General features: G+C 56.2%; 4 protein-coding genes and 1 pseudogene across 10 annotated transcripts; 2 read left to right on the forward strand and 3 right to left on the reverse strand.

The window, feature by feature from the left end:
* Nucleotides 1-9,218: 9,218 nt before the first annotated feature.
* On the reverse strand, nt 9,219-63,306 carry DIDO1 (death inducer-obliterator 1). Of its 2 annotated transcripts, none has more exons than XM_057530272.1 (17): nt 63,126-63,306; nt 44,215-44,391; nt 43,594-43,701; nt 41,950-42,787; nt 40,977-41,298; nt 38,835-39,047; nt 37,827-38,040; nt 28,596-29,073; nt 28,189-28,348; nt 27,533-27,649; nt 27,271-27,375; nt 26,872-27,007; nt 26,120-26,648; nt 25,528-25,681; nt 24,724-24,813; nt 23,736-23,931; nt 9,219-13,702 (listed from the first exon to the last, which is right to left on the reverse strand). In XM_057530272.1, the coding sequence occupies exons 4-17, from the start codon at nt 42,783-42,785 to the stop codon at nt 10,686-10,688; spliced, it is 6,567 nt and encodes a 2,188-aa protein (XP_057386255.1). In that variant the 5' UTR covers nt 42,786-42,787; nt 43,594-43,701; nt 44,215-44,391; nt 63,126-63,306; the 3' UTR covers nt 9,219-10,685. The 2 variants fall into 2 exon arrangements, with proteins under 2 accessions (XP_057386255.1, XP_057386256.1); XM_057530273.1 differs by lacking the exon at nt 63,126-63,306 and adding an exon at nt 55,532-55,668.
* Nucleotides 14,871-18,057, reverse strand: LOC130704967 (zinc finger protein 665-like; annotated as a pseudogene).
* A 95-nt stretch (nt 63,307-63,401) lies between the features above and the next one.
* GID8 (GID complex subunit 8 homolog) lies at nt 63,402-71,257 on the forward strand. 4 transcript variants are annotated; one of them, XM_057530276.1, is made up of 6 exons: nt 63,402-63,588; nt 63,868-63,961; nt 66,097-66,226; nt 67,176-67,372; nt 67,678-67,875; nt 68,656-71,257. In XM_057530276.1, the coding sequence occupies exons 3-6, from the start codon at nt 66,109-66,111 to the stop codon at nt 68,827-68,829; spliced, it is 687 nt and encodes a 228-aa protein (XP_057386259.1). In that variant the 5' UTR covers nt 63,402-63,588; nt 63,868-63,961; nt 66,097-66,108; the 3' UTR covers nt 68,830-71,257. The 4 variants fall into 4 exon arrangements, with proteins under 4 accessions (XP_057386259.1, XP_057386258.1, XP_057386257.1 ...); XM_057530275.1 differs by lacking the exon at nt 63,868-63,961 and having other exon boundaries at nt 63,402-63,674; XM_057530274.1 differs by lacking the exon at nt 63,868-63,961 and having other exon boundaries at nt 63,403-63,588.
* Nucleotides 71,258-75,081: 3,824 nt separating this feature from the next.
* SLC17A9 (solute carrier family 17 member 9) lies at nt 75,082-90,771 on the forward strand. 3 transcript variants are annotated; one of them, XM_057530102.1, is made up of 13 exons: nt 75,082-75,297; nt 80,946-81,143; nt 81,551-81,690; nt 83,439-83,538; nt 85,392-85,522; nt 86,001-86,097; nt 86,274-86,370; nt 86,948-87,035; nt 87,824-87,858; nt 88,220-88,335; nt 88,925-88,980; nt 89,145-89,174; nt 89,601-90,771. In XM_057530102.1, exons 1-13 carry the CDS (start codon nt 75,239-75,241, stop codon nt 89,921-89,923), a joined length of 1,470 nt encoding a protein of 489 aa, XP_057386085.1. In that variant the 5' UTR covers nt 75,082-75,238; the 3' UTR covers nt 89,924-90,771. The 3 variants fall into 3 exon arrangements, with proteins under 3 accessions (XP_057386085.1, XP_057386086.1, XP_057386087.1); XM_057530103.1 differs by having other exon boundaries at nt 75,085-75,297; nt 89,608-89,924; XM_057530104.1 differs by lacking the exon at nt 75,082-75,297 and having other exon boundaries at nt 80,990-81,120.
* A 28,826-nt stretch (nt 90,772-119,597) lies between these two features.
* BHLHE23 (basic helix-loop-helix family member e23) lies at nt 119,598-120,320 on the reverse strand. The gene has a single exon (XM_057528406.1). It carries the CDS (start codon nt 120,318-120,320, stop codon nt 119,598-119,600), a length of 723 nt encoding a protein of 240 aa, XP_057384389.1.
* Nucleotides 120,321-138,687: the final 18,367 nt, after the last annotated feature.

Raw genomic sequence — 138,687 nt, forward strand, 5'->3', positions numbered from 1 at the left:
GGCGCATGCGAGAGGCGCCTCTCCAGGGAACGCTTCACCACGAGTCCACGTATCCACGGGGTGCCGTGCGGTCCCCCCCTTCTCGGGACACGAGGCCTGCAGTGCGCCCGCACAGTAGACAGGTGAGACAGCGGCCCCCAAATACAGGTGTGACAAGGCAGTGTGTACGTAGGTGAGAACTCAGGTAAATAAATACACGTGGTGCACGGTTCCTCCTAGAACCGGCAGGGCTCCTGTAATCAATGCATTCGACAACACTGGCCAATGATGAGCTAGAATGCACATGCCACGTGGGTTCAGCCTTTTAAAGTGTGCTCTTCAGTGGTAGTGTATTCACATCCCATCACCACAATCAGTTTTCGAACATTTTCATCACCCCAAAGAATCCCATACCCATTAGCACTCCCTACCCACTAACCTTCTTTCTGTCCCTATGGGTTTGCCAGCCCTGGGCATTTCCTATAAATGGTATCATAGAATAGGTGGTCTTTAGAAGAATTATTTTTGCAGGCTCAAAATAATTACTGTACCCACCTCTCACCCTTACCCCCATCTCAAACCAGTGGTTGTTTTCTGTATAGGAACCACGTGGTTTAAGGAAAGGCCTGTGATTTAGGCACAGTTTTCTTCCATCAGGCTCTGAATCTCTCATTCTGTCAGAGCTCAGACATCTATGGAGTGCTATTCATCTCTTTTGCAGTATCTTTTCTTTGAACAATATGAGATCATCCTGCACTTCCCTGGAGGTCCAGTGGTTAAGACTCCGTGCTTCCACTGCAGGGGGTGCAGGTTCAATCCCTGGTAGGGGAACAAAGATCCCACATGCCACGTGGCACAGCCAAAACACTTAAAAAGAAAAAAAGTTAAAAATATATATATATTTGCTTTTCTTTTTGTCCACTTAATATGTCCCCAGTAGGAAAATGATGGACCACTTACTCAATAAAAGGTATCAGGTGTGGGGAAAAAAAAAAGAGCACTTTTTCTCACACCTAACATAAAAATTAGTTTCAGATCATCGAAATACCTAAATTTAAAAAGAAAATTATACAACTACTAAATATATAGGATGATATCGATAAAATCTTTGAGAAGATTCTAAGCGTGACATCAACACAGACCGTAATGTGCACAGGCTTGCCCTGGGGATCTTGTTTAAAAGCAGATTCTAATTCAGCAGGCCTAGGTGGGATCCGGAATGCCACCTTTCCAAGGAGCCCCCAGCTGACGTACGTGCCGCTGATCAGTTGACCCCACTTTGAGCGGCAAAATCACGGAGTATGGTGAAATTTACAATGTTTAAAAAAGAAAATAAAATCAAGATTATATGCGACTTGGCTTTTCGCTTATTGGAAATAAAGACCATTGGCACCTACATTGTCCTTTGTGTTTCTTGATTTGGGCGGATTCCTTGCAGGTGACAGTTTTTGAGCCCTCTTTTATTAGACATGAAACGTGAGAATGATCTGGCTTTAGTGGGACTTATTTTATAAATAAAACGTGAAGAAAAATATAAAACATGTTTTTTTCAAAGTCTAAACGTGGCTCCAAGCGGTTCTGGTGTAGCCCTCCAGGGGTAGCCTTCCTTAGCTGAGGACCCTAGCTGAAGAGTCAGGGAGAGCCTGGCGGAGCAGGTCAGGGCGGGAGAAAGGCCCCACCTTGGCTCCCCTGAGCTAAGAACTAAACATGCAAAAAAATAAATAAATAAATAAATAAGTAAACAGCATCATGGACCGATGCGAAGGGCTGGTTTTCGAGAACAGGAGGAGCTCTCTGTGGACAGGCCATCGTGTAGGGGGAGACCCCCAGTGGGTGGCAAGGTCAGTCTAGTGACTCTGGACTAACGGCTGGAGACGCAGGCACAGCATCCATGTGAACCTCAAGTAATGCGGGCCAGCGTTGGACATGACACCGTTGTACAAATATATGGATTCGGTGAAACCAGCAGGGCTGGATAGCAAAACCAGACAGAGAATAGAGACATTACAGGAAAATAAAACTGCAAAGCAATATTGGGCATGAACAGATAGGCAGACATTCTTAACAAAAGCTTGGCAAATTGAATCCAACAAGATTTTTTAAAAAGAGTAACTCATCGTAACCAAGTGGTGTTTATTCCAGGGATGCAAGTTTTGTTTACATTTGAAAATCAACCAATGTAATTTACTATATTCATAGAGCAAAGTGAAAAACCATATGATTACCTCAAAAATGCAAAAAAATAAAATAAAAGTGGCTGGCAAATCTAACATCCATTCCCAGTAAAATTTCGGCAAATCAAGCACAGAGGGCAAGTTCCTCAACCTGATAAAGGGCGTATATGAAATTACCACACTTCACATCATACTTAAATAGCAAAAGACAGAATGCTTTCCCTCTCGATGAGGAAAAAGGAAAGATACCCACTGTCGCCACTTCTGTTCAGCCTTGTGCTGGAGGGTCTACTCAGCGTGACAGGGCAAGAGAAAGAAGAGCATGCAGGTGGGAAGACGAGAAGTGGAACTGTCTACTTCCTCCCTAGGCAGCACGATGACCTAGGGAGAAAATCCTACAGAACCTACAAAAAAGCCAGTGAGTTCAGCGAGCTCGGAGAACACGACGACATACTAATACCAGTCATGTTCCTATACCCTAGCGGTGGACATATGCAGACCCTGCAATTAAAGTACAATAGCGCCTACAATCACTCAAGCACACACCGAGCTGTGAGTTTAACAGAATACGTATAGGACATGCGTGTTGACTAGCATACAGGGTGGTTTCACTGCCCTAAAAATCCCCTGTGCTCTGCCTGCCCATCCCTCTGCCCCTTTGCCCCCTGGCAGCTACCGATCCTCTTACTGTCTCCATAGTTCTGCCTTTTCCAGAGCGTCATAGAGGTGGCATCATACAACCTTTTCTGATGGGCTCCTTTCACTTAGTTAAATGCATTTCAGGTTCCTCTGTGTCTTTTCACGGTTTGATAGCTCATTTCAGTTAGTGCTGAATAATATTCCACTGTCTGTGTGGGACACCGTTTATTTATCCATCACCTGCTGAAGGACATCTTGGTTGCTTCCAAGTTTCGGCAACTATGAATACAGCTGCTGTAAACATCCGTGTGCAGGCTTTTGTGTGGACATGAGTTTTCAGCTCCTTTGGGTAAGTACCAAGGAGTGTGCTCCTGGAGCGTGTGGTAAGAGGATGCTTAGTTTTGTAGGAAATAATCAAACCGTCTTCCGAAGTGGCTGCACCACTCTGAATTCCCACTGGCGTGAACGAGAGCTCCCGTCATTCCATATCCTCAGCCGTGTCTGGTGTTGTCAGCGTTGCATGCTTTGGGCAGTCTAAGAGGTGTGCTTGACGGCCTTCTGAAGACTCAGTTACTGTGCCAGCTAAGTGGCAACCCCACGCGGGGCAGGGTGGGGGCGATGTCCCCTGGGACACGGTCTGGCTCTGCAACCAGGGGTGCTCTCGCTCCAGGATTCCTGGATCTGGAATCAAGGGGTGCGAATGGGGCGGCCCCTCTCCCTATTACCTCTCCTGATGCCCCACAGAATCTGTGCTTCCTGTTCTGTGACTCTCGGTTCCAGAGGGCTCAGTCCCCAGGGGAAGAGAGTTTCCTCGCGGGGACGCAGTGAGGCTTCCTGGGGCCGTCGGTGGAGGCTGTGGCCTGGCCACTTGGGACTCCTCGGGCCCAAAGCAGGGGCGGCAGGGCCCGCCTCTCGCGGCTGAGGAGCTGGGAGCCCAGGTCCTCTTCGTCCTCCAAGCTGGTGGACAGCCACAGCGATGCCCTCGGGCCCGACGGCTGAGGCTCAGACCCGGCAGGAGCAAAGGTTTGTGTCACCCACCAGGCCACGAACCCCCAGCAGCTGCTCGAGGGCCCAGGGAGCGTGGACGGGGTCATGGAGGAGGGTCATGGTCGGTACCAGCGCCGCCGCTGCCACCAGGAGTGACAGCTGTGACAGCTGCGCCTCGTCCTGCTTTTGATGGAATCGTGCCTGCGTGTTTATCCACCACACGCTATGGTTTTCTCCTCCTTGCTCGTCCCTGATCACGTAGGATGCAACGAGAATGGCCGGCCTTATTCCCATAGTCTGCAAGACCGGGAAGCCCGCCCAGAAGTGATGGGAGGTCCGGTCCCCTCTCCTGGGGGCGGGGACAGTGGCGATGGGGGCGTCGTGTTGGGTGGGAGGTGAGTTTGTGCCTGTCTTCCTTTGGGAATTTGGCTCAAAGAGCGGCTGTAAGCAAGGCATGGAGGTGTGCGGGGGGCCGAGGTGATGGGCGGGGGGCGGCTAGCCGGGCCCCTTTTCTTAGAAGTCCCTCTGCTGCGTGTTCGCGGTTGAGGGGGTCAGCAGAGACAGTTCTGCACGAGATCTGGAGACCAGAAGAGAAGCAACAGCCGCACCGATTTTTCAACTCGGAGGGTCGATCTGGGGTCACGCACGTGGGGGTCGCCTTGTTGGGGGCAGTGTCCCCACTGGCCACACCGCCTCCCGGGGTCCGCTCAGCCTCTCTCGGGCCAGGTGTGCCTCTAACCTTTATGACAAAGTGCACCAGCTTCTCGGGCCGGATGTCCGCACCGTCCAGGCTGGAGGTAGAGAGAAACACGTGGGAGAGGCTAGTCCATCCTCATGGGGCCCGGCCTGGCCTCACCTCACCCTCCACACCCTCCCCTCTGCCCGTGCTTCCGTCCAGCTCTGGCCGCAGCAGCTCCCACAGCCGGGGCTAAGCCTGCAGACCAAGCCCTGACGCGTCCCCCCATCCCTGTCTCCCTCTTCTCTCCCTCCCGCCCTCTCTGTCTCTCTCTGACCCAGATAACGAAGAGACAGTGAAACCCACGGCAGGCACCGGCGTCTGTAAATCATTTGCTGCGCATCTTGTTATTGCTGTGATTTGTGAGTTTTGTTCGCCCCGTAAGGAGTAAAAGAATCGGAGAAACCTTTGTTAGAGATGTGATTTCAATCAGCGGCTTAGGAGAATTCGATTCAATACCTTTGTGACCGATTTCTAAATATTTGGAAAAATTGTTAAGTATTTAATTTGGTGTTTAAGTGTTTGATATTGTGTTTAAATATCTCTAAAAATATTGTTTAATAGATTTATAGGACTGAGAAATAGGACATTGAACAAAATACGAGTTTCCTTCTGCTTGATCGAAAGTTCCTCAGCTATTAAAGTATTGATTAATCACACACACACACACACACACACACACACACACACACACGCACGAACAGAAGGAAAGACAAACCAAAGGAAAGTTTAGGGCGACTGCTTTTGAACTTCCAAGGAAATTAACGTGAGTTTGAGCTCGCGGGGTCAAGAGATGAACACTCGTGACGAGGGGCAGGGCAGCAGGAGTCAGAGGCCAGCAGAGGCAGGGAAGGGCCAAGTCTTCAGTTAAAACTGCAAAATCACAACACATTAAAAGCAGCAAGTGGTGGACCCAGTGCTGGAGAGAATCGGGTCCGAATGCCCAGCAGGGTGGAGAGATTCCAGGACTGGCCTAGAAAAAGGCATGATGGAGCAGGACGCCAGAGCCAGGGATGCACAGGGCTGTCCTGACCGGGGGTGATAGCGTGGCCGAGAAAACCAGCGGCAGAGGGACCCGAGGCTGCTCCACGCGGCTCGTCTCCCTCCCTCTGCCCGCCTCCTCCCTCCCCACTCCTTGTTTTCTAAACAAAAGGAAAGTGCTCCTTTACGCCTTGATTACACGGGTGGGGATCTTTTCTGAAGACCAAGAGTGCGCCACTACAGATGAAAGGATGCACATCGTCCAGGGAGAGACGCGTGACCGCGGCCGGTTCGCCTTCCAGACTTGAGCTGCTTTCTTTTCGTTCCTGACATGTGTGTGCGTGTGTGCCAGTGTGTGCGTGCGTGTGTGCCAGTGTGTGCGCACGTGTGTGCATATCCGTGTGCGTGTGTGCGCGCGGGAGCTGGGGCTTATCCCTGGGAGCTGCCAGCCCAGCACTCGGTCTCCCTGTGCGTCTGGGTGTTGCTCACGGTCAAAGTCACAAGTGCAAACAGCCGTGCCTGCAGCGCTGCCATCGGACAGGACGCCCCTGTCCCCCAGATGCCTCCCTCGTGCTGCCCCTTAGAGCCCCCCACCCCACCCTGTCTGCAACCTGCCCCCTCCAGCATGTCCCTCAGGGGGTCCTGCGGCCAGTGGCCTTGGTCTGGGGCTTCTCTCACTGGATGCACTTCCCTCCTCCCCGTGGCTGGGCCACGATCCACCCCCGTGTTGACTGAAGGGCACCTGGGTGGTTTCCTGGTTTAGGCAACTGTGAATAAATCACTATAAGTATTTGGGTTCTCACCCCCTTGGGGTGACATTGCCCCCACTGATGACAAGTCACTGATTGGAAACCCGCAGCTCTTCTCCAGGGCGGGGCCACCTTCCCGCCCCGCCACCCCGCATCCTCGCCAGCACTTGCTACGGTCAGTTTTCTGACCCTTTACATAAAGGGACACCCTGGGGTGGGGTCCACAGTGGCTGAATTCCTCTTCTTTTTCTCTGGCAGACCCTGATACCCTGATTTGCTGCCTTGCAGCCAGAGGTGGCCTCGTGCCAACCTGGCCAATGAGGTCAAAGCAGACACTTAAAAGGGGAACAGAGGCTCTGTCGCTCCTGCTGGCTTCCTCCTATAACAGTGAGGTGATGACGTGATGGCTGCAGGAGCAGCCTTCTTGCAAACACGAGGACAAGAGTCATGAGCTGAGGATGGCAGGGCACGGGGGACCCTCAGTGACGTTGCAAGCCGCTCCAGCCACCAGGGCTGCCTGCCCCACCCTCGTGTGAAGCTCAAAGATGGAAAAAGTCTCTGTGCTTCCTTGGTGACCCCCCACCTGAACACCAGCAACATGAGTATAGGAAAAGTGGGCCAGGAACACCATTAAGAACACTTGTCTCAAAAAAAAAAAAAAAAAAAAAAAGAACACTTGTGTCCAGATGGCGGCATTTGGGAGATCTTGGTTTTCTTGGTACTCCTCCTTCATTTCCCACATCCTGGGAACACACAGGACCCCACAAATCTCCAGGGAGCCCACATTCTCTGGAAAGTAGACGTTAGAAACTTTTGAACAACGTGAAAAATGTAAATGATGTTGTATTTTTTTTTATAAATGTATTTATATATTTTTATTTTTGGCTGCGTTGGGTCTTCGTTGCTGCGCGCGGGCTTTCTCTGGTTGCGGCGAGCGGGGGCTACTCTTCGTTGGGGTGCGCGGGCTTCTCATTGCGGTGGCTCCTCTTGTTGCAGAGCACGGGCTCTAGGCACGTGGGCTTCAGCAGTTGTGGCATGCAGGCTCAGTAGTTGTGGCACACGGGCTTCGTTGCTCCGCAGCACGTGGGATCTTCCCGCACCACGGCTCGAACCCGTATTCCCTGCATTGGCAGGCGGATTCTTAACCACTGCACCACCAGGGAAGTCCTAAACGATGTTTTTGATGAATACTTGATACCTTTGGGAATTGCCCAGGTTATAAGAAGTGAAGAAAAGATACAAGAATGTATAGAATCCCAATTTTGTAAAACAAAAATAGAGGGAAAAAAAGATTAAGGGAAAAGATACAGATGGCTGCCCGTGGTGACCGCTGGGTGGAAAGTGTGGGCGGTCTTGGAGGGCCTCCCCTTTCCTAAATGTCTGATGGGAAGCAGGCGTCAGAGCCATCCCAAGCCAGGAGCTCCCACCCCCGCCCTGAGGGGCCTGGGTCGGAGGCTGGGGCTCGTACCCTGGGGCACCTGCCTCCCCAACCTTTGCTCAGGCCCCTTCAAGGGCACAGCCAGTTGGTCCCCGTCGCTGTGCCCTCGCCCTGCTGTCTCCCTGTCCCTGGACCTGCTGGTGTGGGGGTGGGGAGGGTCCGGCCCCTGGGGTGTGATCCTCCCTTGGAGGCTGCTTTCATCCTCCCCGACGGTTGCCTCTGCGGAGCTGGATGGGATATGGGGCCCTGCCAGGCACCGCGGCCCTCGAGGCCTCAAGCGGGAGGGAGTCCTCATGCCAGGTTTCCGGAGAGCCAGGCGCTACACGGCGCACCTGATTGCGTGTGAGTGACTTTGGCTAAACGGGATCACGGGTTGGAGCCGTCAGGGCTGGTCCTGGAGGAGAGCAGGGCTAGTTGGCAGGGTGAGGACAGAGCTGCGGACGCCACGGGCGTGTTCTGTGGAGCAGATAAAGCAGGGCTTGGGGAGGATGCAGACGTCCCAGCTGTACTCAAGGGACTGAGGATTTTAAAACTTGGGCATATTTTCCCCGACATTTTGGGAAAACTGCTTGGACAGCAGCCTGCAGGCCGGAGGGACTCATGCGTTTTGGAGCTGGGCACTGTGCCCAGCCCTGCTCGGCGTCTATCCTGCAGGATTCGGGATTTCCTCTTTGGCAGGACCTCGCCGTAGGGCGCTCTTCCCCAAGGTCAGGCTAGCGCGGTGGGTTCTCCGTAGACGAGCGGCCACCCTCCTGGCCTCGCCCGGCCCGACGCCTTTCCGAGACGGCAGTGATGGCGGCGTCCCCTCGCGGGACCCCCGCTTTGCAGCACTCGCCCCTGGTTTGTCGTGCGCTCAGCCAGGAAACCAGACGATGAGCTACTGACTCTCCAGCCCACAGGGGTAGAGCCTGTCCTGCCGGAGGGATGTTTTCTGGGTGTCTTGGCTCACGGCGGGCGATGGGTGCACAAGCTTGTTGAGAAGCTAAATGCTGGCACAAGGGCCACCAGGTTGGGGCCAGTCAATGGTGGCCCTGAAGTTCAAGGGCAAGGCCCACACCTTTGTCTTTTCCTCCCAGCGGCGGCCGCTTCCCTGACCTGAAGGCACCGCATCTGCTGGTCCAGCCCCTGCCACTTATTCCACCCGGCAAGGGGCCTGGGCCACCAGCTCCGCCTCACCACACACTCGTGACCAGCCCGGTGCTCCTTTAAGGCCCGAGTCAGAGGCCAGGACTTTGGGGTGCCTGCCGACCCTGCCGGTACCTTTGCCGACCGCCTGCCCCCCCAACCCGAGCCCCACGTCTCTGTCATCCCCTGACCGTGCGCTTCTCTGTCCTTCCCTTGGTGGCCTCGGGCCTCCTGCTCTACATGGGGACCTGTGCTGGAACCGTCCCGGGAACGGGGTGCATCCGGCAGGGGTCTTCAGGCCAAAGGACACCGCTGCCCACACCACGCCGACTGCCAAGAAGCGGGAGCTGAGGCATCCCTGTCCAGACCCGACTTTCCAACGCGATGCCACACGAGACAGAAAACCTTCTGTAGGTGTTTATTCTACTTCAAGTAACAAAGCTATGAAGTTCCATGTTTTAATGTACAGTGATATAATACTTTGCAATATAAAATACAATTTACAGAAATTTCTATCAAGTAAACCTAAAGAAACACACTTGATTTTTTACATTTGTTGTATTTAAATTAGAAAAATGTTTGTTTTACACGTAAAAAAACCTTCACATCACGCTAGATGTTGGAACTCGTCGCCACTTTAACGTAACCTACTGACAGGGTCTATAACACCAATCACTCCAAATTGCTAAGTTCTCGATGTTCTCATAACTTAAACGTTTGTGCTAGAAAGTGAAAAATCTGTAGTGATGTACGATGGAACAGACTCCAAAGAACAAATGAAATTCTCTCATTTTATATTTGCAAAAGTAAGTTTATGAAAATATAAAAAAATTATCAAAGTTTATTTGTACAGTCAAATAAATTAGCAAGTTTTTTCTCTCTTTCGCACTTCAGAAGTACTTGGAAAATACATGGCAAGAAGCAGTATACTGTGTCTCACAGTGAAAAGCTTTCTAGTTTGTAGTTCTTAAGCTGATATCACTATTTTCATCTCAGGCTTTACACAAATATTGTTCCATTTCAATGACAAACGTTGAGATTTGTCACCTGACAAGTAGCACAAGGTGGAGCTAGTGCACTTTTCCTGGGACATAGAACTGCTCAGATGGTAAAGTTCAACAAACAAAACGTTCCTGATTATTCAAATCAAAGAAATCTACTCCCTCCACCCGCCCTGCCTTTTAAAGTACACTTAATTGCTTTATTTTCTCTCTTTCTTTAGGCTGATAAAATTTAAACCTTTTAAAATAAATTGTTATTTAAAATTCCACAATTTCTATTCAGATGTTGCTTTTAATCATGTTGGGGGGGGGGGAACGTGTAAGGCGATACCTGCACACTGAGCAAATCCAAGAAATGTGTTTTTGTTTCTGGTTGAAATTTGTAATTCAGATTTTTTCATGACAAGAGAAAGATGCTCCTGTAAGTTTGGTGTTTCTCAACATTCCAGAGACCAGCTGACACAGCCATGCACAGAAACACGCGGCCGCCTGCCCCGAACCCTGTGAAGTTAGCTTCTGGAAACAGATATCACAGATGAGATGTCAGGAAAGGTATGGCTCTGAGGTCCACTAAACTCCCTTAAAATTTACAATAGTCAAGTTATTAGAAAAGATAACTTTATAATCTGAAAAAGCAATATGCTTTTGTAGGTACTTTCCCATTTCAGTACATTTAAATGGAAATGTTAAAGAGTTCTTAGTTTTTTGTTTTTATTTAAAAAGCATCAGAATTGTAAAGGTGTGAAATTTTGTAAGAAACCATCATACACAAAATTACAGTAATTTCTCAAGTCCAGAAGGTTTTGTCCTGTGCGTGAGCTCCCAGCTCTTTCCAAGGCCACCTGCTCAGCACGTGAGCGTGGCTTCACGGCGGCCCTAGGTCTGGGCAGCGGGGGCGGCGGCCCGCGGGGCCTCGGCCTTGGGGTCCCGGGGTCGCTCGGGGCTCCGACTGCGGTCCCTGCGGCGCTCCCGCTCACGGGCCTTGTCGCGGTCGCGGTCCCTGCTGCGGGACCTCTCCCGATCACGTCTGCGGTCGCGGTTGCGGCTCCGCTCTCGGGCCCGGTCCCACTCGCGCCCCTTGTCCCTGCCCGCGTTCCGCTCGCGGCCCCGGTCCCACTCGCGGCCAGCATCCTTGTCACGGTGTCGGTCCCACTCGCGGCCTCGGTCCCAGTCACGCTCCCGGCTCCAGGTCCGGCCGCGTTCCCGCTCCCAGGGCTTCCCACGCTCCCGCTCGCGCCGCCGGTCCTCGAGGGCCCGGCCCGGGCGGCTGTCAGGCGGCGGGGCCTCGGGCTCCTCCGGGACCTTGTCCCGGGGTCGTCCCTCGAAGCCTGGGCCTCTGTACTCGTGGCCCCTGCCCTCACGGAATTCGGCCTCGGGGCCTGGGGCTGGCGCGGCGGGTGGCCCGGGCGGGTGGCTGGGCAGCTCCAGCAGCGGCCGGGGCGCCGGCTTGGGTCCGGGGGCGGCCGAGCCCTGGAAGTGGAAGCGTGGAGGCGCCGACTCGTTCTTCTCGGGGAAGGGAGCGGCCCCCCGAGGCCCCCCAAAGGGCAAGGGCGCCGGTGCCCTCTGGCCGGTGAATCTGGGCGGCGAGTGGACCCTCTGCTCTTCGAACTGCTGGGGCTGCATCCCCCTGGGTCCCGGCACGAATCCAGGAGCTTGGCCCCTGGGGCCTTCAAACTGCCCAGGGTGTGGCCCCCTCGGGCCCACAAAGTGGCCGGTGGGGGGGCCTCTCTGACCTCCAAACTGAGAGGGAGGAGGGCCACCTCGGGGTCCTTTAAACTGAGACAGCAGAGGCCTCCTCTGGCCCCCGAACTGGAAAGGTGCAGCACCCCTGTTTCCCAGGAACGGGGCCTGCTCGGGCCCCTCGCACTGGCCAGGGGGGCCCGAGGCCTCACCGTATGGGGCCTCCGGGAATTCCCTCTTCTCCCCGTGGGGGTCCTTGCGGTCTTCAAACGGAGGCGGCCCTGCTCCCCTGGGCCCACCCAGGTGGGAGGGAGACGGGCCCCTCCCGTCCCCGTAAGGAGGTGGCCCGTGTGGCCCTGAGAACAAGGAAGGGATGGGCCCCTTTTGGGGCCCGAATCTGGCTGGTGGAGGCCCCCCTCTTGGCCCATCGTTATTAGAATTCTCTTCCGAGAACGGAGGGACTGGCCCCCGTGGGCCTGTGAAATTGGGGCCGTGAAGGCCCGACATCCCGAAAGCGCGCGGTGCAGGCTCCCGCTGGCCTTGGAACTGGGGCGGAGGCCCCCCCTTCTGTGCTGCGGCAGGGAACGTGCCAGCCCCCTCGCCTGGCCTGGGCTGTAGCTCTCTGTCTCCTTCAGTTTCAGCTGCCAGGGAGTCACTTTTTTCGGGAAACTGAGCATTTCTTGGATCCTCGTACTGGCAAGCGCCCAGAGGCTTTTCCTGAGAGGCGTACACTGGACCCGGGAAAGGATCCCTTCCTCCGGGAGGGTGGAAGGTCTGGCCCTCGTGCTGCGAAGGGAAGAGAGGCTGCAAGGAGGCGCCCGGCGGCGTGGGCAGCAGCACCTTCCGGGCAGGCCTGGCTGCGCCGTCCCCGCCGGCCGCGCTCTCAGGCCCCGGGCTTTCCGTGGGCTCGCGCAGGGGGCCGTCCTGCTTGGCCGGCAGTGGGGCCTCTTCACCCGGAGCCCACGGTGGAGGGGCCGACTCCGGTTCCTCCTGGGCCGGGAGTGGCCCTGGGCCGGCAGCGGCCCCTCCAGGTGCTTCTCTGGCCGGCGGGGGCCTCGGGGCAGCCTCGCTCTCGTTGCTCTCTGCGGCCAAGCGCCGGGCCTGCCGGGGGTCCCGGCTCAGCCGCGCCTCGGTGCTCGGGCCCGGGGCCTGGCTGTTGGCGGGGGGCGCGGCCGGCTTGCCCGCGGCCTGGGGCGGCGGCGACATGAGCGCGTCCGACACGGAGAAGTGGGCCATGGAGGCCCCGACGGCGGCCCTCTGCTGCCTGAGCGCCTCCTCCTGCTCTGCCACCTGCCGCTTCTGCTCTTCGATCTGCTTGTTGAGCTCCTCTATCATCTGCTGCTGCTCAGCCAGGGAGGGGGCCGGCAGGCCAGGCCCGCCGTGCGCGTCCGCGCACATTCTGGTGGGCAGGTCGTCGACGGTCACTTTGGCTTCTTCCAGGATCGTCTCGTCCTCCGGGTCATAGGCCACCTCCTCGCGCTCGGCTGCCTCCGTGGCCTTCTCCGCGTCCTGGCGTCTCCCGCGGTCTCCGAGCTGAGTGTCGAAGGCTCTCTCAGGACCGTACTCTTCCTCGGGGTCGTACGGCCGGTCGTCTTCCTCCTCCTCCAGAGCTTTGTCTTTTGAGAACTGACCAAACTGCTGGACGATTGGGTCCAGCAGAGGCGCCGCCGGCAGCCCGCCGCCGGCTTTGGCTCTCGAGTCCTGGTGGGGGGCTGGGGCCGACTCGGCAGGCTCTTTGGTGGGGGGGTCGAACGCCTTCTTCTTCCCAAAGAGAGTCTGCAGGATGTGTTCTAGGGGCGAAGCTGTTTTTGAGGAAGAGGAAGTGACAGAGGAAGCGGCCACTGCAACGGTCACTGACGCGGGTGACGCTGTGACAGCGTTCGTGGCTCCTGGTGTGAGCGACGACAGGATCTGTAACACGGAAGACGAGGCCGGCGCACCTGGTGCTTCTGGAGGAGGGGGTGGGGGTGGGGGAGACCCCGGGGGTGTGGTGCTGACAGCCGCGTCCCCTGGGCACAGCGGGTACTTGGGGGGCTTCTTCTCAGGCAGCAGGGCTGCTGGCACTCTGGGGTGGACGGGATCCATTTCTTCTTGTGCCTGAAGACGGGGCCGCTTCTCCTCTGTCTTGTCTAATTCGCCAGCATTTGAAGGACGCTTTATTTTTTGACAGATTACTAACCCCAGGATTATGTTTGGACGCGGTGACTCGAGACCTAAAAAACAAAACAGTTGTGCAAATTTTAGAATCGAATTGTAGCTTTTGTCCTTCAGGGGTAAACTCTGGGTGTGAAGGGCGGCGGGGGGGATGGTTTCCAGAGGGAGGAGGAGGAAATTCTGTGGCCAAACAGAACCAAGCGTTTGAAGACCTGCTGCAAAAGATGCAGACTGCACCACGCACCTGCCCAGCCTGACGGGCCCACAAACCGCAAAACCAAGAGCCCAATGCACACGCGCACTCGCCCAGTGCTAAAATTATTGCAGATTGTCAATTATACACAACGCTAGGGTAGAGGCGTGCTGGAGGAGGCGGGGAAGGCCAGCACGTACACACTCCAGGCTGTTCACCTACTGGGAACGAAGCCTGTATGTACCAGGATTTTTTTTTTTTTTTTTAGACACACTACCGCCATTTATTGGAAGGCATAACACAGAAATGATGTCAAATGATCGCAAACTGATAGACAGGCTTAATGCATTTTCTATCAAGATATTTTGTAGGCACAAACAAGATTTTTCTAAAACTTATATGGAAAGGCAAAGGAACTAGAATAGCTAAAATATCTGAAGAAGAATAAATTGGTTGGAATCACTCATTCAATTCGAAACTTCTAATAAGATAAAAAGTAATCCAGACTGATATTTGTGGAGGGAGACATACAGAACGATGGAACAAAACAGAGAACCCAGAAACAGCCCCACACAATCACTTCCAACTGAGTTTTGACAAAGGTACCAGGAAAACTGAATGAAGCAAGAATCTGAAAAAATTACGCCATACCGACTGATCTTCCATACTAGGGGAAAAAAATGAAATAATCTCCACCAAAACTTCACACCTGTACAAATATTAGCTCATAATTGGTCATAGCTTTAAATGTGAAATGTAAAACCATACTACTTTAACCTATAAGAGATTTAGAAAAGAAACCATAGGATAACATCCTCAGGATTTATCTATATATCTATCTAAGTTTTAACATATTTTGACTTGTAATTTTATTCTGCAGTATGCAATATTTCAGACTAAACTTGAGACTTAGCTGTTCCTCATGTGAATGCTCTGATGTGGATTCTGTTGTGAAAAGTCTTGAAGAAATTTTAAATATTCATTACGTTTGTAAGGTTTCTTTCCATTATGAATTCTTTGGTGAATCCTGGGGGGACACTTGCTTAAAGGCCTTTCCACATTCAGTGCATTTCCCTGGTTTCTCTCAGGTATAAATCCTCTCATGACATCAAAGCCATGAATGTTTAATAAAAAGCTTTCCCACATTCATTACATGTGTAAGGCTGCTCTCCAGTAGGAATCTTGCGATGTTCTGTAGTTTTGATCTATGGATAAGAGCCTTTATACACGCACATTACGTTCTTGTGGCTTCATCAAAGATGTATATTCTGATGTCTAGTCAGTTGCGAAGTCTGTACAAGTCCTCTGTCCTGTATGTTACCCTGATGTAATTTCTCTTTAGTGTGGACTCTCTAGTGTCAATCCATGCTTGAACTTGTATTATTTTGCCACACTCGTTACATTGGTCAGGTTACTCTCTAGCATGAATTCTCCGATGACTTACGAGGCTTGAGTTTTGAGTGAAGACCTTGCCACGCTCACTGCATTGGTAAGGTTTCTCTCCAGTGTGGATTTTCTTATGTCTGTTGAAGTTTGAGCAATGAATAAAGGATTTGCCACACTGATTACATTTGTAAGGTTTCTCTCCGGTATGAATCCGGCGATGACTAGGAAGGCTTGAACTCTGACTGAAGACCTTGCCACACTCATCACATTTGTAAGGTTTCTCTCTAGTATGGGTGACCTGATGATAAGTAAGACTTGAATACACACCAAACGCTTTGCCGCACTCGTTACATTTGTACGGCTTCTCCCCAGTATGAATTCTCCGATGACTTACGAGGCTTGAGTTTTGAGTGAAGACCTTCCCACACTCACTACATTTGTAGGGTTTCTCTCCAGTGTGCATGACCTGATGTCGAGTGAGGTGGGAGCTCTGATTAAAGGCTCTGCCACATTTATTACATTTGTATGGTTTCTCTCCAGTATGAATCCTGCGATGATTAGTAAGGCTTGAACTCTGACTAAAGACTTTGCCACACTCATTACATTTGTACGGTTTCTCTCTAGTATGGATGACCTGATGATAAATAAGACTTGAATACACACTAAAGGCTTTGTCACACCCGCCACACTGGTAGGGTTTCTCTCCGGTGTGAATTCTGCAATGACGTACGAGGTATGAACTGTAACTGAAGCCCTTACCACATTCCTCACACTTGTGATGTTTCCTTTTCATGTGGATTCTTTTATGTCTAGTGAGATGTGAGCTCTGATTAAAGGCTTTGCCGCATACATTACATTTGTAAGGTTTCACACCTGTGTGGATTACCTGATGGTTAGTGAGTTGTGAGCCATGATTAACTGCTTTGTCATACTCATCACATTTGTAAGGTTTTTCCCTAGTGTATGCTTTCTGGTCTTGTGTGAGTAACGAAGAATGCCAAAAATCATTCCCATATTCATTAAAAATGTTGGTTTGGACACTCGGAAGAATTCTCTGAAGTACTGAAAATGAGGAACCACTGTTGTTAGACTTCTCAACTTGATGATACTCATAAAATTGCCCTTCAGTTGGAAATATCTGCAGTTCAGCCAGATGTGACTGAAAGCTTAGTCCGAGCCTGTTTTCAATAGGCTTGTTTCCTTCATCTCTTCTACCACGTTGATCTCCTCTACCAGTGAGATGTTTTTTATGGGTGACAGGCACTCCTCTGTAATTTCTTTTGTCACTTCTCCACTGGTACTCAAAGTCACACATATGTCTCTGGATTTCCCTACAGCCATAGTCCTCAGTCTCACAGCTTTCATGTCTTTCCAACAACACTGTGTGCAACATTTCCCCTGTATGACTGTTCTCTTTTGGTGCTGATTCCTTGATCACACATTTAATGAGGTATCCAGGGAGAGCAGGTTCCTGTAGGTCTCCAACATCACGTCCCTGTACAAGGCCCTCTGACCAGGGTCCAGGCATTCCCACTCCTCCTGAGAGAATTCTATGGCCACATCCTTGAATGTCAACTGTGCCTGAATAAGAGCCATTCCAGACTCCTCTTTCTTTCCTCTTCTTCCTCTTCGGGGTTTCTTCCTCAGGCAATGTGAGTCTTTGAAGTCGACGATCCCGTAGGGCGACCTTCGCTCCGCGGTAACCCAGGATGTTTTCTAAACAAACTCTTAGCTGTGTTCCTTTATTTGCCTCTTGCTACGTATCAGGAAGGCAGCACCCCCTTTCGACTTTAACTTATGAGCTGCAATATGTAAATTAAGCTATTCATACTAAAATTAAAGGTTCAATTAAGGACCAATTCTACAACTCAATTACAATGATCAACAAAATTATACTGATTGATATAGCACACGCCATTCGATAAGTTCATCAGTCACTGGTGTCAAAATTACAATTGATGGGAAAAGTGATGCTGACCAAAACGCCTAAAACAAACGTCCTTGCAGGTTTAGAAAGACGTTCAATGACCAGTAACTTATCAAAAGTTACCGAACGCTCAGGTCTCTGTCAACACAGGACGTGCGGCTTAAAGCCCAGAGGTGTTCAGGGCAGGGGCAGCAAAGGACAGACCTCGTGGAGAACACGCTGGGAATTTCAGAACATTGCACAGTTCTTAAAAAATAATTATTGCTTAAAAAATTCTTCGTCCAAACCCTCTGGATTGTGGTGCCCTGTCTACTGTTTCTGGGCGGCTCCTCCACCCTCACACTAGTAACAAACCCGGAATACCAAGAGCGGAACAGAAAAGCCCAAGTCACACGTCGGTAAGTTAGGGAGAAAGGATAAACACAGGACAAAAATTCTGCTTCAACAGCATATTTAAAATTAATCAAATTGGATAAATTCTATTTACACATAAATCACTACTGTGTAAAAGATATTCATGCTATATATTTTTGGTTTTCACTCACTAAAAAAGAAAATCAGCACTGTTTTTCCTATTCTTTCTGTGATTTTAAGTTGATCACAGATCAAATAGTTGTCTCTGGACACCCACTGTGTAGTTCTGAGCGACTGTCACCCTTCCTAATTTCCAACAGATGGGTTGACATGCCAAGCACGAGGGTGGCGGATGTCCCATCCCACCCCCGAGGAGGAAGACCAGGCACGCCAGAGTGAGCTGGGCTGGCCCAGCATCCGCATGGACCGGCGATGTACTGCTGGCCCCCCTCCCCACTGTACTCAGCGCCTCGTTTCACAGGTTGACATTCAAGGGCTGAGGTGTCCATGAAGACACCCACTCGTGATAAGAGGAATGGCTTCCAGAACGTCCTCTGCCTGCCCTTCTGATGACAGTGGTGACTCAGGGGAAGGAGGAGCTGGGCAAAGGAGGGCGTGGAGACAGGAAGGCCAGGCCCACTGCACTGAGCATGGCATCCAGACGGTTCTGCTCAGATGTGAAAGATACTCTTATCAAGTTTGCTTTCTAATCAAAACAAATTATTTTAACTTAAAATAGTAAATCTCTCACTCACTACAACTGCCACTTACTGAACAATTTACAGCTCACTAACATCCAGTTTGGGGCACAGTCAATAGCTCAACTGGCTCTCGTGGCCCTTTCTGGACCGACCGTCGCTGACACGGCCCCAGAGCTGGCAGAGCAGGTCCCCACGCCGGGCCACACGCTGGAGGCTTGGCCAGCTCTGTCAGCAGGCGCAGCAGAGGAGGAACGTGCTCAGCCATGTGGGCGGGGGTGGGGAGGGCTGGGGCGCCCTGGTCAGGGGCGCCCTCTCAGCAGCCCAGGGCCCACGACTGTCCTCATCGACCTCAATGCAGATGGGCTATGTTACCTCTGCAGAGCTAAACTTCTAAGGCGCCAGCACCAGGGCTTGCGGCAGGAATCGCATTTCAGGTCAAAGACGCCGTGTGTGGAGGGTAAGTCACTGCGTTAAAACCAGGGAGACGGGGTCCTGTCCTCGGGAGGTGTGCCAGTCCTCCCACTCGCAGCCGCTTACATGCTTCCTAACAAAAATGATCTATCCCAGACCCGGCAAGATTCTCTAGGCTCTACCCTTTGCGGTCACAGGCATCACAGGTGAGGTTATGATTAAATCACTTAACATTTACATCTGTTTCGAAAACAGGAAACTCCCTGGAGACCAGCATCTAACTAAGCAGCTAGTATTTTTAAATGCTTTCAGCTCTCAACTACTTCATCTACACACACCCGTAAGTGATCTAATAAAGCTCCTGAGTTGGAGGAGTGTTAGTTTTGAATTTCCCCACTAATCTTCCCCAGGATTTTACATTTAAATTGAGCTGTTTCTGAAGCAGTCAAATCTTATCTGCTTCACCTGTGCACGTTATGGCTGCATGGAGACTTGAAAGGTTAACTAGCACCGTGGAGATGACTTACTCGCGGAAGAATACGATTCACTGTGCTACCGGGGCCTCGGCAGTGACCGTTAGGGAGGTGAGGGCACGTCTGGCTCCACCCCGCTCCGCACCCTCACGACAGGCGCCTGGCAAGGGCACGCTGGACACAGTCAAAGGGCTACTACCACTGGGGCGGTGGCAGGGGTGGCTTTCCCCCGAAGGCCCCATTTTCCGCCTGGGGCCCCTGCGGGCGCGCCCACTGTTGAGTGTGACGCCTGGAGAGGAGAGGGCGTCCCGAGAAGGCGCAGCAGCAGTGAGGGCGCTGCCTGCGTGCAGAGACAGGGCTCCCGCCGGGGGCCCGCGGCGCCTCCCCGGCTCCGCACAGGGCCTCTGTCCCACGGTTATAAGCGGGGTGCTTACTTACCGACCTCCCTTTGAGGGTAGTGGTGAGGCTCATGACTCATCAAGCAGATGAGAACTAGGTGGGGGGCCGCTGAACTATCATTTCCGGACAAGAGGCACTCATGACACTGAGCACCGGGGTGTCGGCACCCCTGCCCGACCCCCTCCACGTCGCGGGAGCAAGCGTGTCCACGACGTCCCATGTGGGTGAAACAAGCCTTCTTAGCTGCATGTAGGTCCCCGAGTCTTCACGGCGAAAGGGTCAGCCCCAGACCACCCGTACAGAGAGAGAAGTGGACAAACCCAGGGACGAGGGACAGCTGAAGAGGTGTGTGTGGATTTCCTGAGCCAAGACCCAAAGCAGGATCTGTGTCCAGGTGTGTCAGCAACAGGGCCGGGGGGAAGCAGCCCCCACGCACCTTGGACGTGGCACAGCGGGGGACGAGGTTTAGTTTTAATTAATAAACCAGCTGAAAGCTGCCCAACTATCAAATGAGGCTTTTACCCCTAAATCTACCTGGCATGCTCCACTATTCAGTATTTAAAGTGAACACCTTCTCATGGTCTGAGTCCGACAAGACAAAACGTCCACACCTGCGGGAACAGAAACTGTGCTGGAGTTCGCAGCAACCGTCCTCAAAGAGGACTCGGGCAGAGACCCAGCAAACACAGGGAGAAGCAGCTGCCCGCCCGCCGCACTCGGCTCCCACGCAGACTTCGCCCGCTCCCACTCTTGGGTCCCTAAGACCTGTGCAAAGCCAGGGCTCCGCGTCCCAGCGAGGAGAGCGTCGTCCATCCGTCCGCCCGCCCGCGTCCAGGCGCCCCCAGCGCAGCACCGCCGCCTGCACAGCCAGAAGCACACTGGCGTCGGCTGAGGCAAAGCAAGGTGGAGACAGTCCTTCGTCACAGTGCACCTGGATGGGCACCAAGAGCTACCAAACGGTTCAAATTCAGACAAACAATGACCAGTTTCCATGAAATATTTTTATTGATTTCAAAGGAGAGAGAAGCACTTTCCATTCAGCACGATTTTGCCTGTGATTACAGCATCTGTACACAGCTACGCAAGCAGACACGCAGAAACTGAAGACGCGCTTACCTGACAATATGGCAAGTCACAGAAACAGTCTGCTAACTTAGGGAGCAGTTACGAGTGAGGACAGAAGGCAGATGCCACGGGTGGAGCCAGCCTACTCAGAGAATGGCCCTCTCCCTGCAATGCCGCGGAAGGCAGGTCCCTGTCCTCTGCTCGGGGTGGTCCATGCCTTAGACGCCCGAGGGCCCTCGACAGGTGCTCCCCAGCCCCTCGGGAGGGCCGGGCGCCCTGGCCTAGGCCCAGCGTCCCGTCTGACTGGTCTTCCTTCCGTGAATAAAGCCCCTAGACGCGCGGACCAGCTGAGACCCGAGTCCCCTGGGGTGGAGCCCCGACAGTGTGCGTGGGACTGAGCTGAGCCGCGTCCACAGTGGAAGGACTGTCCGCTGGGTCAGAGGGACGCGGGCCTCCCGGCCGTCCTCCAGGCTGTGTGACGTGGTGACGGCCTGGCACCTCTGGGACAAGTCGAGGGAGCCCGGGAGGACAAAACGCCCTGGAGGCAGACCGGGCTCGGCTCGGATGGGCTCTGCTGCCGTGCAGGGACTGCGCTGCGGGTTGTGCGCGGAGACCGCCCCGTGTCCACCATCCAAGCGCGGGGCGGAGAGGACGCTGACCGCGAGCAGGCCGCGCGGCCTCCCCGGCTCCGCACACGGGTTCAACACCTCGTGTCCTCACCCGCTTCTCCAGTGTGAGCCACGCTGTCAAAATCTACGGGGCTCCCAAGTCCAGAGACTGACGTACCGCGTCAGGCGCTCTCCACCCCCACACACCTGCCCTCCTCCTCCCAGGGGCCCGCCCGCTGGCGGGCTGCCCGAAGTGGGCGGCCTGTGCCCCACCGAGGCCTTGGGGTGGAGACGCGGCCGGGGCGGACCCTGACTCCACGCTTACTGGCCCTGCGACCTCAGGCAGCGACAACCCTGGGCAGTGCGGGCGCTCCCCGCTGTGGGGCTGACGCGGGGGTCAAGGGCGCGCCCATCAGGTTGCGGGGCAGCGCTGCCGGGCAGCATGTGCTCAAGCCCGCTGGCTGCTCCACCGAGGGACACGGCGGCCCTCAGACTGGACCAGTGCCGTCACAGGACGCCGTGCAGAGACAGGAGGACGCGCCCGGCCCACCTTCCAAACACTCACGCACACACACAACACGCACGTGACGCACACGCCACGAGCCTGGGACACACGGACGTCTGTACCCAGGGAGCGCCGAGTCACGATATAAACGTGCGAAGCAGCTCAGGTAGGTAACGTGGCCTGGGGCCAAGGGAGTTTGGCTGATGCGCAAGTGTACAGAACACACACAGACGTTAATATCAAACAAAGGTATCAGGAGAATTAAAAACATATATATACTAAATTAAACAAGCTGAGGTTTAGAAGCCCTTCGATTAACAAAAAAAGTCTTTCAAAGTTTATGGTAAAATTACCCATACAATTACGTTTCCAAAACCCCTCTCACTACTTTATTTTACTGAAACATTCGTTCTCTACCGTGGATGAAACCTGCAGGCTTTGGAGCGTCCCCTTCAGGAAGTGACAGCCTTGGGAATGCAGGTGGAGGAGTGACGTCCACTCCGCTGGTCATCAAGTGTGGTCACTTCGCAGATGAGGTGAGCGCCCTGCCCCGCCTTCCTTGTCCCCGTGTCACCCCGGAACACCCAGCGCGGGCCCTCCCTCTGCCAGCCGGGCCCCAACCCAGCACTGCACCAGCTCCCGCCGCGGCTCCAACTGGGGGTCTCCTCGGTGGCCCCCGCGCCCCTGCCTCCTCACCACACCTGACCTCGTCCACCTCTGCCCCCTCAGGGTCTGTCCATGGCCCCGAACCCGGCGGCCCCCTGCTCGTGTGACAAGGTGCGCCGGGACGGAGTCAGGCAAGATCCCACCGCGGGCTCTGCAGGTGGAGCCGAGAGGGGCTCCGACACGGGTGAAACAGGCCTTCGTCACCTCCCAGGTCCCGCTGCTACAGACGCGCAGAGTGTGCGTGTCACAGGATCTACGCTCACACTAGGCCCCACACAGGCTTCCGCCCCTGTGACTGACCGGAGGCTCCTCACGGTATCGGGAAGTCGGCTTCACCACTGTCACCGCTGCATCAGGAACACGGCGTCCAGGGAGCTGGCCGGCGCCCCAGGAGCTGCCCGCCAAGAACCTCCGCCACGGCCCTCCCTGCTGCCCGTCAGGCGGCACCGCTTTAGCGCGAGGAGTGGGACAGCCCCCCAGAGCGCTTGGCTTCTAACGTGTTTGGCACTGAGACGGTTCCGTGTGTTGTGGCAGGGAACACGAGCCCTGCGGTCACGGGGACCGACCAGGACGCTGGGCCCAGCCGCAGAGCCGCGTAAGTGCCTGGCCGCGGCAGGGGCGCTGGCCACGGACACAGAGGCGCCGCCCGTAGAAGCAAGCGCTTCAAGAGCGCTGACTGCGGCTTACACGCAGCATCTTTTAGGCTTAGCCGTCTTTGGGGGCGCCACGGCCAAGGAGACACTCCCATTTAGGCATCTTTCATGCGAGACTTAAGTCCCGTCAACTTCTCGGGGTTAAGAGAAGTTGGGTCCCCAGAGACCACGTCCCCCTTGGAATCACCCTTAGCTCCCTTGACAAGCCTGAACTTTCTTTCCGGTCAGCCTGTAAGTAATTCTTTAGAAGCAGCACTTTCTAAAGAATGAGTGAACAGAAAGTGATCTGCCAAAAATAAGAGTTCGAGCAGCAGATTTCAAAGTGACTATTTCTAGAACTAGTTCCCATCTCAACGCTATTTCTCGTTTCTCCTCAAAACGAATGCCTGTAGCGAGGACAGGCGACGAGGCACGGCCGGACGCCTGCAAGGAGGCAAGCCCGCAGGCCAGGCCCCGGCCCTGCCCTCCCGGCACTGCCCAGCCCCTGCCGCCAACACCCTGCTCACACGAGGCGGGCAGGCTCCGGACGGCTTTGTCCCTCTGCACAGGACTTTCCTAAGACAATTCACACCTTCCTCAGGGGACCTCCGGTGCCACCCTCCACTATCCGGGAAGCCCCACAGCTCGACACTGCTTCACCCCTGCTCCCAAGTTCCGCTGCCAAAGGCCGGGTCTGGGTGAGGCACGCAGCTCGCTGTGAGGGACTCCGCAGGGCGTGAGGGGGACGTGTGGGCGGAAGGCTGGGGCCTACCTGGCCCCTCGAAGGGCAGGAGTTTGGAGGGGACGGGGTCCGCAGCGCTCAGCGGGATCAGGTACAGGTCCTTGACGCGCCTGCTGTTGTTTGCCACGACGCCGAAGCGGCCGCGGCTGTTGAAGTAGGAGTACAGAGAGATGTAGGCCACCTCCTCCTCCTCCGTCGCGGGGTGGAAGCGGATCAGACACAGCTCCTGCAGCAAACAGAGGGCGGGGAGCATTGACCTGTGGCCGCTTCATCCTGCACCTAAGCCCCAAAAGCAGGAGGGAAGCGAGGAGAGAAGCGACCAGCTCCGATTCTGACTGTCACAACCCTGCTGCCCAACACATCAGAACAAGGAGCTGGTGAAGAGGACACAGGCCCGAGTCTCAAGACTGCTGGGTTTGATCTTGGTTTTGGAGGAACCGCTTTAAAACTACTTAGCCCCACTGTCCTCAACAAAGAGCCCACCTCCTGGGGCTCTCGTACTGATGGGGTAGTGTGTGTGCAGGGCCAGCCTGGGGCAGCGTCTGACACAGAGCTAAGTGACCACCAAGTGTGTGATGAGCTGCCCGCAGCTCCGAAACGGGAGGGCTCAACTAGACCAGGGTCGTAACCCTTCTGTGACCCCAGTGAAAACCAGAGCCCCTCCCCCAAAGAGCACTGCACACGCAGACACACAGCTGCGTCCGCATCTCAGGGGTTCACAGACTCCAGCCCGGCCGCCTCCCCCCACCTCTACTCCATCAGCTCAGACAAGAAGGGACAGAGCATCTGTATTTCTAACTCTGAACTGCACATGCGCTTTCACAAAGCTTCCACCGTCGTGCTACTCAGACACCCCTTCACAGGTTAGCCAGCTATCAACTTAAACGTTCACCTGCAAATGTCTCACGAACTAGAGACATTTCAAGTATTAACGCTCAAGATGAGAAGTCAAAGAGCGAGTCGTGTGTAAACAAACCCCTTCTTCCTTGGGTGCAGAGGTCAGACTGTGGGCAGGTACCTTAGACACTGAAGATCTGAGTTTGCCGACGTAATCCCAGACTGTCTTTGGGGCAATCCTTCCGCCGATGTGAATCGTGTCGGGCAGGTCCTAAGCGAAACAGACTCTAGATTAAATGGCCGGTGGAACCATGGCGGTCACAAAGAGACCCCAAACTACCCGAGATTCACAACTAAGAAAACTGCAACTATCCCAAACAAGGCGGCAGTAACTGTGTCAAATGCTGCTTAGTTGACTAACATCCGGGATTATGAGTGACCAAACCCAAGGGTGGTAGGAGGATAAGCTTCTGCTTAACAGAATGACATTTAGCAAAAGGTTTCACTGTTGCCTTTTATGAACATACACATATAGTAAAGATCCAGGTATGTCTCAGAAGTGACTGAGCACTCCTCGTTAAGTCTGAAATGCTAGTGCTGTTTTGTTAACTTTGAAAAATAAAAGAGCTGTCGTGTGTGCCCCTCCACACCAAGGCAGGTCACGCGTGTCTGGCCACACCTGCAGTGGGCACACGCACACCCAAGTTTTGCACAAGCTCTAGCGGAACAGAGGGAGAAGGAAGACAAGCTTCAGCTTTTTCAGAAAAGATGGAGGGTCTGATTTCTCATGGGAATTTCTGCCCCTGTCTGAGCCGCGTAACCTGCTGACTCGGCCCAGCAACCCCTATTTTGCCTTCAGAGGTGCTTGTGTGTCCACTCAGCAGGAAGGTGGTCACACGCCTGACTCCAGCGCGGGATGAGAGTGCCTGTGGAAAACACGCACGCGCGCACACGCACACACACTTCTCTCCCTCCTGGTTCTAACCTCACTGAGATAATCAAAACATCCAGAGACAGGATACGCCTTAGTGACAAACTTCGCTACACTCTGCATGTTAATAAATCCTTTCCAAATGGTGCTGAGTCGAGACAAAAAGAGGGTGGTATCTCCTTCTGGAGGGGACCGGGACTCTGAGATGCTGTAAAACAAAACCACAGAAAATACGTGAATCTTTCTCTCCGCCCAAAGAATCCCCAATATTTATTTATTTATTTAACATGTTTATAAAAGCAAAGTGAATTCCTGCAAGTTTTGATAGCTTACTTTTTCAAATTAATTACCTTAATCATAATGATATAAACACATTCTGGTCAAACAAATATAAACTATATAGGCAACAAACTGGATGGCTGTAAATTCAAATTCCAGTTTTCAAGAACTATATTTCTAAGGTGATAATTAGTCATCCTAATACTGAAGCTTTAAAAAAACGCCTTTTTAAAATAGAAAATTGAGGAGAGTTGTATTTCTGGGTGGATTTCCGAGCCAAACGACTGAATCACTCATTACTACTCCTTCTGTTCCTCTGAAAGAAAGGCCGCAGCTCGGCTGCTCTGACCACACACGGGGGCCGCACCTGATGCTTGGCGACGGCGGGACCGACAGGAGGTATCTGGGCTCGGGCGACGTGGACGGCTTGGCCAGGATGGACTTGGGCACCGTCACGGAGGTCGGCACAGGCTTCGGGGCGTCCTGTCGGGGCTCCGCTGGGTGGGCGCTGTCTGCGCGGGCTGCCGAGGGAGCCGTGCCCGTGCTCGGCCCGCCTGGTGCAGTCCTGGGGTCTCGGCCGGACACCGTGACTGTGGTGAGCACTCCGCCGCCGCCGGGGGCCGGGCAGGGGGCGCCCTCCAGGGCGGAGGGCTCGGGGCGGCCGTCCTCTGGAGGCACCGGGAGGGACCGCCCCTCCAAGTGGGCGCGAGCAGCGCTTTCCAGGTCTGGCTCCGAGGCGTTTTCGGGCAGAGTTTCTGGTGCCGCATCGTCGGCTGAGCTGAGAGCGGGCTCAGAGGCAGGCTTGTCATGCTTGGGCTTTGAGTCCTCCTTCCTGGCAGAAGTTGACCACTTTTGTTTTTGCGGAGCTGGCTCACCTTCCGACGATGGAACCTGACCTGGAGAACAGAAGGAAGGCCTTCGTGAGAAATCCCACACGTTCGAGAGCAAAGCCTGCCCACGGGTAGACACATGATCACTGCTTTAAAACAACAACACTATAAAGGTAGGGGCTCACTTCCTAAGCTTGAAGAAACGATTCTAGCCTTTCCACTGTGCAACTTGGTTCGAATGCCGCTGTCCCAAGAAGGGTCTCCACAGTCTCCCCCCAGATGTGCTCACCTGTGCAGATCTTACAGTTCAGGTCAAAGAGGTGCGCCCGGTGCTGCCCGGTCGTGTCCTGCAGCATGCTGCCGACAAGGTCCAGCAGCGGCGCCGCACTCCTCTCGGGGGCCGCCCGCACTGATTCTTGCTGTTCCTAAAGCACAAGAAGCAGAGGAGGTCATTCCTTTTCCACCCCCTCTGCAAATTAGCAGCACCCATGGAAAAAACATCTCACATGATTAAGAACCACTGAAAAAAGAGAAAAAGGACTACTGAATACAAGTACTTGAGAAGCAATACAACTACACACACTTGTGTCAGCTCAGTGCCTTGCCCAGTAATTCAGGCACCTAACAACGTCTGGAACGAGATCACCTTAGTCAATTCTCGTGAGCACTGGAAATCCTGAACGCTTACATCAGAATCTGATACTGGCGGAGAATCTTCCATATCGGGAATACTTTCCTGTTTAACGGTAGGCTTCTTAGTCTCATTATGCAATTTAGTTCTGGACTCCATCACCTAAGATGAAAAAGACAGACAAACATGAAGGCTTAGCCCTTCTTTCCCAAGGGGACTCTCTCATGCCAACAGGCTATTAATTCACTCTGGGGCGGGGTGAGGGGGCGCTGGTGTCAGGCTTCTGGCACCCGCAGCCGCCTCTCCCGTCGGCACTCACAGGCTTTGACGATCTCTCTTTCCACATGGAAAGCTCTTTGGAGACAAGTTCTTCTGGCTTCATTCTCACAAGTTTTGCCAAAGAGATTTCTTCACGCAGAACACGATGGAAGAGCCCCTGTAAACAAACATCTCTTGTTCACTCGTTCAAAACCCTCTAAGATGCTAGAGAGGATGTGGAGATAGGCAGCAAGGCAAGCCCCTGCCCCGCGGCAGGACGAGGGCCCGGAGCATCCCATCGATGCTCGGAGAACAGGGGCCCTGAGGTCGGGCAGCTGATCTCGAGAATCCCACCGCACTGACCCGGCTACAAAGACCACCTCACAGAAAACACAATCGACTGAAGAAGGTACAGTGTTAGGGACAAAGGTAGAAGAAATCCCTTCTGCCAAGGGGTTAACAAGGCAAAATGGAAAGTCAGAGTATGTGCCCTGCTTCTGAACACAGGTAAGAGGTCAAGAGGCCGATCCAGACAGTGTGGGCCCCGGCAGGCACACAGGCGCACAGGTGGCAAGGACCTCAGCAGGCGGGCGAGCGCCTGGCCCCACGGGAACAGCATGCCAGTCACCCACAGCCGCAGGGGGACCCAGTGCCCTAACCCAGGCCTGGGCAGCACCTGGCCAGGACTGCCCCTGCTCCCGACGGTCGGACACGCACCTGGTTTTTGGGGTCCTTGAGGTTGAACATGAGGCTGCGGTACTTGCTCTTGTACCGATTGTCTGTGACTCGGAACAAGTTAAACATCTCCTTCTCGATGTGTAGTGCAATTTTTCCTACTTCATTTTCTGTCATGATTAAGTCATCGCTGTCAGTGACTCTAGATGGAATGAAAAAGGACCCACGGTAACTGCTGCACTTGCATGCCATGTGGGATCTCAGCTCCCCAACCAGGGATGGAACCCCAGTGGCCCCTGCAGTGGAAGCGTGGAGTCTTAACCACTGGACCACCAGGGAAGTCCCACATGTGACATTTTTCTTAAACAGCGGGGCCATCGTGAAACCACCACCCTTTACGTGGAAAACTTTCCACTTTAACAGATAAGAAACAAAGTGGAACAGCCCACCTTTTCCACAAGATCTCCTTCAAGGAGCGTCTTATGTTTTGCCGAATTTGAGAATTTGGCTGTGACGAGGCGGGGCTCACGGGCCCCAGGCGTCCCGGGACTGGAGAGGCCAGGGGAACTGAGGTGGTCCCAGGCTTCCTGACGGCGCCCACCGAAGCAGCAGAGCTGGGGAACTTTCTGGAAGCAGACGTGGCAGCAACAGGTGCCAGCCTTGCCTGCTTGGCCGAGGGAGCGCTGCCCGAGGGGGAGGGGGCAGCCGAGAGCCATGGCCTCTTGGGGATGGTGCCCTTGAAACCCGGTGGCGACTTTTTGATGGCCGATTTGGCTGCTGCCGTGTTTGCAAGAGGAGGGGACTTCTTCGGAAGGAGATTTCTGGGCGAGGGCTGCTTGCCGCCCCCCGAGGAGCCTGGAGGGGCCACCTTCTTCGGCACCGCCGCCACCGCCGCCTTGGCCTCTGCGCGTCTGTCCTCCTTCATGGCTGCAAAGGAGAGGGGCCCGCTTAGTGAGGCAGGGGTGCAGGGGACCCTACATAGCATGTGCACCTGAAACCAGCAAACCTAATAACCAGGCATCACTGTGAGACAGATTTAAAGAGAATTTTTAAAGTAACTGTTAAACTCAGAAAAGGAGTATAAAGAGGGCTACCGGCAACATTTATGATAGTGAATATACTTTGTTTCAGAGAGAAATGCTTTATTATTAAAACTTTTACTTCAACCGATAAACCAGTAAGCTATCAAAGGCTGGATTTAAACCGTTAGCTTAGCTTGGAACTCGAAGGGCAAATTTCGCTGTATCAAGAAAAGGTACAGATTTCAAAGACCACGCTCACGGAGAGTCCCAGTGCGGTTTTTGGCGCACAGGAGCTTAGAACGTCTTTCCAGGGTGGATGAGACACATTCTCTTCGAATGCATATCCGACCCCTCCCTCGGGGGCCCTCGGGGCGCTGGAAGGTGGAAGGACCAGCACGAGGCCACCCTGGGGTGGCGGCTCAGCGGTGTCCATCGTCCTCTTGGACAAAAGTCAACTGGACAGGGTGACTTCAATAAAATATAGAATGTTTGCAGAAAACTGCAACACGGGGGGAGACCAGTTATTTTTACACTAGGAGCTGGGTGGCAGGAACGCCACCTGCTGTCATTCACGTTCCCATTCACACCCCTCTAGCTGCAGCTCGCTATTGGGTAAGACAGTAGGTTAGCACTTTTAATCCAAACAAGGATTACAGCCAAAAGCTAAAATGAGAATCTTTATGCCAGTACTTCGCACGGACTGATTACGCTTAATCCTGTATCAGACCATGAGAATTACAGTCAGAGGCAAGCAAGGAGGTTCATCCGAAGACCAGTCCCTCGGTCTTCGGGGCATGCGGCCCAGCAGAGGTACATGGGGAGCCGTGACTGAGAGCAGGGGCGTGTTCCCAGATGGCCCTGCTCAGGCCCACCGCCCAGAATGTCTGGGACCCAGGGCAGAACGGGGGTGGGGGGGGCAGGCAGGTCCAGGGAGCAAGCCAGGAGAGCACAGGGACACCACCTAGGGCCACGTCACACAGGACCGACGGAGAAGCCACCTCCCCAGGCGCAGGCTTTTCTCAAACTACCCACGGCGCAGTGAGCCCCCAGATGCTAAATGGGAGACTTCGAGATGCTCTAGCAGCCTTCCGATTTTATGCAGGGGTTGAAGACCCACCAGTTCCAGTCAGCTGCCAGTGCTTCTTGCAACTGTCCTAGTGAAGCAGGGAGAAAATCTGAAGTCCGGGGGGAGAGGTGAGACCCTGTCTACAAGTAAGGCCTGACCCCACAAGAGCCCCCAAGGCGTTCAGAGCCTACACCGTGTGTGACCATCCTGGCGAAGGGCCAGAGCGCTGCCCTCAGGACTGCCTTCCTCCAGCACTGGTCAGGCCAGTTCAGCCAAAGGTATTAAAAGCCCAGGGACCGCAAGTTTTTTCCATTTCATAGTACAGGTGAAATTATCTAATTTTACAAAGTTTGCAACAGCGCCACACACATCCAAAACTTAGAACCGTGTTAGAAGTACTTCATTGTCATCAAGCAACACCTGACTGCAAATCTCCTATTTTCATCTCACAGAGACCCCCCGACCTCACATCCCCTCGTCCACGCTGTCCCAATCACTGGCCCCACGTGTGCCGGCGCCCCCGGGCTATGCCGTCCAGGCTTCCCCAAGACCACCCGCTGCCCGCTGAGCAGCCCGCTCGTGCTCCACATCCGCCCTGCTGGCTGTCACCCATGTCCCGTCAGCAAGTCACAGCTAACTGTCTAACAAAGTAGGAACTGGGGACGTCACAAGAACTAAGACTAAGAACTACGTTTCTACGTATATTATTTCATCAGCTCAAATCCATATTCCTAAGGCGCGACCATATCTCAGTACATGGAAACTTATCTTTACCAGCTCAGCCTTGGCTAACAGGGTCCACAGCACCTGATCTGGGGGGGGGGGGACTGCTAGAGCTTAGATTAAATGAAATGGACAGAGGCCCCTCTTCTTGGGGGAAGGAACGAGAGCGGAGTGGAGCAGGACGCGGTGCTAGCTGTGACTGCCAGCAGGGGATGAAGGAACAAACCCGTCAGGATTAAAATCGAGTCCTAAAACCAGCTCAGTCACTGACTTTTTACAAACTTTGCTGAGATTATTTTAGTAGCACACTTTTAAGCAACGCTAAAAAGCTGGCCTAAGGTCCTTCCAGAATTCTCAATGAGGCGCCCATGATGGGGCCGCAAATCTTATGTGACATTTACATTGTTTCAAGTGACAAGTCCTGTTGACTTCGAAAACATTCACTCCCTAAGATCAACGCTTCTACTGGTCTACTGGTCTAACCGGTGTTTTCTCTCATTCAGGGAAAACAGAAACCAGGAGCTTATTTTTAGGACATTCACAGTACAGGTGATTAAAGTGACCTGCTATCCAAGAGTGGTAACAGTATATGAACATAATCTATTTAAAAAGCAGGGGATGGCTTTCCTTAACCATTATGCTGCTCTTTTATAAAATCAGCTGCTTCTGGCTTCTAAAAGTCAACTTTCATTATCCCTCACCTGCGTCTCAGAGCGTATGTAAGTATGATTACATAAATAAAAAATTGGTAAAACGTGGAAACTGGTGGACCCCAACAGCAAGTCAGCTCTATCCCTCTTCTACTTTAAGGAAAAATGCTCAAAACAGAAAACAGTTGCATCTGGTCCCACCGTCAGCTGGATGTGGGTCAGCTGCTGCTGGAATGACAGTGACACCGTGTAGTGCCAAAGTGTCTGACAGTGACAGAAGCATTAGTTCTGAGAAGAGCTAAAATCAGATTTGCAAATTCTTCATCCAAATTCCCTTTTAACTGTATTATGTGTATACGTTCACAGAAGGGCAAGGCGTAACTGACCAACCGACCACGAAGCACCAGTTCTAGAACAGGAAAGCAGCACACCCCCGTGGTAGAGTGGCTCTGGCAGTGGCAGGCCCCCAGCGCTGCCAGCTCGAGGCAGGGTGACCACTTGCCCATCTGCTGGACAGAGACGGCCTCCTGGGAGTGTGCACCCAGTCTGGGCCATCCCGGGGGCTGCCTGTGGGGAAAAGAGTGGCCCAAGTTCCAGGCCAGGTGCTATCTTGGGGAGCAGATGCAGGAGGAAAGGCTGGCTGGTGGCCAGGCCACCGCCCCAGATGACGTCGTTTCTGCTGGGTCTGGCCATTGGTTTATAGTGGAAACGAGTTGTTTGTGGTGAAGCCCGGTAGGAACCAGGCAGGCCGGGGCACTCAGGGACCAGCAACACTCTAATTGGCTAACTTCCCAGTAAGCACGAAACTGGGGGCCTTGTCACACGGCAAGGTGGGCCGTGGCGCTATGGCATCGCTGGCCACTGGGTGGCACTGGTGGGCCTTGGCGGGGGCAGGAGGAAGCGGGAGTGGAAGCCGCGCTGCTCCGAGCACAGTGCCGCCCAGCAGGACGGGGAACCAGCGCCGGGCAGGAGCCGAGTCGCGCAGCATCGCGCGGCCCCCGCCCAGTGACAGCTAGCTGAGCGACAGCCGTTGCCGGGGTGGCCCCTCACAGGGACCAGTGAGAAACCCTGAGGGACGGTCACTGCTTTATACCTTTTGTCCTGCCCCAAAGAGGTGCCAAGTTACCCTAAAAATTCCCAGATAGGAGGCTTTCAGTCACACTGACACGGTGGGGGGTTGGGGGGGGGAGACACTACTCAGAATGATTGGCTGTAAATGCCAAAGGAATCAAAGAGCTTCTGATGTGACCAGGCGCCAAGCCAGGCCACGTGGTGCAGGTCGGAGCGTCCCCTCCCCACCCCATTCCCACAGGGCCCCAGATCCACCCAGGCTCAGAGGTGAGGCCGAGGCAGCTACCGCCACGAGGACCGGGCGAGGACCGGGTATGGGGACCCGCCAGGGCTCCGAGGACACAGCGGAGCGGCAGCAGGGGTTGGGGGAGTGGACTCAGCTCACTGTGACGACAGCTCTATTTTCAGCTCAGCCTGACACGTGTACGAGGACGTTTCTCATTTCAACTTTGTTTCTTGGCTGTCAAGACTTTTCCTAGTGTGAAAATTCAAGGAGCAAGAGAGAACCATTTTGCTTTTGTGCCTTTGCTTAAATATTTTGCAGTGAATTATTCCTGTAGAAGTAAAGTTATGCTTACACAGAAACAGAGAGAATCCCCACCGAAGACTTGAGAGGCCTGATCTCCATCTCTGGGGCCCTCCCGCCAGCTGCTCTCCATTGCTAGGGGTCTGTATGTGGGTCCACAGCCAAACTGCCATGATCTGGGGCTATACAAAGCTTGTCCAGATTGACTTTTTTCTTACTGATGTGCAGTATTTGAGCGACTTACACCTCAAGAGAGAGGTGCATAGAACTGGCCATAACAAGCTTGCAAAAAACCAAGTACAACTCTGGAGGCAAATGGACCCTTCCTTGTTTTCAGAGTTTCACAGATTTTGAAAACCAGAACACAATTCATGTTGGACTGGTAATATATGAAAAAAATGGTCACATCATCCCTCAGCATGAACCACAAGAAGGAAACGGGGCCGAGGCTGTGTGAGGCGGGTGCTCCGCTCTCCTGTCTACGCCAGCTGGACTGCTGCGGACTGGCCACCAGACCTGAGACTCAGCTGCGAGTAGAGCTGCTGCTTTCCCTCACCTCCAAAACCCGCCAGCAGGCACTTTCACCACTTTGACAAGGTTCAACTTTAACTGTTATCTGTGCCTGCATCACCTGCTATTTCAGGCAACATGATGGGGCCGGGGGCGTGTTAAGACTCTGGGGCGTATGGCCCGCGGCACCTGCTGACCCCAGCAGGTTAAGCGGCCGTTACCTTTGTGCTCGTCTTGCTGACGCCTCCAGGTGCACAGCAACGCCCCGACCTCCGCTGACAGAAATCAAAGTGAAACCCTTCTTATCCATCTTCCAGGTTTACTTCCTTAACTTTCAGAAGGTAAGACTATGACTACGTGCACGGTGATGTGCAACACGCAAAAAATCAAAAACATTACTTTACAGCTTCAAATATACCTGAGACTCCTACACCGTGTGGGAGGGTTTACAGCTGCATCTTCAGAAAGAACCCTTGGGACTTGATGTCACCTAAGGGACTCTGCCGCGGGACCATCTGTGAACAGTGCCACAGGAGATGCAGAGTCCCAGAGGCTACACGAAGGCCAAAGAGCAGGTGAGGTGAGCAGGAGCAATCCTGCTAGAAACTTCTACCCCCCCACCCCCGCCCCGCTGAAGCACAAGAACTAAGGGGGGCAGCCAGGGTACATCTGAGGGTCTCTGTCAGAAAAAGTACATGTACATGCGAAACCTTCCCTGTACTAATTTTCTGAACAGTTGGCTATTTAAAAAAAACCTGTAAAAAGTAAAACACTTAAATACGAGAGAATGTCAATGACCAAGAAAATTTCAGCTATTTGGATAACTTTCAAAACAGCTGTCAAGGTAAATCCTTATCAGGACAAGTTTTGGTTCTCTCTCCAAATGGCGGGAGGAGATTGGTGAGATGTACAAGGCTGCTTTGTCCCCACCCACATTTTTTTGCCACTGAAGATCTGGAAGAAACAGATAAAAACAGCTCGTGCAGCTGATAAAACATGCCTCTCCGAGCGTTCCATTTCTACCAAACACCCCTGGGTCCCAGGCGCCGCCCCCCCATCTCACTGTGGGGACTTGTCTTCTCTTACTACCTGTGACGCGTGCTCCCAGAACCCACACCACCAATCCCTGGGAAACCCGCATCCCCAGATCCACTTCGCCACAGCACGGGGACCGGACATGTGGCACACGGGGACCAGGGGGCAATGCTTGCATTGGGGCAGGATGCTAACGTATCACTGGACCTGGGTGCACAGGTTCTGCCAGGGGTCCCCATTTCAATTCTCAAAGCTATATGAAACTGCAGAAATCTGATTTTCCAGTCAAAATTTGTTCAGGTCCCCAGAGTTTTAAGTCATCTCAGGGCCATTTAGGGAGCCCCAAACATGGGGAAATGTGCCTATGCCTGTCACAATTCCACTTCCAAACCCTAACAAACCAGGGACACTTTAGAAGAACATTTTCAGCCCTCTTCGTGCCTGTGCCTGGACAGAAATGAGAGGCGATGAAGAGGAAATGAAGAGGAACCATGAGGAGAAGTAACAGTGACCTGGGGGGAAATAAAATAGCAATTGTTTCCATAAGTTACACTGTTTTTGTTTTCAGAAACTCTGAAAAACAACTAAAAAAAAAAAAAAACTCATCAGAGAACAAGTACATGTTAATCCCATCACCCTGAGGACCTGAAGGATCTACTGACTGTCCCACGAGAGAAGCAGGTCAGAGCCTCTGTGTAGCAAGGTCTTGCCCACGATGCTCACGAAGGGCTGCCCTGAACCCACAACCCAAGGCCAGTGCCAATGGCCTGGGAGAAGGGGGCGTGGGGGGCAGAGCACCTCCAGGGGCAGCACATTGGCTGCCCAAGGACCTACCCGAGACTTGACCTGAATCCAGGTCAACGTGGAAAACGCCCCCTCCTAAGAGCTGTCCCGGCATCACCTGCACCCAGAAAAATACCACGCTCTGCAGCCAGGGAGGCAGGTGGGGGCCGTGGTGGGGACGCAGGGTTCTGCTGAGTGTGTGCGAGGGGCCCCCTCCCACTGTGCCTGTGTGTAGGGACCCGCGGAAGGTCCACGGCCACTGCCACCGTCATGTAATGGTTTGGGGAGGAGGCAGAGGCACGGCTGCTACTCACCGAGGCTGAAGTCGGGTGTTTACCAGCGACCTTTTACACTCCTCCCAATCATCTTTTGGGAAGATGACATTTCTGGGATAACAAAAAATGATCAGAAGCAACTAGCTCAAAAGCATGTCCCTTCTGCAGGCTAGAAGCTGTGGCTATCCATCCACGTAGTTCTGAGACGTAAATGTGCTGGGAAGGAGCTCAGTGGGGAGCTGGTGTGCAGAGAGGGCGGGGCAGAAGGAAGAGAAACCCCGCCTGTGAGCAGAGCCACCACCTCCTTGCGGCCCGTCTCCCCGCCCCTCCACCCCAATCTCCCTCAAAAACCGGGAAGTCAGAACTGGGGACAAGTAAGCACCCACCCCTCCCCCAAACCCCGCCAACTTTCCTTTCTCACCGTGCGCCCTACATCTGACTCCACACTCGGAGACTGGGGGCAGTCTCCCAATTCTGGTCGACAGAGATGGAAATTGGCTGAATTGAAATCAATCACCCAGGGTTTTGTGGCTACACCTCGGTTTTCCTTTTATTCTGTCACGTGCCTATAACCAACTGAGAACATTTAGCACAGGATACCAACGTGACTGCTCCCCTCCCATTCACAGCTGGGCGATGCTTATATTTAGGTCCATTCGTAACCCCTGTAAAGGCGCTACTGTGTAGAGGTGCTATAATTTGATGGATATTTGCGACACATTGTTAGCATGAAGTTCTTGGTTCAAACAACCTGAGGTGTATCGAGACTCATTTTAATACAGTAACTGGTTAATTCTATATTTAACCACTCACTCCAAAAATCCAAAAATAAATAAATAAAATAAATAAATAAAATAAATAAATATGTATATATATATATATATATATACACACACAGTATTGCTTTGCAACTCCATTTCTTAGGTCTTGGGTCATTTACAGTCTCAAAATGCATCTACTTCTGCAGTTTTCTAGCCACGCTACATCCACGAGGCCTTCCCTCAGGCCACTGGCCTGAAGAGCCGGCTGAGAGGAGGAAGCAGCACATGGCTGTAATCTTGGAATTTAGGGCCATTTAACCTCTTGTGCTTTAAACAAAGTTCCAAGAGTATAAAAGATAGCATGGACGAAAACTGAACACAGAACGACCTTAGTCACAGAGTAAGATACGCCCCAGAGCAATTTAAATGCCTAAAATTTAATTTTGGAGAAGGAGCTGAAAAAAAGGAGAGAGAGAGAAGATTCAAGCTGCATGGTCTCATCTGGGATTGCAGAGGTCTGTCTGCACTCGAAGCCTGGGGCGGACGACCCAGCAGTGCACGCCAAGACTCCTGGTCTGGGTGCTGCCCAGGTGGAGAGACACTGTGCTCGCTTACCTTCAAGCACAGGAAGCAGGGTGAACGGCCTTCAAGACTGGCATGTGTGTTTATGTTGTGTGTAGTATGTGAATTGGACATAAAAAAAATTCCGGTTCGGTCAAAAATAATGTAACTCCTGAAAATCATGCTTCAGTTGAAAATCAGCTACAACACTACCGTGCTAATAGTAACAGGTTCCCACAACATACAAAGAAGTGAGGGTCACGTGTGCTGGGAGCAGACTGTGTGGAAAGGCCCCCGCGTGGAGAGCCCACGGCGGTGACGGCGCTGTGGTGAACATCTGGACGACAGCAGACCTTGAGTGCCGGGCAGCGCGCCCCCTTGTCAGATTCTGCTGGAGATACTACACATACTTACCAGAGCCTGATAATAAAGAAAAGCGATTAAAGACATCAATCGGCAGAGGTGAGACATTCAGCAACAGGGCTGGTACAGCTTTTTGGAAACACTGACAGGAAGTCCCGACAGACTAAGGATGGGCACGCGGGGCTCAGGAGGTCTCCTCGACTCGGGCAAGGGCTTTGATCTCTGCAGGTGCAGCAGAAAACACGGCTAGAACTCCTAGCTCTGGACAGGCCTGAGTGCACGGCTGTCCAGAAAGACCGGGAAGGGTCCAGAGCTCCCCCCGGGTGATACATACATTTATACAACAGTGGCGGCCAGGGGGCAGCAGTCTTTTCTGGCTTTACTGCATTGTAATTGTGGTCGCTGGCCCAGGATGGCGTGCTGCTCTCACAGGTCGGCTCCTTAGCGAGGACCTCACTCCTTGGAGGGACCACCGCCACCTTCTTCGCTGTGTTCTCCTTCTTGTCTGGAGCCAGTCTCTTGTGCACAGAAGAGATTTTAATGCCTGCCTGGATAATCAGTAAAGCCCCAATCATTAACGAGGTCAGAAATTAACCTTTGCTCATTTCACTCTGCAGTGAGGGTCACAACTCAATCAGCTCCTGGGCCATCCTAAGCCCAATACCCTGCATCTGCTCAGCAGAGGGCTTGGCTCCTCCCCCACATCCAGCAGGCCCGCATCAACATCCGAGTGATGAGAAGGTCCCTGACAGAATAACCCGTCATCCTAGCATCCTGATGAGGTGCTAGGCCGCCAGGATAACCGAGGGGCCATAGAGTGAGGCAGTGAAGCAAGGCGGAGAGCACGGCGGGCCGGCGCCCTGTGTGAGAACGTGCCCAAGCAACATGGACAGGCAGGAGCTGCAGACACAACAGCACGTGGAGAAAGGACAGGCGTACACACGACATCCCTGTACCCCACCAGGCGCTCAGTGCGGCACCCCCAGAACCCACTTGCCACCCCGTTGCCTGCGCGTCAACTCCCCACACAGACTCCAACAGGGACTGCTCTCCTCCCAGCGGGGCTGGTGTGTGTGTGGAGAGCTATTCCACGCAGCAGCCGGTTCCCACGTTTCCATCAGTTAATCCCTGGGCTAGAGGCGGAGAAGGAAAACATGAGAACACCTGCCCATATTTGTAATTCTGAAGAGAACACTGGTGGGCAAGGCGGAGGGCAGTGTGAAGGTGCCTGCATCCCGTCTGGGCCTGTGTGCCCTACACTCTCCAAATCAACCCACCGAGCCTGTAACCTCCAGATGCTTTTGGTTTCAACTACACACATGGTTGGTCTCAGTCAATTTACCTGAACGCTACATTTCTGAAGAATGATTTTTTCCGGCTTTGTCTTGGGTTTCTCTTTAGGTTTTGGTTTCTGCTCTTTGCCTGCGCTCAGGAAGCGCATGGTGGCCGCGGCGTGTTTCAGGATACAGTCGCTGCTGCAGTAGACAGAGTCAGGCTGCGCCACGCTCGAGCACCCGGGGCCGATGCACCTGGCGGCACCAGGCGCCTCCACGACCTGCAGGATCAGACGCGGCTTCAGTGTGCTCACCCACTCTGGTGGGTATGGCACTTTGTAACATAACTATTCATGGTACCGAGATTACTGCTTTTAATCATGTATGAATAAAAATGTACCTTTGTTTATTCAAAACACACAAATCTACCTCCCCTGAGTAAGGCACTCAAGTTCTTAACTGCCCTTCATGCCACGCATGATGGGCAGAACTCTAAGGGGACCCCGGGGCTCACGCTGCACACTTCTGAATACAATGGGATTTCACACCACAAGTAGGTTCCCTTATCGGGCAAATGGTCAGGGATTTTACCAACGAAATTAAGATCCCAAGTGAGAGGATTCTGAGTTAGCCCAAAGGGTCAGACTTCATCAACTGAAAACCCTGAAAAGAGGAACTGAGCCTCCAGAAGAGAGAGGATTCCACTGCTGGCTCTGCTGAGAAGGCGCCCATGCCTAGGCTCAGCGGGCAAGGTTGTGAGACGACACCCAGGACACCCAATTAAACGTGGGCCTCAGAAACAACAGATAACTTTTCGGTATTACCATGCCACAAAAATTGCCCGGGACATATTTTACATGCTAAACCAAGTCAGAGCTTTTGGAAGTGGATCTTTCCCCAGCCGAACCTCTGATGAGACCTCAGCCCCCACCGACACCTGGAGGGCAGTCTTGTAAGACCCAGAGCAGAGGGGGCCCAGCTAAGCCAGGCCTGGACTTCTGAGCTAATAAACGTGTGTTGTTTAAGCTGCTACACAAGCCTGGGGTCGCCTGCCGTGCAGTAGGAACCCGGTTCACGACCAGGCCTGAACACAGCTGTCCATGATCACTCGAGCATGTTTTGATGGCCGAGACTAACAACACACATGAACATACCCCTCCAATGTACTTGAGCAAAATCTTGCATCTCAAATTATGCACTTAATTGTTTTTCCTCCACAGAATCCAAGTTTTACTCAGAGAAATACTTAAGTTTATGTGTAGTCTCAAACACATCAGCAATAACATGACGTTTCCTACTGACTTACATTTCCATTAATTCTTCTTCCTTACCAGTTATCATACTTGCACTCGGTGCCTCCTCATACCCCCACGACAGTAAAATTTAAATGGTCCAGCCCTCGAGGCTAACTCAGTGCAAGGGGCAGACGGCGGGGAGCTATGACACGGCCACCGCAAAGCTGTCTGCACGCCCAGCACCGGCTAGAGAACGGGCTGTGGGGGCAGCATGGGCCCCCAATTCAAGGAAGGCCTGGGGTGGAAACATGCTCTGAGTAGGACAATCATGAGAGCCTGAGACAGCTCTCAAGATGCACGGAAACCATGACAAAGAATCATGGCCCTTGGGCAGGAGACACGAGTGAACAGAGCTGGGAAAGGAGAAAAAAGAGCTGCACAAGCACTGGTGAGTGGGAGAACACCATCACAGAGGGCGTGCCAGCTGCAGCTGTCTTGTCACCCTGGGGAGCTGTGCGGCCACCACCGCTGGCCTTGGCATCTTGCTGCGAGGTAGGGACAAGACCACTGGTTCTCTCAAGGCTGTGACGGGTAATACAGGTGCACACGTGCCCCCGTGACTCAAAAACACTTTTGTTTGTTCATATATGTACTTCAAGCTCAGGATCCATTCATGAGAAAACTTAAGGGAAGACTTAAAAAAGTGGGTCCACTTCCAGAAAATGTTAAGTCAGTAATAACAGCATAGGAGATAGATATGATTAACAAACATAGAGAGAAAATAGATCGGCCTGCCAGCCTTGAGCAGGTGCATGGACCTGGGAGCTCGCAGACCCCAGCCCCGCGCACAATGCCACTCCTGGGAAAGGCTAACTTATCTCAGAAGACAAACCCTTCTGTCTTGATGTTTCTGCTAACGGCAGCTGAGGGCTCCACGGTCACCTCTACCACTGACCTTGGGAGACAGGTACTTACAGGCTGGAATATCTTGAGTTTTTTCTTGCCACTTGGGTTTGCAGCTTTCTCAATTCTACCCTTAATTCCTTGGTCTTCACTCGATTTCTGCTCCACGGTTCCTATACTTGTACAGTCCGTGCCGTCAGCGTCCGCAGGTCTCGACCTCGAGTCCTGCGTGCCTGTGGTCTCGGAGCTGGGCTCGTCCTGCACTTGCAGGATGGTGCAGTTTGGGCAGATGTAATCCTCCCCGTTCCTTTCCAAGAGCCTCCCTCGAGCCTCCGAAATGCCCACACAGTCGCCATGAAACCATTCTTCACATCGGTCACAGCAAATCATAAACCTGGAATGATAAAATAATGGTATTACGAATGGAAAGTGAGAGACCAACTCAATTTTAAACACAAGTCAAATTTCAACACTCTATTATGCAAAAAACAAAACTAACACAGAAAGGTGGAGAGAACAGAATAAAGAACATCCCCGTGCCCTTCTCAATTTTACTAACATTCAAGCAAACGTGCTTCACCTTCCCTTGGAGAGGAGCACCCCGCCCCTGACACCACAGTTCCTGTCCACAGAAGGGCAGCCACGCCTCTACCCCCCGCCCCCGGCCCCTCTGAGCTGCCCTGATGTCCACACCACAGCCCAGTCGCAGCCGGTCTGGAGCAGCGTCACCCAGCGAGCTCTCTGGGACAGCAGATCCCCGCTGGTCCAGGCTGCCTCGTCCGTGGCTGGTGGGACCGAGGCGGCCAATGTCCCACGCCAGCCCCCACCTCGGTGGAGGGTGTGGCTCTTGGCAGTGCCCACCCACCCCGTTTTTGGTTTTGTTTTTTGACAATGACTTGTTCGTCTTTCCCAAGAGAACAAGTCCTCATTCAGGCCATCCTGGGACTCTCTAAACTAAGATGAATGGAAAACCCTCTCTGGCACTTTCCACAGCTCGGACTCCCCCCGGAAGCCTGGGCAGCCACTCCCTCCTCCCACGACCCACCTGTTGTTGTGAGGCTGGCGGCACAGGCAGTACAGGGCATTGGGGTCGTAAACCTCACATTCGGGCTTGTGTCGGACTGCGTCTCCGGGTTCCTCTGCATTCCCCCCTGGGGCCGCCCTCCCTTCCAGCTGGCTCTCTCTGTCCATTTTCGCCGCCTGGGATGCAGCCCCCAGGTTGGCCTCCGGCTCCTGCGGGACGGGCAGCGAGCCCTCCATTGCATCGCCTGCCTCAACGTCCATGGTCTCCACTGGGTCCTCCTCCCGATGCTTCTTCCTCAGGCGGTTCTGGATGCCCTTTGGGGGCCTGTCGGTGGGCTCCTGCTCGCGCTTTCTCCGCAGGCGATTCTGGAGTTCTTTCAAAGTCAACCCGTCACTGTCGCTATCGGAGGTGTCATCCTCGTTGCCACCCCCTCTGGCCTTTGCCAAGGAGGCCGTTCGTTCCTTAGCACCCGTGGAGCCGGACCTGGGACCGCTCTTCCCGTCCGAGGTGCTCTCCACGCTCCCCTCGGAGGCGCTCTCCCCATCTGTCGCTGGACAGGACACCGGCTCCGCCGAGTCCTCCAGGGACACGGGGGTGCCCCTCCGGCCCCGGCGCCGTACCGTGGTCAGGAACTCCTCCACCCGCTCGGTCCGCTTCGGCTGCCTTCCACTGCGACGCAGCGACGGGCTCTGCTGCTGCCGGGGCGGCGGCTCCAGGGCATCCACTTCCCCATCCCCGGCGCCCTCGCGCTTGGCGATAGTGGTCCTCCGGAACCCCCACGTCTTCCTGAACTCTTTGCTGGTGGGCTTGATGGCCTTGGGTGTGTCCTCACCACTCGGGTCACCATTCTCGTCCATACCTAACAGGGAAATGCAACCAAACCACGCCAGGTGTCAGCCAGGGCTGCGGTCCAGGCCCAGGACCGGCACCCACCAGCCACGAGAGCACACGAGAAGGGGCACCACCTGCACGGAGGAAACCCAGACACGGTGAATCGCAACAATTCTCTACCTACAAAAACCGAAGGCGTTTCCTAAAGTGCGGTGAGAGGATTCAAGGGGATTCTTAAAGAAAACTGTAACAGTTACGTATCTAATGCTCAGTAGAAAAACACAACTAGCAAACCAAATCTGTGAATTTATCAACTGCTGAGGACGAGGGTTTGTACAAGAGGTAGTGGGGAAATAGGAAGCGAGCAGCAGTGCTGCCAGGACAGGACAAGGTGGCGGGTGCCTCGGGCTCTCCCGCACAGAGACGCGGGGCCCACCTGGCTCTGCCCGCAGAGCTCGGTGGACAGAGGGCCGTGCTGGCTCTGGGCCTAGCGCTTGGAAGCCCCGAGCTGCATGTGAGACGTCCAACCACGCTGCTGGAGGGATCACGTGGAGATGGGGGGTTTGGACGCTGAACACCCACCCACACCCAGCCCCCGCTGAACGCGGCCCAGATTCCCGAGCCACGACTGTGTTGACACAAGATAGGCCCACCCAGCTCTGCGCGCAGGGTCTGCAGCAGCAGACGATTGGGACGCTGAGAAAATACTGAGCCAGACAGCACCTTTGGTGTGTATTTCTTCTCTCCTCTTTCTAACAGACTGTTTAAAGGGTCATGTTCGTGAAAACTTCACTCCTGTTTAAAATGAAAAAGCCTGAAAAAGACAGTATATACCTTGAGATTTTTTTCCCAAGCAGGCTTCAATTACATTTAAATGCTAACGATGACTCAGGTTTTATGCCATGTTCCATCCCAGGGGAAGGACTGGTACAGAATGAAAACCTTCAAACAGAAAATACACAAAATTCAAAATCACACACAACTGAATTCTCTTTTTGTTTCCCATAAGTATTGTCACCTCCCATTTCCATGTGCAGGTCTGCAACTCCCCCACCCTGGGCCTAGGCCCACACTCTCCCAGGCCACTTGGAAGCTTGCAGGAGTAGCTGTGACATCAGCACCTGTGCCACCAAGGACCACGCCACTGTCCTGGTCACCCAAGGCTTTCTGCAGGAAGGACTCTCCTCTACAAAATACAGTTCTCACCAGAGAGAATATACAACATCATCGTAAATGCACTAAAAAAACCACCCATGTAAAAATAAAGTAGTGCTCTGAATCAGATTCTTAGCACACAATTAGACACTCTTCAAGAAATCTTGGGCTAAAGCTTAAACCATTTCAAACAAATACTGTTACATCAGTTTCTTTACATATAATGCCGCTTTTGAAATAGAAAACATGACATCAAACTTAAAATTGTGTTGCTGGTGTTTAACACTATTGCCATGTTACCTGTCCCACGCGGAAGCTTGGGCGCTTCTTCCGACTTCCTAAAAACAACCAAAACCTGGCTGATGCAACTGCGGGGTCCAAGGGAAGCGCCAAGCCCCGAAAACACTGCTGCTGCTGGTCACTATTCACAGATTACAACGCAGATTATCTCGAGACTCTGACCACGGAGTAAAACTCCTAAAAGAAAACAACAAAATAGTTTAAAGATTTAAAACAACTATAACTAGAATCATGTTTAAGAAAAAAAAAGGCATGAAGCTTTCCAAGCAATCTCTTATTTGAATGTACGTTACGTGACCTACAAAGACATTCGGCGAGTCAACAAACAAACAAAATACACAAAACAAAGTCCCCCGCTTCCTTAAGGGCTTTTAGAGAAGGGAAGATACTTTGACTACACTCTGAAAGCAGGGGGCTGGACAGGCCACGGCTGGCGCACTGGTGGGGAGGAAGCTGGTGGGCAGAGGCCTCAGTGGGAAGGAGGGTTTCAAAACTGGTAATTGGTACCAGCTGCTTTCCAATTACAATCCTACTTTTGAGATGGACCCAGGTCAATAAAAACCCAGAGACAGAGAGAAAGGAACAAAACATGAACAAAAAAATTATACATGAAAGTCATTATTTACAAATTCTTTTTTTTTTAATCTATTTAATTTTTGGCTGCGTTGGTCTTTGTTGCTGCGCGTGGGTTTTCTCTAGTTGCAGCGAGCGGGGGGCTACTCTTCATTGTAGTGCGTGGGTTTCTCATTTCGGTGGCTTCTCTTGTTGTGGAGCATGGGCTCTAGGTGCATGGCTTCAATAGTTGTGGCACGCGGGCTCTAGAGCGCAGGCTCAGTAGTTGTCGCACACGGGCTTAGTTGCTCCGCGGCATGTGGGATCTTAAGTTCCCTGACCAGGGCTCGAACCCGTGTCCCCTGACTTGGCAGGCGGATTCTTAACCACTGTGCCACCAGGGAAGCCCTACAAATTCTCAACACTATAGCTATGTCACCCTTTTAGTTAAAAATCTAAGAAAGATTTCAAAGGACTAACGTTATGATTATTGTACATCACCGTGGCACAGCTCATCTATGTGTATTTACATATTTAAAGAACGTTTCTCCTCCTGTGCCCTCATTCAATCACGATACCTAGTTTGCTCCACAAACGTGTCTCTGTTTCTAGGTAAGTCCTCGGTGTTAACATTTTAACACATTTCGCATTCTAGACCCAAGACTCCCTGCCCGCACCTCACCTCTTCCTCACCTCACTCCAACAGTCTCCCATGTAACTGTGGTCTCCTTGGTGACCTCAGAGCAAACATTCCGTCCCACCTCCTTTTAAAGAGACAGCGACCACCTCACTCTGGTCACCCCCGCCCCCCCATGGCCACCACATCTCTCACATGCGGTCAACCCATCTCAAAACGAGAAACTTCTCAGGAGAAACTGTTCACAACAGTGAACATTTATAAAAGCAAAGAAATTACGATATTCTCAGGAATTAAGAAGTTTTTAAAATTTATGTTAATCTGAACCCCCCCAAAAAACCCCCATGCCTCTGGATTTGAGTTCTGAATAATCAGAAAAGGAAAATCCAGTTATTTCTGTTAAGTGGAATGAAGTACTTTATTCAGAATAGATCATATCATTTTAGATAATCTGGTTCATTTTTTCGCTTTCATAATTTCTTCCCAGAAATTCTAATGTAAAATTTCAGGTCACAAAACAAAAACAAACCCCTATGATCAAGGCAAAAGTTAAAAAAAAAAATTGTGCTATGTTCCTAACACAACTTAAAATGTGGGTCCACACACAACAGCAGGTCACCAGACGGTGGTCACACCGTATTAGTAACAACTTTTCCCCAGAGGAAAAGAATGGTGGGCGGGCATCCCTGAAACTGGGAAAGAGAAAACCTGGAGGCGAACATGATGCACTGAGATAGTTTTATATCTTTACATTTCTAAGTGCAAATGTCCTCTCAGCTGAAAACGGCTCCATTTCCTAAGCAGACGTACAAATACCAACACGAAACCTTAGGTTCCCCCAGGCCACCCTAGGACAGGCAAGCAGCCCACCACCTCCCAGGCAGCTCTCCAACTTTCTGCTGTTGAGGCCCCTTTATACCCTTAAAAACTGAGGACCCCAAAGAGCGGTTGCTCGTGTGGGATGTGTGTTTCCAGGATTACACCTGAGAAGGCTTTCAGAACTGCGGATGCTCCCTGACACCACATCAAACCTCGACAGGCCGCAGTTCCGTGAAAAGCAGCTGTGACACGAACCTGCACCACACCCAGAATGCTCCACACCCTCCTGCGTCGCACGCACCCTGAGAACGCCGTGTGCCTGTGTGCAGGGCGGCCAGTCGGACACACGCAGAGTCCACGCGCTGGTGCATCTCACTAGACGACGCGACACGAGACGCATCTGTCAATGCTGGCGTCCATCTCCTGAAGTGTCTTTCGTTACTGGGAAGCCAGCAAGCTCAGGGTGGCAGATAAAAGCTTTTCAAAATGCTAATTTCCGTTTAAAGCTGGAATTTTGTCATCAGTAACAAATACTGTCAGCTGCTTTCCTCGAGTCTCACACTGTGCATCTTTGAGAAAACGCCTGCCACACACCACCTGGACAAATGCAGTCCCCCGGCGACGCTCTGCGGCCCGAGCGGGGCCCTCGGCTGCGGGCGCCTCTGGCCCCTCAGGGGCGCTACCAGGAACCTCTGTGCCAGCAGTGCAAACGCCGACCCGGCAGGGTCAGCTCACGAGGCCAACTGTGACCCTGGACAGGGCTTCTGAGCTCTTAGCCTCCAAAAGGGTTTCAAAACACACCGTTTCCGGTAGCTCAAGAACACGCTGGATACACGCCAAGCAGTCACACGTATCCGCACTTCAGTGTCAGAGGAGAGGAAACATTTGCTTCCACAAAACTGTTCTAAAACCACCATTTCATTTTCCCTTCAGACTGTCCAACGCTTGAAAAACATTAAGCTGCCAGAAGTGGTTTTCTTTAAAGCAAAACCAAAAATACGCTCCCCAAACAAACAACGTGAGTGATGCCCGACTCTACAACCACGTAAATCTGAAGGCTCCACTTCTGCAAAGCTCGCGACAGTAAGTAACCGCATCTTGCCCATTTGAAGATGTTTAGTTCTATGGACTGGAGACTAATTTCTCTGAGATACTTTAAAAGGTAATATATAACCACAATGAAGCTCCTATTTTCACAGCACAACAAACACAAGAAAACAGCTGCGGCTTCTCAAAAAGATAACACACAAGTGCACACCTGCCCTGCCCACCTAGCGGCAAAACAGGGTGGTCCTCCGAATCTCACACCCCCGAAACAATATTCAAAGGTAACAATTTTAATTTTGAAACAATTCTAACCTGCCTGTCACAAATTATATCCAATGCTACAACATAACCTTATTATTTCGGTCACAAATTATATCCAATGCTACAACGTAACCTCATTATTTCGGACTCTGCTAACTCAATTTATGGTTCTAACAGGCTGGGCCAGAGTTCACAGTTACTGATATTTCACGTTAAGAGTCTTCCGTCTCATGACAAATCCTTTGCTGGGGATGAGGAGGGATTGAGAAGATGCAGAAAGTTCTCTGAAGTACCAAAAAAAGCAAGCTTTCCCAATTAAAGCCTCTTTCACAGTTCCGTTTTTATTAATGGGACAGTCACTAACGAGGGCACGCCCGGGAATTTGAGAGGACACGCGACATCCTGCCGACCTGGCAGCGCTCCCTCTCAGTGACCCCGCGCTCGTCCCGACTCGACTGCACTAGTGGCGGTGCAGTCCTTCAGGTGGCCCATCCAAAGTCTGCTGCTTTCTGAATAACACTGTCATTATTAATATTCCACTGAAGCAAAAGGACCCACAGCACGATAAGCTCCTCAAGCAGTAACTACAGAGAGAGAAATCTAGGAACCACCTGCTGTTCAAAATTTCTTAGGCGTTTTTGCTTTACAGGTCTGTGCAGACAAAAAGTAAAACTTGTTGCTTAAAAAGCTCGCCAGGACTGGTGCCTCGGCCAAGTTCTGGTGAGGCCGGGACCCCAGCTCCCCCATTGCGGGTGGGCAGTGGGCACTCTGGTTTCTCTCCATCCACTTCCGAGTGAAAACACGGGCTCGTGACCTCGGTGGGCAGCTCTCAGGACATTTCTTGAAGAGTGTCAGGAACAACCAGCAGAGCCACCTGAATACCTCCAGGTGAAGGCGGAGGAAGAAACGAGGCTTTCCCTGTTCTCTACTGAACCGCCTGCTACCTTGGATGGACTACTCCTGCTGTGGTCTGCACGTTCGTGCCCCCGGAGCCCTCCTGAATGGGATGCCTGCCCTGGAAAAGAGGCCCCAGAGCTCACCTGGCCCTGCCACCAGGACCCCACTGCCCCGGCATCCTGACCTCGGGCCTCCCGCCTTCAGAGCTGCGAGAAATCAAGTCCACTGTGTGAAAGCCCCCAGTCTGTGGTCCTTGCCACGGCAGCCCGAGTGGACTGAGGCAGCTCCCTCTTGTCTCTCAGGGAACAAGAACACATGGCTTCAAACACTGGCAAGGGACTATCTGAATCCTACACCCTGGGGTTTGGTGCTCATAAGACAAGACCGCCGCCAGGGTCTTAGGGACCCTCTGAACTGCACAGGCTCTTGTCCTCACCTAGTCTGCAAGATGGGGCAGGTCTGGCTAAATGCCCAGGACAACACTGGGATGGGCCCCCAAATGGGAGACTCCCCTCTCCTTCCTCAACCAAGACAGAGGGTGTGACTGTGAGAGTGGGGGGCGGCAGGAGGGGCACATACGGGACCTGGGCACAGTAAGTCGCTCCCCAAAACAGTCAGCCCTGCTGGGCACCTCAGGGGCTGCTTCCTAGGGACCCTGATCCTCCAGCTCCGCCCCCCCAAACGCCCACCCTATCGCTTTCATATACGCAATGGTCTGTCTGGGCCCCAAGTGCTCCGGGGCTGGCTACTCCCTTCCAGCACCCACGGGGGCACTGCTGCCAGATCCCCGTGTCACCCATAGCACCCAGTGCAGGCCCGGCGCACCGTGTCTCGCTGCGGCAAGAGCTGCTGGTAAGGATCCAGTGAGAAGCTGTGGGTGAGGACAGCCTACGATAAAGGCAAAATGTCACCGTTCCCTCAAGCCGAAAGACCCCTGGGGCCTCCTCACCCAGAGCACACCCCGGCTGTGCTCTGGGGCTCTGGTTCCAGGCGGTCCACTTTCAGGGGGACGTGTGCTCTGAACCCTCTTCACTGGGGACCACAAACTAACCAGATATTCCACGCTTTTCCCAAAAAGCAAGGACGTGGTTGAGGGCCCCCTGCCCCAATTCAAAGGCATTGCCTATCTTCTTAAAAGTAACCCATTTCCCCAGGTGTTAAAGTTCAGAGTCAACTGTCTTTTTAAATTCCCATTTCTCAACAACAAGAGCATTTCTAACCAAGACCTAGAACAGAGATTCTCAAAGTATGGCCCTGGGGCCTTTCAGGAGGGCCCCCCCCCCAAGGTCAAACTATTTGCACAACACTAAGGGCACGGATGTGGTGGTTTCTCCGAAGCCAAACGACAGAGATAGGACGAAGGAGATAAGAGAATCCGGCTACTGTGGCTTAAGCCAGACGTTCAGGAGAGCTGCAAACCCCTAGGACAACGCTACCTTTCTCATTAAGTTGTGTTTGTTTTGCAACATAGTCCATAAAGTGTTATTTATGTTATTATTTTAAGTAAGTAAATTTAAATGTCTCATTTTTAATGCCAAACACGGGAAATATCAATAGATACAATGTAAACAAAAGCCCTTTGAAGTCCTTGTTAATTTTAGGTGCAAAGGGGGCAGTCTGAGAATGGCCAACAGCACAGACTTGACACTACTGGCAACTTCAAAGGGCTGCTCTTGATGGGCCAGTGACACTGAAGGGCCGTGACAGTGACGCTCCAGGAGGCTGCTCTCCCAGACCCTCCCCACCTCTCCTCGGATGACTGAGAAGGCACCAATTATGAAACTGCAGCATTCAGAAGGACTGCCACCTAAGTCCAAAGAGAAAATGGTTGGAGAAAAAAACCAAAGGCCTGCTGCTGTCTCACAAGCATCTGCTTCATGAGTGGAGCTGCATCTCATGCCACAGGCCAAGGGGCAAAAATAATGCTTGGAGACCTTGGAAATGCAAGAGTCAAGAATTAAACTGTATACTTGAGCTGGAATCTTCCTTTCTTTCTCTGAGATTAGAAGAGGCCAATGTCTAGCTTTGGGGGGCAGTGGGGAAGGTCCAAGCTTAAATAAAGCAGTTATTAAATAAAAACAGGATTTTCTGTACTGATTTTTACAAATCCATGCAGAGCTCAACTTGAGGCAACTTCCCCGACTCCTGCCACTGCTGCCTGGGTGGGGGAAGTGCAGAAGAAAGCCACCTTACTACTGAAAACACATACTGTTTAAATTACAATCTAACAAACCTAAAGAGTCAATGGCTAGCACTGACCTAGCCCTGTCTCCATGGGGCACTGGGGGCATCTCAGGGGGACCACTCCTTGTGCCGGCTCAGCATCCCCAGTCCTGACCAAGGCAGCCACCAGTGTCCTCCTCCGCTGACCACAGCATGACCACACCCGCACACTAACAAGTAGGGTAAGTCCTCTGATAAGCAGACAGGGGGCTGGGAGGCTCAAGGGGCAGCACCATGGAAGAAGGCAGGCTTCACACCAGAGTGTCCCTGCCTTCAACCCCAACTGCAAACCTAACAGCTAGGTGTGCTGCCCTGGGAAATGGGGACAACTGTGAAACTCCATCGTGTCAAGTGCCAGAGTATAATATATAGCCTGTGTCATTTATTAAAATGACAATGTCTGCTGGTGAGCAGTCGGGAAAACAGGCCCTCACAGGGGAATCTGCAAATATTTACCAGGAGCCCCTTCTGTGCTCGGCAAAGAGCAGGCAGCATCTCTGTCCCACCCGGCCAGGCGGGACTGCTTCACTGTGACCTGCCAGGGATAACTAGGGAAATGAAGGTGCGTTTAAAAGGGTGCTCCCAGCATGCCTTTTTTTTTTAAACTAAGGGACACAAACCAATGTCCATCACCCGGAGACCAGTTTGAAAAAAATCCAGAAACAGCCATATGATGGCATTCCTTAAGACTGTAATTAAAGGATGATGAACTCTACAGCCCCTGCCATGGAAAGAGCCCCACACCCTAGAGCGAAGCCAGCAGGTAACAGTTCCCAGCACATCTTGCCCACCCCACCCCCGCCCCGCCCCGCCCCAACCAAGTTCACGAACACATCCACAGCTGTAAGTGGGCTTCCAAATGGTGCCATTTCTGGGGTTTCTGCTTTCTTTACATCCTTCCATATTTCTTTACATCCTTCCATATTTCTTTACATCCTCATTTTCTCTCTCTATAAACTCATCTTTGCAACCCAAACACAGTACAGCTATCTTTACAGTGGGGGGGAAACCTCATTTACCCTCCTGCTGTAAAGGTGTATTAAATACCTCTTGAGTGTCTCTATCAGCATATGAAAAACAAAACCAAAGCACCTAAGTTTTGACACTCAAGAGAGAAACATCTGCTTTACAAATTACAAACAAGATAATCACACTTACTAAGTAGGTTTTACAGTCATGGCTACAACAATTCTTATTAAAATGCGTACAATTACCTATTCAACTTCACAAAACAACTTACCCTCAAAATTAGAGGTGACCTTTGGACTCCCATCCAATTCCTGTGTATAACTTATACTTGGCCTCCGTATACCGCAGATTGTGTAGTCCCGTAGTATTTACTACTGGAAAAAGTCCCTGTGTAAGTGTACCTGGACAGTTCAAACCCATGTTGTTCAAGGGTCAACTATACCACTCAAAAAATAAAATGAAGAGAACAGTATGGAGGTTCCTTAAAAAACTAGAGTTGCCATATGATCCAGCAATCCCACTCCTAGGCATGTATCTGGAGAAAACTCTAATTTGAAAAGATACATGCACCCCAATGTTCACTGCAGCACTATTCACAATAGCCAAGACATGGAAGCAATCTAAATGTCCACTGACAGATGAAATGGATAAAGAAAATGTGGTTAATGTATACATCAAAATATTACTCAGCTATAAAAAAGAATGAAACGCCATTTGCAGCAACATGGATGGACCTGGAGACGATCATACTAAACGAAGTCAGAGAAAGACAAATATATATCACTTATATGTGGAATCTAAAAAAATTGACATAAATGAACTTACTTACAAAACAGAAATAGACTCAGGCATAGAAAACAAAGTTTATCCCACTGCCCGCGAGCTCGGGCAGGGGGATAAATTAGAGTTTGGAATTTAAAAAAAAAAAAAAGGCCTAAGCGAGAGACTCCAGGAAGTGTGGGCACTTAAGATCAAGGGAGCTCAATGTAGGCCGTTAGGCCTCCTCCTTCCCAAATAGTACGTGTCCATTAACTGTTAATCACAGAGCCTTTGCAATGGAATTAACACACATCATTTGATGCTGGCCTTAAAAATGTAACATTAGGTTTCCACTGTACCTGACGCCATCACTTAAGTAAGAAGAAATGCAAAAAGGACTGTTTAAGGAACGTTTTTCTTAAAGGACTTCCCGAAGCCACCAGGTGTATGGGAAATCAGGCCTCTACTGGACACAGTGCCAACTGCAGGGACCCAAGGACAACAGTGAGCTGACCTGTAAACATTCAACCTTGGCTCCGTAAGAGCCAAACGGAAGTCACTTGGTAGCTTGCAACGTGTGTATAAAAAATGTAAAACACATCATGTTAACAGAAATAAAAAACAATCAGGACCTGGAACATCTGGAAAACTCACATTAAAAAGACCCAGTCCGCGGGCTGCCAGGGAAGGGGCTTCGAACCAATAAGGCACCCTGTGGTCAGTCCCAGAGAGACTTCCAGTGTCAACAGCAGGACCCACAACTCCACCTCCAAAAAGAAAACGGGAGCCAAGTCCCCACTCCAATCCCTCCCCTCCTCAGCAAGAAGACAAACCCCACTCACACGAAGGCCCACCTGAAGCACTGGGCGCCCCGTGTCCAAGCCCCACTGACACATTTCCTCAACAAGCCATTGTGACACGCGTACATGCTGGGAGGGGCACTGTTCGCCAGTAAGAAATGGTGACCGCGGTAACAGCAGACAATCAGGGGAGTGGCCAACTGCCCAACTTTTAATTCTGCCCTTTCTTATCAGAGCATAACTCGCTTCGCCTGAAACAGCCTGAATTTAATCGAATACTAATAGAAGACAGTTCTCGGTGGAAAGTCAGAAGTAAATTAAAGATATACCTTATTCCTAAACTGTTAACGTATGTCTGCAAGAACACAGGCAGCTAGGAAACAGAAGGCGCTCAGGAAATGCATTAGGCAGACGGCTTCACAACAGGGTTGGGGCTGGGCCTCCCCAGGCGACACCTGAGACGTCTCTGCCATGTTAAGATGGGAAAGCAGAGGACTAGACGTGGAGACGTATATGTTCAATACACGCCACCCTCAAGTGCCAAAAAGGGGCCCCAGGCTCCAGGGACGTGGCTGCCGACCCTCACAGGTCCCCATTACACACGTCTCCAGGCCTGAGAAGGCCACCTTTCTGGTCCCTGCTACAACCAGGGTGCTTGGCACACAGGATGCAATAAATATTTGTTGAATACAACGAGGAATCGTTCTAAAGGTCACAGATCTTATTTCCTTAAAATCCATGGCTAAGATATGGGGATGTGTGCATATGTATAGCTGATTCACTTTGTTATAAAGCAGAAACTAACAAACCATTGTAAAGCAACTATACTCCAATAAAGATGTTGAAATAAAAAAATCCACAGCTAAAGCACCTTTCTTGGAAACATGAAGCCAGGGACTACGTAGCTCTGGGGAAATCATGGAACATTTGTCTGGGGTTGGCCCAACAGCCCGGTTAGAACCCAGCTCTGCGATCTTGGGCAAGCTCCTTACAGGTGCTTTGGCTTCTTGGAGGTTAGAACAGGTACAGAAGCATCCTACTCGCTGAGACGAATTAGCACACATCAACTGCCCAGAACAGGGTCAACCTTGGTGGAATGCCCACTGTGACCTGTTGTTGGTGCCAAGTAGAGGCTCAGCTTCCCGCTTACCAAGCTATGGGTAATGAGGTTATGTGAGCACACTGAAAAGATCTTAATATCCGCCCTTCCCTCCTGCAAAATACCCAAGTACATGAGGTTCAAATCTCATTCCACCAATGTGCAAATTATATGGATATTATCTAAGGCCAAAACACGAATTAAAGAGTGTCTTCCACTTAGGACCTTAGAACAACAGCACCTGAGCTAACTCTAAGCTCACTGACTGAAGTGCTGGATTCAGAGCAGAAAACCTGCCCTGACCTCCAGGGTTTCCCAACCTGGTGGGGGAGCAACTGAGGGGGAAAGAAGAGAGAGCAAATGAGGGCGTGGGATCTGAGCCCCAAAGACGTGAGCCAGAAAGGGCACGGCCGGGCACACCTCCGGTGGAAGGTGAACGCAGCCCCTTTCTACTCTGAGGTTGACCAGAGAATAAGACGTAACACAAATTTGTGTCCTACATCAAATCGACAAGTCACGCAATAAAAGCTAAAAATCCGTATTTTACGGCTAGGCACATACTCTTTAAAAGAGCGAAACCGATTTTCTGGAGACCTTTTTTGCTTCCTATAGCATCAAATATCACACAACTATCGTAATGTTATTCTTTACAAGAATAATCGACTAGAAACCAAAACCATCAAGCGAAATAAAAGCGAAAAGAACCACACTTTAAAAAAAAACCCCAAAATGAAACTTCATCTCCTTTAAGGTGTCCAGAGCAACTAGACACTTGTTAAAAAACAAAAAAACAAAAACCGGAGAGGGGGGATTCAATCCTACATTACACAGTTACTTGAAACAGAATCACTTCCTCCACGCACCAGCAGCGAGACCGGGAACTTCTAGGAAAAAGCATCGCCCTCCTTCTGCGCTGCCGCTGGGGGGGGTCACCGGGCGGCGTCCTGCTCGCGCACCTCTCAGGCCGTCCACACCGTAACCCAGACCCGAGGACACGCCCGCGGCGGGCGGACCGGCCCCGCGGAGTGGGCCCTGCCCGGCAGCCCCGGCGCCCCCTGACCCTGCCCACGGCCCTCGCAGTCCTCCCCCCTCCCCCTCCCCGCGGCCGCCGCCATCTTCTCAGCTCAACAGAGCGCGGCTGGGCGCGAGCCCTGCGGCGCCGGGCAGGCCGGGCTCGGGCGCCGCCACCCCCACCCGTCCCTATGCGGCTTCGCAGCGGCCGACCCTCCGCCCGGCGTCCCGGCCGCCACTCACTGCGCGGGCCGTAGGCCTCCAGGATTTCGCAGCCATTTCCTCCGAACGCCTAAGAGTGGGCGGGCGGGGTCGACGCCGCCACCGAGATGCGGGGGGTAGAAGGGCCGCCCGCGCGCTGAGCGGAGGGAAGACGCCGGCCACCGAGACGCGGCGGGTAGAGGAGCCGGCTGTGCCCCGAGCAGCGCCCCCGCGCGGCTGGCGGAGGAAGGAGCCCGACCCAGGCCCCGCCCCTGCCCTGCGCTGCGCCGCGCGGTTCCCAAGCCAGAGGGCCAAAGCTGGGAGCAGAGGCGGCGCGGCTCCAGTCGGCTGGCCACCCCGGGCCCACTTTGGGGCAGAAGGGGCCGGGAAGAGGATGGAGGAGCAAGGCGCATCGCTCCTTTCCCACCAGACTACGTTCCCAGCTTCTCTGGGACTCGAGCCCGCTCCCCACGGGGCCAAAGAGCTCAGTGCCCGGGCCGCCCCCGCCTACTCAACCGGGCACACCTGCCCACGAGGGCTGCAGGGCACTTGCCCATCTCCAAATACTCAACAAACGGACTTCAGAGGGGAAACACCTGCTACCTTGGGACACTGGACAATGGCCCCCGAGGACAGTAACTCCCCGGCCGAGGGCCTTTGTCCCCATCGCTGCCGCTACAGCTCCCTTCCACATTCCTTAGTAGCAGGAACCGCTGGGCAAAAAGCAGAAAAGTGCCCTGTGTGCAGTAAAGCTCCACCCGTGACTCTACAAAGGACTGCCAGGTGCTTCCGTGGGGGAGAACCAGGGGCCTGGGAGCAGGTGTGCTTCTAAATAAACATCTCTGAAGATCACACGGCCTGCCAGGTTCTCAGACTGTCCGTTTTCTTCAAAGGAATCCAACACAGCTTGTTTCTGTTGATGTGATTCCATTAGGGCTGCTTCCATGGACTCTTGCAAGGATGAAGTCTGCACTCTTAACATCTTGATTGTCTTTAGGTTTGCTCCAGATGGGTGTATGAGAAGTTCATAAACCAGACAGAGTTGAAACTGGCTTGAACCAGCAGTGTGATCTTGGGTAAGCTGTGTGTAAAATGGGACTCATGCTGGGGTGCAGGGGAAGCTCACAGGAGGCCTCCCTGCAAAGGGCTCCCTAAATGGGAGTCGGAATGGGGAAACCCCACCCAGCCTCTTTAGCTGAAAATCTTTACATGAAGCAAACCCAGCAGCAATGTCTTTCTACAAGGTGAGATTTTAACTGGCTTGCAGTTTCGGGCGGGCGCTGGGACGCACGGAAGACACTGAGGACCGGGCTGCCAGTGGAACAGGAGGAAGCTCCGGGTGGAAAGCCCGGTGGACAGAAGGGAGGCCCAGAGGGGAAGTCCCGCCTGTATCACTGCAGTACTGGGGGGCTCAGGAGGGCTCTCGGGCAGCAAAGGAAAGGAAACCGCGCCCCCACCAGCCCTGCAACTGCGCCTCCCTTTCTGATCTCCCAGCAGGAGCTGGCCCTGACCACGAGCCTCCAGGCTCAGGCGCACCTGCCACCTGTGGGAGGAGTCAGGCCCTCGCCCTTCTCCCACCTCTTCAGGTAACTCCAGTTCACCCGCTGTCACTCCTCACGGGAGCTGCTCTTCCCTGGTGAAAAAGGCATTTCTGGAACTGCAGTTTGGATACTTTCGAGTTGAAGTCTACTAGCTAAGGAATACCTTCTCCTAACAAACTTATACCCAGAGGAACAAACAGATTAAAAAGGAGTCTCCAGTTGTCTCAGATTCTTTCCTAAATACCCCAAATACACAAAGAAAAATCCCAAAGTTAGGGGGACTGACAACACGAGTAGCTCAGAGGGCAGGAGGGAGCAGGAAGCTAAATAGGCTTCCAGGCCTCAAGGGGGTTTCAGTCTTTGAGAAAAAGTATGATTGGTGCATCCCCAACGTGTGGGGACACCAGGTCCTGCCACCAATACCCATGGACAATTCGGAGGAAATTTATAAAAGCAGAAAAGCACATCCGGAAAAGTCAGCAATCCTTTTAAAAGACTGCTTCCTGGCGTTCAGCCTCTTCTCACCCCTGAGTTAAAGCCCACTGGCAAGCAGGGTCCTGAGCAGAGCAGCCCTCGCCTTGCAGTCAAGTGCAACCCTGAGAGACAAGGCAAGGTGCATCTAGGCCCTTTCCAAGAACAATCTAAAACCAGGCGAGGTGACAGCCAAGCAGCTTTATTGCTACTCTCATTTGGAATTCAAAGGCGAGCAAGCCAGCGCCCTCCCAGCAGGCAGGCAGAGAAGGAGCTGAGTAGTCAAGGTCTAGGGTGGGGCCGCTGCCTGGCCCTGGGCAAGGTCCCCAGTGAACCTGGACCCAAACTCAGACCCAGGCCTGGGGCAGAGGAGAGATGCCAGGGAGGAGAGAAGCAGCCAGGGGGCAAAGTCAAGGTGGGGCCCCCCCCCTTAGCTCTCCTCCCTAGCCTCGGCCAGCTGTTTGGAGGAAAACCCTCAGGGTTTCTTCAGAATAGCTACCGCAGGTGCCCCCTGACCCAGGGGTCATGGGCTGCAGGGCTCAGACGTCAGAACAACGCTTGTTACTCCTGCCTTTCAGGGTGGTTCCTGTAACTCTGAGACATCTACTTTTCCCCGCGAGTTTAGTAAAAAGTAAATAAAGTTAACTTCAGAAGAAATATTTAAAAAAGTATAAGGCATAAAAAGTGTATTTCCTTTCTGGTTGGTTTCATCTCTTAGCAGTCTCTAAAGGAACACACCAAATGAAAAAGCCAGAAAAATCAACGCCTTTCACAGATTTTGACAGAAAAGCAGTTGAAGAGTAAAGCAGAAACGCCATTGGGTGTACTGCACCCACCACTGCACTGTGCCCAGATACACCACGTACCCTCACAGCTCGCCGTACCACAACGTACGTAACAGGAAAAGGGAGAAACAAGCCCACAGATCTGAAGCGAATTCCTGGGGCAGCTGGTGAGCGGGCACCTCCCCAGGCTGGGAGCGAACAGTCCGCTGAGACAAGGAGGGCCCAGGGCAGGGCTGCTGCCACCAGTGCTCGGCCAGCACCTGGCCTGGGGGGCCCCAGGGGCAGGCACACAGCGACAACTAGCTGTACCGCCTACAATTTAAGAGATTCGTTTTTCTGAAAGAAAATACTTGAAAAGTGAAAGATTGTTGGAAGTCAAGTCTAACAGTGGCTTTCTGGATTTGTCTAAAAGAGAAAAAAATGTATAAATTCCTGCTCTTGCCTGGGTCATAAAAACAAAATGGTGAAAGTGAGAAAAGAGTATTTGAAGGAAATACCAACAAGAGTAACACAGTTTGAGCTATTAGGAATTTCAAAAGGATACCCAAAAGGTTTTATTCTGGGGTATCCCTGATTTCAATGAAATCAATACCCATAAATTACCCTTTCAATGCCAAAATAGTTTTGAGTTCCAAATTGAACCAACTGCTTCTGAAATTTAGAAATCCAAGGAGAAACAGGATCTCCCAAATCTGTCTACAGAAGGTAGGAGGACAAGAATGCTGCCTTTTACAACTACACAGAAAAATGACAAATCTTGGGAGTCTGTCAGACATACAAAGTTCCTCTCGTTCAATGGAAAGTAAAAACATTTAAAAGAGTAAATATAAGAGGATTTTAAAGTCAAAAAAGAAAAAACAAAATTTGGCGAGTGTTTTTTAAAAGGAACGCGTGGATATCGATTGAAAAAATGCCTCATCTTCATTCAGTGCTTCTATCTCCCAAGTCAGACATCTGATCAGAACTGGGCTCATGCAAAAACAAAACCACCAAAACCAAACAAAAACAAGAAACCCCTCAAAGCATACACAGATACACAGCGACGCACGTATACGTTATAGGTGTTTATATGTACACGTGCGTGTGTCTGTATGGATCTCCGATGTGTGCGTCAAAGCCCTAACCAGCCAGGTGTGAAGGGAAGGGTCCAATCCAGCAGAGACGGTCTGCGAGCGGCCTTGAGAGCGCGCTGCCTGCGCCCCTCCGTCCGGCCCCCACCCCACCCCACCCCAAGCGTTGCAGGTGGCACTGTGCTGGACACAGTTTACGTTACAACCTCTGCAGGAGTTACAAGGTCAAGAAAACTATTACTCTAAAATATTACTTTACCCATCCAAAGAAACTTATGACGAAACCAGTGCTTTCTGATTTAGTGATATAATCGAGAAAGGAAAATACAATCCCGCAAGGAGGGGAAAGGCGACCATCTCAGACCCCATTACACGTGATTCACAGGGTCTTGAATACATGCAGCAGAACTAAACAGTAACAACAGTCTTCCTTAGTCCTTCCAACAGCTTCACGGAGAAGCTGAAGACAGGATACTGTGTGAAGCTAAGGCTACGGGAACTGACTTTCTGGAGTTTACTGCCCACTTGTGGTAACGATTCCGAGCAGCAACAACCAATCAGCTTATCCCTCATCCTGAACAATCAGGGTTGACTCGCCACATCCTCTGGAAAGCAGGGCTCCAGCATGTAGGGGTTTGATTTTACGCTTTGAGGCTATGAGAATAAGATAGAAACACCCTCCAAAATACTGCAATTCTGTAAAACATGGCTGATACCCAGGTTGTTGAACAGTCCAGGATTTGATTAAAGGAGCACTGTGTATTTTATTCTCAAAACGCATTTCCTTTTTTAAAAACTCTTGCCTGCTCTTTTAAAACTAATAAACCTAAACATCTCTCTTTAAAGAACTGCTGATCTGTGAATCACTACGTTGTACATCTGGAACATATAATATTGTACATCAACTATACCTCAATTAAAAAAAAGAAAAAAAAACCAATTACAAAGAGAGCAAAAGAGAACTGTTAATCTGTCAGAATGAAACTCTCCACCAGGGCTTGGAGAAGAGCAGAAGCTCTGGGCTCCTGCTTTCCTATCGCGAAGCCAGTCAACCACCCCACGGGGCTGAAATCTTGGTCAACATGCTCGCTGCCCCAGATGATGACCAACGTGGCCCTGCACCCCCAGCTGCTTCCTGCTCCCCGCTCCCTTGCTGCATGCGGGGGTCTTCAGGGCTCGGCCCAGGCCGCCTCTCTCTTCACTGCGTACTCTCCATCCGGGGCCTCACGCCCTCCTGGCCGAGCTGCTGTCCTTTACCACCCACTCGTCTGTTCCCCTAACCTCTCCACTAGATGCCTCGAACGCACCGCCAAGCCTAACGCATGCGAAACGAGCTCCTGACTTCTGAGCTTCCCGCTGATCCCGGCCCTCCTCTGGTGTCCCCATTCAGTGGCGGCCCGGCCCTGTGAACCCAAAGGCACAAGCCCGAAGCCCAGGATTCTCTCCGACACACCTGCCTCCCCCTCAGCCATCGAACCCCGTGGCTTTAGCGTTTCCCGTGACCAAGTCCACCTGCGAGCTCCTCTGCACACGTGCTGCAGGGCCCCAGGCGCCTCTCAGTGTTAGACACCTCACCCCCTCTCAGCTCACCGCGATCGGACATTTTCCGCGTTCACCGGCTCACCGAACTTCTTGCCCTGTCACAAGGGCAGCTTTTGGGGAATGTCAAGTGGCCCGCCCCGCCCCGCCAGTCGCTCTGCTGGAAGCCGCGCCCCGAGGCTCCCGGAGAGCCCGGCAGCAGCGCTCTGGCCCCTCCCCGCTGCTCCTCCGCGGGTCTGGACTCCAGCCGCTGCTCCTCTCCACGGACTTCCTCCGAGTGATACGTTTACGGACTCTCACGAGGTGTCACCAAGAAAGCTGCACTTCCAGCCTCATCGCTCCCTCCAGCGTTCCATGGGCCACCCTGGGCCCCTAACCACCCCTTCCCTCCTCCCATCTCACTCCTCACCCTGCCGGCTCTTCCTCAGCTGGCGCCACCATCGACCCCACCAACCAGGCTACACATCCGAGCGCCATTCTCGACTTCTTCCTCTGCTCTCACTCCACTGGGACTGCTGACTTCCCGACCTTTGTCCTTTTCTGCTGAGACTGCTTCTAGCGAAGGTCCTCACCCTCACTCATCTATTCCTCCACATTCTCAACAAGTATCTACAGAACTCCTGCCACATACTAGACGCTTCAGCTCTTATGAAGGTCATGTGTTGGTGGCGGTGAACTGTGACACACTAACAGGCATCAGTGACATAGAACGGTGTGCTGAAGGCAACGAAGGAATCGTTTAGGGACCACGTGAACACGAAGGGGTGGCACGATATCCTGCTTGTCGGGATGGTGTCCCCACTCCCAGGAGTTGGCCTCAGGAGTGTTGCACGCAGACCCAGCTCCTGAGAGCCCAGAGGTGAGAGACCCTGGTGAGTCCAGAGTCAGGGTAGGAGTGGTGAGGCTTTCAGCTGTGCTCACTCTACACAGGCAACTGGGGAGTTGCCGATGGGTGTGAAGAGGGGGCCAGGGACAAAGAGAGATGATCCTGCCTGAAGTGTGGGTTTCAAAAAGCAGCCAGTATCTAGACAGAATTCAGGCTGTGCAGGACCACTTCTGGGGGTGACGGGCCATTAACCTATGACCCTCACAGAGGGTGCAGATGAACCTTCTTTAGAACCCTCTAGCCTCTTAGGGCACCAGATTTTTGCTCATGCACCCTTGAAAAGAATTTTAAAAATCTGCACCCCTCGCCCATTATAAGGTTGACATCTGAAGTTGTTTATAGGATTAAGTGCTTGAAAAGGATGTAATTACAGACACATACTGCATTTGCGTCTGCGTTTTAAATAGATTTGGTCAAAGCTTTGGACCTGCAGATTTAGCTCATTTGACTAACCCTAATGGAAGATATCCACAATTAGTCGTCACTGTCAAACCTATTTGCCAAATTCCACTTACTTTCTGCAAGAAGTCCCACACCACTTCCACGTTATTTAGTTCACTCCCCAGCAATCACAGGAAACCAACTAACCCCCGAATTCTAACTCAGGAGAATATCGTACTTCATCCGGTGGAGTAAAGGGCTGCCCCTCAATTTCCTTCCTGAAGGGTTCTAAAATCTTTTAACTTTACTCTCCAGCAACGGGAAAACGAGACCCTGCTCTGAAGGAGTCTGCACTCTTATCCAGCAGACGGACAATAATAACCAAATAAACGCGCAAATGACTTTCTGCGTCTCCGCGACCACCAGGTCCCGGCCGCGGCGCAGGGAGACCCTCCGTTGTTCGGACAGCGACCGCAGCACCTCGGGGCCCCTGTCGCACAGGCTTGCAGTCCCCGCCCAACCCGAGCGCGGCTTTGGGACCACGGGCGGTAAAGACCACCGGGCTCCGGGCCGCAGGGATCACGGGCAGAAAAGACCACCCGGCACCGGGCTGGTAAGACCGCCGGGCCTGGGACCGCAGGGATCACGGGCGGGAAAAATCACTAGGCCCCGCGCCGCAGGGACCACAGGCGGAAAAGGCCCCCGGGCCCCCGGGAGGTTCCCCGAAGGCAGGCCCGTCCGGGTTGACTCAGCCGGCAGCGAGGGGGTGCGCGCTCCCCGCCGCGGTCGTGTGCCCGGGAACCCGCCCCAACCGTCGGAACCGAGAGCTCCCGCCGGCCGAGTTCGGGCGGCTCCTCCCGGGCCTGCGCGAAGGCGAGCACCGGGTTAGCAAAGACCCCGCCTCTGGGCTGCGCGGAGCACCGGCGCCTGTCCCCCCTTCCCGCCCCATGCCCTCGGGCTCACACAAACGACTGGAGGGACGCTGGGACTTTAGCCTCCGACTCAGTCCAGATGTCGCCGTCCAGGCTCGAAGTTCCCCCACGACGCCTCCACGGCAGCCATCTTAACCAGAGGCGGCCGCCGTCTTTTGACTCTCGCGCCAATCCGTAGAGCGAGGGCGCCGTGTGGGGAGTTCTGCGCAAGGACGGAAGCTGGAGTCCCGCGCTTCCGGGCGGCCGCCGCGACCCGCACCCTCGCGAGAGCCCTTGATTGGCTGTCGGCTTGCAATCTCGCGATCTCGCGGGAAGTGGCTGAGGGGGCGGCCGCCGGTGCGTCTGCCCTCTCGTTCCCCGCCCCCGCCTCCGCCTCCGCCGCGGCCCCCGCCTCTGCCTCCCCCTCCCCGGCGCCGCCGCCGCCCCCTCCCCGCCCGGCCCGGCACCCCGAGCGGCCGCGGAGACCGCGCAGCGCGGCAGGCGGGATCCTCACGGTAAGATGGCCGCGGCGGACCCAGGCGGCCGGGCGGAGCGTCCCCGCGGGAGCGCGGCGAAGCGGGGCGGGGAGGCGGAGGGCCAGGTAGGGGTCGGGGCCGGGGAGGGGTCGAGGCGGCCCGGGAAGGGGGCGGGCCGGGCCGCGGGGGTGCGCCGACCGGCCAACCACGCCGGGGGGCCTTCCGGGGTTGGGGGTCCGAGCAGGCGTCATCGGGTCGCGTTGTCTGGGGAGGCGGCGCCCTCGGGGTTTGCAGGTCCAAATGCTCCCTTCTCCTAAGGCGGCGGAGCCCGGGCGCAGAGACTCGGTGTTTGTTGTTGACGAAGCGCGTTTCGAGGGGAGTCTGCACATTCCGAGGCGGCGCCTGCTAGGAGGTGATAGTTCTCGACACGTCGCACAGGTGTCTCTGCGACGGGAACCGTTTCCACCCGGAACCGCGTCCGAGCAGAGACTGAGCTGCAGAGGCCGGACGTTGCTCTTGCGAGCAAGTGTTCCTCGCCGTCCGCATTGGGATGTTGAATTATGTCTGTGGTATTTTTAACTCCCGAGTTCTTCCTGCACGAAACAGAATGGGACAGTTCTCCAAAGTTGTTACTTTTTCAAATGTCGCTCTGTCGTCCAGGACTGAGAATTTGATCTGAGTGAGTTATGCCAGTGGCCCGTAGCTTAGAGAGATGGGCCCTTGGGTGAGGGACAGCACCTCTTGATTGTGTCTTAGGACAAGTGTTCTGCGGATCAGAGTTGGGCATGGCATCCCCCACGGACCGAGGACTTTGTCTTGTACTCTTTTGCTTCCCCACCTACGCTCTCTTCCTGGGCGATCTTTGGCGAACTCTTGGCTTTCAGTCATTTTGTGGCGGCTGTTTCCCTAATTGTTTCCAGCGCTGAGCTCAGGACCTGTAATCCAGGTGCCTGCTTGACTTCTCCTGACGTGGGTCTGATAGCCCAAACTTGCCCAGCTCCTCAGACCTGTTCCTCTCATTTGTCGCTCCATCCTCCAAGGTCTCAAGCTTGAAACACCCCCACGGTCCCCGAGTCTTCCGTTCTTTTATTCTTCCACGCCGGGTCCAGCAGCAAGGCCCACTGGCTCTGTCCACAGAGTCTTGGTGGGCTGTGCTCTGTGGCCCTTCTGCTGCTGTCCCCTCTTGTCTGGGTGGCTCCTCACTGGTATTCCTGCGCAGCTCTCACCACCCCACGGTCACCCCGTGTCCACTGGGCACCCAGAGCTGTCTTTTAAATTTTTTTTTTTGTTTGAATCGGTTTAGCATGTGCTTTGCTATGTATAAAGTAACATCCACGACGTCTATGTCAGTTACAGAGGATAAAACTGACGTGGACGGTGGTGGGCTCACCACCCATCCCGAGAGCCCAGCTGGTGCTCCCAGGGCCCCCCTTCCTGTGGTAACCACCTCCTGAGTTTCATGTTTCATGCCCTTACTTGAAACAATGGCAAAACGGTTTTGCTGTGAATGTATTTTGAATGTATTTACTGCTAAGCAAACATTGTACAGCTTGTCTTGTTTTTGTTCTTCACAAACCGCCGCACTTGGGTCTCTGCTGTGACTGGCTCTCTTCGTCCATCTGGTTTCTAAGTCCCCCATGTGGTCACATTCATTTATTTTACCTGCTTTAGTAAATCCTGTTCCGTGGATACAGTCACAGCCCCTTCTCAGTAGTTCTAAAATCCACGTAACTCTGAAAACCAAAGGTTTTTGGTTTTCTTTTTAATCTATTAGATGGCAAAACCTCACCTGGCAGAGGCTGTTTAGTAGCTTCTGTTCCACTTGGTATGAGGCCTCATACATTTCACTGAAGAAATCGTATCTGATTGTGGGGTGCTGCCCCACACCACAGAGAGGATGGCTTCCATGTTGTCGCCCGCCATCCTGAGCAGTGTCTCTGTGGACAGGCTCGTCTGGGTCTGGGTCTCAGTCTCCAGGAGTAGTAGAGCCGGCTGTGAGGAGCACACGTGCGCAGCCTCGCACAGCGAAGCCAAGTGTTTTTGCTGTGCGGTCCGTTCTGACCGCAGGGTAAAGGGGTTCAGGAGAACTCCACGTCTTTGTGAACACATGGTGTTGTCAGACCGCTTCATTTTTGTCAGTCTGGAGGGTGTGTGATGTGGGCTTCTCTTGAGCACACGCATCGCAGCACGTGATTTTTCAGCCCGTACTCTCGTGGCTGCCCTTCGTGCTTAGAGGGGAGTTCATCTAGATCCCCTTGTCCTGTAGGGCCTTACTCGGACCCCGGCCGACCTCTTGACCTCCTGGTCCTAAGACCCTTGGCTCTTCCTCACGTTCATCCTCCTTCCTAACACCCCAACCTTCTCTTTGGTCCCTGAATCTGTGTTTTGAGTCTCACGCCCTTTGCATGTGCTGTTTTCCACATTTTAAGTATCTTCCCACTCTCCCCGTCTTACTTCCTGCTCTGTTGCCGTGTTTATGTCTGAAATGATCGCAATTGTCATAGGATTCTTCACCGATTCTTAAAATATTACCTTTTTTCCCTGTAGAAATAAATCAGAATGAGTTACACAGAAAAACCCGATGAAATCACAAAGGACGAGTGGATGGAGAAGCTCAATAACTTGCATGTCCAGCGGGCAGACATGAACCGTCTCATCATGAACTACTTGGTCACAGGTAGGGGTGTGGCGAGGGTGCTGCCGCTTGGGCATCCGTATCCCTTTCTGGGCACACAGTCGGGACTTGCTGAAGTTCCGCGGTGCGCTTGTGTTCAGGCGTCATGAAAATGCAGTGTTCTTTTTGATAAACTTGTAGTTACGGTTTTAAAGAGCTATTCTCTTCCGGAGATGAGATCATGATTTCAGGTCTCTGAGACCTAAGGAAAAAATCTGTTTCTTGGCCTTTGACATTTTTGCAATTGATCAACGTAATTAAGAAAGTGCTGAAGTACGTTTAAAACCCAAGTAATTAATCTTTTCTGGCCAGTCTGGTAAATGATACTGGACTCTTTCTAGAAGGTGTGTCCAACTCAAAAGAAGAAAGGGGGACGGGCATACGGAAGGAAACGCACATGCTCTGCGGCTAACACTCAGTCCTCCTTGACACTGGGAAGCAAAAGGGTAACTCTGTACGTGGTGAGAAAACCCACATGTTTCCAGAAAGCAAGTCGCCTTCCTGTGAGTTCCCAGTGGCCACCACCCCTCCCGTCAGTCTCTGATGTGGAAGAGAACTGTAAACTCACTAAGAGTGGGAGTGGCCAGGGCCTTGCAGGCGGAGAGGGCCTTGCCTCCCCTGGAGCAGGTCGGCAGCTTCTCTGCACTGGGCCTGGACCGCAGCCCTCCACCAGGGGCCACACCGGCACGTGGGGCCTCAGCACCCATCCTCACCTGGCTGGGAGGTTAGAGCGTTTGGGGTGTTGGGGGAAGGAAATGAAATACTATGTCTGCGTTTCTGCATTTCCGGGGCATAATTGGTAAGTCACAAAGGTATTAAACCCAAATCCCCAAGAAAGTGCAGTTATATCAGAGATTTTTTATTCAAGGCGGATGGGCTTTCTAGAGATAAAAGGGCTTTGCATTGATGTCTTGCTGACCTTCCGAGCAGTGAGGATGGTTTTCATTTCCAGAGGGCTTTAAGGAAGCAGCAGAGAAGTTTCGGATGGAATCTGGGATCGAACCTAGTGTTGATCTAGAAACACTCGACGAGCGAATCAAAATCCGGGAGATGATATTGGAAGGCCAGATTCCCGAGGCCATCGCACTGGTCAATAGCCTCCACCCGGAGCTTCTGGACACAAACCGCTATCTTTACTTCCACCTACAAGTGAGTCTGGTTTGTGGACGCTCAACAAATTAAGGTTCTTTATGGGATTCAGAAGTAACGAGGCTAATTCGCCTTATAGAACGTTGCTTTAACTGACGTGGGGAAGGGGTTAGAGTTAGCTGCTCTCCTGTGTGTCTCAGAAGCTGTTTCTTGCTTTAAAAATGCAAATGTAACAACTTGGAGTTGCTAGACAGCTCTGTCCTCTGAGAGGTCCTTTCCATGAGAAGCAGGCGCGGCCGCGGGGGTGTCACTGGCCGGGTGGCCAGGCGCCCGGTGCTCACCCCGTCTGCCTGGCCCCCGACCAGCAACAGCACCTGATCGAGCTGATCCGCCAGCGGGAGACGGAGGCGGCGCTGGAGTTCGCGCAGACCCAGCTGGCTGAGCAGGGCGAGGAGAGCCGGGAGTGCCTGACCGAGATGGAGCGCACGCTGGCCCTGCTGGCCTTCGACAACCCCGAGGACTCGCCCTTCGGAGACCTGCTCAACATGATGCAGAGGCAGAAGGTGGGCGCCAGGCGGGAAGGGGGCTTCCGTCTGCATTCTCCACAGATGTTCTTGGGATTTCCAAAGAAACGGGGCGGTGGGTGGGTGGTGTCGAACGGGACAGCGCTTCTGGCCGGGACACTGCTGGGAGGGCATCGGCTGTTCCCTAGCTTAGACTTCCATCGTGTCACACTAGGGGCCCAGGGCATCGCGACTATTACACGACAGTCAAGCCTCTTTGCCCATTTTTCTTGTTTATCTGAGCCTTCTTCCTATGTAGCTGGAGACTCGTAGAAACAGGTGTTTCAAGTACCTTTTGATTAAAAGCCTACACTTGCTTCGGACACTTTGGCGCTCCCCGTTGCAGCCTCTGCGTCCCCGCCGGCGTGGCGGCTCCCCGGCTGCAGTGCCCCTTCGCCGCCGCCCTCCGCTAGCCTGGAAGGAGGGTGTCCTTGCGGTCCACCTCAGGTGTCGTCCTGGGGCTCGTTAGGATGGAGCCGGTCCCACCCCCACCCTGGTCTGTCCTCTCTGCCAGTCCCCTCGTGCCCAGCTCCTGGCATGTCGCCGCCGTCCAGGCCGGATGCGACATCTGCTGACCACACCGTGAGCTCCTCTGGACAAGTAGTGTGTTTTACATCCTCTGGAGCGCCTGACAGTCACAGGCTTCGTGTTTGTTAAATAAGTAACCAGCTTCTCACGTAAAATTGGTTTCCAAGACGCATGAAATGCATCTTATGATGGACCCTTTTTGTGGGCGCTCTGCGTGTGTGGTGGTTTTTATTGGCTGCCTTTATTTTCTAGGTGTGGAGTGAAGTGAACCAAGCTGTCCTGGATTATGAAAATCGTGAGTCAACACCCAAGCTGGCAAAGTTACTGAAACTACTCCTTTGGGCTCAGAATGAGCTGGACCAGAAGAAAGTCAAATATCCCAAAATGACAGACCTCAGCAAAGGCGTGATCGAGGAGCCCAAGTAGAGTCTGGGCAGGGGCCCCATTTCACCGCCCGGGCCGGCAGAGCACCGTCTGGGACTGAAGATTTTTACGGCAGCAGAGAACTCTTTCCTCCCCCCTTTTACTTTGTTTTTTGACCCAGAATCTTTTCAAAAGGGAGAAGTAGCCCTTTTAAGTGCTGGAGAACGCGCAGCGAAAGACACCGTCTCTTCCTGCTGGCGAGGAAGGCTGGCGAGGACCGCACCATGGCCTGACCTCAGCGCTCTGGGCGTCTCGGCTCCCAAGGCGCCGCATCCTAGGGACACTGGTCCACCCGAGGCCCCCGCTCGGAGCATCTGGGCAGCACTGATGGCCGTCTTGCTCTCTGTTTGCGTCGAGGCAGGCAGCGCATCCTCACCCTCCCACGTCTCGGCTGGCCTTCGTGTAGAAGGATTTCCTTCCCCCCTTGGTTTTTGGTTTGTTTTCGTTTTTTCATAGGAAAGACTATATAAATTTGTAAATCCCAATTCAAAGACTTCTTTTGTGTGCGGGTCCTGAGTTTGATTTTTTTCCCTTTTGGTCTGGGTCGTGTGGCTTTGGGGGAGATAAGTGCGTGTGTGCGTGTGTATATGAGGGGCGGGCTGTGTGTTTTTTAATTTTTTAAATATATATTTTGGTGCTGTACGTGGTGAGAGACTCTTTCCTAGTGGATCAATGAACCATCTCTCCTGGGCAGTTATGTTAAAAATAAAGGTTTCTCTTTAATTTCAAGAATGACCAAAATGGTCTCTCAAAAGTTTTCATCATCTCCAGCACACCTTTTGCTTCTGGGGCTGGCTTCCCCATGTGACGGCAGTGACACCGTCTAGTACCTACAGCCGGAGAGACGAGTGACTGCGCCGCGGCGTGTGCCGTGGCACGGTGGACTCTGTCACCTGCACTTCAGCATCTCTCACGCTGTCAGCCAGTTCTGTGCCTGTCCTGCTTCTGTGCCCTCACATCTGTCCCCTGCTCGGCACCCAGTGCGGTCGGTGATACCCAGATGCAGGCTCGGGTGCTGGGGTTTGTGGCAGGTGGCCCAGGGCGCCGGTGCTGGAAGGGGTTTCGTGGATTGTTGCAGAGCTGCCGGCCCCTGGGCGAGGCCGTGGAGGTGGAGGTGGAGGTGGAAGGGGCCCCAGCGCGCGCAGCTCTTGGGGCTGGTGGCTCCTGTGTGTCCTCTGGTGGGAGCGCCCACGTGGCTGAGACTCAGTGCTCCCTCGTCTGACCCCTGTGCAGGGTGGGCTGTGCTGGCACCCGGGCTCGATGGAGAGAAATGCCATTAGCAGCCGAATCTGGGGAGCCCGTGGGCCTGGATGCACAGCGAGGCAGGTCCTCGGGGAGGTCGGGGGTCTGCCTCCGACGCCCCGAGTGTTTGTCCTGAAGCATCTGTGGCAGCAGCTCTTCCCTCCACTTACCACTCACTTTCGACCTGCACTTGAGTCTGCGGGGTCACTGGTTTTCAGTGGGTACAGCTTCAGGCAGGATTTTCCTTCCCCAGGGGGTTGTGTAATTCAGTCACGGGTGCAAAGGCAAATAGACCACTCAGGCCCTAGACTGGCCCTTCATGCTGCCCTTTGGACCTTGTGAGGGTTGGGGGGGTGTCCTTTCCTTACCCCCAGAAGTGATGAGTTTCACCTCTCTCGGTCGTCAGCCTCAGGTGTGACCTTTCCGTATGATCAATTTCTCTGAGGTTTGAGGATAAAAATAAGTTAGGGAGAAAGGGGGTTTTAATCTTCAGGTAATTAAGACTTAATACAGCAGAAGCTGGAAGAAAAATATTAGGGAAGTAGACATAAAACTACATTTCCTTAAAAGCACCAGGTAATTCAGCATATTCCTAATCCTTTATTATTGGTGTATATAAGATTGTTTATGTGCATAATTAATATATAATCAATTTGAAATATTTTTCAAAGGAGAGGGTTTGAGATGTACAGTAATGGGCAAGAATCATCCATAAACTGTCAGGACCTGAATGGGGTTTGTCACGTGCATGAAATGTTAAATGCTTATGAGAAGTGTTGCTATTTTATTCACCAGTTAAGTCAGTGAGTGACTTGATGAGCCAGTGCTAAAACCCACGTGAGCTGGGTGCTGGCCAGACTCGGAGAATTCAGATGTTACTCTTCAGCTCTTTACCTTTGTTTAAGGGGTTTAGTTCCTTCCCCATGGGCTGGAAATCTTCAAGGGGGCGGCTTTGCAGACTTCTCTGTTTCCTCTTTTTTGCAGTCTCTGTTTTTTCAGCGAGCAAACTACCTTAAGCCATTTCAAGATAATGAACATTAAGTATGCTGATTTTTCTGCTTCGTCTCATTTGGATCTTGCTGTTGTGTTTGTTAAAATGTAATGTTCTACCAGGGTAGTTTATTTCTTCTTTTTACACTTTCTGGTGGAAGGTGCCTTGAAATAAATAAAATGTGAGCATATTCTGGTACTCTGTGTTCCTGATGTTGTGAAGTCACATGAGGAATGACCCCTAGTCTGGATTCTTCCGGAGCACAGGGATTGTCGCAAAGCAAATGAGAGCTAATGTATTTTGCCATTTGAATTAAGTTTTCCAGTTTCTAGAAAAGGCAGCTATTGGTTGGGACTGGTCCTGGCGTGGACTGAGATGCCGGGAGCAAGCCTGGGGGTCGCAGGGCTGGCTCCACCGTCCAGCCAAGATGCCCTCTGAAGACAGACATGCAGAGAAAACATGTGGAGGGCAGCTTTTCTAAAGCAGTGTGATGTCTGTACTTTCCCACTTATCTCTGCTGTTAGTTTGGAGGAGCGTGGCAGAACCAGGAGTTTCAGAGAGAATCATACACATTCTGTGTTAAAAGACACTGCCGTCCTCTGGATAACAGGGCAGGACTCCTTTCCGGGTGACTATTGCCAAGTCTCAGTCTGAACAAAAGACCAGATTAAAGGCGTCAGGTGTGGTGACTGCAGGCTGGGCTGCCCGTCCCCAGCCCCTGGACACCAAGCGTGTTGTTCCTGACAGCGGGTATGTTTCCATTTCAGAAATACGTACTGCTCTTTCGGGTTTACGGTCCGTTGTACTGTTGGCAGCAGTCGCGTGAGAGCCTGTGTAAAACAGTCACCTGCCCTAGCACTTGGTGCCCCTCTGATTCTGTCATTCCAGGCGATTCCCAGGGCACATGCGTGCAGCGCCCACAACATCTTCTGAAAAACGCAGAATAGGTTGCCTTTGCTGCCTTTTCTTAATTTCATAGTAAAAGTTTGCACATTTTTCTCAGAGTGGTCGTCTGAAAGCTCTCCCCCCGCCGCTCCCCGCCGACAACGTTGTAATAAGAACAAAGAACTCCAGAACTCCGCGCCACACTGACACGTTTGCATGTAGACCTGGAAGGGTGGGGGAACTTCGGCTCCCGTGCGTCCGTGCTTTGCTCTGGCTCCATCCCCGCTCTGAAGCCTGCCGTCTGCTCTCCCGCACGGGCACCTCGCTTCAGTTTTGTGAAGGAGATGGAGCTAGTCGGGCTGCCCACCGCATGACTTTCAGCTGCATTGGAACATTCTAAGTAATTTTTTTGTGACGTATGAAATTTCCAAACCTTCAAAGAAGAAGGGCTGCTCCAGCAAGCCCGGGGCCGCCGCCGTGGTGCCCGTGCTGGCGTCCAGCGGGGCGGGTTCCCGAGCACCCTCTGTGGAAGGCCAGTGCGGGACCCTGGACGCAGCCGGAGGGCGATGGGCGGGGTGCAGAGTGCGGCCCCGTGCCGGGCACGCGCAGGGGTGTCGGCGCTGGTGGTGTTGGAGACAGGAAAGGAGGGCCCTCCCCCGTCGCTGATCCACGGCAGGGACCTCTCCCGCCTCACAGGGGCGGCCAGGTGGCCCTTGGCGATGCCCCCGAGCCCTTGGCTCTGTGCTCACCTCGCCCAGGGTGCTCGGTAGGGGCTGGTCCTGGCACGGGGCCTGCCCATCCTGGAGGCTGTGCCTTAGCACCGAGATATGCCGTCGAGGCTCTCCCTTCCTTGTGGTGGTTTACTTACGTAGACGTCGGGCACGGGGTTCGAGTGGGCCTTTGGCATGACTCGCTGGGGCGGGTGGAGCGTCCTGAGCGGCTTTGCCTTTGCGGGACGCCGGCCACGGCTCCGTGGTGAGGAGACTGGCCCAGCCCCAGCGGTGGGAGGGGGGAGGGGGGGAGGGGTGGTCTGGGGTCACTGATCACGATAACCCTGTGCTGACAGCATGGCGGTGTTTCCCATTGTGGGGATGTGGGGGGGGAGTTAAATAGGAACATGGGGCTTGGGTTGTCTGCAGTTTGGAAGTCTCCCAGCTGGAAGGCCAGGTTCACGGTCACATCCGACCGTGGCACAGAAGGAAGTCTGCCGGGCTCGTTTACCCCCAGCTCTGACCAAGTGGAGCAGCGACTGGAGGTGAGCAGAAGTTGCCCGCGTGAACCTTTCTGAGCGGCTGCGTTTTCTCCACGTCAGATGCCCGTGCAGCAGCAGGCTCACTGCAGCACGAGGCTGAGACCCCGGCGTGCCTTTGGAGCCGGGGACGCGCCTGGCCGCTGGGACCCCGAGGCGCTCTGCGTGTTTGGGCTGCACGTAAGCTTAGTCACCAGAGAGGCCGGAGGGACGTCTCCTCCTCTGGTCGTGGCTCCCGCTCTCCGCAGACTCGGCCGCGGGCCCTGTCCCATGAGGTTTTCTCCCCCACAGGTCGTGGTCTCTTACAGTCACACTAATTTTACCAGCTGGCTTCCGCAAGTGAAGCCAGCCCAGCCGTCACGGAGGATGCCACGCCAGGGCTGGAGGGGCGGGAAGGGAGGTGGTGGGCGGTCAGCCGGAAGCCTGGAAGGCCGTTGACCACCCTGACCAGGGTGAGGGGACGGGGCGCTGGCCCCTGCTTGGCCACAGACTCGTGGGACTGGTGAGTCCTTAATCTCTGGGTGTTCTGTTGTATCCTGAGCGTAAAACAGAAGTGTTGAACAGCAGTGTTTGTAAGGTTCAAATAATGACCTCACCAGCACTTTGTCCCCACTTCCTGTCTCCCCCTCCTCACCCGGCTGGGCTCCCTGCGGTCCTGGAGCTGGCCCTGGGCCGCCGCCCTCCCTGCCCGCATGCCTCCTCCTTCCCTGCTCTCAGACTTGACTCGTATGTCTTTCTGGGGACGCCTCTGAGCCCATCCCACGGCAGAATCCACCCTTCCCTGCCCCACTTAGTCTCCTTTTTGTGTTTCGTCTACACGCCCCGGAACGTCAGTTCCAGGAGGAGAGGGGCTTTGGGTAGGCAAATGACGAATGCCCCCCACAGTGTGGCTCTAGGTCTGTATGTAAAATCATCAGCAAAGAGCCTCGGGCAGTGGGTGAGAGTGAACTGCCAGGAGGAGGATGGGGTACTATCGTAGCTGAGCTGAACAACGATTCTCACACTTTTCCGAGTCGTGGGCTCTTTGGGGGAATGCACCTCTCTCCAACACCATCCCTCTGCCCCGTTGAGCGTCGTTGGATGGAAGAACAGCAGTTCGTTTGGCAAGCGTACATGGAGCAGGGCGGGGGAGACCCAGGCCCGAGGTGTAGGTTCGGAGGTTTCCCTCCTGGTGGGACGTGGCCACGTTCGCCAGGCTGCCGTGTGGAGGATGGATTGAGGGGGTAGTGGGTGGAGGGGGCGTTGCAGGGTGAAGAGGGGGCAGCTGGCAGAAGCAGAATCGCCCGGAAATCCACCTGCTTCCTATGTGTCCCAACGGTCACAGCCTCTCCGTGCTGGCTGTGCGCTGCACGTGGGCGTGAAGCCTTCTGAGGTCAGGTGGAGCCCTGAGAGTGAGGACACACAGGACTCAGCGTGGGGCCCGGCACGTGTCCGTACTCGGCACACTCAGCCCCCCGCCCCCCCGCCCCCGCGAGCGCTGGGCCGCCCAGGGTCACAGGGCTGGAGCCCACCTTCAAAGATCCATTTTAAAAATTGGTTCCCCTTGAGTCTTGCTGTCCTTGCACAGGTGAGACTGCCCTGAGCTGTCACCTGATGCACAGGCAGCCCTGCGAGGTGAGGACCACCCCACCCCACCTCCATTTGTGGATGTGCGCTCAGGCTGCCCTGCCAGCAATGTGTCCGGGCTGGGATCACTCCGGTTCAGCCCCTCCAGAGCCCCATCCTTCCTGCCGCCTGCAGGGGAAGCGCCCGCGCCATCCCGAACTTCCGCGACCGGCAGCGAGGAGGCCCCAGGGCGCGAGGGTCTGACCCGCCCGCCCGTGGGAGCGCCAAGCCTGGCCTTTCCGACAGAGTGAGCGGGGCGGAGACCCAAGTTGCACGCCCCGCCCCGCCCGCCGCGGTGGCCGTCCGGGGGCGACACGTCCTGGGAGTACGCCGGACGGAAGCGCCGCTGGGACTGACACGTGGACTTGGGCGGCGCTGCCCGGTGGGTCGGCCGGGTGGGAGCGGCCCCAGACACCCTGTGCCCGCACCGTCTGCGCCTGATGCAGCCAGCCCCGGACGAGGCCCGCAGGGACGCGGCCGAGGACGCCCAGTGGTCCAGGTGGGGCCTCGCGGTGGGGGTGGAGGGTGGGCTGGGGGCGGGGCGGCGGTCAGGGGAGGGAGCGGGTGTCCTGGGCAGAGACGGCTCCCTGCTGCCCCGCACCTTTGCTCTGCCTGGGGGGCCTTACACCTCCACGCCTCCCGCCTTCCATCCAGGGCCAGTGCCACCCGCCACCCACCCAGAGCCCCCTGCACTCTCTCCAGGCTGCCCCGGTCCTGGGGGTGGTGCGAGCAGTGTCTTGTCCTGGGGGGCCTGCCCGGCTGGGCGGGGTGGCTCCCAGGCATGGCCTCCCCACCCCCCAGGACTGCACCTGTTGACAGGCCCCAGCCCCAACCTGTGACCACCCACTGAGTGCCACCTGTGCAGGCAGGCAGTGGGCTGGGGGGGGTTGGGGGGGCCACGCCGGCACCTGCAGCAGTTGGCTGAGCCTTGCCATCGTCGTGTGCCAGAGATGTGACGCCAACAAGGTCCCCGCGGGGGTGTCGGTTGTGGGGGAGGAAGAGCCCGGGCAGGTCACCCCCTTCCACTGCCGGGTGCAGAAGGCCCTGGGACAGGGATCTGCTCACCAACACGACTCACACAGCGGCCAGGAAAGAGAGGCGAGCCCTCAGAGCAGCCCCCAGGCCACCCGTGGCTCAGAGCTCCCTCCGGTCCTCCAGTGGACCCCAGGCCCGTCCACCTCCAGCTCCGAGTCCCCGGGGCCTGCCCTGCTGCCTGCGGGACCCGCCTCCCAGAGCTGGTCACAGGAAGGCCTCAGAAGCCAGAAGGCTCCCTTGGGACAGGGCCCAGTGAGGGCGGGAGCCCCAAAGCCCAAATCACAGCATGGGGTCTCCTTGCCGGGTGCCCAGGAGGGCGACAGGCATGCGGGCGTGCCCGACTGGGGAGCGCCCTGCGGCCTGCCTCTGCTCCCTTGCTGTCTCCCCGCCCTGCTCCTTGTCGAGGCGAGGCCCCGCTGAACCAGGTGGCAGGCGGCTCTGCAGCCAGCTGGGCAGAGGGCTGGGACCTCTAAAGAATGTTTTGCAAACTTCCCTCTCGGTTATGCTTTAACGGATCTGGATCTGGCTGGCTTTGCCTTCACCGCCTCCCTCCCTGCCCAGTTTAGAAAGGAGCACCTGCAGGTGGGGTAGCGGGGGTCCTGGGTGGAGTGGGGCTCAGCGGGAAAAGGTGTTTCACAGCCCCGAGTGGCTAGAGGTGATGAGAATCGTGACAAGGGCGCCCGTGGGCGGCTGCCGCCATGTGGATGACCCCGAGGCAGGGCCACTCCCCAGGGACATCCCAGCCGGGCGTCCGCAGCCTTGGGCCCACACGTTCTCTCCGGCGGTTGCCCTCTGACCCTGCTTGCTCTCTGCCCCCAGCACCGACGCATTTCCCTTTTCTGAATCGAGGGTCCACGTGACCTTGTGTTTGCTCAGCCGTGGGTGCTTCTCTTGCACAGGGGCCATTTGCAGGATGCAGAAGGTTCTAGAAGGTTCACAGGAAGCACCCTGAAGAGCTGGGGGCTCAGACCCGAGGCTCGGGAGTGGGCAGAGTGGGCTGGAGGCAGGTCTTCAGGCCTTTTGTGGCCAATTCTACCATGACCTTCCGTGTTCCTAGCAAGCCCGTCTGCAGGTCCAGGATTCTGCGTCTGGTGTCCTAATCGGGCCTTTGGCAGCTGGCCGTGTCTGGGTCACCCCCTCCAGCCAGGCCTCCAGCTGGCCTGTTCTGTGTCCCCAGGAGCTGTGGAGGACATCCCTTTGCCCGCCCAGTGGCACTGCCCGCCAGCTCAGGGCCAGGGCTGCGGGGGCCTCCGGGGCCCAAGGAGGAAGCACACAGCACCTGGCCCCCCAGCTCCAGAGGGGGTCCCATGGCAGCGCCTTAAACTCAGAGTGGGCTGGTTGCCTGAAAGATGATGGGCCCTTCTTGACCTCCCAGGGCCACAGGAGGCGGGGGGCAGCACCGTATTCTCGGTGCCCTGCCAACCTTCCAGAGCAGGTCAGTCTCATCTGGCTTTCCCCTGTTTCTAACTGGACTTCCCACCCAGAAAGCAAACAGAGCCAGGCTCCCAGGGTGCTGGCACAGTGCATCCGAGAGAGGGGCAGGTGCCGGGGACGCGGTCCCAACTGCGCGCAGGTGACCCTCCGCCGCTCTGACCACATAAAGGAATAAAACTTCCTTTTAAAGGCAACTTCGGGCTGTGGCTGTTTGTGGGGAGTTGAAAGCCTTGCTCCCCAGCCCCCGTCGCTCCCCTTGTGCACCAACCCGTGCGTGTGTGCTTGCCGAGGGCTCGCCTGCAGGGCCGTGTAGGTGGCCCTGGACGGAGGCCAGGCAGGGCTGGGCTCATGACTCCTCTGCTGGCTCCATCCGGGTGGGCCCGGGTGGCCGGCTGGGCTGGTCTTGGTGGGCAGTTTGGACGGTGCCTCCCGCTAGGCCTGGTGGGACGTTTGCTCAGAGGGAGCGGTGTCCGCGAAGGCCTGAAGTGCTGGGCTGGGAAACGGGGGGCAAGAGGGTGGACTGAGGGTATCATTCCCACAGTTGGAGCCGCGGAGGAGACGGGACCCTGAGCCCCCAGGGGTCGCATGTCATAAACTCAGACATTGATTGAGCCGGTGCCTCCTGGGGGCTCGCTGGCCTGGCAGAGCCCCCGCCCTGCCCCTCACAGTCTCTGGTTCTGTAAAGGAAACTAGCATCTGGGACCACCAGGCCCCAGGTGAGTCCGCGAGCTGCCCCGTGGGGTTCCGCCCCCTCCCTCCGCCTTAGCCTCTCCAGGGGGGAGGTCACCGAGACCTGCCGCATGCGCTGTGCTACCGTCGTCCTCACCGCCTTGGCTTCTGAGTCATTCCAGGCACACTTTACGAACCAGGAAGGCGGGTGGGGGCGTGATGGCCCCTCCCTCGTCACTGAGGTCACTGGGCAGTTTCCGAAGGGAGCAGCCCCCCCGCCTCGGCCGAGGCACGGTCCAGCGGCCGGCTCCTGGAACTGCAGAACGGCAGGCTTTCCAGCACGGGACACTATTTCCCACTGGACTCATATAGGAAGTTCTAATATAAAAAGCAACTCGTCCAAGAGTGCTGCCCGGGAGCCCCACCCATGGCACCCCTCCGGGCACCCAGAGGCCCAGTTTGAAATCCGTGGTCCAGCGCACACGGGGAAACTGAGGCACAGGGAAGGGCGGGTTTCCCCGAGTCAGGCCAGGGCCCAGAACGGCACCCAAGTCTCTCCTCCGGGAGAGATGGTCACCACATCAGACCACACACATCACTGCGGGCTGCAGAGCACTTCGGACTGTAATTCCCAAACTCCAAACCAGGCGCCGCCCACAAACACGGCTCTGTCTGGGGACAGCAGGCTGGGCTCATTCACCCCAAACCCCCCGAGGGAGGGGCTCGAGCCTGGAATCAGCTGTCTCCGCCGGTGGGATTGCCAGGCGCTGCAGCCTCCGGGGGGCAACAGCTCCCCGGCTGTGAGGGCAGCAGCGGGGACGGGGAGGGCCTCTGCAGGCCTGAGACGCGGGGACGGCTCCCCGACTCGCTCCCCGGACTGTGGAAACGTACACTGATGTACCAGGGGGAGCGGAGCCGGGGGAGGTGCCCGCGGAGGAGGGGGACGCGGTGCCAGGCCCCCCCAGCCCGCTGGCCAGTCGACAGCTCCTTGTTGGGGCTCCAGGAACTGGTGGGTCACCTTGCTGCTCACTGACCCGAGAAGGAGCTGGGCGTCAGGGACATGAGCCCGTCTTCACCCAGGAAACTGAAACTCGGGAGGCTGGCGGACGGGCCCCATGTGCCACCACCCACCCCCCGCCCCGGCTGTGACCAGGTCCAGGACAGCAGCTCCTTCCCACCCCGAAACTTTCCCCCAGCGCCAGGGGTCCGGGGTCCACCCTGCCAGGAGGAGGGCGCTGGCCAGAGGGGGTGGGGGTCAGCCCCGCTTCGCTGCTGGCCCAGCGGTCCTGCCCCGGAGATGATGGACACGGCCGTCGCGCCCACTTATCAGGTTCCTGGTACGGGTGCCGCCTGCCAGCGGGCAAGATCCTCAGGGCCTCCGAGGTCTCTCACCCCCGGGAGGCGTGCAGGCGAGGGCTCCGGCCCTCCCCGGGGTGGTCCTGGCCTCACCCTGGACTGTCCCCCCAGAGTCGGCTCACAGCCCGAGCCTGGGTGGGGCCCACAGGCAGGGGACCTGCCCGTGTCCGCAGGTGGAGTCCAAGCTTCCACTGCCCTGGGCCCCATTGGCTGTTCTTTGCACGTGCCCGGCCGGCTGGGGGAGCCCCCGCCAGGTCCAGACAGGGGTCCAAAGGGGTTTGGGGAGCGAGGGTGAGACTCCAGCGTCCTGGCTCACCCGCCAGGTGAGAGACATCCTTCCCTCTGTTCTGAGAACCGCCCGTGCGGCTCCTGCCGGCCTCACCCTCCTGGACACCTGCCCAGTGGCCTCCCCAAGGCCGTACAGCACTAAGGCCTCGGGCCGCTTCGGGCAGGCCTCGGGGGACCAGGCCTTGGAGCCCCTGCCCGGTGCCTTCCCCACAGCCTGAGCTTCTTCCCTTCGTGCGCCTCACGCCACCACCCACCTCCCCACCCCGGGGGGAACCCTTGCCCCAGTTGGGCAGGTGGGTCCAGGTGCAGGCAGGACCCCCAAGACCCCACTGAGACTCTGCAAGGCCTGTCCACTCTCCCGACCCACCACCCCCCAGTTGTGGCCCCCACCCTCAGGGGACGTCCCCGCCCTGTGCAAAGACATCGCAAGTCACTAGTGGTGCCCCTCCCCCAGGCCATCCCCCACTGGGCACCCCCCGCCCCCCGCCACCTGCACAAAGAGCACTGAGTCTCCTCTCTCTCTTCTTCGTTAAAAAAAATACCAATCCCCCCTCCCCAAACTTTGTCTTTTAGGACAGTTCTAGATTTACAGAGCTACCGCAAAGGCAATACATACGGCCACACGCTCCACACCAGTGTCCCCCATTCACGTCCTAGGTCAGTGTCCATTTGTCCCCATCAGTGCTGGACCGCCGTGGGCAGTACTGCTACCGAAGCCCATGCTGTGCTCGGGTTCTGCACTTTCCCCCGATGTCCCAGGACCCCACCCAGGGTCCCACAGGCACTTGAGTCTCCTGGGCTCCTCCGGGCTCTGGCAGTTTCTGACTTCCTGGTTTGGTGACTGACAGTCGAGGGTGCTGGCCAGGAGCTTTGGGGACCGTATGGACTTGGTCTGGCAAGCTTCCCAGGTGGCCAGGGCTGCCTCACTGCTGCCCAGGCTCCTGCCAGGGCCTGCCTGCCCCAAGGTGGTCTGCTGGGCAGACCCCGCTCTCCTGGAGACCCTGCGGGGGCCCGTGGTGCTGTGGTACCCTCCCTTTCTGCCGCGGCTGGGGTCCTCTTGCCCAGCCCATCGCCCCCTTGGCCGGTTACCCGCTGTCAGCCTGGCTGCCTTCCTGGGCCTTTGGTCCATGGAAACCGAGAGCCCGGGTCCCTGAGAGCAGCACCTCCCCAGCTACGGCTATTCAACCCGCGATGGCCATCCGGGCGCTCCCACCTCTGCTGCTTGAGGGACCCCGTGCATCGTTTCTTGTGTCTGCCCGTTTCTCCCAGGAGTCACCAGACATGAGCAGGTGGACGTTTGAGAGGTGGCCGAGGTGCCCCATCCAACAGCCTCTCCTGGGCCTGACCGGGCCCTTCTCTCCCCAGACCCGAGTGCCAGGTGTGGACAGGGGCGCTGCTTCTGGGGACATGCCTGCTGTACTGCGCCCGCGCCAGCATGCCCGTCTGTGCCGCCACCATGAGCCAGGACTTCGGCTGGAACAAGAAAGAGGCCGGTGTCGTGCTCAGCAGCTTCTTCTGGGGCTACTGCCTGACTCAGGTGGTGGGTGGCCACCTGGGGGACCGGTAACCCCTCCCCCCGCTGCAGGGCTGGGGGAGGTGGCTCCTAGGAAGGGAATGGGGGGGAGGCCCCACCCACAGCAAGACGGGGGCTGGGAGACCCGAGGTCCGCGCAGGGGTGGGCTGGGGCCGGCGCTCAGCTCGTCTTGGGTGCTTGGTTCCCTGGGGAGCAACCGGCATCCACCGAGGCAGCTCTGGGGCCCGTGGGGACAGAGGGCCAGGCTGTACCCTGCGCGCTCAGCCTCGGCCTCCTCTGCAGAGGGGATATGGCTGCAGTGCCCACCCCAGAGGGCAGCTCCAAGCGACGGATGGCGCCGGCCCCCTCCCCGGGTTCCTCCACGGTAGGGTCTCCTGGTCCGGCCTGCAGCCCGGCCGCACAGCTCCCCACCACTGCCCTCTTGTGCCCCGTGCAGGATCGGGGGTGAGAAGGTCATCCTGCTGTCGGCTTCCGCCTGGGGCTTCATCACCGCCGCCACCCCGCTGCTCTCCCACCTCGGCAGCGCCCACCTGGCCTTCATGACCTTCTCTCGCGTCCTCACGGGCTTGCTCCAAGGTAGGGGGGCTGCAGGGGGCTGCAGAGGGCTGCCCCCATGCTGCCAGCATTGGACCTCTGGCCCACGCGCCGCAGAGCAAGGGGAGTGTGTGCACGGGGGTGTGTGCACACACATGTATGTGCATGTGTACCTGTGTGCACGGGCGTGTGTTCAGGTGGGTGCTCATGCGCGTGCACGTGTGTCCTCGTGTGTGCCCCTGCGTGTGGTGTGCCTCAGATCAGAGCGGGTGCATCAGTGCTGCAGCGCTGCTGCTGCTGAGGTCATGGGCTCTCCTGCCTGGCAGGCGGACAGCTCGGGCCGTCCCCGCTGGCGGGCTGCCGGCTCTCGGCTTCACTTCCCTGCACCGGGGTTTGTTTGTGCTTCGATGCCGTCGCGCCCAAGGCACTTTCCGTGTCTAGAGTCACTTCACAGTCTGGCTGGCACATTTTAATGTCACGTGTCCTCCTCTGCCAAAACTTCCGCTCCAGGGATCTGGTGTCAGCCAGGTTGCCACGCGGCACCGTCGGCTCCACCAGCCGCATGGTGGGCACGTGCCCAGTTTCTGTGTCCTGCCAGTCGGAGGCCACACCCGCACTGGCCGGGCCAGCAGGCTGAGGGGATGCCAGCTTTCCCAAGCCCCCCGCTCTCGTTCTTTGGGGATATTACACTTCTGAAGAGAGCCCCCCTCAAAGATCTCCGGTGGCCTGGGGGAGCTGGTGGCAGGGGCGCACGCCCACCCTCCAGGGAGTGGGACGGCCTTCTGAGCTGCCCTACACCAGCCTGGCATCTGACAGCATCCGTCCACTGGACGTGACCCCTTCCTCACCACACCTCCCCACTTCCCAGAGCTCTGGTAGGGCGTGGGCCTCTAGCCCGTACCCCCAGGACCCCAGATGTACATCCTGGAATTGGCCTCTGCCTGTTTGCTGATCAGCCCCGCCGGGCCGGCCCACAGGTGGTCCTGGTGGTCCAGGCAGTCCAGCGCCTGCACTCCTTTGAATTCACCCCACGTGCTCCCCACACGGTGTGAGCAGGGGCCCGGGGCCCCAAAGGGAAGGCAGGGACCAAGTCCTGTCCCTATGTGCCCTGGCCTCTGAGCTTCCCCAGGTGCTTCTGGAGAAAAGCACAGTGTAACGAGCAAGAGCTGCAGTCGCCAATGCAGTTTTTTTTTTTTTAAACTAGATTTTAAAATAATTATAGCTTTACAGGAAGTGGCAGTGAAATGTACAGGGCGGTCCCGAGCTCCCTCCCCCACCTCTGTGTGGTGACATCTCACGTAGCTACAGGGCAATGTCACATCCAGGACCTGGCAGTGCAGTTCCACGGGGCCGTTCAGGTCTCACCGACGTACAAGCACCGTGTGTGTCAGTGTGTGTGCGTGTGCACTTGTCACTTGTCACCTGTGTGTGTGCTTCTGCATGTTGGTGCCAGGACTCTGGAGCCGTGTGGCTCTGGGAGCTGGCATGACAGTGGAGGAACGCCAGCTTGGGCCAAGAAGTCCCCCTGCAGCCGTCCTGGTGGCAGGACCTCAAGCGAACCCCCCGGTCCCCAAACTGAGTGTCTCCTTAGCTGAGTGTTGGGAAAAGCCCAGCCCTGCTTGTCCCTGGGGGTGACAGCGGGAGGAAGGAGACCCGGGCTTGAATAATCACCGAGGGCCCCGCAGAGCTTCCAGCCCATGTCTCACCCCTCCGCCGGCCACCCTGGCGGGGCCCGCGGGCCAGCTTGGGACACAGCTCCACGCGGGCCTCTGCCTTCTCTGCCGCCCCAGGGGTTTACTTCCCTGCGCTGACCAGCCTGCTGTCTCAGAAGGTGCGGGAGAGCGAGCGAGCCTTCACCTACAGCACCGTGGGGGCCGGCTCCCAGTTTGGGTAAGTCCCGGCCTGGGGGGGGCCGAGCCGGGGCGGGGCGGTGTGGGGAGGCGAAGGGCGTGCGCCTGGCAGAGCGCCTCGGTGCGTCTGGTGGGGACAGGCCACATGCACATCTGGGACAGGGTGACGCAGGTCTGGTGACTCTGTGCTCTGGGAGGCACTTGCCACCCCCCGTCTCCGTGCACGCTCTGTCCCCCTCGGGCCAGCGGCAGGTGACCAGAGCTTTGGGGCTCTGGCACATGGGCTGGGGTGTTAAGTTCCCTTCCATCTGTGCTGACAGAACTGGATGGGGTGCCCGTCCCGATGGGGGGTGGCCTGCGTTCGCCGCAGAGGGTACCCGTCACGGTCCACTGCACCCCCCAGAGCGCCAGACCCTCCGTGGGGCGACCACACTGGGGCTGGAAGGACGTCTTGCTGTCCTATCGGGGCTTCACGACCCCCGGGCTCAGGACCCTCACGTTACTGCTGCCGAGGTCCAGGCAGAATGCAGAGGGGTGAGGGGTGCCTACTGGGGGGCTGGGAGCGGCCCAGATAGAAACACAGGGGGCCCAGTGACATGTGAATTTCAGAGAAGCAATATACGGACAGGAGAGTTTCGTTGTTTATCTGAAATCCCCTCTCGCTGGGTGACCTGGGCCTTCCGGGCAGCGGGTGGGGTGCAGGGGAGGTACAGGGAGAGACTGTGCCCGCCCCCTCCCCGCAGGTGGGGAAAGGGAGGCTGAGAGCGGAGGCCTCCCGCCACCGGCCTTGGGGGAAACCTTTCTCCTTCTGCTTTAACTGTCTCCTGGCCAAGCCTCAGCAGGTGGGGGGCAGCTGGGGGGTAGCCTCTGAACACACAGGCCAGCCTGGGGGAGGGGCGGCCCCAAGGGCATATTTGGGACAATAGCAGGACATGGGGAGGCGGTTGGGTTGGGTGGTTGTTTTCGCATTTTGAAATCTTTTTGAAATCTCATCCTCTCCGAAATGAGCAGCTGAAAACAGCGAGGAGGTCTTACGTTTCAGCATGTTCTTGTCACCGCTGTCTTCTTGTTGCCTTTTTCATTTTAAAAGGATCCACACACAACTGTAGGCCAACTGGGAGGCCTAGTAAGGAGATACTAGGGCAACACAGGACCCCTGTGCCACGTCACGGCTGCCACGTCCACGCTGGCCCCCGTGGCACCGAGAGTCCCCAGAAAGCTTGCATCTGTCTTAAAAAAATGTACAACATGAGAGTTGCGGGTTAAGTTTGATTTGGGGCAAAATGAAGGCTGCAGCCCGGGAGACAGCATTTCAGAGAAACTGCTCCCAGGAGGTGAGGGGAGGAGCCAGGATACAGAGGAGTTTTGCAGCAAAAGGGCAGGTAATGGTCAAAAAATTATTGTTAATTAAAGAAAACCCGATCTCTCAAGTTTAGGGATTTAGCGCTTTTCTATGTCTGGGAAGATGCAAGATTCTGGGCTCCCTGAAATCATTCCTTTGATGTGCACCTCAGGTCTCTGGGGCCTGTGTCCTGCATTTTCACATCCTGAGTTTCCGCAGGGCTCACCGCAGGGAGTGGCTGCAGTCTGATGGCTGCTAGATGGCAGGTATTCTCTTCAGCCCTGAGTTTCCTCAGGGCTCACCTGCTCACGTTGGAGGGCTGCGATCGTTGATGACTGTGACATCCTTTGTTTGTTGATATGGCAGGAAATATTCCATTTATCACATCCCTAGCAAGCTGCGGGGGGACCAGCCTTCCGGGCAGTTGCCTCACAGGGGATAGAAATGCCCTCTTTTCTAGGGACTCAGCTCATCCGGGGTGGGGGTCTCGGAGACGTCTCCGAGCCCCAGTGAAGCGAGGGTCCCAGCCACGCCCCTCCCTGTCGTTCCAGGACGCTGGTGACGGGGGCCGTGGGCTCCCTGCTCCTGGACTGGTACGGCTGGCCGAGCGTCTTCTATTTCTCGGGTGGGCTCACCCTGCTGTGGGTGTGTTACGTGTACAGGTGTCTGCTGGGTGAGAAAGGTACGCGCTGCTGCCCGGGAAGGGCGGGGGCCCTGGCGCCTTGTCCCCTCCAGCGAGCGGCCACCGAACCCCCAAGAGCAGGCCAGCTCGGGGGCCCCAGGATCCCCTAGGGAGAGCCTCACGGAAGACGCCCACTCCCGGAGTCTCAGCCGGCTCCGGTCAAGTCTGGTGTGAGAGTCGCTGGGTGAACGCAGACGAGCAGGGGCTGCCCAGCCAGCAGAGGCAGATTGCAGGGGTAGAGGTGGCTCCCGGTGACAGGAGTGGGGCCTGGAGGGTTTGAGGACTCAGGGTACAGATGGCCAACACTACTGTCCACCCTCGAAGGCAGATGCTGCCGACCCCAGGCTCTGGCGGAGAGGACAGGATGGCCCCCAGGCGCAGCTGGGGACCCACGAGCCGCCCCCAGCTTCTGGCCTGTGGGGGCAGAGCCGTCCACCCTCTTTGAATGGCTTTCACGTGGAGATGCCTTGCCCTTCAGATCTCATCCTGGCCTTGGGCGTCCTGGCGCAGGGCCTGCCGGTGTCCAGACACACCAAGGTGCCCTGGAGACAGCTCTTCCGAAAGCCTTCTGTCTGGTGAGCCGGGCTGCTGCGGGGATGGGGTTTGGGGCCCTGGGGACCTCGGCTGCAGGGCGAGCGGCCCACGCGGGGGCGGCTCCACTCTGGGCTCCGCACCCTCAGGCCCCTGGCTGCCCGGGTGTGGGGAGGGGGCTGGGGGGTGTGGACCCTGAGCCTGGCCCCCGCCCCCCCAGGGCGGCCATCATCTCCCAGCTCTCGGCGGCCTGCTCCTTCTTCATCCTCCTCTCCTGGCTGCCGACCTTCTTTAAGGAGACCTTCCCCGGCTCCAAGGTGGGTTGGCCGCCCGGCAGCTCGCAGGGTTGGGGGGCGCCGCGAAGCACATGCAGAGGGGCCCTGGGTTCCTTCCGCTGAGCTCTGGCGGTTCTGACGCCTCTCGGCTCAGCGCCCGCACCTGGGTGCACGCAGGAGAGGCCCAGCTGCTACCCCGGGTGCCCTCCCGTCTGCGGACAGTCCTTCCGGGGGGGGGGCACACAGGGGCCGTGATGTGGGCACAGATGTCACCTGCTGGTCAGCCTGGCTGACTGCACCCCGGCCGCCCGGCCACCCTCCCAATTCTGGTGACCAGGACCCCCTGGCTGCGCACTCTGGGCGGGGTGCTGCCCCCCAGCTCTGCCCCCCGGATGTGGGGAGCCATGAGGGAGGTTCTGCCTGCAGGGGTGACAGCGCTCGAGGGCCCAGCGCTCAGTCAAGGTCGGGGATGAGTTAGGATCTCGGAGGGCCAGCCTGTGGGCAGAGAGCCTGGTGGGCAGTGGTGGGCGTGGGCGGCCGCCTGGCCTGTTCGTCCTCTCCCCGTGGTCGGGCACCTGCCCTGGCGGCCTCTGAGGACCCTGCACCCTCCTCCCTGCAGGGCTGGGTCTTCAACGTGGTGCCCTGGCTGGTGGCCATTCCTGCCAGTCTGTTCAGCGGGCTTCTCTCAGACCGTCTCATCAATCAGGGTGAGCCCTGGGGGAGGGGCTGGTCAGGGAGCCATGCCTGGGCCTTGCCTCACTTTGGGGGGCGGAGAGGCACCCCTCCTGGGGTGCACCTGTAGCGATGGGACGAGGCCACGCCCCCGAGGACCAGGCCGTGAGAGTGGGACCCCTGGCCCTTAGAGCCAGCCAGGTGGGCCCGTGGAGCCCGGCTCCTGGCCTGACTCTGCTGATGACTGCCTCCAGCTTGTCACCTCCCAGCCTGTTTCCCCATGAGGGGACGTTGGGACACAGTCACACTGCGACGGTGTAATTCCTCCACCCGGGGGCTGGACACAGCCCCCAAGCCTCTTCAGAGGAGGAAAGGGCACCTGGTGAGGTCAGAGGTCTCAGGCCTGAGACCCGAGTGCACACGCCCCGAGGATGACCGTCCCGCAGACACGCGCACTCCCCGCGACCCTGCACTGCGTGTCCTTAAACGTCAGTCTTGTCCTAGTTACAGAAGAACCACCCACTCATTGTGGAAAAATTAGAAAATTGGTAGAAACACAAAGAAAGCACTCTGTAACCATAGAGTGTCCTTCCTCAGGTGCGTCTGCCAGGCCTTGGCCTTGGGAACCCTCTAAGTGCACACACACTCACACACGTGTGTGCACGGCTCACGGTGATGCAGGCTGCCCCACCTCGAGCCCAGCCCGGCCCTCCTCTCCCCGCTCCCTCCCTGCGGCCGTGAGGGTGGGACCCACTCTGGGTGCCGTCGGGGAATGGGACAGCACAGATGGGCTGACAGGATGTCTCCTGGTCTCCCCGTCTAGGTTACAGGACCATCACTGTGCGGAAGTTCATGCAGGTAGCAGGGTCGTGGGACGGCTCTCTCCCTCCGGACATCCCTGTTTTGTTCCCGGGGCCCCGGACCTAGAAGGGGGCTGGTGTGGCACAGTGGCTGGAGGGCACCGTGGGTCAGTGCTGGGGACAGGTTTGGCTGACCTGAGGCCCTTGCCTGAGTCCTGGTGCCCATCTTGGGGCCCAGGTCGGCTCACGTCGAATGGGCTACGACCAGCAGGGCCCAGATCATTCGTGCAGCCTCGTCCCAGCGGCCTCCAGGCAGGCCCCAGCCCGGGAGGGGTCCCCACCGACCCTCGTTCAGCGTGGCCCAGGCAGCCCAGGAAGGGGCGAGACCCCCACCCTGTCCCCACTCATCTCTCCCACAGGTGATGGGCCTCGGCCTGTCCAGCGTTTTTGCCCTGTGTTTGGGCCACACCTCGAGCTTTTGTAAGTCTGTGGTCTTTGCATCGGCCTCCATCGGCCTCCAGACCTTCAACCACAGGTAAGGGCCAGGTACCTCGTCCACCAGAGCCGCCCATGCTGCCTTTGGGCTCCCGGGTCCTGGGCCCCTGGCTCGGGCGCACATGGAGGGTGGGCGCGTGGCAGGTCCCCACAAGTGAGCCACAAGGTGAAGGGCAGTCAGGGTATCAAGCCGGCAAGGACCTTGGCCTTTTGGGAAAACAGAACGGGTGCTTGGGGAGGGGCTGGCAGAGGAGATGAGGGTCCCCAAGCAGCATGTTTTGAACCAAAGGTAGGGAGCGAGCCCATCGGATTCCACATCTTGCTCTGCAGGCCTCCCGGCCTGCGCAGCAGCTCAGTGTTTAGTCAGGAAAACTGCACTGACTTGCTTTGGGAATCGGCACCTTGATGTTTTCCAAATTATCGGGTAGCAAATGAGCGTGAGTCCAAGCAAACTTGCCTCCCTGTCTTGTTTCATCCTGGGAGTGGGTCCCGCGCGTAACCGCTGAGCTGGGGCTGAGCTCCTGGCATGGCCAGCCTCCGGGATCCAGGTGATCGGAGGACCGACCGCCGGCTTGGCGGGTGGCGGCCGCCCTGTGGTCACTCGCCGGCGTCCTTTCCTCTTCCCGCAGCGGCATTTCCGTTAATATCCAGGACCTGGCCCCGTCCTGTGCTGGCTTCCTGTTTGGTGAGGACCTCGGCCCCTTGTTGGGCAGGAAGTGGCTGCCTGACCCTGCTCTCCCCCGCCCCCCGCTCCCAGGGCCCCCAGGGGCCACCCCCAGGCGGGTGGGCCGTGGGAGGGTCTCAGTGGGCCTCCGCTGACTGGTCCTCGTTTTCTCGGTCCTGTTCCAGGTGTGGCCAACACAGCTGGGGCTTTGGCAGGTGAGAAGTGGGCTGGGGTCCCCTGCCTGCGGGTTCCAAACCCAGAGTTCCCCGGGGCGCCGCCCCACGCCTGTGTCCTCCCACCTGCTCCGTTGCCTCGGCCGTCAGGGTGGCGTGTGGCACCCCTCCGGGGGGCCCCACAGTGTCAGAGCAGTGGCGGGGGCAGCCCAGACCCCAGGGCTGGCCGGGGGAGAGCACAGAGCCGCCTTCCGCGGTGCTCATGCTTCCGATGGCATGTAACCGTCCCCAACCACCTGACCCGCAGATGTGAGTGAATCCCCGAGGTCCAGGGTCCCCAGAGGCCGAGTGCCTGGGTGACAGTGACGGGGGCTCATGCCCTCAGGCCCCCCCTCCCTCAGCTCCTCTCCAAGCTGTCCTCAAAGGGCCGGGATGGCCTGTCACCCCGCCTGCTTGTCCCCTCTCGAGGGCGCAGGAGTCGTGGGCGTGTGCCTGGGTGGCTACCTCATCGAGACCACGGGCTCCTGGACGTCTGTGTTCAACCTGGCGGCAGCCATCAGCAGCCTCGGGCTATGCACCTTCCTGGTGCTCGGGAAGGCCCAGCGGGTGGACCTGAGCCCCGCCCACGAGGACCTCTAGCCGACCGGCCCACTGTCGCCGAGGACCCAGCGCCATCAGCCTCGGGGACAGCGCTCAGCTCAGAGGCCCCCTGCTCCCGGCCCAGGCGTGAGCAGAGGGTGAGCCTCAGCCCACAGGAGGGTGCTGTCCGGCGCCCCCGCCCTCGCGGGTAGCAGCCTCCTTCCGGGTTGGTGGCACCTCACGGTGGGTGGCTTAGTGTCTTTAGTAGCAGCAGCTTCGTCACAGACATGGTCTGTTCCTCGTAGATCCGTACAAGCCCCACGGGGTCAGCCCGCCCCGGGACCGTGTCACTGCAGGGCAGGGCGCCCCACTGGAGTCTCTCCCCAGAACCTGCTTGGCTCTGTTTCTCAGCTCTTGGGGCCGGATCGTGCTCTGTGGTGGGCCGTCCCGTGCACTGCGGGGTGTTTGGCAGTATCCCTGGCCCCCACCCACTAGATGAGCCCCCCCAGTCATGACAGCCACCCCTGTCTCCTGACATCACCAAGTGTCCCCGGGGGACCCGCCCCCTGGCTGAGGACCACAGCTCTAGAAGAAGGCCGGGGAGGGCTGTGGTGTTTCCGCTTCTCCAAGCAGCCAAGCTGAGGCCCCCCAGTTCGATGGGTGGGCAGAAGTGGGGGCTAGAGGCCCTTGTGCATCGTTGGGGACCCTGCCCCCGGCGTCCCCTCCCGTGGATTCCCAGGCACTGGCGATGCGTCCTGCTACCCTGGTGCCTGGCGAGGGCGCGTGGGCACCTGCTCCTGGCCAGGACACGCCCTGGAACCAGCGAACCCACCGCTCCGCCTTGCCTTTCCCCCTCCTTGTTTACAATAGAGGGGCCGGTCGTCTCGCGGATTAATAATAGATTTTGCAAGATGTATATGCAGAGAAAAGAAACTATGAGAATGTGGAAAAGCACACCAAAGCCTTATTTAAATGATGACTATTAAACTATTTAAAAAGAAGGCCATAATGTTATTTAAGGCCCTTCTTATGAAAAGAATAAACGTGTGTTAAAGATTTATTTCACTCGTTCGAGGAAACCAGCAAAATGTTTCAAACAGTCAAAGGAAAATGCCAAGAACAAACGTACTGATCCTCTAGGATGCTGACACAGATGTGCAAACACAGCCGAGGTGGGGTTTCCTCGCTCCCGCTCTGGACAGACCCCGCCTGTGCGTCTGTGTCGGAGCTGCTTGGTGTAGCTGTCGGCTGTGTAGATTCTAGAATCAGACAACTCCTAATTTTCCATGTAAGCAGAGATTTTCTCCTGCAGTCCCCCCACTTGTGATCAGAAAGAATCTGAAAGAAAGAGTCTCGGTTACAAAGTGAGTCTGGCCTCTGTAGGTTTGGCCTGATTGTTTACAGAGATGCAGCCAGAATGTTAATTTACCATAAAGGCCACGCTATTTGCTCCGCTGGGGATTTTCCTGAGAAACCTCGGCTGGATTTCTAGGCTGTGCTGTCCTGAGCTGGGAGCCCTGCCCGGGAAACTCCCCACGGCGGGGTGGTTTCCTCAGGACACAGGACACAGGTGTGTCCTTGTGCCCGTTTTTAAGTGCAGCGCAGGGTTGCTCTGTGTTCACCTCGTTGGGCAACTGTCACCACCATCATCGCCATGACTTTCTCCTCCCAAACTGGAACTCTCCCCTCCCCCTCCCCCAGACCCTGGCGCCCACCATCTGCTTTCTGTCTCTATGAACTTGACCCTTCCAGCGACCTCACTGAAACGTATCATACGGTGTTTGTCCTTTTGTGACTGACTAATTTCGCTAAGCACGATGTCCTCAAGGTTCATCCGTGCTGTCGCGTGTGCTGGGATTTCCTTCCTTTTAAGTCCGTGTAATACTTCATCGTATGGCTGGACCACGTGTTGTTCAGCTCTTCATGCATCGGTGGACACCGGGCTGCTTCCACCTCTCGGCCGCTGTGAATTCACTGCCGTGAGCGTGGATGTGAGAGTAACACCTTTCTTTCTAACCCGCAGCAAACTGTAAACTCTTGGAGAGAGTGAGAGAGACGGCCCTTCCCATGGGAACATAGCCGTCTGGGGTCTCAGTGCTCGAGCCCTGAAGGGATGCGGGACCCAGAAGGTGCTGGTGGGTCCTGCTCAGCAGGGGGACCTAGGGCATACGTGTAAACTGGGACCCCCGGCCTCCTGGAATCGAGTCTGGTCACACTTCTGTCACCGCCTCGCAGAATAGGGAAGGGAGAAACCAGGATCTGGGGGCACTGGGCCTGCTGTGCAGTAGCTGGGCCCAGCCCCCTCCCGTCACTGCCATTCCTGGTCCTGAGTGTCACCTTGGAGCTGGGTGCGGCCCCTCAATTCTTCCCAATGCCAGTGTTGGGCCCTGGGTCAGGCTCCGTGGATTCCAGGTGAAAATGTTTGTTGGCGGGGAGGGCACTGTTAGCAAAGATGGGTGGGAGGATGGCCGGGCCCCGCTGTGTGTTATCTGGTGCAGCCAGGCTCAGACACGTCCCCAGCCCGGGTGGCCCTGGCAGGATCCCAGGGCCGACACCAACCCCGAGTGCAGCAGGGGGAGAGCCGGGCAGGAGTCCGTAGGGTCACCAAAACCCAGGCTCTCGACCTGCTGTGCCTTCCCTCCTGAGAGGAGGGGCTCTGGCCGCCCGGGGCCGTGAGTGTGCATTTGTGCACGGCGTGTGTGCATTAGTGCATGTGTGTGTGCATTTGTGCACGCGTGTGTGCATTAGTGCATGTGTGTGTGCATTTGTGCACGCGTGTGCGTACGCCTGTGCCTGCCGGCCCACAGCCAGGAGGCGCCTCGGGAGGGCCAGGCTGCTGTCATCCTGCAGCTGGCTGACAGAGGGCGCCGGCCGACAGGGCTTTTCCCCGGCCCGAGAGCCGCCGACCTGACTCTTCCCTAGGACGCCAGGTGCGGAGCCGAGGGGTCCAGTCGGCCACTCTGTGCGGTGTGGGCCGGTGCTCTTGCCCCTCAGCTCTGTAGGAAGGGACGGGTTGGAAGGTCATTCCAGGTGCAGGGAGGCTCGAGGCTGCACCCCGAGGCAGGAGGGGGCCCGAGGAGCGGCAGGACCTGGGGGGTGCACATGTGCGAGCGACTTTCAGGGGTGGGGACCCTCTCCCACCACCCCTCCCCCAGTCTGGGTCCCCGCTGTGGGTCCCTCCCGCTGGCCGCTGGGCCTGCACACATGGGGTTACGGCGTCCACTTCTTCTTCTTTTTTTAAATAAATTTATTTATTTATTTATTTATTTTTGGCTGCGTTGGGCCTTCGTTGCTGCACACGGGATTTTCTCTAGTTGTGCCGAGCGGGGGCTGCTCTTCGTTGCGGTGCGTGGGCTTCTCATCGTGTTGGCTTCTCTTGTTGCGGAGCACAGGCTCTAGGCACACGGGCTTCAGTAGTTGTGGCACGTGGGCTCAGTAGTTGTGGCTCACGGGCTCTAGAGCGCAGGCTCAGTAGTTGTGGCGCATGGGCTTAGTTGCTCCACAGCATGTGGGATCTTCCCGGACCAGGGCTCGAACCCGTGTCCCCTGCATTGGCAGGCGGATTCCCAACCACTGCGTCACCAGAGAAGCCCAGTGTCCTCTTCTAACAAGAAGACAGACAGCAGCAGGACTCCGTGGTTGGAGGCCCTGGGGGGGCCGTCCCCCGGTCCTCTCCCCAGGGCACAGGTGTCCTCAGGGGCAGGGCTGTCCCCCCACCTGGGGCTGCAGGAGTTTGGCCTCAGGACGGGCTGGGGTCCCTCTGGGGCCCAGCGTGTGCCAGTCCAGGTTCCACCCGATGTCCTGTCCCCAGACCCCGACAGCCCCACGCAGGCCTCGCCGGGCGCCCTCCCCCATCTCCCGCTCTCAGGCGGGGTGTCCCCTCCTGGTCACCATAAGTGACACTTTTCTGTCATTTCTTTAAAACAGGATCTTTAATGGCCACTTAATAACTGTAATTAGCATGTTAATTAGCCCCACCTCTCTGGGCTCCCCCCACCCCCATTTCGGGCTTTGTCCTTCAGCTGTAGGACAAGGCCCTGGGGGTCCCCACTTGCCCCTGGGGGACCCCTGCTGGCCTTTCCTGGGCGGGACGTGCAGGGGCCACCCTGGCGTTTGGGGCGCCCCTGGGGCCGCGGGCCGTGTTCTCTCCAATGCACAGTGGAGCCGGCCGTTGGTTCCCTCCGCTGGTTCCTGCAGAAGGAGCAGGGCTGCGCGTAGGAACGCACTTTTGATGGGGATTCGCTTTATCATGTTTAATTGAACACTGTTGAAGCCGTGGCATGAATATTCAGCGAGGTGGCTGGAAGCCTCATCTGACTGCGGGACGCGCCCCAGCACGGCGCCTGTCAAAGGGGGAGCGAGGTAGGGAAGCTATTAATTGAAATAGCTTCATTAATTAGTAATTAACAGCAGAGAAATGACTGTGTAACACGTCGTATTTCAGTAGATGTCCTTCATGTGTTATGGGGCCTTTAATTAAAGGACGGGGCATTTTAATTACAGGCAAGCTTGGCCCTTTGACCTTTGGAATACAAAAGAGGCTCCCAACTTTCAAGGCAGCTGGCGGGGAGGGTGGTGCAGGTGGCAGGGACCCTCCGCCTTGCCGCCCCTCGCCCCTCGGGCGCGTGGGCTCTGGCCGCTTCTCCCTGCACCTGGAGGAGGTGGGCCTGTGGGTTCTCGTGGGGTCACAGGCCGGTGCAGGGGAGCGGTGGGGCGGGAGGGAGCACCCAGGGAGTGATGCCCGCGCCGCCCTGCTGGCCGCGCCCTGCGAGGAGGGGCTGAGAGCAGTGCCCTGAGGCCGGACGGAAGACCCCCGGGCCGGCTGCGCCCGCTCGCCCCGCTGGGCTCGCGTCTCTGCTCTGTCCTGATGGACCGCAAGAAGTCGGTGACAGTGCTTGTCCAGAGCGCCCGCATGGCGGGGAAGGTGCGCCGAGCGCCCCGAGTGCACGGTGGTCCCTACTCATCCCACTCGGACACGCTGCGCCCAGCAGGCAGACCCCCTCCCTGCCACTGCTGCCTCCTGCTGGATGACGAAACAGCAGCTGTCTCGGCTCCACGTCTCTTTCCAGCTCACGCTCTCTGTCTCTCTGTCTCTGTCTCTGTCTCTCTGTCTCTGTCTCTCTCTATCTCTGTCTCTCTTCATTGTCTCTGTCTCTACCTCTGTTTCTGTCTTTCTGTCTCTGTCTCTGTCTCTGCCTCTCTATCTCTGTCTCTCTTCATTGTGTCTGTCTCCGCCTCTCTCTCCCCAGAGGGGTCCCGGGCCCCTCACCCTGGCCATCTGTTGACACGACTCTCCTAAGGTCCCGGAGACGGCGAAGTCCAGCTGTACCTCCAGCCTCTCTGGGCTTTACTCTGAGAGGCTCCTGCTTCAGCCTCTGAGCCACAGGGCTCCGCGCCCCCCCAGCCCTGGCGCCCAGGCTCGCGCGGTCGCTAGATGCGCCTGTCCGTAGTCTCCCACCTGGAGACTGTGGCCGGGCCTCTGTCTCCGCCTGGATCCCCTCCCCACTTCATCTAGTACACGTGTGCAACACTCATGAACATGCACACGTGTACACAGGCACACGAGTGAGCACACTCATGCACACACACGCATGGCACTGATGCGGGGGCCCCTGCTCGCCAGGGGCTCCTCGGTGCCCCCCACCTGTGTGCTCCTTGGTGAGGGTGCAGCCTGCACGGAGCACAGGAGGCCTGGCCTGGGGGCGCATGGCACACGCTGTCTGCCTGCCAGGAGTGCCCGCCAGGAGGACCCGGGACTCCTGCGTCCCACACTGGGTGGCAGAAATCCTGGGCCTGTGGTCTCGGCATTGATCGGGCACTTCTGGTGCCCGTATCAGGGGTGGGGGGAGGCAGGTAGCGGGGAGGACCCCCACCCAGCCCCAGAAGCCAATCTGGCATAGGATGCTGCGGCCGTTTCAAAACCTGGCCCCCAGACTCTTTCCCTGGAGAGATGGGGCCTGTGTCCCCCTGGGATCTGGGTGGGCCTGTGAGACCAGAATGGGACACCGGAGCTGGTGAGCCTATGCCCTGCTCTCCTGGGGCCGCCATGCTGTGAGGAAGCCCAATCGGAACTGCCTGGAGGAGCCCACCCCTGCCAAATGCCCGACACAGACACAGGCAGAGAGCACACGATGACGGACAGAAAATCACCCAGGTCTTGGGATGACTCACTGAGCAGAACAGCAACCAGGTAAGAGCTGGAGAGAAGATCCCACAGGACGGACGGGGACCTTCAGGAGAGGGGCCGTCCAGGGGGCTGCAGGAGCAGGTGTGTTTGAGCTGGGTCTGGGGGAGGCTGGCCGGATGGGGGGCTGTCGCTTGGCGAGCACAGCCCCAGGGACAGTCCCGCTTGGCCAGGCAGTGGGGACCTGGCTCCAGTCGGTGCCACCTTCGGAGGGTCACCGGCCGCTCTGTGGCTGTCCAGTAGTTGGGAGAGAATTTGACCCCCTCCCAAAAGCGTGTCCTGCCTTTGGCCAGGTGGGCAGCGGACGTAGGAGCTGCTTTGGGGAAGAGCCAGAAGAGCATCAGTGCCAAGGACAGACCTTGGGAGACGCCACGGAGCGTGCAGGGACAGCGATGTGAGATGCAGCCTGTCCAGCTAATGCATTGGCTTTCATCACCATCCTGCAAGCCTGTGCGTGGGTCCTGCTCTCCCTCCCTCCTCTGGCTGGGAGAACCTTCAGCCAGCACTCAGGCTGGGGCTGGAGGGAGACCTGGGGGAGGGGAGGCCTGGCAGGGGGTGGGGGCGTGGAGGCCCCCTTGCTGCCCGCGCTGCCCCCTTGCTGCCACACCCGATGGGACATTTTGCACCGTCTGGTCCCTTCTCCTCCTGCCTTCTACTTTCACGCGTGTCCGTTGATGCGTCTTTACTAACAGAACCTGGCACCTCCGCACAGAGCAGCCAGCGCTTTCAGGACGGGTCTGGTGGTGTTGGCCTCGGGCTACCAGGACCAAGCGCTCAGAAAGGGGGTTTGCACAACAGACACAGATGCTCTCACAGTCCTGGAGGCTGGAAGTCTGAGGTCGAGGTGCGGGCAGGGCCCCTCCTGAGGCCTCTGTCCTGGACATGTAGATGACCGTCTTCTCCCTGCATCCTCACGTGGTCGTCTTTCTGTGTGCGTCTGTGTCCTGATCTCCTCTTCTTAGCAGGACACGGTCAGACTGGACCAGGGCCACCCTAAGGGCCTCAGTTTAACTTAATCACCCCTGTAAAGGCCCTATTTCCAAATACAGTCACATTCTGAGGTCCTGGGGGTTGGGACTTCAACATATGAATTTGGGGGGACATCATTCAGCTCATAACAGTGTGGTTCCCCCGTTTCCACCTACTCTGAACCGAGGGTCATAGGAGCCAGGAGAGGCTGCCGTGGAGACCTAGAGGGTGCTGTGGGCCGCCCGGACCCCCCGTAAGGATGGGGAGGGGCTGCTGACAGCTCACAGTTGAGTCTCTTTCCCGCAGTTGACCCCCACTGTGACTTGTCAGCTTGCAGGGGACTAAGGCCCCGCTCTTGGCCTCAGTTGGGACAACCCTAAAGGTCATCAGGCTCCAGAGTTCCCCACGGGGGTGTGGAGGCTTCTGTTGTGGTGCACTGCACCCCAACTCTGCCCCTGCTCCCCCCGGCTGGTGTCAAGACCACCCCCATGACCTCCTGCAGCCAGTCTCCAGCTCGGCCTCGTCTGCAGGGGGCCCGGCCTGAGGCAGGCTTCGTATCCCCGGCTGGGGGCTCCCAGAGCCCCTCCGAGCTTGGGAGGGACCCACGTCTGCCATGTCTGGGACTCTCCATACGCTAAACAAGGAAGAAATGCCAGAGCTGCCTTAGGAGACGCGGCAGGGATGAACCGCTTCCAACGCCCAGGGAACGGAGGTGAGTTGGTGACAGCGCAGCTGGGTCCTGCTCCCAGAGGAGGTGGGGCCACCCCCAGGCGCCCGGGCGCTCATGTGAGGGACCCTTGAGCTGGGCACGGGCAGCCCCGCCCCCCTTGGCTGCAGGACGAGCTTGGCCGGGTTGGGGCTTCGGGGGTGGGAGCCGCTCCCGGCACTGCAGCACCTCACGGTCCAGGCCAGTGTGTCCCCGAGGACCCTCAGCATCACGGGTGCCCGAAGTTTTCTCCCCAGGCCGATGAGTCTGGCCTCCTCCCCCCGCCCGGCACTTTTGCCCAAGTGGATGATCTGCACACGGACGGGCCCAAAGGAGCCAGCTGGGGGTTCCCAGAGCTGCAGCGCTGTCCCCACTGCTGTCTCCCAACGGGGGGCTTGGCTGGGCTCCTCAGTCCTCCGTCCATGGGGCCGCTCACTATTTCCATCATTTCTGTTTCCATGTTTCCTTTTCTTTTTTTTTTTTAAATTTTATTTATTGATTTATTTATTTATGGCTGTGTTGGGTCTTCGCCTCTGTGCGAGGGCTTTCTCCAGCTGCGGCAAGCGGGGGCCACTCTTCATTGTGGTGCGCGGGCCTTTCACCATCGCGGCCTCTCTTGTTGTGGAGCACAGGCTCCAGACACGCAGGCTCAGTAATTGTGGCTCACGGGCCTAGTTGCTCCGCGGCACGTGGGATTCTCCCAGACCAGGGCTCAAACCCGCGTTCCCTGCATCGGCAGGCAGACTCTCAACCACTGCGCCACCAGGGAAGCCCCCATGTTTCCTTTTTTGAAATGATTTTCACCAGGGTTAAATCTTTCTTTCTTTCTTTTTTTTTTTTTTTTTTGGCCATGCTGCGCGGCTTGCAGGATCTTAGTTCCCTGACTAGGCACTGGACTTTTGCCCCCTGTGGTGGAAGTGTGGAGTCTTAACCGCTGGACCCCCAGGGAATTCCTAGGGTTAATTCTTTTATGTGAAAAGCAGACACGGCTCAGCTACTTGGTCTATGTCAAAATCTGCCAATCATAAGGTCCGGTCTCTTTGGGGCCTGTGGCCACCTCACCCTCTTGTCCTGGGCACGTCTGGAGCCCTAACTGCTGCCAAGCAGACCTTTTCCTTCCAATAACCGTTGCTCAACACAAAACGCAACCTTGAGCACCTCGCAGGCCCCGGGCAAAGACCGGGCAAAATCTGGGCAAGACCAACATTCTTGGGCCAAAACAGCTGAGCCTAAGTCCCCACTGCCGGTCGATCCCTCATCCCCGCCTGTGTCCGACCCGAGTTTGAAACCCCGGCCAAGGGTGCGGCTCCTGCAAGCCTGTCCTTCCTTCCCCGTGTCCGGCAGGGCTGGGGTGATGCTTGGCTTCCTGCCGCTGTCGCCGGATGCAAGCCCCTCTGCATCTTCAACTTTCCGTCCACGTTGAGTCGAGACTGTGGCAGCAGGCGGCCTCGGGCCAGTTTCTGTCCCTGGGACCCTCTGTTGTTGGGAAGCAGTGGGACATGGGCAGGGGCGGCCGGGGGTCTCAACCCTACAGCAGGAGACCCCTCGGCGCCAGCCCGGCCCTGCTCTGGCTCCTGAGTTAGCACCCCCGGCCCCGCCTGCTGCTCGGACCCCATCCTGGGCTTGCGCCTGTGAGTCCCCACACGGACTTGTCTCCAGAACTGGCCCTAATGGGCAGCTCTGGGGGAAGAAGAAGGGGGGGCCGGCAGTGCCTCCCTGTGGGCGGAGGGCCGACCTCGGCCCCGGTCAGCGTGGGGCGGGCGGGGTCAGCGGGCATCCCAGGTCCCACACTCCGTCCGGGGCCCTTACGGACGCCTCTCCTCTCCCGTGTCCTGTTCTTTCGCTGCGGCCGCTCTGGGGACTCTCCTGCCTGTTTACAAACTCGTGTCTTTGTCCGGGCAGAAACAGTCCTGTCTCCTGCTCACCAGCAAGATTCAAAGGGGTTTGAAGAATAAATGTTATCCTAAGTTTTAGCTGACATTCAATTTTAATGACTTTTAAACCAAAGTGACTGTTAAACGTGTGCGTTTTACGGCCTCCTGATGTCTGACAGGTGTTCTTGCCCATGTGGGGAGCAGATGCTGATTGCGCTTCCCTAATAGCTCATAAATAACGAGCGCTTGGTGCTTTCCCTTTGTATGTGGCACTGCCAGTGGCCAATTTGTTCTTCAGAAGTGGCCACGTTGGCCTGTCAATCAGCTCTTGCTGCAGGCGCTTTTTGGTGATTAGAAGCCGCTTGGAGAGTGAGCGCTCCAAATTAGTTTTAAATAAAAAATAAGAATATTCATGCTGTTGAACATCTAAAGGTAAGAGAAACAAAAGAGTCCAAAGCGGCTGGCTTGTGTCCTGGTGTTGCTGGCGGAGGGGGCTGCAGGCCCCAGACCCACCGGGGTTCCCCAGGGACTGGGCACAGGACGGAAGCAGGGGGATCATCAGGGGATGCAGGTGACCTGGGTCAGCCTGAGACACAAGGCCATCGGAGAGAGGGATGGGCAGACCATTCCGGGCCTCTGTGGGACGTGAAAGCTCACCCTGAGGAGGAGAGAAGAGCCTGTCTCCTGGAGAGAAGGACAGTGTCCCCTTAGAGAAGTGACGAGGACGCAGCGTCTCGGGTGGGGGCCATGTGGGCACGCGGGCTGCCAAGCGATGCCAGCTCTCCCCTCCTCCCTCACCCCACCTCCCGGCCTCTGACATCTCTCCCAGGCCAGGCCGGGTGGTTCACCCCTGCTGCTATGTCACACCTGCTGTCGTCCCCTCTGGGAGTCGGGGTGAACGCCCTGAGAACCCCTTTTGGGGTCCTTGCTGGGCTCCCCACCCCAGGCCCTGTGCAAGGTGCTGAGTCGGCACCGACCCAGCTCAGCAAACAGGCTGAGGGGGTGCCAGGTGGCTTCCCCGAGGTGGCGTCCGGCTGGGATCTGGTGGGCGAGACAGGTAAAGGGCCCCCGGGTCTCCGGGAACAGGCATGCGAAGGCCCAGTGGGCGCGGAGGGGGCAGGTAAAGGCCTCGCTGCGCCGGCTCAGGGAACCGCTGTTCAGAGAGAGGTTGTCGGGGTGAGTTGTCTGCGTGGGAGCCTCCGGGATCTCCTCTGCTGCCCGGAAAGTCCTGGCACGAGCTTGGGGATGGACCCAGGGGTGCAGAGGTGCGCTGGCCAACGTGTCGTGGGGTCTCTTTGGGGGGCTGTCTCTGTCCTCTCCCGCCCAGAGCCTGCAGATGAGTGATGCAGGCAAGAGGCTGGGGGGAGCAAGCAGGCTGAGTGGAGGCAGGGGTCCTGGGCTGGGCCAGTGCCATGACTGCACACAGGGTGGGGGACAGCGGGGGGCCGGCCCTGGGGGTCGTGAGAAGTGATGGGCTGGGGGAAGAGGCAGCGGGGCCGGTGAGAGCAGGTTGGGCCCATCCAAGGCCGGCGGGGTCTGGGTGCAGGAGCCCTGCTCGCTGACCGCCGGCCTCTCTGGGGACGGGACGTGTGACCCGCAGCCACTTGGACCGTCTCCCCAGGTTGTGCCCTACAGCGGCCCCTCCTCCAGCCTCTCCTCCCCTCTGCCTCCTGCCAGGAGTGTCCTTGTCGCGGCCAGGCGGATGCTCCAGACCCAAGGGGGCTCAGTTTCCCTTTGGCGTCCAGGATCTGTCCTTCCACACTCCGTCCCTCTCGACGTCTCCCGTCGGCCCGGTCCTGGGGTGGGCGTCTGGGGGTGGGGTCCCCAGACTGTGTGCAGCCCCAGAGCTGGGTCCCCTTCTCTGCTGGAGGCTGGACCGAGCGAGGGCCCAGGAGTTGGTGCTTCCCCAGGGGGGCGTGGTCGGGAGCATCCCCTCCATCTCTGGTCTGAGGTCCAGTCCCGGTACCAAGCGTCCTTCCCTCTGGCTCCAAGTCTGACGGCAGTGGGATGAGCCTGGAGAAAGTCTTATGTTTAGGCCAGAAAACACGTGAGGGCCTCCCCTGCCCGCCCCACCCAGCCCCCGTAGCCCGAGGTCGCCACCCCCAGGACCATACCTGCGGGCTGTAACTCCCGTCCTCCCAGGGCTCCCGGGTAATGCCTCCTTAACACGCGAAGATAGATCCGTCTCATGGCCCCCTCGTCCTGGAATTGACCTTCAGGACTCTCCGGAAGGAGCCAGGTGGGCAGGAGGATCTGCTCTGGTCCGAGCAGCAGACGCCTCACTGGACACACAGGGGGTTCTGGTTGCTTCTGGAAAGGGGCGTGTGTGTGAAACTCGGTGATGGCCCCTTAAGGTGGTCCAGGAGAGGGTGCGAGATGGAGATGCACCCTCACCTGGCACCAAGCCCCCTGCCCGACACTGGGGGCCCTCGGCTGCCGGGGCCAGGCTGTAGCCCCACGGCCCTGGCCAGCCTCTCGGGACTTCTCAGGAGTCTTCGATCCCGGGGTCCTCACTGGAGCTGGCAGGCTCATTGCAGCCTGGATGGGAGCTCTGGACCCAGACCTGGGCTGAGGCCCTGCCTGGAAGCTGCATGACCTCTGCCAGTGACCCTGGGGTCACTCTCTGGAGAGTGTGAGGGACCACGGCTAAAACAAGGCCATCATGGGAGGAACTTCCCCGGCCTGGCCCATGGCAGGGCTCAGGGAAAGGTTTGATTCCAGGCACGCGAGCTGCCCTGGAACTCACCTTCTTCCTACAGGGGTGACCACTGCTCTGGGGACCCTCCCCGCTCTGGTCCTGCACCCCTGACCTCTGCTCAGCCGGGCCCCTGGCATCACCCTCCCAACCTCTTCCCTCTCCACCGGGTCATCCTTCCTTCATCCCTTAGGGCTATGCTGCTGCCTCGGGGCCGCTGCACCTGCTCTTCCTCTGCCTGGATCCCCCACCCCCATTCTCCCAAGCTCCGCCCAAGGTCACCTCTTCCGGGAAGCCTTCCTTCATCTCAGGCTAACTTATCTGGTTACTGTCTGTGCCTGCTCTCGACTGTGCATTCTGCCAGAGCCGAGCCCAGCTGTTCTTGCTCACTGTTGTGTCCTCAGCAGACAGCTGTGCCCAGCCCCCGGGGACCCTTGATCATTAACAACCTTTGGTAATCAATCAGGGTTAGGGCCATTACAATCAATACCAGCATCATCTCATCTTGGTGACTGTCTTTTAGAAATTTACCACTTTACCTACTTTTAATGTTATGCAATCAACACCTCTATCAACTTCCAGAACTTTTTCTTCGCCTGAAAAGGCTACCTTGTACCCCTTAGCAGTCACCCCAACCCCCTCTGACCCCCAGCTCTTGGCAGCCACTAATCTACTTTCTGTCTCCCTGGATTTGCCTATTCTGGGCATTTTGCAAGTGGAATCACACACTGTGTAGTCTTTTGTGTCTGGCTTCTCTCCCTGATCATAATGTCCTCGAGGTTCATCCACGTTGCAGTGTGCAGCTGAGTAATAGCCCACATCTAGATGGACCCCTTTTGTTGATCATAGCTGGTGCGCATTTGGTCGATTCCCAGTTTTGGCTCCTTTTTAGTATTGAACAGCGCGGGGAGTGTGTCGAGGGTCTGCGTGGACGCGTGTGTCCAAGGACTTGCATCCTGTTTTCAACTATGACTATCCTGGGAGTCCACAGACCCTCCCTCGGCCTTCAGTTGCTCCCGGTTTCGAGGGCAACAAAGCGTTCCCAGCCCGAATGGAGTGAATACTAACTTTTCAGCCAGAGGAGCCGCGCCCACCAGGACGGGGCCTGCTATCGCCGCTGCCAGGGCCACGGCCTAGGGGCTCAGTGGTTCTCTGCTGGAGTGGCTGGCATCCACATATGCCTGGCAGCCCAAGTCCCCAGCGACACCCATGCCACACTCTTAAATATTTTAGCAAATAAAAAATTTTTAAACTGTGCGGCCAGATGTCCAAGTTGACAAAGTGCTTAAGGCGTCTGACTGATAAAAAGCCGGAGCCCCTGGTAAGTGGGATTTAAAACAAGCCCTGAGGCAAGTGTGTGATACTAGAAACATCCCGGCCCTCGGCGCCGGGCTCGGGCACAGGGGTTTGAAGGCGAGCGTCCATCTGTCACGCCATGCGTCCTGACACTCGACAAAGCTGCATGGATCTCAGAGCGGCCGCCACTCTGCTCTGCAGCAGGCGCGGGCGGGACTCATGTCACAAAGGAAGGGCTGTCACTATTCGTGGTCGGGCCGCTGTGGGGCAGGTGCCTCTCGCGGTGGCGGCTCCTTTTGCTTTGGCTGCAAAGAGTCCTCCAGAGTCTGCAGAAGCATCCGAGAGACAGAGGGGCCCTCGGAGGCCACTGTCCTCGCCTGGGCAGAGGGAGACGTCAGCCCAGGGCTCCCGTGAAGGCAGACCTCTCCCCAGACTGAGAGGAAGAGAAGGAGAAAGGGGGCCCTGGGGAATGGGAGGCCCTGGGGGGGAGGGGTATATGCTGAGAGCTACCCGAATCAGCAGAAAGCCTGAACTCGATTGTTTTTTTTAAATCCTGGGGTTGAGTTCCAACACTGCTCTCCAAGTGTTGTGCGCATAGCTCAGGAAGAACTGACCACAGGGTCTGGGATGATTGGGACGGTTGGCCTCGCCCATGGTGGGAGGGGGTACACGAGCCGGGTCTTCCATGTGCGCTGGTCCTGGTCTCGTTTGCACCCTGGAGTTGCTGGTTCTGACCATGCTGGTGACAGTGGGGTTGGTCCTCGGTGTCCCCACCACCTTGAGCTCAGGAGGGACCCCTGCAGAGCCCAGGGGGAGGGCCACTGGTTCAGGCCACTGCATCCTGGGTCCCAGCCTGAGAAGCACTGCACCCACGTGGCCTCCCCGTGGCTGCACGGACCCCAGTTAGCCCTGGGGTCTGGTGACCTAGTGAGGGTCCGAATGAATCCCGGGAGCTGACCCACGTGGGGAAGAAAAAGGGTCATGTCCTGGAGAACAGCGTTATCGTTGGGAAAGTCACGCACAAGTTGGTTTCTGGGACCCCGATCGACTCTTCACGTGATGCCAGGGGACCCAGGCGGGCCATTAGTAAGAGGGCAGAGCCCACTGGGTGTTTGCTGGTCCTGTGGGCGGCAGGGGTGGGGTGCACCTCCCGGCCCGGCAGAGTCTTAACCCCCATTTCACAACCCAGGACGCTGAGGCTCGGGGCGGCCAGCGGCTGGTCCAGGCCTTGGGCCCCACCTGGTCGGGGACGCTCATCCGCTGTGCACAGCCTCCGCCTTTCCAGCCAGAGCAGAGCGTCTGCAGTGGGACAGGCCTGTGGGCTGTTTCAGTCCCGGGATCCCTTCCATGTCCCAGCAGAGCACCCCCTCCAGAATGTTCTAGCACAGCCTGCATTTCAGAACAATGGAGACAACGAAAATACCACAGAGGAAGTTTTAGTATTGCGGTTTTTATATCAGACCCAGAATGGCCGCTCCTGTGATACAAAGTCATTACCGCAGTTAAACCCATTCCAGTAATAAGCGCGGCATTTATTGCTGCCCATAAAGGATGATACCAGGGGATTGATGGAGCCAGTGTAGCGGACGCTGTGCCTCCTGAGTGCTCGGGCTGGGCGTCGGGGGCCGGGGGACTCACTGGAGGTGGCTGGGGACCCTGTTGCGGTCCAGGGTGACATGTCACATCTGCTTATCAAATGCCTCCTACTTCCGAGCATGACCCAGGCACTGAAGGTGGGGCCCAGGGGACAGATGTGGCCCAGAAGACAGTCAGCAGAGGTCCCCAGAGAGACAATAGCAGTCTGCCCTTGGAAAGGGTTGACGAGGACGCTCCTCACATGTGACCCCTGGTTGAAATAGTCACATCCAACTACAGAACTTGGACACTTTGACTTTGACTTATGCTTAAGTCAAAGAAATGAACATCTAAAGGTTGAATTCAGACTCTGTGATTGTTTGTGGGAACATTTTTACATGTAGGATGGGGTGTCTATGGGGGATTTTCTTTCAATCCCTTCAAGTGAACTCTGCTAATGTTGTAGCTTTAAAATACATCTCTGAACTCTTTGACAATCCTCGCCTCAGGAAAAGGTTTAATTCCCTCTTCTTGAGTGTGGCCTGGACCTAATGATGTGCTTCTAACCAATAAAAAGTGGTGGGAGGGATGGTCTATGATTTCTAAGATGAGGTTATCTGTCACTGTTGGCCCCGGGACCAGCTACCCTGTCGTGAGGACCCTGGGGCAGCCCTGTGGACAGTCCACGGGGCCAGAAACTGGGGCTTCCAGCCCAGGGCTGTGTGATCTAGCCAACCTGGAAGGGGACCGTCCAGCCCCAGTCCAGCCTCCAGATGACCAGAGCCTCCGCTGACACCTGGACTGCATCTCACCAGAGACCTTGAGTGAGCCGCTCCTGAATCCTGATCCTCAGAAACTGAGAGATAACGAATGAGTGTTATTGTTTCAGGCTGCGAAGTTTTGGGCTTATTTGTAACACAGCAACAGCTACCGGATACACCCAGTAAGGACGCAGTCAGGTCTCCAGGTGGGAAGAAAATGTTAAGGTTGCTGTGGAGTGACCAGCACCTGGGTTGGGGACCCCTTGGCCCCCGGTGTCTGCCCTACGGTCTCCTCCCCTCTCCCCACGTCCCCACCGGCTCTGCTCATGGTAAAGCACCTCCCACCACGAGCTGGACCCCGTTGGGTGGGTCACCATCTACCCCTCGGCGTCAGAGGCCAAGGCTGGTCCTGCCTCAGCAGCCCTTTGGGGGGCTTGGGACCCTGTGGAGTCCCTTCCTGAGGGAAGTCATCCACCTCCCTCGACTGGGCAGTGCTTGTTGAAGGAAGGAAAGAAAGGACTCAGAGGGACCCAGCAGCTGCCGTGACCCACGATGGCCCTTCACCTGCTCCGTCACCTCCCACCTGTGACACATGAAGAAGGTTTTCCTAGGACGGCTGATGCCTTGGGGTTGCCGGAGCGTCCAGCAGGCGTGCCCATCACATGACTGTCAGGGCCTGAGTCCACGTGACCCTCCCACAACTCCACGACGTGGCTCCTGGTGGTGCAGAGGCCGTGGGTCCATCTAAGCGGCTCTGCACTGTTTCTGGGGACCTGCGGGCTGACCTGCAGACGGGACCGGGGTGCTGTGTGCACCCAGGGGGTGGTGTGCGCGTGGTCGGCCAGGGGCCTGGAGCAACCGCCACTGGCTCTTCCCTGCCCTCCTGTTCCTCTGGGAGAATGAAGCCACAGAGGAGCCTGGCCGAGCCACGGAGGAGTCGGCGGCGCCACGAGGGGCGGTGGGCGCCCTTGTACCCTCCAGGGTGGGCTCTGCAGTGGCTTCCGTGGTGGCCATAGCAGAGCACACAGACTGGCGTTCGAATAACAGAAAAGCAGTCTCTCCCGGTCTGGGGGCCGGAGGTCCAAGGTCAGGGTGCAGGCAGGGCCGTGCTCTCTCCGGAGGCTCCAGGGAGGCTCATCCTTGCCGGGGCCCACCCTGGCCGTGGCCGTCCATCTGTGGCTCGAGTCCCCAAACTCCCTCTGCCTTCTCCTATATGGACACACGTAACGGCATGTAGGGCCCACCCGGATAATCCAGGTAGCTGCCTCTTCTCAAGATCCTTAATCATACACTTTGCCATATCGACCAAGATTTCAGAAATGGAGACCTGATTGAAATTAAAAGGTGTTTATTTGGGGTTTGTAAGGACTGCAGCCTGGGAGACACAGATTCAAGAAGCACCTGAGCTGTGTTCTGTCAGAGTACAGAATGGGGGGAACTTATAAAGGCAAAACCTGGGCTTCCCTGGTGGCGCAGTGGTTGAGAATCTGCCTGCTAATGCAGGGGACACGGGTTCGAGCCCTGGTCTGGGAAGATCCCACATGCCACGGAGCAGCTGGGCCCGTGAGCCACAATTGCTGAGCCTGCGCGTCTGGAGCCTGTGCCCCGCGACGGGAGGGGCCGCGATAGAGAAAGGCCCGCGCACCGCGATGAAGAGCGGTCCCCGCACCGCGATGAAGAGTGGCCCCCGCTTGCCACAACTGGAGAAAGCCCTCGCACGAACCGAAGACCCAACACAGCCAAAAATAAAATAAATAAATAAATAAAAATCAAGTAAAACTTTAAAAAAAAAAAAAAAAGGCAAAACCTGCAAGGTTACAGTTAGTTACGTGAGTTGTTGATCAGGAATTATAATTGGAGGGGCTTCCCTGGTGGCGCAGTGGTTAAGAATCCGCCTGCCAATGCAGGGGACATGGGTCCGAGCCCTGGTCCGGGAAGATCCCACATGCCACGGAGCAACTAAGCCCGTGCACCACAACTACTGAGCCTGCGAGCCACAACTACTGAAGCCTGCGTGCCTAGAGCCCGTGCTCCGCAGCAAGAGAAGCCACCGCAATGAGAAGCCCGCGCACCGCTACGAACAGTAGCCCCTGCTCGCCACAACTAGAGAAAGCTCGCGCGCAGCAACGAAGACCCAACGTATCCAAAAATAAATAAATAAATAAAATTATTTTTTAAAAAAAGAATTATAATTGGAGCTGGCGAGAAGTGAGGCTGCTTGTGAAGCTAGGCTGCTGGCTGGGGTCCGAAATGGCTGTGTAGTCACCAGGGGAGACCTTGAGGCCACAAGCTTGCAGCAGGCAGGTGGTGTCCTCGGACCTGGTACAGTTCAGAGAAAGTTCAAGTTCTCGGTGGGGCAGGGCCGCGTCTTGACCCCAGATCCTCAATGGCCGCTTGACTCGACTTTTGTTCACCTGAACTGTGGTCACTCCTTTATAATCTCAATTTGTCATCAGCCATATAAGGTAGTATTTGCAGGGTCCAGGGGTTAGGATGTGGACATATCTGGGGGCACCACTCAGCCCATGACTGCTGCTTTCTGGTTTTAATTAAAGGCATTCCCGGTGGTGGGAAGAGGGCTCAGAGTATAGAAGTACCCACCGGGAGCCACTTCCCCTTTGACCTGCCTGCGGGGCCCTCAGCCCCCTCCTTAGGAGCCCCTCAGGGCAGGGTCTCGTCCTTCCAGAGAGACTTTACATCTGCGTAAACATCCCCCCTTGAAGCCTGTTGTAAACAGTGCTTCTTGCTGCTTTTTCACGTGGTCAGTCATGGAAACGGCCCGTATCTGTGAGTGTGATTATCCCGGGTCTGGCCCATGGATGCGGCCGGGTGGCTTCCTGGCCCTGTCGCTGGCAGGAGGTCTTGGAGATGTCTTTCTCCAGGGCCCCAACTGTGCTGAGGGATGCGTTCCCACAGCAGGACTGCTGGCCCAAGGCCTGCGCCTTTTCCACAAGGCCAGATTGCCTTTCCACAGAGAGGGCGACACAGCTAAGCCAGACCTGTCACCATGTCCCCAAATGACCAAAGTGTCCAAAGGAAGTACATGTGTGTGCAGGCGTGTGCACGCATGTGAACATGTGTGGATGTGTGCAAAAGTGTGCATATTTTCGTGTGTGTGCATATGTGAGCACATATTTGAATATTTGGTACATGTATGCATGTGGAGGTGTGTGTGCATGTGTGTGCATGTGCGTGCCCGTGTGTGGGGTGTCTCTTGGGTCCCGGAATGAAAGGGGCCGTGTGGGATGAGGAGGAGGAGGGTGGTAGGAAGGGGGCGTCCTGATCGGGCTGGGCGTGCAGCCTGGGTGGGCTCCGCGACCCTCCTCCCCCAGTAGGACCGGCTTCGTGGGCGGTGGCCTGAACAGTGTGCCTAGAGCCCGGCACTCAGAAGGCTGTCGCCATCCTGTAATTCTGAATCATTTTGGGACTAGGATCCCACATTTTCATTTTACACTGGGACAGCTATTCTGTAGCTCATCTGGCCCCCAGGAAACCCACTGAGTCTTTGGAGGCAGGGCTGCCAGGGTGGGGTCTGCAGCCACGTGAGTGGCCCTGGTCAGTGGGCTTTAGGGAGGCTCAGGGCTAAGCGTGCAGGGGCCGAGGACAGTGGCCAGAGCAGCAAATACCAATACAGGACACCCACTGAAATCTGAACATCAGATAATCAAGAAACACGTTTTCAGTGTATGTCTCATGCAATTATTTCAGGCAGAGTCTTACTCAAAATGACTCCTGCGTTTACCTGGCAACTCAGCTGGGGTGTCCGGCCAGGTGGATCTGTCAGTGGGCACCGCCCGGCCCTGGCTCCCAGGCGGGTTTGCTTCCGTGTGGAGCAGGAAGGCGGGGTCGGAGCCAGAGGCATCTGGGGAGAGCGGCGTGGACCCCACCACCCCCAGAATTTTGGCTGCATTTAATATGCGTAATGGGGAGGAAGCAGGTCAGGGTTTGAGATTAGCGCCCATCACGGAACGAGGGCAGCAGCCGTCCATCTGGACGCGCTCCTGTGGGTCCAGAGTCTGCGGCTCAGCCCACAGGCCTCGCCCCCTGGCGTCTGCTGGCCTTCATCTAATGAGTGATTTGGGATTAAAATGGGAGCCAGCAACAGGGCCCCGATCTATATTAAATCTCCGCAAAATGAAAATTGCAAAGATTTACTTAGGGTCGTTACATGAGGAAATTTAATCAGAGCCCCATGCATAACGTCCCCTCGTCACCGGACAGATAACTGAGCTGCCACACGGAGGATTAGGAACGCCTCCTGTCTGTGAAGACAGCTTCCTGCTGACGTCTGTGCCTTGGGCACCCGCAGGTCCCACCGGGACAAGGCAGGCGGCGTTTTGGGGGCACTCAGGTCACACGTGGCCGCAGCCCATGTAAATGGCATCAGCGTTTACCCTGACGACAGCCTGTTACAGGCACTTTGCTTCTTAGAGACTTCTCCATATTTTTCTCTATCAAAAAAGTACAACAGGGGGGCTTCCCTGGTGGCGCAGTGGTTGAGAATCTGCCTGCTAATGCAGGGGACACGGGTTCGAGCCCTGGTCTGGGAAGATCCCACATGCCACGGAGCAGCTGGGCCCGTGAGCCACAATTGCTGAGCCTGCGCGTCTGGAGCCTGTGCCCCGCGACGGGAGGGGCCGCGATAGAGAAAGGCCCGCGCACCGCGATGAAGAGCGGTCCCCGCACCGCGATGAAGAGTGGCCCCCGCTTGCCGCAACTGGAGAAAGCCCTCGCACGAACCGAAGACCCAACACAGCCAAAAATAAATAAATAAATAAATAAATAAATAAGAAAATCCTTAAAAAAAAAAAAAAAAAAAAAAAAAAAAACCAAACCTCCTTCCAAAGCAGACTGACATGGAGTAGTTCAAACACGAAGACCAAACGCAGCCAAAAATCAATCAATAAATCATTAAAAAAAAAAAAAAAAAAAAAAAAAGTACAACAGGAGAAAAAAGCTGACGCCAGATTCGAGCAGAAAACCCTCAGGCACGTTCCCGTTTTGCCGAGACAGTGTCTGTGAGGCGTGGCCCCTTGGGCCCTAGTTTATCTCCCAGCTACGATCTGATCGCATCTCTCCAGCCGAGGCCCTCCTCACGTTTCCCATTTCCTTACGAGAGTCCGTGGTTTCTGGCTTCTGTTTCGTGATTCCCAGTAAGGGGCTGGGCGTCTCCAGGTTAACGCTAACTGACAAGCAGCTTAGTGGCAGCCTGGGGCGCTGAGCTCACGGAAAAGTGATATCACGGGGCACTGTCTCCTGGCCCTCCCGGGGCCCCTCCGTGACCACTGCTGTCATCCTCATTTAATCAGTGCTTAGGGCACCCACCGCAGGCCCGCGCCGTTCCGGCCCCTCACGAGGATGCGTGTGGCCGTCGGGCCAGCTCAGGGGGCTGGATGCAGTCACCCTTCCCCCCCGCCTTTCCCGAGCCTGGACCATTTTAGCGACTCCTTCCCAAACCCTCACCACCCCTCACCCTGTTGGGGAAACCACGCCCAGGTGTTCCTTGAGAGGACGTGTTTTCGGAAAGAGGAAGAAATTCAGAAGACAGACAGGCAGTCGGCATTGACGCGGCTGTGGATTCTGGGCCTTGTTCTGGGGCCGCCCTGGACGGCCAGCAGGAGCCATCTTTGGAAACTGTCCCATAAAGAGCAAGGTGGGGCTGCTCACTTCCTCCCCCAAAGCCTCTGATGTCACAACGGCTCACGCAGGGCTGCTTCTGCAGAAATCAAGCTGGCCCATGACTTTCAAAGACTGGCACCCACGGTGGGTGCAGTAGGGTCATGGTGACAGCAGCGCACGGCCCGTGGGGGCAGGCGAGGGGCTAGGGGTTAGGAGACCCCTCATCCAGCTCCCCCAAGTCTCCTGTGCAGCTGAGATCACCACCCCACTTCACAGATGGTAACCTCGGCCAGGCTCGGACACACTAGGCCAAGTGAAGAGGCCAGACCCCCAAATTTCACGCTCTAAGAGTCCATTTAGAGGACATTCCCGAAAAAGCAACACTATAGGGCCAGAAAGCAGACCAGCAGTTTTGGGGTCAGGAGAGCACAAGAGGTCTTTCTGGGGTGAGGGCAAGATTCTATACCCTGCCCAGTGGTGGCTCACGGCCATATGCGTTTACCAAGATTCAAGGAACTACATCTAAGGGGGGTGCGCATTTTACTGGGTGTCAGTTACACGTCAATAAGCCTGACTTGAAAAAATTCAATTGTAGGTGATAACAAAGTTCTGGAAATAGATGGTGGGGATGGTTGCATGACCTTGTGAATGTACTTAATGCCGCCGAATTGTACACTTAAAACGGTTAAACGGTAAGTTTTATGTTAAGCGTGTTTCACCACAATAAAAAGAGGAAACAGCAGCTCTGTGAAGAATGAACGGAGGGCCCCTCTGGAGTGGCTCTCCCTGCATCTCCTCCACTGCAGGCTCTGCTGGTGGCCCGAGGGGGGGTCGTGGTCTTCAGCAAAGGGCCGCACCGAGTTTGTGGTCACAGACACGGGGCCATTACCTCACCTGGCCCGGAGCACAGCTGGCGTTGATGAAGCACCGAGGGGGTTGGGGGCCGAAGCCGCGTGTCAGGACCCCCCCTCAGTCCTCCTGACAGCTCAGAGCCCGCGGCTGCCTCACCAGGGTCCCTGGACGGGGAGGGAACGGATCCGGGCCTCTGCGGTCCTGGCCCAGGACACTGGGCAGAATGCCTGCCGGAGCCGCCTGCGGGGTCCCCTGACCTTGTTTGTTCACTTGTCATTATTCTGGAAACATCGTTCGTTCCCCTACAGGGCGGGCGGCGAGGAGCACTTGAACGCGGAGCACCCTCTTTCAAACGACGTCTTGGGTGGATCTGTGGGCTGTAATGAGGCCGTTTAATGAAGTCAGCATCCTTGAAAGTTCATCCGTGTCCCTCATCTGTCAGCACAGCCACTTCCCGACACGTGATTAACTAACCATCACCTTCCTGCAGTGCAGCGGGAGTGCGCCATGAGAACGAACAGGTTTAGGGGATGCACGGCCCCTCGGAATCACCGTTTAACCAGCCTGATTAAGCAGAAGATGAGGGCGAAATCGCCCGACAACATGCTCATTAGGAGGCGCTGCTCCCCGCCCGCCCCGTTCCTACGGCTCAGTTAGCAGCTGCGCCGCCTCCTTCCCCGACGCCCAGAGACCTCTGTCCTGCAGGGAGGGCTCCCCGCTACCCCTGTTGAGATCAGGGTGGGCTGTGGGTCAGGTGGGGAGGGTCCGGCGCTGGGGCTGGCCAGGCTGGGTGACCAGGGAAGTGACCGCAGCTCAGGGAACGCCACTCTCACCCATGTAGCTCTCCATGACCCCTCTCTGCAGGGTCACTCCTGACTGTGCCCACACTCGGCCGTCCAGGCTCCCGTGCCGCGAGGACCTTCCCTGAGACCAGGTGGAAACCTCCTCTCCTGGCTCCTGCCCGCTGCCCACGAGGGGGCGTCTCACCCACCTTCCAGAACAGCCGAGCAGCAGTGGGCTCCTATTCCGCCCCCCACGGGCACGAGCTGGCCTCGGCAGGGGACGAAACAGTTTACAGCGCGACTTGCGTGTATATTCAGGCACGGGCACACACGTGCTCACCCACGCGCACACCCGCATGTGCGTTCAGGTGATGCTTAGGCAGAGGATGGTTGCCCCAGCCTGTGTCCACCTGGCTCCAGGCTGGGCTGAAGGCTGAAGGCGGCCGGTCAGCTGTTCTCCTGGGTCAGGCATCCCTTCCCAAACCAGATGCAACCAGCACTGCACTGGGGCCAGTGACCAGGGTTATGAGACCCCAAATCTGTGATATTTTAAGGAGCACGCATGTTAGGGAAATAGGGCTACCCAGAGGGAGGGAAAGGGTTATAGACCCTTCTTTTTTCCCAAATGTAGCTGCAGGAGAGAGAGAGAGATAGAACGAGCCAGGGTATGTGTGCCGGGGGGCCTGGAAGCAGCCCTCGGACATTCTGGGATGGCGCTTTTCATCCCATCTGGCAGCCTCAGGTCCCTGACATGGGGGAGGAGCTAATAGAAAGCTCTGGAACATCACTGCTGACCCCAAAGCCCGGAGGAAAGATTCAGGGGTGTTATGAAGAGCAGTGATTTTCACATCCTGGCAGCAGGTAAAAGGCTTTACATTTATTTGGAAACCCAGACCCCTGAACAGAAAATAAACCCCTTCCCATGTGCCTGTGATGCCCTCCCGGAACCCTCAGCTGTTTGAGGGCTGCAAGGACACCGGCAGTTGTGCTGGTCAGGGATGTGCTGGAAGGAGGAAGGGTCTTAACACCCAGAGGCTTGAGACATGGCCCCTCCCACCCACAATCTGGGTACCACAGGCCAGAGAGCGACTCACAGACAGTGGGGTTTCTGCGTCCCTCTTACTAAACCATGTAGATGTGTCCGCTCCTGAGCGACCAGCCTGTGGTCAGTGGACGGCGTCCAGGCTGCTCTGTACAAACCGTCCCAGGACTTGGCGTGACTTTGGCAGAGGGGACCTGACTCCTGTCTGCTCAGTGACCGTGCGGGGCTGGGTCACACGAGCCGCTCTCCGGACTCGCGTCCCCAGGTGTCCGCTGGCTCTGGTTGTATGCACGAGGTGCAGAGACTGGCCGCCTGTTCCCAGGGGTCTTGTAACTTGGGTGCCGTCTGCAGTCAAATGCAGGGACACACGGGGAGGGCCAGGACACAGCTCCGGTGCCGCAAGCCAGCGGGCTGCAGAGTGACGAAGGCGACAAAAACGCATCCTGGCAGATGCCTTGTGGACATCAGAGAGCCTTGTGGGTCCTGAATGTGTCTCGGGATTTGAAGCCAGGTTCCCAGGCTGGCCTGGCCTCATTAGGGCACCGAGAGCCGTCCTCGGGAACTGGGGGGCCCTGGGCTCCCGTCAGGCCGAATCAGGGCCCCCAGGAGAGCAACTGACTGTGGGCTCATTGCTTTAGACAAAACGGGGCTTGGAGGCGGAACCAGGCCGCTGGGAAGGCTGGGCCACTTCCAGCGCACTGGCGAGCTGCCCCGCGAAGGCCCTGAGCTGGGACCGCGCTCCCGTCCCCGGGGGCAGCACGGTGCGCGCAGGCCGGCTGGCACCGGCTGGGGCTGCCAGCCCAGGAGGCCTTGCGTGTCGTGGGGGCCAGAGGCCCACGCGTGGCTGTGCGCTGCGTTCTGAGGGCTGTGCCTCGAGGAAACACAGGCTGAGGCCCTGGGGCCACCAAGCAGCTTCCCTCTGTATCCCCACCAGGCACCAGCTGGTCAGTTCCACAGAGCCGACCACAGAGCAGAAAGGGTTTATTCAGAGACCCCCCTCGCACGCGTGCACCTTACAAGTGTGACCCGCCTCACGTTAACCTCCAGAATAATTCTGGCCGTCTTCCCACTCAGAGAGCCACACTTAAAAATCAGCTTTTATACCGTGATATGAATGCACAGGCCTCGGGCACTTCAGACTGGAAAGAAAACAGCACAAGTCACTTTTTAAAACAGGGAAAACACTGGATCAAAGGTAACTTTGCTAATTATTTCAGCCTTTCTGCATTTATGGTAATGTGGGTTTTGCTCCTTTGGGGTTAAATGTGCAAATGTGTATTAACTTTCTAATTTTACGGAACAGACTTTAGTTGGGGAGCTGAAACATCTAGAGGTACGAGCCCAAAGAGGTAATTGTTGGAGAAATGATTTAATACATCATAAATCCCTCTATTTCCATCCCTTCAAATGGGATACCAAAAGCGATTAAAGACTAAAAACATATCACAAGCAAATTCACATGATAACATTGCTGTAATCACTCTCTGCTGGATTAACCAGGGCCCAGGGGCCTCTGCTCCGAGGCTGCGGTGGGGGCCCTCGCAGATGCCAAGAGAGAGGCCAGGCTGGCCGTGCCGGTCGGAGTGATGGTTGGTGCATTTCCCCCATCATTTCAGGAAAACAGTGTCTGTCCTTTATGAGGCAGAACCTCTTCTTTCAACGTTCCCAACCTGCAAGGAAATAAGACAGGCGTATTTGGCAAAGCAAGTGTCAGATTACTCCTAAGGGGAAACAAGGCTCCCCAAGGATTCTTCTGTGAAGAAGTGAAAAGCAAATCCCACGTTTGGGATGAAATCAACAAAATGAAACAGTGGAAGCCACGTGCCTAGTACTTGAGGGCCTGTCTATGAACTCGTGTGGGCTGGATGGCCTTTGCGTGGTCCATACTCCTGGTCCTTGAGGGCAGAGCCAGGTTTGGGTAGAGTTCTGCCCTCGGAGTCTGGATGCCATTACTGGAAACCAGGGATGCTGTTTTAGGGGCGTGAATTTCCTACCGGGGAAAACAAAGATCTTTGGGCGTAAAGTATCTTGGGCACCATCTGAACCAAAAGCGCCGGGGCCACGCCGGTCACGTTGGTTAGTGAATGAAGATGGGGTGCAGGACCTTGGCGGAGCAAGTTGCCTCCTCTGACCCCAGCCAGGGACCCCTATGGAGTCACTGGGCTTGAGAAGGCTGCCCCAAGCCCCCAGGAACCAGACTTCACGGCCTCATAACCTGAGCGTGAAGGAGTCTTGGTCTGAGAGTCACTCAAGCAGCAGCCAGTGTGGCCGACCCCGTCATTTGTGGGGTCAATAGAGGAAGAGGCTCTGTTGGCTCAAGACAATCCCTTGGCCAGAGTGGGGAGGACCCCACAGTCACTCCGTTGGCTCCCTAGGTGTGGGTGTGGTTGGCTCGTGCAAGGCTGATGCACCGGGACCAGCAACGAGTAGACACACGGCTTCCACTCTTGGTAGAAAACTCACGATGGTTCTTCTCGCTGCCCGCCCCGGCCGCAGCTAGATTTGGTGACCCAGGATTGAGAGAGTGACTAGGACAAAGCATTTCCTATTTGTCTAGCACTAGAATGTATTCCCTGAATTGGTGGAGGTTTCCTGCTTATTATTCAAATGCACTTTGAATGCTTTGCGTTTTTACCATCTAGAGCTGCCATCTCCACTGGGGCGGCCACAAGCCACACGTGGCCACTGAGCACTTGAAATGGGCTGTTCTGAATTGAGACAGGTTCTAAGTGCAAGACACACCAGATTCTGAAGGCTCGGTACAAAAAAGAGAATGTGAAATATCTCCCTAATAATTTAAAAATATTGATTACATGTTGAAATGATAATAGTTGGGCTATGTTGGAATAAATAAAAGTCATTAAAACTAATTTCATCTACTTCTCTTTCCTTTTCTTAACGTGGCCACCAGAAATTTTAAGATTCCACATGTGGCCGGCACTCTCCTTGTTGGGGCAACCCTGGTTTAAAGGGCTCTCGTTAATATCTTGTTCCTCTGAGAACAAGCCGTGTCAAATCCTAGCTACAAGCAAAGCTCTTTCCTACTTAATTCCTCCCCCAGTGCTGGAGAGAGGCGAGCTCTGGGTTAGGTGCGGGGTGATGAATTTTTTCAAGTTCATTCACAGCAATTCGTGCCACCCCTGTAGGAGAGCAAGCCTTCGGGGAAAACACCAGAACCCTCATCAGAAGTTTCCAGAGAGTCTCTGGCAACAGAGACAGGCAGGGCCAATAGGCACCCCTGGTTGGTTATACTTGGGGCAAACAGGCCACGGGGCGGGGGGGAGGGGGGAAGTCAGACCTTTCCTGCTGGGAATGTTCTTCCAATGTCTAGGTTGTCTTAGAATGAGGAGTTTGCTGTGCAAACTTGGGAGAGGCCAAACGACATTTATTTTGATATTCCAGGTTGCTTGATTAGCAGCTGCTGTCAAGAAACCCACCAAACTTCACTTTGAAAAACTCCTCCACTCAACCCCAGGGAACAGCACGCTGACAGTTTTGGAGAACAGTTGATAAACAGCTTTGCAGCTTTAAGAAAAAAAAAAAAGTTTAAATTTAATTTAACTTTTACTTAAACGAAGTTTTTGGAAGGACTTCTGATTACTTAAATGTCTCTTTTTAAAAATTCTTATTTTTCACCTAGATGGGGCAGAGAGATTTTTTTCCTTCACCGTTTTCTTATTATTTCGTACATTTGCTGAGCGGCTGCTTACAGATCAGTTGTCTGTGTCTTAGAGACTTTTTGGACTCTGTGATTTAGAAGCATGTGGCCCAAATTGACACAACTCCCTGAACATTGAAATTATGAGTTCAGTCAGAAATGAACACTATTTAAATTGATATTAAAATTTAATCATATTATTCAAAAAATTAGTTGAAATCAAATACTTTATTCTGAATATAAATGATGTACTTTAACCAGAATAAGCAACTCTGTTTCAGATTATAAGTAATTTATAAAGTTAATTTAGGGTCACTTTGAAATGACCCTAGAAGTTGGTGACACTTGGGTATGCAGTTATCTAAAAGAAATTTGAAACAGTTTCCAGCACAGCTTTTTGAATGTGCAAAACTGATAAACTAGTCTGTTATGGGAAAAAAAGACAATAAGAAATAAATATGGAAATTAGCAAAAACCAGTATTAAGCATATGTCTTTATGAATAAGACTTAATCACACACTTCATTTTGCAAATACAAAAGGGTCTTTTAAAATGTATTAATTAAAGTTAACTGCTGTAGACAGGCTGCTTTGCAGGGCCGCGGTTCTCTCTCCCTATTAGCACAGCATTAGCGACAGCCGAAGAAATTGGGTTAATAAAGCCGGATATCGTAGCAGAGCCGCTCCGGCGCAAACTGGCGCGGACAGCTCGGTCCCCCAGGGCGGCCGGCCGGCTGTGCTCGGCGCGTGGACCCCGGCTGGTGGCAGAGTTCTGAGTTGAGCACCGACTTTAAAAAACACAGACCCCGTCGTCACACCGACTTTAAAAGAGACCCCATCACGGTTCGCACCGGCCAGGGCGCGGCCCCCACCAGCGTACTCACCGTGGCCCGGTCTCCTCTCCCGGAAATGTGCGGGGTTGGTGGGCTGGGGGCTTGGCCGGTCGCCAGGGCTAGACCAGGCCCTCCCCTGACACCACAGGACCCCTCCTCCATGCAGCCGCCTTTAAGCAGAGGGCGCGCTGAGGTCTCCATCCAGCTCCACCCGGGCCGCGCCAGGGTGTGGACGACCTGGCGGGGGCATTGGGGACTGGGGAGCCCAGGGGCTGTTTAGGGAACGAATTCTGCAGCCGAATTCTGCAGCCGGCGTTAGCGTCCTCTCACCTCTAGGCAAGCAAGAAAATAAACGTAACAGACTTGGGAGCCGAAAAGCCTGGCCGGGGTCTTCTTGCGGCCGCGGCCCAGCTCCTTTGAAAACGACAGCTGCGGGGCCGGGTCGGGGCTCATCCCGCAGCAGCGGAGCTGCAGTGCGGGGGTCCTGGAGCAGGCAGAGGGGGAAGGTGCCGGGCGCGGTGCGTCCTCGGGGACACGCCCACCCAGAGCGCGGCCCGGAGGTTTGGCAAGAGCGGCCGACGGGGGCCAAAGACGCGTGACGGGGGCCAAAGCGAGGGTCACGACCCGCCAAGGTGGGCTACGCTCTGTCCCGCGCTCCGCGGGTGGCTCAGGGGAGGACCACCTGCCCGGGGGTCGCGCCCATCCTGGTTTTCTTTTTGAGGCTGAGCGGCGGCGCCCGGACAAGCACGTTTGATCACCCCTGTCCCGTCTCCAGGGTCGATGGCTGGGGCGTCGGGAGGGTGCCCATTGGGCGCTGCGGGCTCCCGGGCATGGATTCCAGCGCCCCGCTGTCCGGTTCAATCCCGCGCCCGGATGGGCTTTGCGCTTCCCGCGGGCCCAAAAGTTCAGCACGCAAGGGCTGGAAGCGAGGTCTGGCCACCTTCTCCCCCTGGGCGGGGTCCGGTGGGGGCAGGGTGACACAGTCACGGGGGCAAGGTAAAATGAAGGACGCGTGCGGAAGGAAGGGGCGGCCCGGGGCCCTTACGGCTTCCCGTTACAGTGTTTGCAAAGCGCCGAGGGCGTCCCGGAGAAGGCGGCGCACTTGTCTGGGCAGGGCAGCGCGGCGCCGGCGGAGAAGGGGTACACGGCGGCCTGGCCGAAGGGCGTCAAGGGCGCGGCGGCCACCGGAGCGGCCAAGCCCTGGCCCTGGTTGAGGTAGGCCACGAGGCGCCGCATCTCGTCCAGGGCCTGCGCCTGCATGAGGATGTAGTTCTTGGCGAGCAGCAGCGTGGCGATCTTGGAGAGCTTGCGCACCGACGGGCTGTGCGCGTAGGGGATGACGGCGCGCAGCCCGTCCAGCGCGTCGTTGAGGTCGTGCATGCGCCGCCGCTCCCGCGCGTTGATGCTCAGCCGCAGCGAGCGCTGCTCCCGGGGCCGCCGCCGCCCGTCCGCCGCGCCCCCGGGCCCGCGCCGCCGCCGCCGCTGCTCGAAGGCGTCATCCTCGTCGCCGCTCTGCTCGCCGCTGCTCTCGGCCGCCGCGGCCGGAGCTCGGGGCGCGGGCGCCGCGGGGAGGTCGCCGCCCGGGCCCGGCGCGCCGTAGCCGCGGGCCGCCTCGGGCCCCCGGGCCGCCCCGTAGGCGAGGCCCACCGCCGCCGCCGCGTAGCCGTGGCTCAGCGCCAGGTACGCGTCCCCCGACAGCGACTTGAGCTCGGCCATGGCCGCGCCTCCGGGGCCCGAGGGCTCGCCGGGCAGGCAGGTGCTCATGCGGCCCGGCCCGCGCCGCCCCGGGGTCCGCGCGCACTCCGGCCGCTGCCGCCGCCTGCGTGCCTTTCCCGGCTGGCGCGTCCGTCCTGCAGTCGGTCGGTCCCGGGGCCTCCCCGCGCCGGGGCCTCTGGGTCCCGCCTCGGCCCCGCCTCCTGGTCGCCTTCGCCTCCTCCTTCTCCCTCCTTCTCCTCCTCCTCCCCCTCCCCCTCTCTCTTCTCTTGCCTCTCCCCCCGACCCCCTCCTCCCCACCTCTCGCTGCCGCGCGCAGGGCTGGACTGCGGAGGGCTCTACCTTCCCCTCGCGCCGCTCCTGCTTTAAGGTGCGGAAGCGCCCTCTGGGACTTCGCGGCCGTCCAATCAGAGGGGACTTGGTGACCGCCTCTTCCCGGAGCCCAGCTCCACCGGCGGCGCAGACCTATGGCCAGGGGTGGGCGCCGCCAGGATGGAGGGAGCTGGAGGACTGGTTGGAGACGGTTGTGGAAGCCGTGGGACCCGGAGAGCTGTTCCCGCTTCCCGGCGTCTCCAGCTTCTGCCTCCTGCCGCCCCCGGGGGTCGCCGTCACTGTACGCCCGCGTCCCTCGTGGGCACGCGCCTCAGGCCGCCTTGTCCTCGTCTTCGGTACCATTTGCAGGAGCCACTCCGGCGTCGCGCAGGCAGGGATCGGAGCAGGGAGCGCACAGCCCACCGCGGACGCCTGACCCGCCGAGGCCGGAGGAGGTGCGGAGCGCACGCCCAGGGCGCGCGGTGGCCGCCCTCCAGGAGCGGCCTCACAGCTGGGTAACCCGCGGGGCAAAGGGCGCGCTCCGAACGCCCTGAGGCCCGGCTGGGCTGGGCCTTCCCTGCAGCTGGCCCTTTCCTGGGTCTCCAGCCCCCGCCGCGCAGCAGTTTCCGGGGACAAGTGCGTCCTGAAGTTGTTTCCACGCTCCCTGAAGTCTTAGTGGTTTGAGGCAGGGATCGGAGATTTAAGGACAAAAACCTCTTGTTTAGGCAAAACCTTGTTTCAATTCTCTGCTATTTCCGGTGAGAGGTTTTTTCCATGGCTTGCCCTACCACAGAGGGGGAATTTTCTCAGTTTTCTACTGGGTGGGGGGGCCGAGGGCTCCACCATGAAGTTGGGAAGGATGGCAGCTCTGCTGGAGAAAGCAGATGGGGGCTGCACCGGCGAGAGGCTGGGGCGGGGGCGGGTCCTTTGTCCTGGCCTGAGTCTCAGCCAAGAAACCCCTCCAGGGACTGCTGTGGTGCCCCCAGGTGGGCGTCAGACCAGGGGTGTCGTCTGAGCACCTGCGGGGCCCCGGGATGCATGATGCCCGGTTCGGCAACTTCCCTGCCGGGCTGGGCCGGGGAGGGTGTGGGGGCTGGTCATTGGGCGCAGCTCGCCTCAGGGTGACGTGCTGGCCGAGCTGGGGTTGCCACCCAGGAGAGTCCCCGTGGCCGGGAGGCTGGGGGCAAGGATTAAGGCCAGACCTGTCGGAAGGTTTGGGAGGGGTGGGGTAATGATGGAGCTTCTAATACAGGTTGAAAACCCCCGGGAGGGTAGGAAGCTGAGGGCGGCCTGGTTCCTTTTTCAAACCTGGGTCCCGGTTTCGTGCAGTGGTTGTGGGAAGGTTTAGGGCATCGGCGCACGGCCAGCGCAGCGCCACCTGACCTTTCTCCACATTCTACGTGCAGTGAGCACAAACTGGCCGCAGGGCTTCGGCAGAGTTCCCAGAGGTGCTTCCTCCTCTCGGATTGAGCCCCATCTGGGGGAATCCTGCCAGCCTCGGGACTCACCTTTTCAATCCTTCCAATGGGAGATGAAGGACCCCAAACTTTCTCCAGGTGGGAAGGTGCCTGGAGGTCTTGTGGAGTTGGTGGGTGATGGTTGCTTCCCACTCAGTCAAGAGATGGGTGTCACCCTGGCCTCCAGCTCAATACTGCCTGGGAACCACTCATCAGGCCCTGCTGTGTGACCTTGACAGAGTAGCTTAACCTCTCTGTTCTCCAGGTTTCACCAGGGAGAGGAGTAACAGAGGTGACCTCTGTGTTGTCGAGTGCTCGGGGAAGGTGAGCAGGTGCCAGGTGCTTTTGTGCAGCGAATGGATGAGAGCTGTGTGTGCTCTGGAAGGTTCTGGAAATCCAGCACTGAGGGGGATCCTGGTTCTCAAGGGCTTCCATGCTGGATGGGAGGAGACAGGCACAAGCACGTGGCTCATCAGTCGTGGGAAACACCAGAGTCTCTGTGCTCTGGGCCCTGCGGATGGACGAGGGGAGGGGAGCTCAGGGCTGATGCTCAGGGCAGGCCTCATCCACCAGCCTGTCCCGGCTGGGACTGAAGGTGGGCTCCAGGACAAGAAGGGTCTGGGGGGGCTCTCTCCAAGGAGCCCCTGCACTGCCTCCTGGGCTGAGGTCAGGCACGGGCAGGGCGGTGGGGACAGCCCGGCATGGACAGGCCACCATGGTGTTTGGGCCGTGGTCTGAAGGGTGAGTGGGTGTCAGGCCAAGCATCTGGGGTGGGGGAGCACCCTGGGGGGCAGGGGGCTTACAGGCTGTTGGAAGGGGCGTGGCACATTGGAGGGGGCAGCAGGGGGCCAGGGTGGGGCCCAGACCCAGGGGCGGCCAGTCCGGTGGGGAGTTTGGTCTTTGCTGGGAGGGCAGAGGCCGCCACCGTAGGAGCTCAAGGAAGCGTTTTCTGCAGACCACGGCTCCCGCTGTGGTCAGGGGGTTTGGGGCACTTCCTCCCGGCTGTCCCTCCAGGCCTGGCAGAGCTGCCAGAGGTGACAGGGGACGTGGAGAGAGGTGGGCCAGCTCCACTGTTACCCCCGCGGCCGACATGAGCAGTGCGGCCTGATGGGGGCCGATGACCTACTACCTCTGGAGTTGAGGGGGCGGGTGTGCTGTGGACAGATTGAAAGTGAGGGCGTTTGAACCAGCCAGGGGGTGTCTGGCAGGCCCTCACGGGGACATGGAAACGTCGTCAGAGCATTCAGTAATTGAAGCCACAGGCACCCCGGATATTGGCTTTCAAAAGAGGGGCTGGAGTAGAGCCCCTGCCGTGGCTGCAGGTCAGCATCGCCGGGAGATTAAATTAAATCCGACGTTGGGCCCGGGCCAGGGGGGTCTGACAGTGTCAGTCTGGGGTCCAGCCTGGACTTTGGGATGTCTACACTCCAGGCCAGGAAGCGAGGGCTCTGGGCCAGTTTCTGAACCTTCAGCAGCTCAGAGAAGGGCTGGAGGCGGGGTGGGGGGGCGCAGGCCTTCCTCTGGGGTCCCAGACCCTCAAGCAGCCTCCCCGGAGGGTCCATCCGGGCGATGCTCAGCCGCAAATCTTGAAAGCGCAGGGAGAGGCATGGTTTTTGGTCAGACGCCGCCACCTGCTGGCCACCTGGGAGACTGCGCTCCACCCGTTGGCCCTGCTGGTTAATGCTCGTTCTCAGGCCCTCCCGGACCCTGTCCACACAAGCCTCACCTCCTGTCCACAACGGGGAGAGCGGGGCACAGCGAGAAGCCCCCCTCTCTGACTTCGGAGGTGGGGGCTCCAGAGGCCAGCGCTTCACCAGAACCAGGTAAAAGACAAGGCACCCAAGCATGGCTGCTGGACATAGACCCACTGGCTTCTTTGGGGGCTACGCCAGCCTTGGGGTGGAAGATGCCACCTTCCACAGTTGGGCATGAGAACCCCGCTCAACTTCCCACCACCTGTTCGCAGGGTATTCCTCATTCCTTATATAATTTCTGATGTTTCAACAGTTTCATTCCAATCGTCACTGACAAGCAGCTTGTTTTATGTTAAGAAGCCCCATGGCCATTCCTGGGCTGAAAGAGGCCCAAAGAATATTGATTTCAAACCTCTTCGTGTTTTTATTGGTTTTGTTTTGCATCCCCACACTTGCTTTTGGATTGTGATTTTTTTTCTGCGGTATTTCCTAAGTGCAGAAGGCTAAACGCGGTCACGGCTCTTTGCTGTTTGGTGTGGACAGTTCCTCCGGGGTGAGGTCTCCGGGGGGAGGTCTCCGGGGTGAGGTCTCCGGGGGGAGGCCGAGGGCAGCAGGTTGGGGCAGCCAAGACAGCCTCGGGCCCCGCCAGGCAGGGAAGAGGCTCAGCGGAGGCTCCTTTGGGGCTGCCTTGGTCCCGCGTCTCAGCTGAGACTCTGCCCCTGCCCCCGTTGTTTCCATGGGTCTCTGGTGATGGAGCGCCAGTCCCAAGGCTCATTTTAGGGGCTTGTGTCTCCGTGTACCTCTCGCCAAGTGCCTCTGGGTAGCACTTGGTAATTGTCCTTTAAGTCCCCCGAGTTGCGCCTCAGAACCTCGGTTGGCAGCTCTGGCCTCTGACCGTCCACAGTCTCCATGTCCCCCTGGGGGGAAGGTAAAGAAAGATGGCCCCCAATCCACTTACAAGAACCTGTTTTTGTTCAAGTTGTTTTTAGAAACCCCACTAAACCACCACCTCCTGCATTTGGATGGGACTTGACAGCTTACAAAGCCCTCCCTCCCCCCTCCCTTATTCCCCCCACCCCACTAACGGATACCGTGCCAGGTTAGTCCAGGGTGATGAAGAGAAATTTTTAAAAAACCGCAGATTTACTGAGATATAATTCGCGTACTATACGTTTCCCCCCACTTAAAGTTTAAGATTCAAGGTTTTTAGTTTATTCACAGTGTCATTCACAGTGTCCATCGTGACAGTCTATTCCAGGGCACGTTCTTCATCCCCAAAGACCCGTATCCATTACCTATCACCCCCGTTCCTCCCTTTGTAGATGAAGCCCATGGCAATGAGCAGTCTGCTTTCTGTCTCTATGGATTTGCCTGCTTTGGACGTTGCGTGTAAATGGATTCGTACGCTATGTGGCCTTTTGTGACTGGCTTCTCTCGCTGAGCATGTTTCCCAGGTTCATCCACATTGCAGGACAGGAGGTTTCAATGCCATATGAGCTGCTGGCTCGTGGCCTCTGGGTGGGGAATGGAGGAGACAGTCCCCTGGTACTGACCGTCTCCCGAATGCTGCTCACGACTCTCACATCATGTCCCACCAACTGGATCTTCGGATCCCCGAAGAGGTAGTCCCTGCCGGGTGTTCAGGTGGGATGCTCGGAATGCATCAGCCTGAATTTATCTCCCCAAACAGACTCCTTGGTTAGTGGCACAACCTGACCTGGAGTAATAAAAAGAGAGCTACTGAGTCCGCATGAAAACTCGGGGAGGAAGCAGGAGGCCCCCATGGTTCTGGTGCAGGTGGCTTCAGCTCTGACCTTCCTTGCATGTTCTCTGCCCCCTTTTCTCCATCAGCACACAGATTCCTGGCTGACCTGATCTCCTTCCACTTAAGATGCCTGGTAGCTCCCAGCCACCAGCGGGATAGAGCCCCGCCCCTTGGGGCATTCCAGGTCCTTTACACCTGCCCATCCCCACGCGTGAGCCACATCCCATGTTGCCGCTGGCGTCAGCCAGGTGGGCTACACTGGCGCCAGTGATGTGGGATGTTTCTGGTTTCTGTTCTTTGGCTTTGGCCATCTGCCCACCTGGAACACCCCGGCCCATTCCACAGGACTGGACGCACCTCTCTTCCCGGAAGCCCTCCTGACACCCTCCCCCAGCTGGACAAGATATCCATCCACCGTGGTTCATTAGGAGCGACAACCTTGGCCAAAAGGCTCGTGACATTCAATCAAGGCTCATGAACACTGCTTGCTTCTCCAGGTTTAGACCCGGAGCCTTTAAATTCCTCTGAAACAGTGTTAGAAGATTTCCTCATAGGAAAGCTAGTCTAAATTTTGTAAATAAATCTCGGGTGAAATATCCAGATATATACTTCTTGGTTTTTCCTTTCTTGTTGATCTCTAATCTTATCTCATTGTGGTCAATGAACATGGCTCATATATAATAAGTGATGGGAATTTTATTGGGCATAGTTGAAATTTTATATATATATATTCAATCAAGCATACTGTGTTGTTCAAATCCTTTATATTCTTGTTGTGTGTGTGTGTATTTGATAGATGCTGAAAGAGCCGTGATAAAGTCTTTTACCGTATTATTGAATATATCAGACAAAAATGGACAGATGGCGAGGAAAAACTGACAACCGCTCATAAAGCCCTTCTACTGGGAACTTTAAGATTCATCTGAAAAATTTGTTCCCCAAAGACATTAATATGGTTACTTATTTTCTTTGTTCAAACTTGGTGTAGACTCAGCATATGGTCAATCAAAAATTTTTATACACTTTTTTTTAAAAGAGTAGATTTATTTATTTATTTATTTATTTAGGCTGCGCCGGGTCTTAGTTGTGGCATGTGGACTCTCAGTTGTGGCGTGCATGTGGGATCTAGTTCCCCAACCAGGGATCGAACCCAGGCCCCCTGCATTGGGAGCTCAGAGTCTTACCCACTGGACCCCCAGGGAAGTCCCTAAAGAGTAGTTTTAAAGTTTACAGAAGAATGGATGGGAAAGTACAAAGTTCCCACATACCCCTTCCCCCACCCCACCCTCAGTGTCCCTTATTATTAACATCTTGCACTGGTTGCTACATTTGTTACAACTGGTGAACCAATAAATACATCACTATTACCTAAAATCCATAGTTTACATTACGGTTCACTCTTTGTGTTGTACTCTACAGGTTTTTACAAAGGTATAGTGACATGTATCCACCACACAGAATAGTTTCATGGCCCTAAAAATCTCCTGTTCCCCACTTCTTTGTCCCTCTCTCCCTCACCCCAAGCCTCTGTGACTATCTCATCTGCTCAATTTTTGTAAACTTTTTTGGGGAGTGTGGTGTTCTTTATAAATTAATTTGCTTGGGGGTTTCCCTGGTGGCACAGTGGTTAAGACTCCGTGCTCCCAATGCAGGGGGCCTGGGTTCGATCCCTGGTTGGGGAACTAGATCCCATATGCCGCAACTAAAAAACCCCACATGCCACAATGAAGATCCCGCGTGCCTCAACTAAGACCCGGCACAGCCAAAATAGAAGAAATAGACAGGTATTTGTAACTATATGGACATTGTTAACAATGCACTCAATACATTTGATCAAATTAATTTGTTTAATATTTATTTGTTAGCTGTTGGCAATTGTGAGTAAAGTTGCTATAAACATCCGTGTGCTTTACAGCTGGCACCGCAGAAACACGGAAGATCAGGAGACACTACTGGGAACGAGACACCATGCGTTGGACACATCTGAAGAAATGGGTAAGTTCCAAGAAACAGACAACCTACCAGCACTGAATTACGAAAAAACAGAAAATCTGAGCAAACCAATCACCAGTAAGGAGACTGAATCAATAATTAAAAACCTCCCAACATAGAAGAGCCCAGGACCATGGTTTCTCTGGTGAATTTTACCAAACATTTAAAGAGGAATTAACACGACTTCTCAAAATCTCACAAAAACTTGAAGAGGAAGGAACGCTTCCAAACTCATTTTACGAGGCCAGCATTGCGCTGATAACAAAGCCAGACAAGGACAGGAGAGAAGAAAGTCACAGGCCAGTACCCCTGATGGGAAATAAACAAAAGGCAGAGGTCTCCTGCAAGGCCCATGTCCCTCCCCCACCCCTGCTGGGTGGCCTCGCCTGGTCCTGCCATGGCCCTCCCAGTCCTCGCCCCTGTCAGCCCGCTTAGCTGTGCTGGGCCTCACCTGCCCCCCCTAGAGAGTGACTTCCCAGCCCTCCCTGAGGTCCCCGAGGGGCCCTGGGCCCCTGCTGAGCACTTAATGGGTGTGGGTGTGAGTGGCGGGCTCTGCGTGGGCAGGGGGGCTGCCCAGGGGAGGTCTCGTGGTGCCGGCTGGGGGGCAGCTTGGGTGCCCAGGGCAAGACCCCTGCCCCCACCCAGCTCCTCTGACTGGGGGAGGGGGAGGAGGGCCGCCACTTAGGGGCCGTCTGCCTTCTGGCCTCCAGGGGGCAGCAAGCCCCTGGCTTTATGTGGCCAAGTCCAGGGGAGTTTTGGGGATCCTGGTGTCCGAGTGTGGCCTTGGCTGCCCTTGGGCCAGACCGCAGGCCCTGGACCCTCTGGAGTAAGGGGGGTGTAGCCAGGAGGGCGGCCAGTGCTGGGCTCTGCACAGTGGCCAAGAGGGGGGGGACAGGTGCCTGCTGTCCCCACCTCTGAGCCCCCAGCCCCCCTGTCCTGCTCTGGATGCAGCAGCCTCGGGTCAGGGTGAGCTCCGGAGCGGGTGCTGCGGACACCAGCAGCAGGTCCGGGCACACTGAGCTGGGAGGGCAGTGGAGCGGGCGGGGGGCGGGCGTTTGTGCGATGCCCGCCTGGTGTCGGAAGGGAGGTGGGTCCAGCCGCAGGGAGGGGCTGGAGTCGGCGTCAGGCACAGACGGACGGTGCTCAGGGCCCAGGCCCCGGAGGCAGGCTGCTGGCAGCCCACCCTGGACCCCCCACTCTGTCCTCACCTGTAAAATGGGTAAACCGAGGCCCAGCTGCGGCACCTGCCTCTCGGGCGCCGTGGGCTTAGGCGAGTCTGGGGAGGGTCCCATGTGCGCCGCCCGCCCCGCGCACTGCGGCAGGTCAGCCCCGCTGGGATGACCGCCGTGTGGACCTGGCCGTCCAGGAGGCCCTTGCTCTTCCACGGGCCTCCTGAGTGGGAGGCCAACCATTTCCCCTTCCGCAAAGTGGGGTAGTGAGGCCGAGAGGTCGCCTGGAGAGACCGTGGAGGTCAGTCTCCCACCCTGGGGGTCCCCCTCTCCTCGGGCCCTCAGCCTGGACGTACCACTTCTGAGCCCTGATGTGTGGTGCGTGTCTAGGTGTGGGGACCCGACACTGGGCTAGTGGTCCTGACGGTCCCAGGACATGCGTGCCCTGGGCGCTGTCCTGGCATCGGACGGCCGCCCCCCCCCCAGACGTACAGTCCTGCGTCACCATCGGTCTGAGCTCCCTGCCCACAGCTGCGTGGGTGACTGGTGGCCACGGGCTGTGTCCTGGCTGCCATATTCACATTAGACCCCGTGTGGATGCCTGGACGTGGGCCGTCGCTGGTTGGCGGTGCTGTGAGGAAAGTCCGTCTGTCCGTGCGTCCGTCCAGCTCTGGCCCGTGAGCCCCATCATCTGTGGAGTTTGGTGGGTGTCCCCTGGGGTCCTCTGCGGGCAGGGCTTCTTCTGATAAAGCACAGGGCTGTTTGTCTCAATGATGTTGAATTGTCTGTTTTCCATTTACTGAGGGTCTTTTGGGGTCTTTGTGTTTATTTACGTTTTTTTCTCTTCAATGCTTTTTGGTTTTCAAAATCCACCTCTTCTACAAGTTTTGTTGGCTTGTGTTTGTCCCATCTCTTCTTGTTTCTTTTTCCCCTCTTTTCCTGCATCATTTTGGATTGAGTTTTCAAATGATTCCCTTTTTACCATTACTATTGGCTTCTGAGATTTTCCTCCGCATTTTACATCCTCAGTGGTTGATCCTTCACACTCGGCAGGTGTAGAATGCAAGTCTCCAAACGGCCACGTGTTCTTTAACCAGCCATGTGCCCGTCATGTATACATGACTGTATACATTTACCACCCTCAGCCTTTGTGCTACGACTGTCATACATTTTACCGCATCTACAGATATTATAATCCCCACAGCACATTATTAATATTTTTGCCTTCAACAGTCAGTTATCTTTGAAAAATCAAAAATGATTGTAACAGTTTTTCTATTTATCCACGTCTTTTCCATATCTGGCCCACTTTCCTCTTTTGTGTAGACCCATCCGATCACCTTCCTTCTGCCTGAAAAACTTTAATGTGTCTTGTGCGTGCCCCGGGGCTGACTTTTTGTCTGTTGGTTTAGAAAAACTTCATTGCGAGGATATTTTTGCTGGATGGAGCGGTTAGCTGGATAGATTTCCTTTTTCTGTCAGCACTTGCAATACGTCACCTCTGAGTCTTCTAACCTGTGTGGTCCCACAAGAATCCTGCTCTAATTCAGACTTCTGTCCCTCTCTATGTCGTTTGTCTGTTTTCTTTGATGGCTAAAGAGTTTCCTTCCTCATTGGTTTTTGACAGTTTTGTTAGGCTTGTGGTGGTTTCTTGTGTTTATTCTGCTTGGGGTTCGTCAAGCTTCTTCAATCTCTGGATTTTCAACAGATTTGGAAAATTGGCCATCACATTATAGGGTTTATTTTTCTGTCCCTCCACCACCCTAATATTGCCCACATGCCACTGATATTCTGCTCTTTTTTTTTTTTTTTTTTTGGTCTTTTTCTCTTCTATGGGCTTCCTTTTGGATATTAATATTGCTATGTCCTCAAATTCACTTTTTTTTTTCTTTGCAAAGTCTAATCTGCTGTTAATTCTGTCCATTCTGTTTTTTTGCTTCAGTTGTATTTTTCATCTCTGGAATTGACTTTGGGTTTTTAGAGGTCTTCTTCTCCCCATTACCTGGAACCCGGGGCTTCTGAGGCTTTGATGTTTATTGAACAGCGGAGGGGCAGGTTCTGCAGACACTGTGCTCCTTGCCAGGCACCAGCGACCTCTTTTCCTCCTGTTCTACAGAAGGGTCAGCGTGGCCCGGGTCACACGGCCCTCAGGGACAGAGCCCGAGCTTGTGCTGGCATCTGTCTGGCTACAGAATGGGATCAGGGGCACCCTGGGCTTGAACCCCTGGCTGGGAGGGTGCAGAATCCTGGGCGGGAGTGCTGCACTCTCACCTGGGGGACTTGAGGTCCACCTGGCTCTGCCCCCTTCCCCCCATCCCCATGTCCTGTGTCTCACGTGGGCGAGTTCTGGATGGACGTGGCCTCAGCTGTCTGCATCAGGGCCTCCAGCAGGTGTGAGGGCAGCCTGGATAGACGAGGGGTCTGTGAGGACGTGGAGACCTGCATGCCTGGACCCTCTGAAGGCAGGAGGAGAGGAGCCGGTCTCCCCCGAACGTCCCCTTCCACACATCACACACGGCCCAGGAGCCTGGCCTGGGCCCTGGCCTGAGCCCCGGAGCTGCCCTGGCTGCATCGCTCCCCGGCAGCCCTTCCGGCCGCAGCATCCGGGGGCCTGCGGTGTGTGTGGAGGCGTGATGCCTGCAGCAGCCCGGGGACCCTGGAGGTGTGTCAGTGGCTGATTCTTACTTCCATGGCTCCCACGTTGTTGCACAAATGATTCTGTACTTGGTTAAGGTTAAATATTAATACATAGAAAATTTAAAAAGGAGATATTCAGCCCCCTAAACAATTACTTACGGCACAATTAAAAGCAAACGAATGGTGTTTGTTGGAGCAAGTTTGCTGGCTGGAGTCTTGGGGTCAGGAGGGGGATCGCCCGCGATGGGGGGCAAGGAGCCTGTATGGCCTGGCTCCCTGCTTCCGTAAGTGGGTGTTTGCCATTTATCACGGTGAGGCAGGTGGGAGTGGGTCCTTCTCCTCCTTCCAGACCCACAAACATGAGGCACAGCCTCTGACATGACCCTCCGCCCCTCCTCAGTTTCCGTGGGGGGTGGGAAGGGGGGGTCCAAGCATCAGAGTGTGAGCAGCATGGGGGCGCTGGGGTCCAGAGGTCTGTGTGTAGGGCACTGACTCAGCCAACACCTTAGCTTCCTGGTACTGACTCTGTGACCGTCTGGCTTCTCTTTAAGTCACGACCTGCTGGAATCCAATCACTTTTGATGGAAGGAATCCTGACTAATTCAAACTGGTTTAAGAAGAAAGGGACCTCTGGAGTTTTCAGCTATGTGAACCAAGGATGGCTTCAGGCACAGATGGATCTAGGTGCCCTGATGATGGCACGAGGACTCTTCCCCATCTCTCAGCTCGGCTTGTTCTGTGCTGACTTTGCTCTCGGGCACGTGGGCCCCCCAGAGAGTCAGGAGCTGCAGGCTAACATCCTACCAGCTCAGCAGCCCCAGGGGAAGCAGGCGCTTCGTTTCCCTTCTAGCGTCCGCTCTCTCGGCCTGAAAATTCTACCCAGAGTCTCATTCCCTACTCTTGGTCCTTGTGGTTTGGGTGGCTGACCCTCCCCATCTCCAGGGATGGGCACCCAGCCATCAGAACCCGCCCCTCCACCTCCCACGTGAGACCCAGCTCCGTCTAGTCTGGCGAGTGCCAGCGCCTGGCTTATGCTGAGGCTGTCCAGCAAGCCCAGTCCCTAGAGCCGCCCCCAATCTAGACTGATCGTCTACCTGTAGGTTCCCCCTCTCTCTCCATCATACCCTGCAGACCCCCCAAGCCAGTCTGGAAAGTGGCAGGACCCAGGCCCAGGGGAGGGGAGTGGGAAGATGGGGAGTCACGTAGCTGGGCTGGTTCCAGGAAGGCTTCCTGGAGGAGGTTGCGTTGGGTGGTGTCCTGTTTGAGCAGAGGGCTGCTGTCCTGCTGGGAACTGGCCCGCGCTGGTGCCCTGAGCTGCCAGCCCTCTCCCCCCATCACTCTCCCTGGGGGCCAGAGTTGGGCAGACCCCGCCCCTTGGTCTTACCCCTCGGTCTTACCCCTCGGCTTGCACAGGGCCCTGCCCGCCCGTCACTTCTGGTTCCCAGGGAGGCACAGTCTCCCCAGCCTCCTGCCTTTGTCAGGAGGACTTGGACTTGGGTCTGCTCGGCATCGGACTCAGCGCCATCCCTTTTGCCCCAGCCCAGCTGGCACTTAGGACTTTTCTGTTGTGCCTGCCCCTTCCCGGGTACATCCTAGTGAAAGGGACAGTGTCGCCCCATGTTCTGCTTAATTAAGGGGAATGGGCGGCAGGGAGGGAACGAGGGCTGTGTGCCCCGGAGGCGGCCGGAAGCTTCCAATGCGTGTCAACAGCAGAGTGCCCGCAGCCGTGGGTGCCGACCCGAAGGAGATGTGGCCAGATGTCCCATGGCCGGGCTGGGACCAGCCCCACTACCGGCGTCCACGTTTGTGGCCCAGGTAGGCAGCTCACCACGCTGGCGCCACCTGGTGGGGACGGGAGACAGTTGCAGCTGACCTGGCCCCAAGTTTTGAAATTAGTCAAATGTGAGCGACTTTTAAAAACAGAGTGGGAGCTCAGAATTATTTCACATTTTCCACATAAAGTGAGACTCTAGAACAATGTGAAAATTCGAGATTTCAGCATAAAAATGTTAATTAGCAAAAAATGCCGCCACCCTACACACACGTGCACATGCACACACACACACACACACACACACACACACACACACACACACACACACACACACACACACACACCATCTCCTGATGAGATAGAAATGGCTTTGGGCCCATCGCTGTAGGGTCGCTGATCCCTGGGAATGCACCCTGGGACCCAGGCTGTTGGAGCGCCAGCGGCGGTGTGGTGTTGGTGTCACTGGAGCCAGGCCCTGCCGTGAGCAGAGGTCGTGCTGATGTGTCTGCGACTCTGTCCACTTTCTCTCGGGGCCCCTTCATTTCCAGCAGTTTCTCTGAAGCCAGAGGAGCCCCTGGAGGGGGTCCTGCTGTGATTTCTCGAGTTGGATTGCTGATGGGAGGGGGTGATGGGGCGGAGGGTGGCATTTAGTCCATCATATTTCACATACTCCAAAGTTTTCTTTCCCATCGAGGGCTGAGCACAGCACAAAGTGAGGAGGAAAGTGGAGGAAAAAAGGACCCGAGTAAACAACTGAAGTTTTTTTTTTTTTTTTTTTTAATTTATTTATGGCTGTGCTGGGTCTTCGTTTCTGTGCGAGGGCCTTCTCTAGTTGCGGCGAGCGGGGGCCACTCTTCATCGCGGTGCGCGGGCCTCTCACTATCACGGCCTCTCTTGTTGCGGAGCACAGGCTCCAGACGCGCAGGCTCAGTAGTTGTGGCTCACGGGCCTAGTTGCTCCGCGGCATGTGGGATCTTCCCAGACCAGGGCTCGAACCCGTGTCCCCTGCACTGGCAGGCAGACTCTCAACCACTGCGCCACCAGGGAAGCCCAACTGAAGTATTTTGATGATGAAAACGGTCAACGTTGGGGAAAACATGGAATTCCTGAGGGCCCCAGAGTCTCATGTCTGAGAAACCAGAATTCCTCCCAGTGCCGAGACGGTCCCCAGGCTGGTCAGAGGCTGGGGGTCTGGGGGCAGCCCTGCTGTGTCCACACACGAGGCGGGCGCGATCTCACATCCACCCGCCACGACCAGGGCTCCGTGAGGATGAAAGCTCAGAATAGCGGGCGCTCAGCCGACCGAGGTGCCAACTCGCTCCTCAGCAGATGCTTGTGGCTGGGATTCAGGCCTGTTCGGAAGCTGTCCTTTCTGTGTCCATCCCTGCTGTTCTCTGCCGCGTGCACACACGCTCACCGTGAGCCCCCATGGCACAGGAAGGGACGTGCTGGCCCTGTGGGCCTCGAGGGTGCTGGGCCGGCCGGGGGTCCTGGGAGGCAGGAGGACCTGGGCGGGGGGCCCGGCCGCTGCCATCCCAGCAGCTTCTGAGTGGCACCAGGAGGGAGACCCAGGGAGCCACGAAGGCCTGGTCTGCTGGACACCGGACCCCTTGGGAGCCGTGAGAGGAGGCCCTCCATCCGCACGGGGGTGGGGGAAGGGCTGCACGCGGCGAGGCCGTGACCATCAGCGCAGGGAGCCCCGGTCTCTTTGGGTGCGTCCACCTCCCCCAGGACCAGCCGGGGCCGCTGTCACAGAGTACACAGACTGTGGCGGGGCTCACACGGCAGAAATCCATTCTCTCCTGGTTGTGGAGGCCAACATCGGAGGACAAGGTGTGGCAAAGCTAGTCCTTCCGGGTCTGAGGGTCTGGGCGACCATCTGTCCCGGCTCTCCCAGCCTCTGGTGGTGCTGGCCTTCCTCGGTGCAGCATGCAGGATCCTTAGCTGTGGCATGTGGGATCCTTAGTTACGGCATGCGGACTTCTTAGTTGAAGCATGTGGGATCTAGTCCCCTGACCAGGGATCAAACCCGGGCCCCCGGAATTGGGAGTGCGGAGTCTTAGCCACTAGACCTCCAGGGAAGTCCCTGTCCCTGTGGTTTCTTCTCTCGAATTCACCCGAGCCCCCCCTCGTTCACTCATTACACATATGCCAGCCCCCTCCATCCCCCCTTCCACGTGTGCTGGCCCCTTGCTGGTCATCGGGGCTCAGATGCTGAGAGCAGTGGATGGCAGAGCCCGGGACCCCTGGGGTCCTCCCCTCGGGGATTAGCCGGCCTTGACCTGCCCCATCCCCAGAGCTGTCCCTCCTAGCGGCTGTGGCTTTCTGGGGGCTGGCAGGGCGAGGAGCCGCTGGCCTTCACTCCAGACACACCAGGAAGCCGGGAATGTGGTCGGCCTTTATCTCCCCCAACGGGGGACGCAGGACCAGCACGGAATGTATGCCCCCCAGCACAAAATGACAACGCAGGGCCCCTTGTTCAAAAGTTGAGTCCCAGACGGCAGCTACAGAGCATTAATCCATTAATATGTCTGAGCTCGGGACTTGGAGTGACTGCCCGGGTCCCTTGCCCCTGAGGCCGGGTTGGGGGTTCTGGCTAAACGGACTTAGCAGGGTTCTCGCCAGAACTGGACTCTATGAGGGGGGACCCAGAAGCCAGGGTGGAGGCCTCATCCGAAAGGGAGCTCAGGAGGCCTGGTTAGAATTTGTCCAGGAGTTTCCGCCTGCAGCTGCCTCCCAAGTGGTGATGTCAGCGGAATCCATTTAAGGCACAGCAGGAAAGAGTCAGCCCCCCACACAGCCTGTGTCCCCAGAGTGTCCCCCCCAAGTGGAGCACAGCCGACCTCACAACCCTGGAGGGACGATGCCTGTTGGGGGCCTGGGATGCCGCTCCTTTGCCTCAGTCCTGCCTGCACCAGACGGCTGGGGTTTCCTTTTTTTAAACAGCTTTATTGGAATATAACACACATTCTGTACATTTCATCCTTTAAAGTGTGCAATTCGCCGGCATTTAGCACATTCACAACGCTGTGCAATCGTCGCCACCATCTAACTCTGGCATGTCCTCATCACCCAAAAGGAAACCCCTCCCCCGCCCCTGGCCGCCACTGACCACTTCTGCCTGGTTTGGACATTTCATGGAGGTGGAATCGCACAACATGTGTGTTCTTGTGTCTGGACAACTTACCTTGTGAGTAGCCTCAACATTTTCACCTAAAACTAAACTGAAATTGTTACTGAGTCCAAGGTCATACTTCTGGCCGCACGACAGGCCAATAAATCGAGAGACGAGTTGTTAGGACAAGGAGTAGTGACTTTATTCAGAAGCCAGCAGATGGAGAAGAGGGTGGACTCATGTCCCAGTGGACCATCTTGCTTGAGTTAGGATTCAGGCTCCTTTTACACTAAAACGGGAGGGAGTAAAGTCAGACATTTCCTGATTCTGGTCAGCCTCCAGAGGGGATGTGTTAATTTCTTCCTTCCTGCAGCCATTCACAGGTGGGCCTGAGCAAGATGCTTCCTGGGAGCTAAACAAAGATAATTAGCTGAATGCTCGGTACCTGGGAGGCAGGGTCCCCAGAGACGGGCCATTAAGTGTAATTTAAGCTTAGAGGCAACATCCCTTTAGTCATGAACTTGTAACAGACCACAAAGGTTCTTCCCTGTCACACACTTAGCTGGGCCCAGACCCGTCCTCCATCCAGAGTCCCAGGCTCAGCACCTTATCAATGTGGTAATTTACCTGGCCACTCTTTGGCGATGTCGATGGACACCCTCAGTTATTACACCTTTTCCCCTTTCAGGCAGAAGAGTCATGTTGGGGGAAGGAGGTCAAGTTCTCCTGCTTCTCCTGTAACTTCCTGACGCGAGTCTCTGCGGGTGGGTGCTCACTCCCTCCCCTTTTAACAGAGAGACAAAGAGGGTCCGGTGGCTGGTCCGCTGAGTGGAGGTGGGTGGAGTTAATTCAGTGCCCTTGAATTGGGCTTACAGTCCGCAGGGGGTGCTGGCGGCCGGGGGGCGCGTCGGGCGGTGCCCAGTGACAGCACAGGTACCACCCTCCCGGGGCTCAGCCACCAGATTGCCCTAATGTGCCACGAGATTAAGGTGTGACGTTACCCGACAGTAGGATTCCCGTTTTTCTCCTCCCTCCTCTCCTGTGCTGAGTCCTCTGATGGGGAGGGGGTTGGGCACTTGGCCCCTCCCTCCTTCCCAATGCTCTGGAATGTGAGAGGCGCCCTTGCATCTCCACGGCCCTTCCCCCAGGATTTCTGTTCTGGGCGCCCCTGCTTCCAAGGGCCTCGGACGCCTCCCAATGCGCAGGTGTAGGCGCCACAGACAGCAGGGACCTGGCAGGGCTGGCCGGGCCTGTGGGGGCTCCTTCCAACCTCGCCCTGGGAGGTGGGAGACCGGGAGACAGCCCCTCCACTACTTTTCCCCAAACAGGCCGTGCTCCCCCAGCTGCCCTGCGTGCAGCTCCAGGGAGCTGGGGTGCCCTGCTTTCAAAAATGACTTCTGTTTTAAGAAGCTCGACTCTCAGAACTAAGTGGGGGAGCCATGTTCCACAGAAGCAGCTGCCCTACTTATGAGCGGGGAGGTGCTAGCAGAGCCCCGTGCAGACACAGGGCTGTTTCTCCGCCTGTGATGACTTCTGCCCTCCCTGGGGCAGGATCCAGACGCTTCAGACCCCCCAGGCCTTTCCCATCTTTTCCTGCAGTCCAAGCTCGAAGACGCGCCTGCACGCCCCACCTCCCCGCTGGGCGGGACCGCTGGGCCGCAGGGTGCGTTTAGGTCCCCCCACGAGCTCCACGGGACACAGCACCACCAAGGGCAGGTCCACGAGCTCAGTGTGTGGGGCCGCCCCCGGCCGGGGACAGGGGCTGCCTGGGGGCACGTGTCCCTCCACAGGAGCCTCCATCCCGTGTGGTCTGCGCCCTCATTTGAGTTACTGACAGTTTTCTCTCTGGTCCTGCGGGGAGTGGGTCTGAGGCTGTCTGAGTGCAGAGGCGCAACAAGAAAAATAAATATTTCATGTTCTGGACCAGTGAGGGGAGGAAATAAATAGCTGCATCCTCAATTAAGTGCAGGCTTCCACAGAAGGGTTGGAGGGTCCCGCCTTCTGGTTTCTTGTCTTCTTAATCCTTTTAGGACAAAATCGCAAACCGCCAAGATACAGTCGTGCTGGGGGCAGAGTCAGGGCTGGAGACAGAGAACCAGGCCTCTCAGGGTCTGGGGGTCCTTTGCAGCAGGTGGAGGGGGAGCTGGACCAGAGGCCAGGTCTGGGCTGGCGTCCAGTGACTAGGCCTGGGACCCCAGATACCTTGTGTCTGCTGGGGCCCCAAAGCCGCGTGACCTTTGCCAACGTTCACTGCTCGACCACCCGCAGGCCGTGCTCTGAGCAGGTGGTTCCCGCCTCCTGAGCGTGTCGGGCGTGTGGGCTCCTCAGCCTGGGCCAAGCCTCCAGCCTCAAGCTGCACAACTGCTCACTGACTGGTCATGTGATCCTGACCTAAAGAAAGAAGCTTCTAGAAGGTTCAGGCAGGGCCACTGCTTCCTGTCAAGTCACTAAGACCCGTGCTTGTCCGGCCGAGTGACCCGGCATCCACCCTGAGCCCCGTCTC

Source organism: Balaenoptera acutorostrata, chromosome 15, assembly GCF_949987535.1.
Source record: "Balaenoptera acutorostrata chromosome 15, mBalAcu1.1, whole genome shotgun sequence".
NCBI lineage: Eukaryota > Metazoa > Chordata > Mammalia > Artiodactyla > Balaenopteridae > Balaenoptera > Balaenoptera acutorostrata.

Excerpts from the sequence above, each read along its gene's own strand:
- DIDO1 (XM_057530272.1), bottom strand. The coding sequence starts at position 42,785 with ATGGACGAGAATGGTGACCCGAGTGGTGAGGACACACCCAAGGCCATC. Across the intron at positions 27,376-27,532 it reads AAGAGAGATCGTCAAAGCCT|GTGATGGAGTCCAGAACTAA; the intron begins GTGAGTGCCGAC and ends TTTTCATCTTAG. Across the intron at positions 26,649-26,871 it reads GAACTGTAAGATCTGCACAG|GTCAGGTTCCATCGTCGGAA; the intron begins GTGAGCACATCT and ends TCTGTTCTCCAG.
- GID8 (XM_057530275.1), top strand. The coding sequence starts at position 66,109 with ATGAGTTACACAGAAAAACCCGATGAAATCACAAAGGACGAGTGGATG. Across the intron at positions 67,373-67,677 it reads ATCTTTACTTCCACCTACAA|CAACAGCACCTGATCGAGCT; the intron begins GTGAGTCTGGTT and ends GCCCCCGACCAG. Across the intron at positions 67,876-68,655 it reads ACATGATGCAGAGGCAGAAG|GTGTGGAGTGAAGTGAACCA; the intron begins GTGGGCGCCAGG and ends TTTATTTTCTAG.
- SLC17A9 (XM_057530102.1), top strand. The coding sequence starts at position 75,239 with ATGCAGCCAGCCCCGGACGAGGCCCGCAGGGACGCGGCCGAGGACGCC. Across the intron at positions 83,539-85,391 it reads GGGGCCGGCTCCCAGTTTGG|GACGCTGGTGACGGGGGCCG; the intron begins GTAAGTCCCGGC and ends CTGTCGTTCCAG. Across the intron at positions 89,175-89,600 it reads CACAGCTGGGGCTTTGGCAG|GGCGCAGGAGTCGTGGGCGT; the intron begins GTGAGAAGTGGG and ends TCCCCTCTCGAG.
- BHLHE23 (XM_057528406.1), bottom strand. The coding sequence starts at position 120,320 with ATGAGCACCTGCCTGCCCGGCGAGCCCTCGGGCCCCGGAGGCGCGGCC.